The sequence below is a fragment of the Benincasa hispida genome, chromosome 1 (genome assembly GCF_009727055.1).
Source record: "Benincasa hispida cultivar B227 chromosome 1, ASM972705v1, whole genome shotgun sequence".
Taxonomy (NCBI): domain Eukaryota; kingdom Viridiplantae; phylum Streptophyta; class Magnoliopsida; order Cucurbitales; family Cucurbitaceae; genus Benincasa; species Benincasa hispida.
This window is the reverse complement of record NC_052349.1, coordinates 10,844,065-10,988,243: the sequence shown is the minus strand read 5'-3', so window position 1 is coordinate 10,988,243 and position 144,179 is coordinate 10,844,065. Positions and strand designations below refer to the sequence as shown.

The following is a 144,179-nucleotide window of genomic DNA, read 5'->3' as shown; positions in this document are numbered from 1 at the left end:
ATTAATAAATAAATAAATTTTATAAATTAATAAATAATTATTTAAATAATTCAATTAATTCTGATTAATTTAATATCAAATATAAAATTGATTTTTACACAAATCCACCTTCATATATTTAATTCATATTTAAATACAAATTCTCCTGTTCCGTTTAATTCTAATTTGAACGTTTCAAATTAACTTATCCTGCTACTCTAAAGCTAATCCATTTACGAGCTAGGAAGGGGACCTCGCAAACCTATAGATCATGGGCTCCAACGATCCGAGATTAATTGGTCAAACTCATTATACCGAATTAACCCCTATTCATTAACTAATGAGCCACTCCATTAAAGCCCATAGTTGAACTCCCCTCATTGTAGATATATTATGTCCACTTGATATAACCATGATCAGTAGGTTGATCCTTCACAGGTTGTTCGTAATCACAATTGGGTCAAGATCACCGTTTTACCTCTATGAATACATCTTGTTCCTTAAGTTCCTACTGATCCTCTAATGAAAAATTTTGATTCATAATACCTATGAATCAAGTCCTTTCTCTATCATGAGAAGGTGGGGCCCCGATTGTTCAAGACTAGAATGAGTACTTAAGAGAACAACCTATCTGCTAACCCTAGATCAGGTAGGAGTGAATTCCATCTTGCAGGGCTATGTCCCCAGCTATTCATCCGGTCTTATCCCCAAAATGGAAGACTTACTGAGCAGTGTTGTTGGACTACTCTCATCCATGCAGATCAAAAGATAATCCCGAACAAATAGAAATTCATAGCTAGCTCAAGATTAAGATCAAGTTAACCTAGGTTACTTAATAAATGAAATAGTCAATTTTAACAGTAAACGGTCATTACAAAGAAAAGTGACTATTTTTATGATCCAGTCTATATGCAAACTCGTTGCATAGGATGCTCTCTCTCACATGTCTCTACATGAACGATCTGTGGATCACATCATTTGTAGCACTTTACAACTTTTTGTTACAACTACAGAGTGGGCCACATCCAATAGTGTTACCAGAATGATATACCTAATTTTATCCATATACTTATTAGACCATTTAGGCTATATACTATTAACTTGATCCTGTTTATGTCACCACATAAAGTTAAAGTATTCAGACTATAGCCATGAATATGTTTATTGGATTTTCATAATAGAATACAAAATCAACAACTTTATTGAATAAGTTATCAATAATATTTTATTGATAAATAGAATGTTTAACACGAACTGCGAGTTCTAGAACATTCCCAATAAATTTTAACTATATACTAAAACTTGATTCACTTTTATGTCTTCACATATGGTTAAAGTATTCATATTATAGCCATGTATTTGTTTATTGGATTTTTATAACATAATGCATTATTAATAACTATTTATTGAATGAAAAACTCAATAATACTTTTATGATAAATAGAATATGTTAACATTTACGAACTGCTAGTTTTAGGACATTCTTAATAGCTGGCAACAAAATTAGAACTGTTCTGACTGTAGTTTAATCAATATGTTGTCGCCCATTTGGAACTCACGAGGCCTACAGTTTGTATCAGCCTACTTCCTCATGTGCCTTGACGCTTTCTTTAAGCACATGCGAGAAACTTCAGAGGACTGTCTCCACTCTTTGGTGAAGTTATGCACTTGAGGGTTCTTTCCTACATACGGGTGGTCTATGATTAGGGGCATGAGGGGTTGTCGACGGCAAACAATTTCAAAGGGGGTCTTTCCCATGGACGTGCTTTTCTGGCTGTTGAAACTAAATTGGGCAACATCCAACATCTGAAGCCAATTCTTTTGTCTTGCATCGATGAAGTGTCGCATATACTCTTCGAGCATGCTATTGAAATGTTTTGTTTCCCAATCAATTTTTGGATGATCGCCCGACGAGATGTTAAGAGTCGAGCCAAACATTTTGAATAATTCCATCAAGAACGTCCCAGTGAATCTTTTGTCATGGTCACTAATGATGCTCACAGGAACACCCCACAGTTTCACGACATGCTTAAAGAATAAGTAGGTTGTCATTTCTATGGAACACAGTTTCAGTGTTAGGATGAATGTGGCATATTTCGAGAATCTGTCAATGATGACCAGTATGAATTCAAATTCTCTCACTTTCAGCGGGTGCATGATGAAGTCAAGGTGCAAGAATCTTTCCATCGTGCCTGTTTCGATGATAACTTGGGTTAGCTTAAAAAGTGGCATATCAAACTGTTGTCTGTCTTGACCACAAACTTGGTACCTAGAAGGTATTGCCTCCAGACTCTTAGACAATGAACAACTACTAGAATTTCTTTTTCGGAAGTGGCATACCACTTCTCAACGTCATTCAACTTATGACTTTCGTACACAATCGGGTGTCTATCCTGGAGAAGTTGGTACCTAGAAGGTATTGTCTCTAGACTCTTAGACAATGAACAACTACTAGTATTTCTTTTTCGGAAGCGGCATACCGCTTCTCAGCGTCATTCAACTTATGACTCTCGTACACAATGGGGTGTCCATCCTGGAGAAGAATACCTCCCCCCCCTCCCAAAGCAAAGTTCGATGCATCTGTCTCGATTTCGATGGGCTTAGTAACATTGGCTATCCCAAGGACAGGGCCCTCCGTCATGGCCTTCTTCAAGCTTTTAAAAGCGACTTGACAGTCTGGAGTCCACCTCCAACTCGTATCTTTCTTAAATAACTCCGTCAAGGGTCCTGGCTTTTTAGAGAATCCTTCCTCGAACCGTTGATTGTAATTGGCTAATCCAAGGAAGGATCGTAGATCAGTGACAGAGGTCGACACATTCTATTTACTATAGGTCGATAGTAATTGGCTTTATAGCTTACTTCCAATGATTATTTAGTGATCTTTAACCCTAATTGGAGGGAAAAGAAACCAAGGCTTACACGATAAATGTTAAAGTATGTTGTAGGGTTGATTATATAATTAGATTTTCTCTACATTAAGTACAATATCTATACATAGAAATTTGTAAAATTTATTTTTACTTAATTGAATTCACATATCAAATGAGTGTTAATGATATTTGGAAAAGTATGTATGGAGTTGAATAGTATGTAACACATTTTAAAAAACCCATAAAATGAAGATTTTTTTTCCTAGAACATTTTCTAGCAAGAAATAAGGAAAATTTGAGATTTTTTCTGTTATGATCCTTTAATTTTGGAGGAATTGAAAGTGAAATTGTTGAAGGCATGTGGTGTCATTTCACTGACTGTTAAGATGATGATGAGGATTCAATTAAAAAAATTTGTGACAAAGTAAAACAAAGCAACAATAGGAAGAAGAAAAAAAGAATAAGATGATGATGAAATTCATGGAGAAAAATAATGAATCAAAAGTTTTGATTTCTCTTTGGTTTTCCATTTTATTTTACATTATTCCTACAAGAAATGTAGTGAGTTAATTGTTGTTCATTACAAAAAAAAAAAAAAAAAAAAAAAAAAAAAAAAAAAAAACCTTTAAGAATTAAAAGAACAAAAATTGCAACTCATATTTTATTTAATACAAAGATGGATAGAATTATTGAATAAAAAAATTTCAAAACAAAAATAATCATCATAAAAAAAGATTATTTAGAGTTCAAAAAACTATACCAGATACCCCAGACATATGAACTCAACTTTACACACCAAACATAGACATATGAACTCATACCAAATAATTCTACACCCTACACACAAACATATGAATTCCACGGATATATGAAATCCACTCCACACATATATGAACTCCAAGCATTATGTCTAACTCAGCAGCCCAAACAACCCTTATAGATTACAATTAATATGGATGAGATTCATATTAAAACTATAGGCTATGTGAGATGATATTATTTGAATATAATTTAAATTAAATTAAATATATGATACTTAATTTAATTAGTCAATTGTTAATTAATAATATTTATTCACTCCCAAATTGGTGTAGTTATTTTATATATTGGTAGAAGGGAGTTATAACTCATCCAACCAATTCTTTCACACTCTCCTTAAGAAAAATTTGACTTCATCAATTTCTCTCTCTAAAAAAAAAAAATCTCCCCTCAAAAGAAGAATCCCACCATACTCAATACTTATCCAGAAAATAGCGACGAAACCAAATGGTAATGTTTCACTCGGTGTTCGTGGCTGATCGTAAAAATTGGAAGAAGTCTTAAGTTCGTGTCTATTTGTGAGATCAACACAAGGAGAAGGATTTTTTTTAAGTCAGTGTTCAAGAGGTATTCTCCTTATTCTCTAATAGCATGCTATAAAATTAATGTTTATCCTATACATGTTTTATGTCTTTTCTTGTTTTTCAAATTTTCCAAAATGAATTCCATTAGCATGTGCGTTCACGCGCTTCACCAGGAATTTTATATAGGGGCACTTAGCACTATATATACAAGTCTAATAAAAAATCTATAAATGAATGTAAAAAAATATTAGCTTCATATATTAACTAATTTATTATATTACAATTGCCCTCTACAAGTTTTCATGTTTTGAAATCGATTTAACTCTTCACTTACTTTTGGTTTGAATAGATAGAACATAAACAAAATGCAATACCTTTAAAATGCTATATTCTAACTAATTAGAATATTCACTTAACCAAGCTATATTAAATCGTCTTAACTTTGTACCAAAATTCTTAAATGGAAATATGATTTCGAGGTTGACAAGGATCTTTTAGTAAATATGCTATATGAACTTGATCTCGAATATTATAATTATAATCATAAATTTTGGTTCTTAGACCAAGATGTGCAGATAGTTTCTAGATTGATTTCTATATAAGATTGATCAGAATCCAAAACATTTTTTTCTTTGAAAATGATTCCTCTATAGTCTCTATTGTTGTTTTTCTTTTATAATATCTCTCCATATAAATTTTGAATTAATTTTACAAGAAAAATTAATAATAAGAATATTACATTCCATTATATAGATTTAAAGACATAAAAACTTGAAGTCTAAGAAGATTTTAAAACTTACTTGTCAAGTTTGTATATATAAATGATTGACAGCAAATAATCCTCTTGTTTGAATTCTGAAATTAATTTTAAGAACCTATACGAGTAAATGTGAAGGTAAAAATAACACCGAAAGAAATAAAAATATATAAAGTGTAATATAAATATAAAAAATATGTAAAAAAAAATGAATGATATCTTTTTAATCAAATATTCTTGAGATTAAAAAATGAATTTCGAAAAGAAAGAAAAAAGTCTATAAACTATCCAGTCTTCTTGCTGATAAAAAAAATATAATGTTTAATTATTCATTAAAAAATGACACATTATAATATTTTAAATGTCACATTGTTTATTAAAATACGACACATTATTATATTCTAAATGTCACCTTGTTTGACCTACTTTTCTTTATTATTCTTTACACGAGTTAGGCTTTAAAACCCATTAAAGATGAAAAAATTGATAAAAACTCATACAAAAGTCTGAAATAAAATGTTACAAGCAGTAAAAGTCAAACTCATATATGGAGCTAACCAAACAACACTACACGACAACAAGCCAACCTTATTTTTGTTACTCAATTTGAATGGTTTTATATATATTAATAGATATTACTTTATAATTTATATTAAAAATATAAAATACGGATAAATTGAGGGAGGGCACTGCCCCTCCTAGTCCCTATGTGGCTCGACTTTTGCTAAGGAATTTGATTCATTCAATTTTTTCTTTTATTTTTTTGATTTCTTATACGGAAATTTTCTAGAAATTTTTTTTTTTTTTTTTTTTTTTTACATTTTCTTTCCATTTGTTCCATATCCTCTGGTTTTCAGTCAAATGTCTTTTCTTAATAGTATTTCTAATGTTGTATGCAAGATAATTTTTGTCGTGTGAATCATCTTTTTAGGAATTTTTTTAGAAACACATTTACCTGATTTTTTTAGCACAATAATTATGGGGTGGGGATTTTTTTAATTAAATTTACTCGTAAAACAACATTTCTAAATTTTTTCCCCATAACAACCTGATCGATTTCTAACGAAAATATACGTAAAAATTTATGGATATTTTTAATTAAATTTAAGTGTGCTATGTCTTTTTTCCTGTAAGGTCCTAGTCGGAAAAAAAGTACATAAAAGTTTACATGAAATATTTTTAAAAAAATTAAAAATCTCCAACTTTTTAAAAGAAAATTTCCAAACCCTAAAATTGGAATTTTTACCAAGAATTCTCATAAGAATTTCATAAAATTAACTTCTACAGTAAAATTCTAGTAAAAATTTGTTGAAATCTCGATAAAAAAAATGTAAGAAAGTAGCAAAATTTTGGACCCCCAAATATAACATTTTTGGTGAAAACCAAATTGGAACTGAAGTTTAAAGTTTAAAGTTTGAACCTAAAGTTGAGTCCAAGTGAGTGGTATGGTTGTAGTTAGTTGCTTGTTGTTAATGAATTTCTCTTTAAAAAAAAAAAAAGTTGAGTCTAGAAAAGAAAAGTTGCATGTATTCTTTTTTTTAGGCAAAAAAAAAACTTGTGTTAGGTAAGTTGGGTGAAGATAAAATTAAAGGCATCAAATGGGAGATAAAATGGATTTTTTACTATGTGGTTTCTTTAATTAGAATCCGAAAAAGTAATAAAGATGTTAGAAAAATAGTTTTTGAAAAGATATTAGTTTTGTAAAATAAAATTTCTTTTAGGTTAAGAAAAGCAGTTTCCATATGTTAAGCTTTGAATTTGGACATAAGTGGATAAAATTAATAATGATTAGTCTTTTACCCTTAGAATTATACCTTTCACTCTCCTACTCTTCCCACATTTTTTAAACACTTCCCACATTTAAGCCATAATCTGTATCCCATAAAATTCTTGTAAATGCTTAAGAAAAACCAATTAGATATATGGACAATCGACAAGTTTTAGCTTTTATTTGGTCTCTAAATTTCAAATGTTACAATTTTATCCTTGAGATTTGAATTTTGTTTCAATTCGGTCCATGGATTTCATTTCAAAATTTTATATTTTTAACTTCAATTTTTCATTAAATATTACTTTCAATCATTTACGTCAATTTCTACTAATTAATTAAAGATAATTGGAAGTAAAATTTTAAATTTAATTTTAAAAGTGGTAAAATAGTGAAACTTAATTAATTATAATTCTTTTAAAGATTTCTAATTTTTTAACATAAATTAACTCTAAGAGACGTAAAGTGAGTATTTAGTGAAAATTTGAGGTTGGAAGTGTAAACTTTGAGATATGGACCAAATTGAAGCAAATTTCAAACATTAAAGGTAAAATTGTATCATTTTGAAACCTAGGGACTAAATTAAAACCAAACTCAAAATTTAAGATTAAATGTGTAATATTTTGAAACCTATAAACTAAATAGAAACTAGATCAAAAATCTAGAGATCAAAAAGATACTTTTTCCTATTATTTTTTATTTACCTATGTAGAATAAGATTATTTTAATATTTACCTATGTAGAATAAGATTATTTTATATTTGGTTTATTATGTGTCCTTAATTACAGGGGTTGAGTAGTTGGAAAAAAAGCAAAATCTTAAAAGATGATAGTTTTGTCAAATCTAATAAATCTACTCGTAAATTAGATTTAATTATTTTTGCAATGAAACTTATTTTTGTGCTTCACCCTTATTATTATGATTTCCCTACTTTTTTTTTTTTTGCCCTTTTTCCGAGAAAGCAATTCAAACTCTCTAATGTTGGATAATTCCTTGTCATATCAATAGATAGACACACAAATTATCAACGAAAGGGTGACCATTTAAACTCCAAAAACTGAATAGTTTCTAAAAATCGAATCAAAATTCAGTAAAATTAAAAAATACAGTTCGATTCGATTTGAATAAATTTCGAAACTAAATTAATTTGGTTCAATTCGATTTCAATTTCAAAAACCAAATTTGAAACTGAACCAAACTATTTTTAACTAGTATATATATATTTAGAAAAGAGTAAAATCAAATTTGAAACCGAACCGTTTTTAATTTAAAGAATAAAACCGAAACGAATCAAATCGTTTTTTAATTTTAAAAAAATAACATAGATTTTTTAAAAATATCAAAATTGAATTTAAAATCGATCTACATCATATATACATGGTTCGGTTCGATTTCACATACTAAAAAATTCAGTTTGATTTGATTTGACTACCAATTGAATCTTTCCCTCCCTAATCAAGAGACTCTAATTGAAAAATAAAATGTGGAGTAGAAAAAAAAATCAAATGTTCGAGACCGAAAAATGGAATGTGTGATTCCGTGTACGGATAATAAGCGTTCTCTCCATCTATTCTTTTTTTTTTTTTTTTTTTGGGTTGTTGTCTTTATAAAAAGAATTATCTTATAAATATTTGATTTATATATAGATATGATAGATTACATATCTACACATATTTTTTCATTTATTGCTTCAATATTTTAACTTTTCATATGTGACGAACTCTTAAATAGTGGTTAATGAACTTTTAAAATACACAACTAAATAGAGAATACAACTACACACTTACTCAAATTTGATTCTTTTTCATTTATAAAGATAGTTTTGAAATTTACAATGTGTGCTTAATTTATCTATTGAAATCTATTTAGACAGTAAAATAAACGCAATTCAACTATAGCTTATATATTGAAAAATTATTTCAAATGATAAAACTGTTAAAAATATTTATAAGATATAGTAAAATTTTAGAACTATCAATGATAGACATTGATAGACCTAAATATTAGTTCATTTTTCTATATTTAAAAATAATCCTTATATATATTATTTTTATATTCCAGACTCAAATTCACATAGCTCATTTATTGTACTAACTAAATATTTATAATAGGATTATAAAAATAAAAATAGAAATAAAATACTAGGATAGCAAATTATATGTTAAGTTTTAAATTTCCTAAAAATATAAGATTCAAAATTATTTTTTTACATATATTTATAACATAATAAGAGAATATTGAATCATGAGAAGAAGTAAGGGAAATTGTGAAAAATAGCACGTTTATGTTTTCGCCTTACAAAACTAGTATACTTTTTGAAAATTCAGAAAAATAGTTTTTCTCGATCCATCTCGAACTAGATCGATTACCGAGAATTAGTTAAAAAATTAACTTTTTTTTTCAACTGTTTTGGACCTTTTCGATACATATCGCCGATTACACACATTTGTTAATTTCTTTTTGTAATCTTCTCAAATCTTATAATATTTTCAAATTTTCGCCAAAATTATGTTTACTAAATATTATATCAAATTATCACGTAATTTTTCAAATCTTTAGCATAATTTATGCTTTCACAATTTTATGAATTTCCAAAATTCTAAATGCATTTTCCAATTATCAATTTTCCAAATTGATTCACCATTTTTAAATTTTTGGGAAAGATCATATTTTTTGAAAAATTGGATAAGATTTGGGATATATATAGAATCTCAATGTCAATCTGTCAAGATTCCTCCGAAAAAGCTCAGAATTTCAGTGTTAACTATGCTCAAGATTTCATCGAGAAAGCTCAAATATATAGAATCTCGATGTTATTTTGTCCGAGATTAGCACCGAGATGCACATAATTCGTTGTATAATATGGTACCAAAAAACCTCAAACAATCGATAACTTGAAAAAAAATCATTTTTTAACTAAAATCTCGTGGTCGGTCTCTCCCAGGATGAATCGAGAAAACCCATTTTTACAAATTTTTTTTTAAAATGCTAGTTTTATAAGATAAAAATTTCATCGTGCTATTTCTAACCATTTTCAAAAAAAAAATCTGATATGATATGTTATTAGTGAGATATTTATGGTATATAATAGGAAATAAAAACAGGATAACGTGAAGATAAATAAATATATAATTAAAAATCTCAACGTATGAAAATAGAATAATGATTATTATTGAAAAGGTGTAGAAGGGAAGGTGAAGAGTTAAAAATTAAAAACAGGAGGAGCAGAATGTGATAATAAGACTTTAAATAAATGGTGAGGTTGAAATTAGGAGAGAAAATGTAAATACAAAAAAGGAAAACATTTATTATGGGGAGGAAATCAAGCCTAATATAGTAAATAGAATTGAATATGGGATATGAACCGTGTATAATACGCAAAAAGTTGTTAGTTTAGTGTTTGGCAAAGAAAAGAAGAAGATCACCATCGCGTGTGAGTCTGTGAGATGGAGGGGAGAGAAGCAAAAGCAGAGGACTGGTGCTTCGTCTGCAAGGATGGTGGAGATTTGATTCTCTGCAACAATGGGTTAGTTTTTAGTACACTCTTTTCTCATGGGCCTCCGCCTCCCTTCATATTCTCCGTATGATCTCATTACTTTCTGCACTGCTTTTCAGCAACTGCTCAAAGGTGTACCATCTCGATTGCCTGGGATTCCATTCCGATTCCGATTGCGATGGCGAAACTGCCTTTCAAATTGAAGAAGATTGGACCTGCGGTGATTAGCCCCTCACCCATTCCATAATTCCATTCCATTCCACTACCACTTCTTTCTTTCTATTCACCAATATCTTCTTCTTTTCTCAGATTGCCATTCTTGTTCTTCCTGTGAAGAAGCCTCCGAGGTCCACTGCTTCTGCTGTCCAACTTCTTTCTGCAAAAACTGTATCGAATCTGTAAAGTTTATCCCCTTGCGACCCAATAAGGGGCTCTGCACAGAGTGCTGGACCCTCGTTCGTCTTGCCGAGAAACTCTCTTTCTCCAAGGTATCTCTTGCATTCTTGCGTGTCTTTACTATTTCATCCTCAAGAACCTCACGCGGTGTTGTTTTCTTTGTTTGTAATTAGTAGAAAGCCGTGGATTTCGAAGACAGAGATACACACGAGTGCCTGTTCAAAGAGTATTGGGAAATTGTGAAAGAAGAAGAAGGGTTAACCAGAGGCGATCTTGTGGCCGTTGAAGAAGCCTGTTCGTCGAAGAAAAGCCGAAAGAAAATGACGGATACCACCCCAACGCCGGTGGCCAAGACCTTACAAGACAGAGACACCAAGAAATTCGTGGGCTGGGGATCAAAACCTCTCATTGAATTTCTCACTTCCTTCGGCGTAGATTCAACCAAGCAGCTATCTCCATCCGAAGTCAGTTCCATCATCTTGAAGTATGTTCAAGAGAATGACCTGATCCACCCCATAAATAAGAAGAAAGTCATCTGTGACGGGCCCCTGCATCTCATTTTCAAGAAGAATACTGTAGCCATGAAGCACATTAATCTTCTCTTGGGGCCGCATCTTTTTCATGCCAATGAAGCCAATAATGGAATAATTAGCAAAAAGAGATCACGTTTGGAACCGGATCAACCACAAATTAATGGGGATGTTGCTTTGAACAAGCACCACAGAACATTGAGCGGCTCTGAGGACAAACCAACCTTTGCATCACTAGTTCCCCATAACATCAAACTCGTCTACTTGACAAGGAGCTTAGTGGAGGATCTTTTGAAACAGCTTGAAAGCTTCGAGGACAAGGTGGTGGGAAGTTTCGTTATGGTCATCGATACAAATTCCAGTCAACTTCATTCTAAAGGGAAAATTTCTCAACAGCTCTTGCAAGTAACAGGTAAAATAGAACATATATATAATATATATATATATATCCTTCAAGTTGTTTTCGCTTTTGCTGATTCGTTATTAACTAATTGATTTGTGGCCTCTCAGCTGTAAGCACAGGTGGAACGGGGATTGTGTTGCATTTTTGTGGGTTGCCCAACATTCAAATTTCCATGCTCTCTGATTCTGACTTAACTGAGGTAACCAAACTACTTACAAATTGCCCGATCAATATTATTCTCAATTTAAAAGCTTTGTTTTGATTATTTGTACTGTTACATTATTTGTTTCTATTTTATGTCAATTAAATGAAACATTATATTGCTTCTCAAAGTGCTTAAGCTAGATTGGGTTATCTGTCAATTTTGATGATAGATGTTCGATTACCCCACCCCACATATTGTTGAAATGAAATAAAGAAAAAAAATCTAAATTTTTATCCCTTTAATTTATTCTAATTTTGGTGCTCCTACAACCATCACAAATGTGTAGATTATATTTGGCCAAAGGAGTTGGGAAGTGGAGTTTCAAACTAAGGAGTTTGTGAATCCCACTATTAAAAATATCAATTTTATACTTTATCAACCTTACTTCATAATTCTTTGGAGCTCACATATTGTTGAAATGAAATAAAGAAAAAAAAATCTAAATTTTTATCCCTTTAATTTATTCTAATTTTGGTGCTCCTACAACCATCACAAATGTGTAGCTATGACTTAACTTAGTTTTTAAATTCTTAAGGTGTGCTTGAGGCAAGAATTATCCTAAAACTATAAAACTATAATAATCATCTCTTGCTACTGTAAATATTATTTTGTATTTTTCAATTAGTTACCGTTAATATTATTTCAAAATTCTCATTTGCTACCGTATTTATTCTTAGTTTTACTATTTACATTCATTTTTTTATTCTTTGTTACAGTATTTACTATTTTTTTCTCAAATTAATATAGTTTACATCTCAAACACATATTATTATAACTCAAATTAAAATAATCAATATCCAAAACAAAAACTATTATAATCAAACTATAATAACCTAAAATTACCCCCTTAGATTATATTTGGCCAAAGGAGTTGGGAAGTGGAGTTTCAAACTAAGGAGTTTGTGAATCCCACTATTAAAAAATATCAATTTTATACTTTATCAACCTTACTTCATAATTCTTTGGAGCTCACTATTCCAGACCCAAACAGCTGTTATCTTTTTTTGAGCTTTTTTTTTTTTAACTCTAAGGCTAGTTTGGTTTTCTCCACGTAGGAAGATTGCATGGATCTTAAGGAAAGGATAGCAAAGGGTCTACACCAGAGACCCACTGTTGTAAGTTCAATTCATATTACTCCATTTCTTGTATCCAACTATCAAATCAAATAGTTAACAGTAAGAATAAGTTGGCTGTTGTTTATTCAGAAAGAGATCGAAAAGAAGGCTCAGATTCTTCATGAAGATATCAGGAAGAACGTACATATTTCCACTTCGACCACCACATCCGTTTCTTTTCTTCAAAATAATAAGTTTGTGTTTTTTTTTTTTTTTTTTTGGCTTTTTTGGCACCAATTGTTTTTTTCTTTTGTGGGTAGCGAATGGTGAGAGAGCTAGACAAGTTGCAAAACCTCATTGATCGCGCAAATGAGAAGGGTCGAAGAAATGAATATCCTTTTGACATTAGTTTTAAGTTTTGGTGGTTCTTTTTTTGCCTCTCTTTTTGAAGTTATTTTTATGTCGTCCATCGTCAGTAAATGGTGATTTGGCTACCTTAACTAGGCATGTTTGGTGCTAAACGTTATACCAACTTATAGAGCAAAGACAAAGGCTGAAGAATGAAGCAGAACAACCACTACCACTACTAAAACAACTTCCCGGTGTCATCGCTGACAGTACCGATGCCCCACTCAACTTCACACTCGTTAGGATCAAAACAAATTGAGTTCTTGTAAAGCACTTTGAATCTCTTTCATTTTGATATATATACCAATATGTAATTTTAATTTGTGTGTGCAATTATTTACTAAGGTTGGGCCACTCCCACCCTTTTTATCGATAGTTGTACTAAGGAATTTCAAATTTCAATCGCTAGAAACATGAACCAAGATCAATAAGTTCATCTCAAGGCAGAGCTGAGAAAGCAACTAATGAAATATAATAGTATATACGATAGAGTAAGGGAAAAAATAAGGCTATATAGATATAACATTTGAACCCATATTGGAGCTTATACTTCCAACTACTTGTTGGAATGGTCCAAGTTGTTGGTACCGAATTCGCCATTGTTCCCACACTTGGTTACGGTCCTAATGGTCTCAAAACTAATTGGCAATAAGAAGAGTAACCCATCTATCTTATAAAGAGTGTGAGTCCCTTCGGTTTTTCTAATGTGGGATTCTCAACATTAATCAACTCCTCAGTGCGATTGTCCTTGGACAAAATTTGGGAGAGTTGTTTGGAACAAACCCACGTTGTTGTACTTTGGAAACACATCCACCTCTACCTCTGTTGCATCTCGCATGTCGACACGTCCATCTTGTATGACATATATATAATTTTGGACATCCATTGTGTCTAAGTTTTGATTTGAATATGGTTTGATTTCAGCTAACAACGTAATATTGTTGCAAATCCTTTCATTTGTAATTTCCAACCCTGACATTCCCAAGAAAATCGGTCTCTCAATGACTCCCAACTGATTAAGTGAGCCCCATTTCCTTTACCTCCGTCCACTCCTTCAGAAGGGAAGTTGTGCAAGAGCTTCTCCAAGTTCTTACAAAACTCACTCAAAGCTCTAGAAAGGTAGAAGTACTCTAAAAATGTCACCAAAGACTGAACGAATGAGAATGAGAATGCGACTGCAAGGTTTAGAAAAGAAGACATTTTCTTGGAGAGGCTAATCTTTTCCTAACTTTATCCACAACATATGGCTTCAAAAGGATTAAGATTTGGGATCACTATTGAGAAGAAGGTCAATATAAGAAAAGGGAAGGCAACCAACATCACAACTCGCGACAACATTCCAGCTCATAAGCTTCCTTGCATCACAATTGATCCCCAGAACATGGCTTTTAGTACTCCTATCAATCCTCAACCCAAACATGTTTTCAAGAAAAGCTAGGATATGATTTAGAAATAAGAACGACATCTCATCTCCAAAGAAAAAGAAAATAATTTGTCGATGGGAGAGCAAGTGATGAAATATAATTTAATATGATACAAAGGGAAGAGACAAGACTATATATGTGTGTGTATATATATCATTTGAATCCATAGTGGGGGTTATCCTTCCAACTACCTGCAACGCTGGAATGGTCGGAGTTGGCAGCAGATTCGACGGCGTTCCCACACTTGGCTACGGTCCTGACGTTGTCAATCAACTCCTGGGTGCGATTATCTTGAGACAAAATTTGGGAGAGTTGTTGGGGGCAAATCACGAGGTTAACCTTCCACACACCGGCGTTGTTGTACTTTGGAAACACATCTGGCTTGGTTTGGGTGTCGGCGGTGGACATGCGATAGGGCGTGGATAAGACGCTGGTTTCTGCACAAGGCTTGTAGGGGTTGAGCGGGAGGAGATAGTAGACTTGCCCACCCTGAAGCTCCTCCTTGTGGTGAAGTGCCTCCGAGAATATGCTTCGGCTTTTGAAAATGGCGTGCCCTGGATATTCACCCGTAATGCACTCCGCCGTTATTGGCGTGTACAGCTCCATGATTCCCCCATTAACGGTCACTACTTTCACCATTTTCTCTATTTCTTCTGCCGACCCTTTCAACACACAATTGCCCATTACGCCGCCTATGGCCGACTCAGAATTCAAAGCTGAGGGAGGGAAATTAATTGTAGCGTTATTCAATGGAATCGTTTGAAGGGGAAACCAACCCCCATCCTCACACAACAATCAATCCTTTGCTTTCCTTTCTAAATAAACAATTCCTAATTCTGAAGATGATGCTTAATGGGCCCATATCCCCTTTCTAAATAAAATTAAACAACCCCTTCCTTTTTGTCTTTTTCATCACCCATATTCTCACTCAAACACAATATTCTTCTTCATTTTGACCACAAATTCTCCCCTCTTCTTCTCAATTAACTCTAATATATCATCAAATTAAAATTAAAATTCAACAACGACCACGGTTTGTTGGTGTTTATTATTTGATTAGGCCATACTTAATTATGACTTGTCTACCACTTTTTAATTTCCTTATATTATTATTACCATTACAACATACTTCTATTATGTTCATAAAAAAAAAAAATGTAATAATGAAATGAAGATGATAGAATGAATGAGGGAATATGTAAGATTGAGGGATTGTATGAGAATATGTGCTTTGTTGACAAATTTGGATTCATAAAATAGGATAATGATGATCATATGTGAGTGCCTTCCTTGCTTTTTTTCCACCCCTTAATAGTAGAGTATTCCAGAAAAATACTTAGTATCTTCGGTTATTTTTATATGTTTTTTTAATTTATTTATTTTCACATTAGACGGTATAAATCTAAATAGTTAGATCAAACTAGTTTGATTGTTTTAATTGTTTAAAGTTGGGGAAGAACAAATTTATTCCATATACCGTTGGTTATTAAATTGATGGGTGATAACGTGGATCATAAGATTTGAATTTCCAAGTCTAATTATATTATTGTAAGTGGTGGCATTGAAATGATACACCCAGTGAAGGTGGAAGAGAAACATGATTAATACAAAATATTGTTGATTAGAAGATGCTTTGAAGCAACTTTATCGCCGTAATCATTCAAGTTATTGTAGCCAACAAAAAAGTTTCAAACATGGTAATTATTGCTTATTTAAATTAACTGTTGAATGATTCGTTTTAAACCATAATAGTAACACTGTTTTTTACCCTATTAGAAGCGTTTGTTTTTTTAAAAAGGGAAAATTCTGGAATGCAATTTGCAAAAATATAGTAGAAAGTAAGGATTTATTAATTGTTAGAAAAATTACCTTTTAGTGCTTGATATTGTAGAATACGTGCATTTGTTGTCTGAGGTAAAATAGGTTTTTAAAACGTCGTATGATATTAATTATCTTTATCTTTCAATCCACTAGTCTTTTCCTCTTATTTTTTTTTATTTTTTTATTTTTTTTATCATTCATTTTACTTGATTTTCATGTCCTTCTCCACGGAGAGATTTTGAAAGTAGAAGTTGCAGAAATTAATGTAAAACGAAAAGAAGGTTTTGGGGTTGGGTTTCGTTAAAAGAGAAAGGCAACGAAGGGTGGGAAGATGAGATTGGCGAGGGGTAATGTTGAAACTGCTACACTTTGATGGATAGAAAATGAAAACAACGAACGTTCATGAACAACAGTAGTCAGAAAATGGAATCAACAAAAAAGAAACTTGTTATAGGCTGAGTCGCAGATCTCGCTCTCCTTAATACGTTTCGCGACTTTGTCCAAGTGTGCAAGTAGTTCTACGAAATTTCCACGTTGTCCCCAGTATAAAAAAAATAATCACACACTCTCCTCGCCTGACTGGACGGGCGATGCATGTGTGGGATGTCCACCATACCCACTTTTGCCTATCTCCTCACTCCCTCTAAAATATGGGTATCCCTTGCAGCCCAAACACACAACGCAAGGTGGGAGTATAAGAAGAATATTCACTTCTCAAACTAAGTAATTATGGGATTCTCGAAATGCATTTTTTTTCCATTTAACACTTAAAATCTTCACTAACAATCCCTCACTTGAAAATTTAAAACACATAAGAAAAGCTTTTTTTTTCTCATCAAACAATATCAGTCTGTAAAATTCTGTGCATAAGTAAGGTGTCTTACAACTTGAACCTTTACATAGCGTAGATAATTTAGAAAATACTAAAGTAACTTTTGGTTTTGAACTCTATCTCTAATAACATCTCACACACAACATTACTAGGATGTAGTTCAAAAACCCGTGCTTTAAGGCCTAACACGTGTATCCCGGTTTAATGAACGCTCTAGAGAGTTTGCCTAAAAACTTCATAGGAAGTGACACCCACTTCCACATTCACATAGGTGAGTCTATCAAGAGTACTCATGTAGCTAAGTACTCCACTTGACATCAAGTATATATCTCATTAAGAACTAAGCTCAACCTTTCTTACGCTTCAAGATATCATGCTCAGACTCTAAGTCATAGGAAGGGAACTCTATGTTCGTTTTAGCATGATTCACTTTATCACTTGTGATCAGTTATTACCCGTTGAATCGGTTTCTTGAGATCTTCAGTCTACAGGTTGGGTTTTCCTCATAATGATTCATCTTATTGGGGTTGATACCCTAAATCCGATAGGTCCTGTAGTTTGTAACTGTATTGTACAAATAATTCATTTATTTAATAAAATCTTAGGTATTTTATTTGACATTCAGTAGCATTTACCCATAAAACCAATAAACAAACATCCAAGGTTATCTTCTGTAACTTAAACATGTATGTAGAGACATACATGTAGATTATGTTTAAGTGATAACTTAAATGGTCTGTAGTAGATGGATAAGACTGAGTACCTTATCCTGGTGACACCACGAATACGACCCGCTTTGTAGATGTTACAATTATTGTAAAGTTCTAAAATGATTTGATTTTGATCATTCATGTAGAGGCATGTTAGCGGGGGTGTTCTATACAAAAGGGTTTATGTGAGACCGGACCATGAAATGAATAGTCTCGTTATATAACACTATTAACAGTAGAGATTTACATTTCACCATGATGACCATAGTTTTGGGGTTGGTGCCCTAAATCTTGTAGGGTTCTATAGTTTGCATCTTATTTATTTAATAAAATATATGAGGTTTTATTTTAACTTCTAGTTGCATTAACCACAAACCAATAAACTAAGATCCAAGGTTATCCTATAGCTTAAACATATATGTAGAGACATACATGTGGTTCATGTTTAAATTATAACCTAAATGGTATGTAGTAGATGGATAAGGTTGGATATCTTATCTTGGTGATACTACGGGTTTGGACCGCTTTATAGATGTTACAATTGTCGAGATAAGTAAATAAATTACTCCCTTAAGGGTTAATTCCAGGGCTCGAACAATGTGGTGTCACACCCTCTTCTGGCCCAGAGAAGGGGTTTGATCATAATTGGACTATGATTTATTGTTCATTAGAGGGATCAGTGGTACTTAAGAAGTTAGATGTAACTACAGGGGCAAAACAGTAGTTTTTGGTTCAGTTGTATTTACGAGCAATTTGTGAAAGATCATCGTACTGTTGACTGGCTATATCCAATGGACACAGAAATATATCTGTAGTGTGAACAGTGCAGTTGTCGGGCTTTAGTGGAGTGCCCGACAGTAAATGCATAGTGAATAATTTAATTAAAGAGTTTAATTAATTATTCACATACCATTAGAGCTTCAAGCTACAGGCCCATTAGGTCCCTTCAGTAGCTCAACAAGAATAAATGAGAATCAGTTTTTGGATTAATTTAAATTATTCAAATTATGTGAGAGAATTAATTATATATGATATAATTACTATAATGTATTTGATATATTATAATATAAAGTATACTTAGAGGAAATAAATATTTGAATATGATTCAAATATTAATTATATGAATAGGATTCATATAGTTAAACTTAATATAAATGGGATTTGTATTAGAAGTCATTAGTAGGAGAGCATTGAATTATAGGTATATTGTATTTGATACAATATAGAAACTATAGTTATATGTTATATTTGATATAACATATAGTTTAATATATATTATATGATAAAGTAGCTATCATATATATATATTAAATATTTAAATTTATTTATTTAATAAAAAAACTAATTATGGGAAGGAGTTGTAACACCCCCCCCCCCCTCCCCCCCCTGCTCTCTCAGACATGTGAGTGGGAAGTTGTTCCCTATTTTTTGCAGTTTGTGAAAAAGCACAGAGTTTTTTTTTCTCTAAACACAGGAAAAGTTCTGATATTTTTCTTCTCCTCTTCTCCTCTCTAAAAAATTCTTCCTTCCCTACCAAAATAGTCAAAACACATACTCCTCCTAGATTCTCATCTTAAAGAATACCAAAGTTTCTTTCACGATGGTGCCAAATTGGAGATCGAGGGTTTTTCAATTGAAGAACGTGTTGGGTTTTATGTCCTAAAACTCGTGGTTTGTAAACAATTAAACTTATTCTGAAAAATTCAATAAGTTGTTACTAAATATATGAATTGCTTATTTCGTTTTAGAAATAAATCCAATAAACTAAAAGATCCATGACTATTACATGAGTACTTGAATTTTATGTGGAGACATAAAAGTGGATCTGGTTCGAGTAATTAGTCAACATGATCTATAGTATCTGAATAAGGTTAGGTGCCTTATTCTGGTAACACTATTGGATGTGGCCCACTCTGTAGTTGTTACAAAGAGTTGTAAAGTGCTACAAACGAAATGATCCTAATTTGTACATGACATGAAATGAGAAGTGAGGGTGTCCTGTGCAATGAGTTTGCACAAGATCGGACCACAAAATAAGTCACTCTTATTTTATAACTTTGTTTACTGTTTAAGACTGACTATTTCAAAGCGATGACCTAGGTAACTTATCTCGAATCCTGAGCTAACTATGAACTCTTGTTTATTTGGGATTATCCTTAGATTTGCATAAGTGAGGGTTGACTCAATAGCACCGGCTCAATAAACCTCCATTTCAGGGCTAAGACCGGGTAGATAGCTGGGGACATAGGGTACAAGATGGAATTCACTCCTACCCACTTTCAGGGATAGTAAAGAGGTTGTTCCCTTAAGTGCTGACTCCAGGTCTTGAACAAGGGGCCCCACCCTTTCATTGGCTCGAAGGAGACTCAGTTTGATGATTGGATTGCAAACCAATTGTTCATTAGAGAATCAATGAAACTTAAGGAACAAGAGGTAATCTTAGGGATAAAATAGTCATTTGACCCAACTGTTATTATGAATAACCTATGGAGAGTTAACTTACTAATCATGATTATATCGAGTGGACATAATATATCTACAGTGAGGGGAGTGCAACTCTAGGTTTTAGTGGAGTGACCCAGTAGTTAACGAATGGGGGTTAATTCGGTGTAAAGAGTTCAGCCAATTAATCTCGGGTTGTTGGAGCCCCTAATCTGTAGGTCCACGAGATCCCCCTACTAGCTCACAAGTGGATTAGCCTTCAAGTGAATTTGAAACGTTTAAATTAAAATTAAGAGAATTAGTAATTATATATGATATAATTACGCGTTTAATTTTGGAATTAAATGAAAATGGAGAATCAATTAATATTTAAATATGATTTAAATATTAAATTCATGAATAGGGATTCATAAGGGTGGAATTAGTGTTAAATTAATTTAATAGTTGATATTGAATTAATTAAATTATTTAATTAATTATTTATTATTAATTTTATTAGAAAATTAGTTATTGAATTAATTTTGTAAAATTAATAAAGATTTCATTTTTTAAAATAAAAATTGATTTTAGAAATCAATTAGAAAATCAAAATGAAAAATCCCAAAAGTGGGATTTTTCCACTTTCCATTCAAGAAGCTCACACATATTCCACCATAATTGTCAGTCATTAATCCAAGCATGAGCTGCATTTCATACAGCAATGATTCTTGCATGATTGACTGAAGAATCAATCTCAGTGGAATTGATGATGCATTTGGATGGATTAAGCTGAAAATCTTCAAAGGTTGAAGATAGATTTTGAGTTGAAAACCATAAACCTTTCCTTTTATTTTCCCTTAATTCAAGCTTATTTTAAGTCTCACAACTCAATCCAAGACACCAAGAGGATAGTAGGAAAGGCCTTGAGGTGGTTCACAAGCTGAATTGAAAAGGAATTGCAGCTAGAATTCGAGTTTCAAGTGTTTCTTCAAAGGTATGTCATGAACCCTCTTTATAGTTTATGGAGCATGCTTAATTTAAAGCCAAAATTAATGAATTAGAATGCTTAATGATCCGTTTTTCTTCCATGGTATGTTTTCTAACTCTAACAGAATGGTCTTCAAAGGTAAGGGTTTCAAACCCCCTATATTTCGTTTGAACGTAACCGAAATTGGATGCTCGTATGAACACGTGGGGGAAAGCCAAAATGAAGAGCATAACAAGGTTCAACGCCGCATTCGAATAAGTAATCACAAAATTTTGAACTGTTTTGAACGAACGCATTCTCAAAAGCTAAACGCAAAGTTACGAAGAATGAATAATAAAAATTTTAGCAAAGGCTTGCCGGATCTAAAATTGGAAAAGATCTCTTTGAAGAAGCAGTCGAAGTGGAGGAGAGTAATGCGGCCATGGTTAGAGGTACGAGTAAATTATATTCTGAAAGGCTGGTCATCGCAAAGGAATGCCGAAAGGTGAGTTAAGAATTCCTTGTGTATAACGCTGCTTGAGAACAAGCATGATTCTAAGTTTGGGGGTGTGATAACTGACAGAAATGTCAGTTATTATAAGCATTTTATTTAGAATTATGAGGGTTAACAAGTAGAAAATGCGATGATAATACTTAGAATTTGTGAAAAATTGAGTTTTGTGTCGATCAGCACCTAAATCCTCACTAACCCCAATATTATGCATTATTCTGTGCCAAAGTGTCTATTTTTGTAGCTATTGCAGGAATCAAACGCATGCGCTGGAAATAAGCAATCGCAAAATAAAACGCATGCATTGAAACCAGGCGACCGCAAAGACAATCGATTCGGTGAAAGCTGAGCTATCGCATAGATGAACGCATGCGGTGATCGCATGCGTCCATCGCATGGAAGTTGCAGTCATCAACCGAATGCGTCCATCGCATGGAAGTTACGGCTATCGATCGAATGCATTCATCACTTGGAGATTGCGGCCACGAAGTGATAACCTTAAATAGAAGGGTGACCGTAAGATGGGTAAAATGCGTTGATACTTCAGTTGAATAAAGCTCGAACGCATACTTTGGGAGTATCAACAAGATAAGATGATGTGACATTGTCCATACCGCGACAAAGGCAGCAGTGAGTCATAACGCAATCATGATTACTGTCGGCGTTTGAACTCTATAAATAGCCCTGGGACCTTCATTTCAAATCATCTGAACTTCTGCCTTAAGGCAAAGGTTTGCGATCACAGATGAGAGCATGAGCGAGATTTTCTATGAGGATTCTTCATCTCCACAAATCAGTCCGAGTGACGACCGGAGCTTTCGCCAGAGATAGAACTCGAGAGAGACGTCTCTACCATCCATCCATGGCACCACCAGAAGCCTTGACGCAGAGTCTTTCATTTCTTCTCTAATCTCTGTATTGTATTACATTTTAGCTTAAGATATTAAGACATTTTGTAATCAATGCATATCTTGACTCCTTGAATACCATCTTCTTCATCGTCTTTATCTTTATCATCTTTTACCTTCATCATTTAATTATCAAAGGCGATCGCATACTCAATCGTGTAGCCTAAAAATAGGACGCATGTAGCAACCCACCAAGAGGTGTGCGTTATGCGAGTATAGTGAGTTAATCCTCTTTGCTTGGTGAAAGGCTGTAGCAACGCTTGTCGATGGGTTGTTGCAATGCTTGTCTATAAGTTAATTAGCCGCATCTAACTGCCTGAGAAGGCAAGAGATGGAACGCACTAAAGCAAAGTATGCATTGTTCCTAGAGATAGGCATGGTCTTATACTCGACACAACCATGCACTATAGAGATATAGTCATGCAGCTGACCACCGAGAGGTGTGCGATGCGTTAGTGTGACGAGCTGGAATTACTCGAACGATTTAAGATAATAAACATTAATATGCGTTAACAGTTGTTGTGTATCTATCAATTCTCATCGCAAATCTTCCATTGCTCAATCTATTTAGTTAGGAGTAGGAGTAGTGTGTAATCCATTAAACTTCTTCTTTTTACTTTTATTCATCACCTCAAACGCATTGCTTCACAAGCATTATTGAGTGACAAGTCCTTGTGTTCGACATCAGATTACCCGAGAAACTTGCGTTCTCGTTATACTTGACGAGAAGGTAAGAAAACTTGTGATAGGAACACATGTTCTTTTTATACTAGATTAACGCATACTTTCCATTCTAATGCATGACCTCCGACGCATGAGCATAAACGCATACCTTAAGACATGCATTGCATAATTGCGTTCACCAATTTTCATCAACAAGGCAAGATAAAAATGATTTGCTTGTTTTGGAAACTTGTTTAGTGGAAAATGATGATGTGCCTTTGTTTAAGGGGGGCAAGCAAGCCACTGATCATTAACTCAATCGAAACTTGTTCCAACCTTGATAATTGATTCGAACGCCACTAACCATGTTTGTTCTTCATTTCAAGGAATTAGTTCCTGGCGACAACTGGAAGCTGGGGAAATGACGATGCGGATTGGAACTGGGCACATCATCTCAACTGTGGGAATGAGAGGTCTCCAGCTAACTTTACAGAATAAATATATTTTACTAGAAAATGTATATGTAGTTCCTGATTTGAAGAGGAACTTAATTTCTGTAAAGTTTTTGTTAGAACATTCTTATTGTATTAACTTTTCTATAAATAAAGTGTTTATTTCAAATAATGGTGTTAATATTTGTTCTACAAAGTTGGAAAAACAATCTTTATGTGCTAAGACCGTTAGCAACTAAAGCCCTCTATAACACTGAAATGTGCTAAGACCATTAGCAAATAAGTTTGAATCCTTTGAAAAGTTGAAAATGTATTGAATAGAACAATTAAGACATTTCGATCTGATCGTGGTGGAGAGTTTTTGGATCTTACATTCCAGAATTATTTGATAGAGCATGGAATTGTATCCCAACTCTCAACACCTGGTACACCTCAGTAAAATGGTGTATCAGAAAGGAGAAATCGAACCTTGTTGGACATGGTTCGGTCCATGATGAGTTATGCTTCCTTACCTGATTCATTTTGGGGGTTTACAGTACAGACTGCCGCGTATATTTTGAATTGTGTTTCGTCCAAACGTGTTACTAGAACACCTTTAGAGTTATGGAATGGATGAAAAGCTAGTTTACATCATTTTAAAATTTAAGTTTTCCTAGCACATGTGCTAGAGACAAATCCCAAGAAACCAAAACCTCATTCAAAACTATGCCTATTTGTAGGCTACCCTAAAAGAACAAGAGGTGGTTACTTCTTCGACTCTAAAGAAAATAAGGTGTTTGTGTCAACAAACTCTACTTTTATAGAATAAAACCACATAAGGGAGCACAAACCACACAATAAGATTGTGTTGAATGAACTTTCCAAGGAATCTACTAAACCTTCAACAAGAGTTGTTGAAGAATCTGATACCTCAACAAGAGTTATTGAACTTGGATCATCTAGTAGGTCAAATCCACCTTAAGTGTTGAGGGTGTTGGGGTTGATGTCCTAAATCTCATAGGGCCATATAGTTTGTAAACATGATTGAACAAACTCATTGTGTATTTAATAAAATATATGATATATTATTCAAATTCATTGTCAATAAAATATATGATATTTTAGTTTCATTAACCACAAACCAATAAACTAACATCCAAGGTTATCTTTGTAACTTAAACATGTATGTAAAGACATATGGGTGGATCATATTTAAGTGATAACCTAAATGGTCTATAGTAGATGGATAAGGTTGGGTACCTTATCCTGGTGACACTACGAATATGGCCGCTTTGTAGGTGTTACAATTATTGTGAAGTGCTACAAATGATCTGATCCTGATCGTTCATGTATAGACATGTGAGCGGGGATATTCTATACAAAGGAGTTTGTATAAGACGGGACCACAAAATGTTTAGTCTTATTATATAAAGTCGTTCATAATAGAGACTTATATTTCACCAGAATGACCATAAGTAATGATATCTTGTAAAAATACAAACTATTGTAGCCTTTTACTTAGAATTATGAGGGCTAATGAGCAGAATATGCGTCAATAATACCAAGAATTCATATGGAAAAGTGAGCTTGCGTTGACCAGCACCAAAAAATCCTCACTAACCATATATCATGCGTAATTCCACATCAAAGTGTCTATTTTCGCAGATATTGCAGGAATTGACCAGATGCGTCGATCTCAGACCGCCGCAAGAGTAACCGCATGCAAAGGTTCATAAAGACTAGTTTGCTGCATGAAATATTGCGTCCACAGAGTGATAATCGTAATGGAAGATTGATCGCCAAGTGGGTGGAATGCGTTGATACTTCAGGAGAAACAAGCTTGAACGCATACCTTGGGAGTATCAACAAGATAAAGTGATGTTCACGTTGCCCATACCACGACAAAGGTAGGATGAGTCAGAACGCAATCAATAATGGTGTTGGCGTTTGAGCTCTATAAATAGCACCTTGGATCTTCCCTTCAAATCATCTGAGTTTCTGCCTTAAGGCAGATCCTTGTGATCACAGATGAGAGCATGAACAGACTCTTTGAGGATTCTTCACCTCCACAGCCCCTTTTCGAGTGACAACCAAAGTTTTGCTAGAGATAGAGCTCGAGAGAGACTTCTCTACCATCCATCCATGGCGCCACCAGTAGCCTTGACGCATTGCAGATGAAAAGCAAAAGATTGTTTGCATCTAGCCTTCCACCTCTCCTCTTATCTCTGTATTGTATTACATTTTGGCTTAATACATTAATATAATTTGTAATCAATGCATATCTTAGTTCCTTTAGCACCATCTTCATCATCTTCTTCTTCTGTATCATCATCTACATTCATCATTTAGTTAAGTATCGAAGATAGTCGCATACTCAGTCGTGCAGCCTAGAGATAAGATGCATGTAGCAGCCCACCGAGAGGTGTGCGTTGCACGAGTATAGTGAGTTAATCCTCTTCGCTTGGTGTGAGGCTGTAGCAATGCTTGTCTATGAGCTATTGCAATGCTTATATATGAGCTGATTAGCTGTAACCAACTGCCTGAGAAGGTAAGTAATGGAACACACTAAAGAAAAGTAAGCTTTGTTCCTAGAGTTAGGCATGATCTTATGCTCGACGCAACCATGCATTATAGAGATCTAGGCATGCGGCTGGCCACCGAGAGGTGTGTGATGCGTTAGTGTGGCGAGCTGGGATTACTCCAGCTACCTAACATAATGAACATTATTATGCGTTAACAGTTGTTGCATCTCTACCAATTCTCTTAGTTAAACTTCCATTGCTCAATCTGTTTAGTTAGGAGTAGGAGTAGCGCATAATCCATTAACTTCTGTCTTTTTATTTTTATTTATCACCTCAAACGCATTGCTTTACAAACATTATTGAGTTATAAGTCTGTGTTCGACCTCGGATCATCCCGAGAAACTTGCGTTATTGTTATACTTGGCGAGAAAGCAAGAAAACTTGTGATAGGAACGCATGGTCATTGCATACGAGCTTAAGGCATGTTACATATTTTCCAGTCCAACACATGATCATCGATGCATGGAGATTAATGCATAGCATAAGACGTGCATTTTTCCTCTCCCCTTTTTCGAACCAACAGGTAACATGACCTGAATCCTAGTTGAGTTATGAACGCCTGCCTATGAGGGCGATCCTGTGATTTGTATGGGTGAGAGTGGCTAGATCGCCGACTCAACAAGCCTACCATTTTGGGGATTTGTTTGATTGGGGAGTTGAGAACATAACTACACAAGATGGAATTCACTCCTTCCCCGAGGCAGGGGTATGTAGATAAATTGCTCCTCTTAAGGGTTGATTCCGGGTCTTGAACAATGTAGCGCCACACCCTCTCCTGGCCCAAGAGGGGTTTAGTCATAGTTGGACTATGATCTATTGTTCATTAGAAGGATCAGTGGTACTTAAGAAGTTAGATGTGACTATAGGGGAAAAACAGTAATTTGGCCTAGCTATACTTACGAGCAATTTGTGAAGGGTCATCGTACTGTTGATTGGTTATATCCATTGGATACAGAAATATATCTGTAGTGTGAAGAATGAAGTTGTCGGTCTTTAGTGGAGTGTCCGACAGTTAACGGATGATGAATAATTTAAATTAACGAGTTTGATTAGTTCTTCATGTACCGTTGGAGCTTCAAGCTATAGGTCCATGAGGTCCCTTTGGTAGCTCAATAGAATTAATTGAGAATCAGTTTTTGGATTAATTTGAATTGTTCAAATTAGTAGAGGGATTTAATTATATGTGATATATTAAGTTGTTTCAATTATATGTGATATAATTATCATAATGTATTTTATACATTATAGTTTAATGAGAGGAAATAAATATTTGAATGAGATTCAAATATAGTTTCTATGAATTGGATTCATAGTTGTTAAATTTAATATAAATATGATTTATATTAAATGTCATATAAGAGAGAAAAGAAACTATAGTTTATATTGTATGTGATACAATATTAAAACTATAGGTTATATGTTATATTTGATATAACATATAATTTAATATAAATATAATATGATAAGTTAGTTATCATATTTATCTTTATATTAATTATTTCTTTTTAATAATAAGGGAGGGAGTTACAACTCCCTTCCCCTTCTTTTCTCTCCACCCATGTAAGTGGGTGGTTGTTAATTTGGCATATTGAAAAAGAAAAGGTTTCTTCTTCTTGCCAAGACAGTCAAATTTGACAGTGAGAAAAACAACAGAAAAGTTTTGTGTGTGTGTATTGGATTTTGTTTGTGAACAATTTCAATTCCTTCTTCCTATCCACGAAATTCCCTCAAATCCAAAAATAGCCAGAGTCAACCACTCCTAGGTTCTCACTCTGAGAATACTGAGGAAACCATTGTGGTCATGTTCGAACTTGTTTGAGGTTTTTCTTGGAGAAAATCTTCAAGAAGTTTGTGTGCTATTTGAGGGAATTCCAGAAGAAAGATTTAGTGAGGTTTCTAAAACCCTTTCATTAGCATGTTGTAATTTATACATAAATGCATATCTTGTTTCTTGTTTACTGTAAAATTTATATTCGATGAAAAATGGATTTTGGTCGATCTTGCTTCCGCTTAAGCTTCTCTTCTCTAAGAGTTCCTTCAGAGGGAGCCTCAACGTAGTGGGAGGGTTGCAAACCCCTCTGTTCGTTACATGGGTTTAACGAAAATCCTTGCTATGGTAGCTGACGAAGATGTTAAGGATCCATTATCTTACAAGAAGGCAATGGAGGATATTGACAAAAACGAGTGGATCAAAGCTATGGATCTTGAAATGGATTTGATGTACTTCAATTCGGTTTGGGATCTTGTAGATCAACCTGATAAGGTTAAACCTATAGGTTGTAAATGGATCTATAAGAGAAAATAGGGTGTTGATAGGAAGATGCAAACCTTCAAGGCTAGAATAGTGACAAAGGGTTATACCCAAGTTGAGAGAGTCGACTATGAGGAGACTTTCTCACCTATTGCCATGCTAAAGTCTATCCAGATTCTCTTGCCATTGCCTCATATTATGACTATGAGATTTGGTAAATGGACGTCAATTCTGCTTTTCTGAATGGAAATCCTGAGGAGATCATTTATATGAAGCAGCCCGAGGGATTCATAACCCAAGGTCAAGGAAAAAAAGTTTGGAGTCTTAATCAGTCCATTTATGGACTGAAGCAGGCTTCTCGATCTTGGAACATAATATTTGACACTACAATAAAATCTTATGGCTTTGATCAGAATGTTGATGAGCCTTTCTAGTGTTGTATGTAGACGATATCCTACTTATTGGGAATGATGTTGGTCTACTGAGTGAAGTTAAAAACTGGTTAGCGACTCAATTCCAAACGAAATATTTGGGAGATGCTCAGTTTGTTATGAGAATTCAGATCTTTAGAGATCGAAAGAACAAAATGCTAGCTCTGTCTCAAGCATCGTATATTGACAAGATGCTTGTTAAATATTCAATGTAAAACTCCAAGAGAGGTTTACTACCTTTCAGGCATAGAGTTATATTGTCTAAGAAACAGCGTTCTAAGACACCTCAAAAGGTTGAGGAAATAAGATGGATCCCCTATGCATCGGCTGTTGGCAGCCTGATGTATATGATGTTGTGTACTAGACTTGACATCTGCTATGCGATCATAATACAGTAGATATCATTCTAATCTAGGATATGATCACTAGACCGCCGTTAAAAATATCCTCAAGTATCTATGGAGAATGAGGTACTACTGAGTCGTGTATGGTTTTAAGGATCTGATCATTACAAGATACATGGAATCTGATTTCCAGACTGATAAGTATTCTAGGAAATCCATATCAAGATCAATGTTCACTCTTAACGAGGGGCAATAGTTTGGAGGAGCACCAAGAAAAGGTGCATCCACCATGGAGCTTGAGTATGTAACGGTTTATGAAGCTGGTAAGGAAGTTGTTTAGCTCAAGAAATTCTTGACTGGTCTGGAAGTCGTTCTAGACATGTCAAAGCCCATCACACTTTATTGTGATAATAGTGATGTTGTGTCTAATTCCCGAGAGCCTAGAAGCCATAAGTGCGGGAAGCACATAAAGCAGAAGTATCATCTCATCCGAGAGATTGTGCTTCGAAGGGACATGATCGTCATGCAAATAGCTTCAGAGCACAACGTTGCTGATCCATTTACAAAGGCCCTCATGGCTAAGTTGTTTGAGGGTCACCTACAGAGTAAGGGTTTATGGGACAGGTCATGTTTAGACTAGGGCAAGTGAAAGATTTATTTTAGGCGTGTTATGCCCTAGTTTATTGTTTGTGTACTTTGTATATTAGTTTGACTTATATATTGTACACCCCACTAGCTTTAGGCCAAGTGGGAGATTGTCGGGATTGGTGCCTAAATCCCGTAGGGTTCTATAGTTTGTAATTGTAATGTACAAACATCTTACTTATTTAATAAAATATATGATGTTTTCTTTTAATTTTTAGTTGAATTAACCACAAACCAATAAACAAGATCCAAGGTTATCTTGTAGCTTAAACATATATGTAGAGACATATAGGTGGATCATGTTTAAGTAATAACCTAAATGGTCTGTAGTATATGAATAAGGTTGGATACCTTATCCTGGTGACACTACGAGTACGACCCGCTTTGTAGATGTTATAATTATTGTAAAGTCTATAAATAATCTGATCCTAATCATTCATGTGGAGACATGTGAGCATAGATATTTTATACAAAGGAGTTTGTATAAGACCCAACCACGAAATGTTTAGTCTCCTTATATAATGTCCTTCATAATAGAAACTTACATTTCACCAGGATGACCATAGTAATGTTCGGATCGGGGATCGATGTCGTTAATTCGACTCCAAACCGAATCAAAAGAAATTTGTAAATACCGAACTACTCTATTACTACAAAGATGTAGTAACAGTGGTAAGTTCGAGTTGATCCGAAGAGAAGCACAATTGGTTTCGTTAAGTTAATTTTCTAACCAGAGCGATAAATGGAAGGTTTTGATGTGGAAGAGATAAATGCGTGAAATTGAAATAAAAGGGTAAATGTAATTTAGGATAGGAGTCTATCTAATTTTTAGAGCCAGAGAGAGTTCCTATGCAATTTCTTTCATTAGGCATCAATTAATTACACTGAATATGTCAACCCCTCAACCTATTAGAAAATCTAATAGCCCAATTAGCCAATTTTGACAAAAATCTAAATCAACACTAATTCAGTTTAAAACTTTTCCTTCTCAGTGACATACAAATTAAAACTGAAAAGCATTAAGAAAGGGTTCAATTGTTGAGACATATTACAAGCCGGAAAGCCATAGCTTATAGCATGATTTATTTGGAAAAGATTATATTGGGGCATGCATGCATTAGGTCAGAAAAAGTCTAGGCTTCACACATGCAATCCTAATACGTGCAGCTAAATCAATCAATATTGCACAGTCTATGATGATTTTGCAAACAAGAATTTCAATAAATTAATTTGTCAGAAGGATTTATCGAAATTCTATTAATATTAAAACGAATCCATCCAAAGAATTCACAAAAGTACAATTAAATTAGTTAGAAAACCTTCAAGAAATTAACATAAGGCTCTTGCTCAAAGAAATTAGATAGAGAGTACCTCTCAATTCATAGACAAATCAAGAACGAACCTCCAATCCATCGATTACAACCCAAAACAAAATAAAAACTACCTGAAGATACTGAAACTTGAAGGAAAAGGAAGAAGAATGAATATTAACTTTGACCTCCAAAATTCGGCATATTTTGACCTATGGCCGAGAAAAAGTATAAATAGGAATCATTGCAGTGTTGCAACGCTTGGAATAGCGTTACAACGCTGATACGGTGAGAGGGAAGCGTCAGGAAAGAAGTCCAATGCTTGGTCCAACACTTATTTGCGCGCGCGCTCAACTCTATGTCTGTCATTCTTCGCAACATTGCAACGTTGATGCTTCTGCCTTCAAGCGTTGGAGTTCAGCATTGAGATGCGTTGGGACGTTGGCGTCGATGCAACTTCGGGGCATCGCGACGCTTGGAGTAGCATTGCAACGCTGTGTCCACTGCCAGATACTCATTACTCTATGCTCGACGACTCGATACTCAATCCTTGTTCACTCGATAGCGATTCCTTGATTACTCAACGGTCTTTTACTCGATGGTACCCGATAATGCTCGATGGCTTATCATTCATGGTGGAACTCGATGGCATTTTGATCTTTTCAACTCCTTTGAAGCCCGGATGTTCAAATTAACTCCAAATTGCTTCCGAGTCTAGGTCTGCGAGATATGCGGCATCTTGTCTAGGGCATGTGGAAGATGATACTGGGGTATGCCCTAGTTTATTGTATATTATACATGTATTTATCTTGTATTGTACATTAGTCTCCTGAGGCATTAAGACAAGTGGGAGATTGTTGGGATTGGTGTCCTAATTCTTCTGGAGTTTTGTTATTTGTAATATATACACATTGTTTATGAATAAAATAAGAGTTATTTCATTCTGGCATTTACTCATATCCAATAAACAAAACTCCATGGTTATTGTATGTAAACTTAAGCATGTATATGAGATATACAAGTAGATCATGCCTTAAGTGATAACCTAAATAGGTCTGTAGTATAAGGATTAACGAGGGATTCCTGATCCTAGTGATACTACGAATACGACCCGCTTTGTAAATGTTTGTAAGTGTTGTAAACTACTACAGATGGTAGATCTTGACCATTCATGTGGAGACATGCGAGCGGGGGTGTCCTATATAAAGAGTTTATATAAGATCGGACCATGAGATGATTCATCTCAGTATATAACACCGTTGATACTGGAGACTTAATCCTAAATGACCATAGGTGACATGACTTCAATCCTGAGTGTTTTGGGAACTCCTACCTTTGAGGGCAGTCCTTTGATTAGTATGGGTGAGAATGGCCAGACTGCCAACTCAACATTCCTACCTTTTTTAGGACATATCTGATTTGGCAGCTGGGAACCCAGTTGTTCAAGATGGAATTCACTCATTCCCTGGAGCAGGGGTAAGTAGATAGATTGCTCCCTTAAGGGCTGATTTCAGGGCTTGAACATAGTGGCCACAGCTTCTCTTTGGAAGAGAGGACTAAGTCATAGTAGGACTATGACTTATGTTCATTAGAGGGATCAATGGTACTTAAGGAGTTAGATGTAACTACACGGGCATAACAGTTATTGACCTAGCTGTACTTACGAGCGATCTGTGAAGGGTTATCACGTTGTTGATTGGTTAAGATGGACACATAATATATCTGCCATCTCCCACTTGCTCAATCGTTTACATGATTGTTCCTCCGGTCTCTTCCTCTAACCAAGTTCACACTTCTAGATTCTCACACTGAGAATACCAAGGTAGTCATTGTGGTAATGTCATGCTCAACTCGACACTAGTCGAGGTTATTTGGAGGTCATTTGTGGTGTTCGTGTGGAGTCCATTATGTTCGTGATCTTGGAGATTGCGGTGTTCGAATCCTTTGTTGATCGTGTTGTGTTGCGGTTGTGATGGACGAGCGTTCGTGTGTTGCAGTGTTGCTTGATCTAGTGTCTTGAAGATGAATCTTCAAAGGTATGTATGTTCTTTCCCTTGATCGTTTAGTAGAGCATGTTGTAATTTCGATTTGTGCATAGCCTGTTGTTTCCATTTGTGTATTGTAATTGTTAATGTTCATATACGATTCAAATTTGGAAAAATCCTTCCGTTACTCATGGAAATCCTCATGTTTGATTTCCTTCATCGCCGACTCAATATGCCTACCATTTTGGAGATTTGTTTTATTGGGGAGCTGGGAACATAACTACATAAGACATAATTCATTTCTTCCCTAATGTCGGGATAAGTAGATAAATTGCTCCCTTAAAGACTGATTCTGAGGCTTAAACAATGTGGCATCACATCCTCTCTTGGTTCGAGAGGGGTTTGGTCATAGTTGGACTATGACTTATTGCTCATTAGAGGGATTAGTGGTACTTAAGGAGTTAGATATAACTACAAGGGCAAAACAATAATTTTAAACCAATTGTACTTACGAGCAATTTGTGAAGGGTCATCGCGCTGTTGACTGATTATATCCAATGGACACAGAAATATATCGCTAGTGCAAAAAGTGCAGTTGTCGGTCTTTAGTGGAGTGATCAGCAGTTAATGAAAGTTGGGTAATTTAATTAAAGGAGTTTAATTAATTATCCAAGTACCATTGGAGCTTTAATCTACAGGTCTATAAGGTTCCCTCTATAGCTCAATTAGGATTATTAAGAATTAATTTTGGATTAATTTGAATTGTTCAAATTAATTGAGGGATTAATTATATATTATATAATTAATACAAATTAAGTATATGTGATATAATTAATATAATGTATTTGATATATTATAATTTAAACTTTATTATGAAAGGAAATGAATATTTGAATATGATTCAAATATTAATTATATGGATTAGATTCATATAATTAAATTTAATATAAATTATTTTATATTAAATACCATGAATTATTGAGAGTTTTAAAACTATAGGTTATATTGTATTTGATATAATGTAAACTATAGGTTATGTGTTATATTTGATATAACATATAGTTATATATATAATAAGTCTGTCTCTTATACACATCTAGATGTGTATAAGAGACAGTAAATATAGTATGGTAAGTTGTTTATCATATATATATATATATAATATTATTATTTATTAAATTAAAAATATTTTATTTTTTTAAATAAAATAAAATAAAATAATAACTCCCTCCACAGATCTCTCAATCTATCGTGTTGAATGGGGGTGATTTTAGAAGATCTTCTTCCCTAAAAATCAACACAGAACATTGGTGTGTAAAAAAAAAAAATTGTCTTCTCCTCTCAATCAAAATTTTTTTCCTTCTCCCAAAGTCATCAAAGCCCACAACTCCTGTGAATCTCATACCCTATAGAGAATACGAAAGGTTCTCTTGTGGTGGCCATTTTGGTTTTTTATTCGTGATCGTTCGTTGAGAGGAATTCTTGAAGATCTTTTGGCTTTAAAGGAACGTGTATCTTTAAACCTTATTTCCTTCTCTATATTTATTCTTGAGCATGTTGTAAAATTTTATTATAATACATATTTTATGTTTCTATTTTTTAATTCACTGTGAAATTGAAAATTGGGATCGATTCTTGCTTCCGCTTCAAACTTCACAGTCCTTCATATTTCTCTATAGGCATGAGTCTCATTCTTTCTAAGGTTTTGAAAACCCATTCTCTGGCTAGTCCTTTTGTCAAAGGATCTACCAAGTTTTCATCAGTTCATATATTATCTACTCTAACTACACCAGGAGTGAAGAACTCTCTAATCATATTGAGCTTATGATGTATTTGTCGTCTCTTTACATTGTAATAACAGTTCTGAACTTTTGCAATTGTTGCAGTACTATCGCAATGGATCAATATGGCTGGTACCGATTTTTCCTTAGGGGAATCTCTGATAGTAGACTTCTAAGCCAGCCTATTTCTTCATTAGCTATTGCTAGTGCTATCATTTCTGATTCCATTGTCGATTGGGCTAAAAAAGTATGTATCTTGGACTTTCAAGAGACAGTCCCGCCTGTTATATTAAAGATATAGCCACTTGTAGCCTTTGAATCATCTGAGAGGTAGTTCCAGTCAGCATCGCTGAACGTTTTCAGGACAGCGGGAAACTTCTGATAATGTAATCCTAGGTTTTTTGTTTTCTTTAAGTACCTCATAACCCTTTCTATAGCATTCCAATGCTCTATACTAGGTCTTCTTGTAAACCTACAAAGTAATCCTACAACATAAGCTATATCAGGCCTAGTGTAGCCAGCAACATACCTGAGACTGCCTATAATGCTCGTATACTTAGTTTGATTAACACCGTCACCAGTGTTCTTGAACAACATAACACTAGGTTCATAAGGAATACATGCTGGTTTACATTCAAAGTAATTATATTTCTTTAGAATCTTTTCTATATAATGAGATTGATCTAAAGAAATTCCTTTTTCAGACCTAGTCATTTTTATGCATAAGATTACATTCGCTTCTCTTATGTTTTTCATAGCGAAGTTTGCACTCAACATAGATTTTACATCATTTAGGACATGCAAGTTCGACCCAAATAATTGTTGGGGTTGATGCCCTAAATCTCGTAAGGTCCTATAGTTTGTAAACTTTGTATGAACAAACTCTTATGTGATTAATAATATATGATATTGTTATTCACGTTGTCTATAAAATGTGTGATATTTTAGTTGCATTAACCACAAACCAATAAACTAACATCCAAGATAATCGTTGTAACTTAAACATGTATGTGGAGACATATAGGTGGATCATGTTTAAGTGATAACCTAAATGGTCTGTAGTATGTAGATAAGGTTGGAACCTTATCCTGGTGACACTACGAGTATGGCCCGCTTTGTAGGTGTTACAATTATTGTAAAGTGCTACAAATGATCTGATCCTGATCATTCATGTATTAGACATGCGAGCGGGGATATTCTATATAAAGAAGTTTGTATAAGATCAGACCATGAAATGTTTAGTCTAATTATATAACGTCGCTCATAATAGAGACTTTCATTTCAGGATGACCATAGGTAACATGACCTTAATCCTGAGTGAGTGTGAACTTCTGCCTATGAGGGCGGTCTTTTGATTTGTATGGATGAGAATGGCCAAATCACCGACTCAACAAGCCTACCATTTTGGGGATTCGTCTGATTGGGGAGCTAGGAACACAGCTACATAAAATGGAAGTCACTCCTTTCCTGAAGCAGGGATAAGTAGAAAAATTCTTCCCTTAAGGGCTGATTCCGAGTCTTAAACAATGTGGCGCCACACCCTCTCCTAGCCCAAGAAGGGTTTAGCCATAATAAGACTATGATCTATTGTTCATTAGAGGGATCAATAGTACTTAAGGAGTTAGACGTAACTACAGGGGAAAAACAGTAATTTAGCCCAACTGTACTTACGAGCGATTTGTGAAGGGTCATCATACTATTGATTGGTTATATCCAATGGACACAGAAATATATCTGTAGTGCAAAGAGTGCAGTTGTCGGTCTTTAGTGGAGTGCCTGACAGTTAACGGATAGTGGATAATGTTATTAAAGAGTTTAATTAATTATTCACGTACCGTTAGAGTTTCAAGTCACAGATACATAAGGTCCCCTTGGTAGCTCAAAAGGATTTAGTTGAGAATCAGCTTTTGGGTTAATTTGAATTGTTCAAATTAATAGAAGGGAATTTAATTATATATGATATAATTAAATTGATTCAATTATATGTATGATATAATTGTTATAATGTATTGGATACATTATAGTTTATTTGGAGGAAATAAATATTTGAATAAGATTCAAATAGCTATTAAAATTTAATATAAATATGATTTATATTAAATGCTATAAAATAGAGAAAAATAACTATAGTTTATATTGTATATGATACAATATTAAAACTATAGATTATGTGTTATATTTGATATAACATATAGTTTAATATAAATAAGATATGATAAGTTAGTTATCATATTTATTTTTATTTATTTTATTATTTTGGATACTAATTCATCATTTCTCTCAAACCATCTTAGTGGGTGGTTAAGTGGTTTTATGGCAAATGGAATAAAAGAATTTATTTTTTCTTTTCTTCCTAACAGACTAACGTTGAGCACTACACGATTGAAGGTTTCTATACGATAGAGTGAACAAAATGTTTTGTATCTTCTTCAATCTTCTTCTTCCTCCAAACTCAAACTCACCCTTCTAACCAAAATAGTCAAAGCCCACAACTCTTGTATTCTCACCTTGAGTAAACCGAAGGCTCCTAGTGGTTATGTCTTCTATTTTGCTTTGAGAATTCATGAAGAGGGACTTCAAGTTTGTTGTTATTTTTTAGTTCGTGATAGTTCGAGGAATTTACACGAAGAAACGTTATTCAAAGGTATAATCTCTTGAACTATGTTTCTAAAAAGTATGTTGTAATTTATTTAAGAATGCATATCTTGTATGTTTACTGTAAATTTTGTTTTTCAAACAAAATGGAATTTGGGCAATTCGCTTTCGCTCAAGGATCTCTTTAAAACGAGTTCCTTCAATATTAACAAGTCATCTACGTACAAACACAGGATAGTGCAAAGATTGTTTTCAAACTTGTAATAGATGCATTTGTCACTTTCATTAACCTTAAAACCTTTAGATAAGATTAGATTATCAAATTTTTTATGTCATTGCTTAGGAGCTTGTTTCAGATCATAAAGAGATTTATCTAGCTTACAAACCTGACTCTTTTAACCATAGACTATAAAGCCCTCAGGTTGTTCTATATAAATATCTTCTTCAAGTTCACCATTCAGGAAAGTGGTCTTTACGTCCATTTAATGTACTACAAGGTTATTTACAGTAGCTAGAGAAAACAGTACATAGATTAAGATAATTCTAGTGACCGAGGAGAAGGTGTCAAAGAAGTCTATGTTTTCTCTTTGCCTAAAGCCCTTTGCTACTAACATGGCTTTAAACTTGTCAATTGTTCCATTAGGTCTAAGCTTCTTCCTTAGGATCCATTTGCAACCAGGGGTAAGTCTACCAAATACCAAGTCCTATTTGACTCAAGAGAGTCCATTTCATCTTTTATAGCTTCTTGCCATAAGTTGGCATCTACAGAGGACAGGAATTCTTTTAGGTCTTTAGGGTCTTCTTTTACGTTATAGGTCTGGAAGTCATCCCCAAAATCCTTCATGGTTCTAGTTCTTTTGCTTCTTTTGGGTTATAGGTTGGCTTCCTCTGTAGAGGTAGGATTTCTAACTAAGGTTAGACTACTGGATCCTGAGCCCCCATTATTTCTCTATTTAAAGGGAAATATATCCTCCAAGAAGTCAGCATCATTTAATTCAATGGTCACTTGATTTACTAGGTCATAGAACCTATAGGCTTTACTATTTATGGCATAACCTATAAAGACACACTCATAGGTTCTACTAGCAAGCTTTCTTCTTTTAGGGTTTAGAATTCTTACAAAGGCTAAACACCCCCAATTTCTAAAATATGACAAGTTTTGTTTCTTATTCTTGTGAAATTCGTAAGGTGAAGTTGTGTTTTTAGATTTTGGTATCCTATTTAGGACATAACACACGGTAAGGAAGATTTCACCCCACCAATAAGACGTGACTCCTGAACTGAGTAAAATAGCAACTTCTAGCTAAGCTAAAGTTCTATTTTTCTTTTGGCTTTTTCGTTCATTTAAGGAGAGTATGGTGCAATATTTTTGTGTGAGTTAAAGAACTCATTAAAGTTGTCTGAGTCGCACTCAGTTCCTTTATCACTACAAAGTCTTTTAACCTCTCTGTTAAACCAATTTTCTATTTCAGTTACAAACAATTTGAAAGCATCAAACACATCACTTTTGTTTTCCAGCAAATATACAAAGGTAAAATCAGAGCAATCATCAATAAAAGTAATAAAATATCTTTCATTGTTCCTAGTCAAGATGCCATCAAATTCACATAAGTTACATAGTATAGATTTATGCAGAGTTTTAGTTATTTTAGCTTGACTACAATATTCGCATTTATCTAATTCATTCATGGATAACTTAGGTATCATTTCCAGCCTAATCATGTTACTAATGAAGGAACACAACGAACGGACCTTGAGTGAAAGAGACGAATTGTCCCAATTCCAAAATTTTATATAACAAACTTTTACAGAAGAATAATGAAATTATGCATTTAACAACAAATAATTATAGCATGCTAAAAACGAATTTGCAGAGAATTAAAATGGGTTTTGAACCTTTATCTTTGAAGACCAAATCTCCACGATTCATCTTCTCTGTGAAAATCACGAACACTCCAAAAATGGCACTACCTATTGGTAACCTTAGTATTCTCTGGGTGAGAATCCAGGAGGTGTGATGACCTGGTGATTTCGAATTGAGAGAGGGATAGATTATTGAAAGAAAAGAGGAGAAGGAAGATGAAATTTTTCCACATAACGATTATGTGTGTTGAGAGAATTTTTGAAACCCTTTTCACAAACAACTGCACAGAATGAGGGTCACACTCCACTATCACGTCTGAGAGAGGAAAAGGTGGGGAGGGAGTTGTAACTCCCATATTTATATAAAAAATAAAATTAATAAAATAATTTCTAATAATAAACTTTAGTATATATATATATATATATATATATATATATGATAACCACTTTATCATATAATATATATTACACTATATGTTATACAAAATATGACATATAACCTATAGTTCAATATTGTATCCAATACAATATAACTTATGGTCTAATTTTCTCAACAACAAAATTTAATAAAAATCACATTCAAATATTTAACTTCTCTCAATTAAATTACTTAATATTTTAATGTATCAAATACAATATAGTAATTATATCATATATAATTAATTCCCTAAAATAATTTGAACAATTCAAATTAATCCAAAAATTGATTCTCATTAAATCTCGTTGAGCTACTGAGGGGACCTCATGGACCTATAGCTTGAAACTTCAATAATACATGAACAGTACAATGACCCTTCACAAATTGTTCGTAAGTACAATTGGGCCAAAATTACTGTTTAATTAAATTATTCACCATCTGTTAACTGTCGGGAACTTCACTAAAGACCGATAGTTGCACTCTTCGCACTACAAATATATTTCTGTGTATATTTGATATAACCAATCAACAGTACAATGACCCTTCACAAATTGTTCGTAAGTACAATTGGGCCAAAATTACTATTTTGCCCATGCAGTTACATCTAACGTCTTAAGTACCACTGATCCCTCTAATGAACAATAAATCATAGTCAAACTATGATTAACCCCTCTTAGGCCAAGAGATGGTGGGGTGCCACATTTTTCAAGCCCCAAAATCAGTCCTTGAGGGAACAATTTATCAACTTACCCTGACATTGGGGAAGAAGTGAATTCTTTTTTGTGTAGCTGTGTTCCCATCCCCCCAATCAGACGAATCCTCAAAATGGTAGGCTTGTTAAGTCGGCGATCTGGTCACTCTCACCCATTCAAATCAAATTACCGCCTTCATAGGTAGGAGTTCACAACTCATTCAGGATTCTAATCATGTTACCTATGGTCATCCTAATGAAATGTAAGTCTCTATTATGAATGGTGTTATATAATGAGACTAAACATTTCATGGGCCGGTCTTATACAAACTCTTTTGTATAGAATATCCCCACTCACATGTCTTCACATGAATGATCAGGATCAAATCATTTGTAGCACTTTACAATAATTGTCACATCTACAAAGCAGGCTATACTCGTAGTGTTACCAGGATAAGGTATCCAATCTTATCCATCTACTACAGACCATTTAGGTTATCACTTTAAACATGATCCACTCGTATATCTCTACATACATGTTTAAGCTACAATATAACCTTAGATGTTAGTTTATTGGTTTGTGGTTAATGCAACTAACTTTGAAATAAAACATCATATATTTTATTACATAAATAAAATGTTTATACAATACAATTACAAACTATAGAACCCTATGAGATTTAGGGTATCAACCCCAACAATCTCCCACTTGATTTAAAGCTAGTGAGGTGTACAATGTAAAAGTCATACTAAAATACAAATACACAAATCAATAATCTAGGGCATAAACCACCCAGTACAAATCTCCCACTTGCCCTAGTCTAAATGTGGAATGTCCCATAGACCCATACTCTGCAGGTGTCCCTCAAACACCTTAGCCGTGAGAGCCTTCGTAAGTGGATCAGCAACATCGTGCTCCAAAGCTATCTGCATGACAATCGCGTCCCCTTGATGCATAATCTCCTGGATGAGATTATATTTTTGCTCTATGTGTTTCCCACGCTTGTGACTCCTAGGCTCTCGGGAATTAGCCACATCATCATTATTATCACAATAAAGTGTGATGGGCTTTGACATATCTGGAATGATTTCCAGATCCGTCGAGAACTTCCTAAGCCAAACAGCTTCCTTAGCAGCTTCACAAGTCGCTACATACTCAGTCTTCATAGTGAAGTCAGCAATGCACCCTTGCTTGGTACTCCTCCAGACTACTATTCCATTGTTAAAAGTGAACATCGATCATAATGTAGATTTCCTAGAATCCTTATCAGTCTCAAAATCAAAATCTGTGTATCTTGTAATGATCAAATCCTTAGAACCATACACGAGAAGTAGTCTCTCATTCTCTGTAGATACTTGAGGATATTCTTAACGGCGGTCCAGTGATCATATCCTGGATTAGATTGATATCTACTAACTATTCCCACCACATAGCAGATGTCAGGTCTAGTACATAACATCGCATGCATCAGGCTTCTAACATCCGACGCATAGGGGATTTATCTCATTTCCTCAACCTCTTGAGGTGTCTTAGGACACTGCTTCTTAGAAAATATTACTTCATGCCTAAAAGGTAGTAAGCCTCTCTTGGAGTTCTGCATCGAATACTTGACAAACATCTTGTTCTTTTGATCTCTAAAGATCTGAATTCCTAAAATAAACTGTGCCTCTCCCAAATCTTTCATTTGGAATTGGGTCGCTAGACAGTTCTTAACTTCACTTAGTAAACCTACATCATTCCCATTAAATAGGATATCGTCTACATACAACACTAGGAAGGCTACTAAACTATTGATGATTTTCTTGTATACACAAGACTCATCAACATTCTAATAAAAGCCATAATATTTGATTACATTGTCAAACCTTATGTTCCAAGATAGGGAAGCCTGATTTAGTCCATAAATGGACTGATTAAGCCTGCAAACTTTTTGCTCTTGACCTTGGGTTATGAATCCCTCGAGCTGCTCCATATAAATGGTCTCCTTAAGATTACCATTCAGAAAGGCAGTCTTAACGTCCATCTGCCAAATCTCATAGACATAATATGCGAAAATGGATAAGAGGATCCGGATAGACTTTAACATGACAACAGGTGAGAAAATCTCCTCATAGTCGACTCCCTCAACCTGGTTATAACTTTTTGTCACTAGTTTAGCCTTGAAGGTTTACACCTTCTCATCAACACCTCGTTTTCTCTTGTAGATTGATGCTTATTTTTATGAAGTGAATTATGGATGATATGCGATGGTGAAATTGCATTGTGCACTCAAGTTTCCTAAGTGGAATCCAAGTGTAAATTCTACTGAGTTTCCTGGTAACTCTAGGGTCGAACTCAGGGACTTGTGAAAACAGGTTGCATTGGTAATTTTTAGGAAAACTTGCGGTAACCGGTAACTCAATTAATTGTTGGTTTGTTGTTGATTGCGTTAATGAAAAATAAAAAAATGCGACAGATTTGAGAAAAGTCAGTTGTGTGTTAGATACACTGAGTATGCGGATGAACAGATTGAGAAGATCTTTAGCTAGCGTTACTTGGGAATGCGTCAGACTATGCGATCATGCTACAACCATGCACAACAAGTCATTTTCCAATGCAAATGCGATGCTTCTAAGCTTAGGACGCATGTGTTGAATGCAAAATTGTCCATAGAGCTTATCCCTAAGTCTCTACTCTTGTCCTATGTGATGATGCAAAATGCATAAAGGCAAGGTGACCACATACAATTATATCCTATCTCTAGGATGCATGCGATGCGTTGATAACAAATAGTGTTTATTCCTAAGCTTCTATCTATTGATTATGCGTTCTAATCTAACTCTCCCGAGCCTAGATTCTAACCTGACCTTCCCAAGCCTAGATCATGTCCTTAGACTACCCTCCCGAGCATCTCTAATAGACGAATGAAGCATACATAATACAAGATAATCGCATAGAGTGAAGATTTCCTAGTTGTGCTAGCTAAATGCTTCTCAACCCATTCAACTGATTTAGCTACTCATGCATAAATAACAGAGAGTGAACAGATATAGAGAAGTAGATTCCATTTCGATAAATGAGTGGAGTACAAAATAACAATAGAAGTTAAAGGTAGAGAGCCTGGTAGCAATTTCTTGTTGACCGAGGCTTTTATACTGTAAATCTCTATGCGGTTCCAAAGATGTTCTTTTTTTCGTAGGCGTCGGCCCTCTCTCTGTCCTTGAAGCTTCCAGCGCTCTCCCAAGCTTACCGAAACAATCTGTCAACACCACCTTCCTCTCTCCCGTTCGCCTTAAAACGAAAGGAAAACTATGAACAAAAACGTGCGAATCGAAGTATGCAATTTTGAATCGCTGAACGGTGAACCCCTTTTCTGAAGGTTGCCTTTGGTATTTATAGAACATCCAAGGTGAACGACGACTTCTCTCTCATGATTGCACCGATGGGACGACTTTAATTCCCCAGACTGATGCGCCGAATATTTGTCAGCGAAAAGTTGAATGTACTTGTATCATTAGCGACTGTCAACTTAATTCGGATTTGACTGTCATCAGCTTTCTGTCCCATCGTGATTAATTAGCCTTTCACCCAGATGTGCCCACCATGCGCTGACCAAGTTGCGGCAATCCTTCTCAGGCGAATATTTGCGAACACGATCACCATAACGCCTTTCGGTAATGCTGTGCTTGACCAAGGATTTCCTATGATCGCGACTTCCACCTTGCGTCAACGCATATTCTACATAAAAACACAAAAATCAATTGTTCCTTTGCGATGAACGCATGCGACCGCAATATTATGAAATTGATGCTAAATGGACGCAATTTAACATGTTATATCAACGCAAGCCAACATTTTTTAAGAACTTAGTACTATGATAACGTGCATTTTTTCCCGTTATCACACCCCCAAATTTAAACAATGCTTGTCCTCAAGCATAAGCTGAAGATTTCCTTTAGCAAGTCAACCGCAATGTTCTTTTCCTAGATTTCTCAAGGATACTTCGTTCAAATCCTATATACCAAAGTTTCCTTAAGTTTTGTTCAAGTCTCCTCTCAAAATATTTCTAAGACCTAGGGACCACAAGCTTAACCTTCAAAAGGACTTTGCTCACTTCTGGAACATCGCATGATTTATTTCAAAATAAAAATTTTCCACCGAGGTGTCAAATGATTTTATCCTTGCATATTTCTTGTCATTGTTATTTTTTTCTGACCTTGCTCTGATCCAAGTGCCTTGCCTTCATTCTAGCTTGTCCCCACGTGTGTCATGCAGACATCCAACTACGAGCAATGCACTCTTTCTCAGACTAAACTCATGCCTATTTGGCAGTGGAGTTGTGGTCATTTATTTATGCGTTGATCCTGGTGACTTACTTTCGTTTTGGCTTGCCCCCACGTATGTCATGCGGACATCCAATTACGGGTAAGTGCCTTTCACAACTTAACTCTTATTAACATGGGTTTCCCATTGCGTTGACAGTGGAGTTGTAATTCCTAAAATAATTTTTTTTTTCAAAATAGCAAGGTTGAAAATAAATACTTCACCCCCAAATTTAAAATGCGGCAATGTCCTCATTGCAAAAGATTGAAATGAGTCATACGATGTTCATAAAAAGCTTTGTAAAGAGAGTTTGAAAGAAAGCTAGCAAACCCCTAACTTCTAGAAATATTTCATGAGGTGACTATCTTAAAGTTAAGTTGACTCTAGTATTTACGAAATAAATAGAAGTATGTTTTTCATCATTGAAATCATAATTGGTAGAGAGACATTATGCGGTAATGTACTAAATTTATCTATGGCAAATGATTGCGGTAATCAAAGAGGATGCGGTGATAAATCTTTTAAACTAGAATGCAATGCGATAGTGCAAAATTTGAAACAGAGATAAGGAAGAATACACCCCCAAATTTGCGTTGTCACCCGCAGTATGTATTGATGCATCCATCTTTGCGATGATCTCTCTTCTTTGGATTGCGGTGATGGAGTGAGATAATTTGATGCTTCATGTAACATCTCCACAATCCTGTGCCTTAATCGTTGTAAACAAACAAAGAGAGGGTCAAATGATTTGAAACAAAACAACAAGTTTTATTTTTAGAAGTAAAGAAAAAAAAAGATATGCGATAATAGACGAAATTAAGATGCTGAAAGTTCATGAAGGATTAATGTAGGAAAAAGGATATTCAAAAGAGTTGCGTCCCTGATGAGGTTGAGTCATATAATAACACAGGGACTACTTATTCCAAACTGGGTTGTTCACGTCTATGGTGGCTTTTCCCTCTTTTCTTTGTCCTCTAGGATCCTTACTGCCTTAATCCGGAGCTTTTCCCCATGAATGTTCATTACAATCTCCCCATTACGTACATCAATTTGAGCACGACCGGTCGAAAGGAATGGTCGTCCCAATATGATGGGCGCATCTTCGTCCGCTTTATAATCCAAAATGAGGAAGTCTGCCGGTAGTATGAATTTATCGATTGGTAATCCTACTATTATGGTCATCATCGTGTAGCCGCAATCTTGAAATGACTGCAATCGCTTGACGATCGAAACTTCTATGTGATGGACGCATGCGGTTGATTACCGCAACACCCATGCGTTGAATGTATGTGTTCTCGTTTGCGATGGAGAATTTCTCCACATGCAGTCGTCTATGTGATAGCCCGGCTTCCGCGTCTGCGTCTGCTTCCTGTGTTAGCTACAAAGATAGACAATTGAATGCATAATAACGCATAATAGTGGGTCAATCGAGATTCTTAATGTTGAACGATGAAAACTCATTTTCTCATGAATTCCTAACATAATTACCACATATTCTGCTTAACAGCTCTCATAATTCTAAATAAAAGGCCTAAGATAACGTGCATTTTTACCGTCATCATCCACTTCAATGTGGCGGAGTTGAATGGGTCTACCATCGATGAGGGCAACCAGGTTAGCATAATCCTGCATTCTTTGTCGGAGAGCTTCCTGCACTTTGTTAGTAATGTAATTCTTAACAAAGTGAAATATAACTTTACAACTCTCCTCAACGAGTTGCAGACCTACCAATCTTTACTGAAAAGTAAGGAAAGAAAGAAAGGTGAGGCAAATGTTGCTTCATCCTCCATGACGTTCCATAGAGGTTCGACCTCAAGAACGAACTCTGCACCTTCTACTTCTAACTCTGCAAAGGGGAAGAAGAAGGGTAGTAAGGGAAAAGGGAAGGCGCTTGCTAACCTGTCGCCTGTCGCCCCAAGAAGGTGTCCACCATCGGTTAAAAAGGAAAAGTGTTTCCACTGCAACCAGAATGGACACTGGAAGAGGAACTGTCCTTGCTGGCTGAAAGAAAGGAAGGCCACTAAGGCTAAGGCCAAGGCAGATAAAGGTAAATATGATGCGGCCTACTCTATAGTTGGGTGCCTTATTCTGGTAATACTATTGGATGCAGCCTACTCTGTAGTTGTTACAAAGAGTTGTAAAGTGCTACAAACGAAGTGATCCTAATTCGTACATGTTATGACATGAGGATTGGAGGCGTCCTATGCAAATGAGTTTTGTACAAGATCGGACCACGAAACTAGTCACTCTTACTTTATAACGTTGTTTACTGTTTAAGACTGACTATTTCAAAGCGATGACCTAGGTAACTTAACTTTAATTCTGAGCTAACTATGAACTCATGTTTGTTCAAGATTATCCTTTGATCTGCAAATGGTAAGAGTAGTCCAATGTCACTGCTCAATAAGCCTTCCATTTTGGAGATAAGACCAGATGAATAGCTAGGGACATAGCCTTGCAAGATGGAACTCACTCCTACCCGATTAGGGTTAGTGGAGAGGTTGTTCCCTTTAAGTGATGATTCTGGGTCTTGAACAAGAGACCTCACCCTCTCATTGGCTCAAGAGGGACTCGATTTTTTGAATTGGATCACAAATAAATTGTTCATTAGAAGATCAGTGGGACTTGAGGAATAAGAGGTAATTCGGGGTAAAACAGAGATTCGACCCAGTCGTTATTACGAACAACTTGTGAAGGGTTAACCTACTAATTATGGTTATATCGAGTGGACATAATATATCTACATGGAGAGGAGTTTAACTATGGATTTTAGTGGAGTGACCCATTACTTAACGAATAGGGGTTAATTCGGTCTAATGAGTTTAGTCAATTAATCTCGGATCGTTGGAGCCCATGACATGTAGGTCACGAGGTCCCCCTACTAGCTCGTAAATGGATTAGCTCCAGAGTAGTGTGATAAGTTAATTTGAAATGTTCAAATTAGAATTAAACAAAATTGGAGAATTAATATTTAAATATGATTTAATAAATAAAGATGGAATTGTGTAAAATTAATTTAATATTTGATATTAAATTAATTAGGATTATTTAAATTGTTTAAATATTTATTTATTAATTTTAATTAGAAAAATTAATTTTGTATAATTAATAATATTTTCAATTTTATAAAATAAATTAATTTATGAAATCAATATATCAAAAGTTGAAAAAGAAGGAAAAACACAAAATGGAAAATTGGCATTTTCCATTGTCTTCTTCAAGTTGCTCACACTAAACCCACCATCTTAAGTCTTCATTTACTCCAAGCAAGAGCTGCATATCATACAGCTATTCTCATTGCATGATGGTCTGCAATATATTGAAGAGATTGGAGTGATTTTGAGGCAATGCAACCGATAGAATTTTGCTGAAAATTCGTAAGAAGAAAGAGTTCTTCATTGGGTTGTTGTTGTGAGTACCTCTCTAAGTTCCCTTGATTCTAGCTTATTTTAAGTCCCACAACTCAATCTAGAGCACCAAGAGGATAGTAGGGAAGATCTTGAGGTGGTCTACAACAAGATTCGAAGAGATTTGCAGTTGGATTCAAGCTTTTGAAGAAGTTCTACAAAGGTATGACTTGAAACCCATCCATTTCTGCTATAACATGTTTTATTTTTTGCCAAAATTAATGAATTAGAGTGCTTATCGATCCTCGTCGCCTCCGCTGCATGATGGTACAATCCAAAAAAACACTCTCTTCATTCACCTTGATATTGATTTATACAACTGCCACCCTTAGAGGGACACCCATAATGCCTTGATGCCGAGTATAGATCTCACGGTGTGAACTTTAAGAAGAAACGTGAAGAGGATGAAATGAAGTATCATATACCCCATTTTCCTCCCACTGAGCGTTTTACCTAGGGTTAATTAATTTAGGAAAATCTGGCTACTGATTTTAATTAAGTGATTGTTTAATTTGCCCATAAAACAACACTTGCCTTTGGATAGTTAAACGATTTTGATTAAGGTCTATTAAAATATTTAACAAACTTTAATCAAACTTGCATGCTTGTAACAAATCTATCCAATTCACCTTTCTAGGTAAGTTCCTAGGTAGGGGTGTTATATTTCCATTAACTTAAATACCTCAACCTAGATAGAACTAGCCTTTGACAAAAGGTCTCTTATAGATACAGTTGTTAGAATATTTAATCTTTTAATTAAGATCAATTTAATCCTATTGAATCGATTAAAAGATTAAACTTAAATTTCTAATCTCATTAGAAAAGTGATCTTAGGTTTATGTGAATCATGTTTTAAAATAATTTTAAAATATGATTATAACCTAAGATTTGCATGCAACTCTGAATTATTGATTTTAATTTCTAATTTAATTTTTGTTATAACAATGATAAACAAAAGAAATAAATTAAAACCATACATTGCATGCTTTAGCATACTTTAGTAAATTATAACATTTATAAATTAACCTAAAGTAGTGTCATGCTTCATGTAATTTCATTTTATTACTAACATATATGACATTTATATAATAAAGTAATGAAACATACTATAACATACATTCATAAATACATTGAACCATATATTATAATGTAAATCATACATGGATATGCTGTATGAGCATGCTATAAAATTAAATCATGCATCTTAAATTATAACATTTATAATATGATGCATGAAATTAAATGCATAACTTATGGTGGGATTTTATACTATATGACATACTTTATGGCATATAAATATAAATAAAATTCATACATCACATGTAAAAATAAAAGCAATTAACGGACTTGGATTGGACACCTAAAAGGAAATTTAAATCTAACTATTACAAATAAATATCCATCCGATTCGAAACAGGTGAATCGGGCCTTGAACTGCCCAAACCAGACTGTGTATACGTTGAGTTGAGCAAGCAGCCAGCTGAATACGCATCAACAATGAGTTATCTGCTTGTTCATCTCAAACAGCTGCCTGCTTGTTCAAAATTTCTAGATTCAACTTATAATTCAAATAACTCATTTTTCACACTTTTCCTCAAAAAAAATTTCTTCTAAAAACTTGTTCAAAATTATTTTAACATGCTTACCTTAAAATTTAAGCTTATAATTCCTTGTGGTTTGGCAAAAAAACTCCAAATCTTCATCACAGGTTCAGATTCACCCGAGAACTCGACCTTCTTGTAATTTCTTCATTTTCCAGCTCAGTTCCTTTGAAGTTTCCTTTCGGCAGCCTACTTTATCAACTAGACTCATCAAGATTTCAAATGGCTTTGAAATCACCTTAATACCATGAGTAGATTGCTCAAACCGTGCATCTGAATTCAGCCTTCCTTTTTATACCCAAGTCTACATGTTTTACTTTAACTATTAAGTTGCCACCTCATCCCTAAAGTGGGATTGATTTATCTGATCACAAAAGCTGGCCACTTAAAATGGTGGTTAAGCTGATTATCTTCCTGTAATTACCAACGATGGCTACTTGACATCAACATTGATCAACGCTAGTTTACTAGCCTTGCCATCGTATAACCCCTTGGCCGCATGTCTCAAGGCCATCACTTGTACCATCACACACCCCTTTGGACGCGTGTCTCAAGACCAACGCTTGGCTAGGCCTAACGCCTTGCTCAAGGTTGTCACCTTGACTTTCCTAGCTTGCAACTGAAGGAACTCTAAAACTAGAGAACTAGTGAGCGGAAGCAAATCATTCCAAACACCATTGTGAAAGAATATAAACATTTACAATCAAACAAAAAAATTATGCATTAAGGATAAATAATAACATGCTTCTTAATTAAAAACAAGGGATCGAGTAAATGATACCTTTGAAGAACCCTGTCTTCACGTATCCCTCGATCGTTTAGCAACTCAACCAACAACACGAACGCATGAGCAAATAGAAGTTCTTCGATCACCAGCGAGTATAGCTCGATCCTTGATCCTCGAATGGAACTGGACACCACCACTCGATTACCTTGGTATTCTTGGTGTGAGAATCCAAGAGGTATGGGCTCTGTATGAATTTGGGTAGAGGGATGGAGGAATTAGACAATTGAGTAAATGATTGAGTATACGACAGAAGAAGAAGTCGTCTATCGTATAGACTTAGTACTCGATCGTGTAGTAAGCGAGTAACTATCATATAGAAAACTCGATGACTTATCATTTACTCTCTCAACAAGTAATCAGATCACTTGATGCATGAAACGTATGGAATGAAAATGAAAAACCATTTTTCAACTTTATCCATTAGTTAGCCATAAACCGTGTATAACCACCCACTTGGAGAAAAAGAAAAACATTAATTATCTCATAATTGATATATTATAAATAAATACAATAACTAACTTATCATATTATATTTATAACCTATAGTTTTAATATTGCATCATATGCAACATATAAACCATAGTTCTTTTTCTCTTTTATGGCATTTAATATAAATCATATTTATATTAATTCCTCCAATCAATGTATTAAATACATCAAATCAATTATATTATATATAATTGAATTAATTTAATTATATGATATATAATCAAACTCCCTCTTGTTAATTTGAATATTTCAAACTAACCCAAAAACTGATTCTCAACATTAATCCATTGAGCTACCAAGGGGACCTTATGGACCTGTAGCTTGAAGCTCCAATGGTACGTGAATAACTGACTAAACTCTTTAATCACGATATCCACCATCTGTTAACTGCCAGGCACACCACTAAAGACCAACAGCTGCACTCTTCGTACTACAAATATTTCTATATCCATCGGATATAACTAATCAACAGTACAATGACCCTTCACAAATCGTTCACAAGTACAACTAGGCTAATTTTTCGTTTTGCCGCTATAGTTACATCTAACTCCTTAAATACCACTAATTCTTTTAATGAACAATATGTCATAGTCCCACTATGACTAAACCCTTCTCGGGCCAAGAGAAGATGTAGTGTCACATTGTTCAAGCCCCAGGATCACCCTTAAGGGAGTAATTTATCTACTTACTTCTGCTTCTAGGAAGAAGTGAATTTCGTCTTGTGTAGCTGAGTTCCCAGCTCCACAATTAGAAAAATTCCCAAAGTGGTTGGTTTGAGTCAGCGATCTGGCACTCGCACCCATGTAAATCAAAGAACCGCCCTCATAGGCAGGAGTTCACAACTCACTCAGAATTAAGGTCATGTTACCTATGGTAGTCTTAGTGAAATGAAAGTCTCTATCATGGACGGCGTCATATAACAAGACTAAACATTTCGTGGTCCGGTCTTATACAAACTCCTTTGTATGGAGCATCCCCGCTCGAATGTCTAATACACAAATGATCAAGATCATACGAGTTATAGCACTTTACAACATTTGTAACACCTACAAAACGGGCCACACTCGTAGTGTCACTAGGATAAGGTTTCCCTTCTTTATCCATATACTACAGACCATTTAGGTTATCACTTAAAGCACGATCCACTTGTATGTCTCCACATACATGCTTAAGTTATAACAATAACCATGGATATTAGTTTATTGGTTTGTGGTTAATGCAACTAAAATATCTTATATATCATAGACTAAAGTGAATAAAATATCTCATATTATAAAAATTATATGTTCATACCTGTGTTTACAAACTATAGGACCCTGCGAGATTTAGGGCATCAACCCCAACAGCAGCATTATCGCCTAGCATAATGCCAATGCCTAGACAACATACTTTTTCCATCGCCCAAGTCTTGATTTGTCGCACACTAGCTACCACTTGACGTTGTTCTGGCGCGTGATAAAGTTGATGTATGGGTAATTGTGATAAAGTTTGATATTGATTCATGACCTTGATTGCATGCTTATGTCTATCTGAAATTTTTAATGACTGTTAGTTCCAGGATTCATGATTGTATGCTTATGTCTATATGAGATTTTAGTGACTGTTAGTGTTACCATTGGGCTATGCACATCGCATGTTGTGAGCCTTCGGGCCTACACCCTATGCTTATGTACGGTGTCCTTTTTGGGATCACCACTTATGTTTATGCCTGTGACCTGCGTCACCACTTATGAAGGCGTGCCTTTGGGTTCACCCCTTATGCCTATGATGCCCTTGTGTGTTTTGGTCTAATGGAAAGACTAACAGATCACTGAGTGGGCCCAGTAGTGGGCCGCTTACTGAGTATACTTTTATACTCACTTTTTTCTTTTCCTATTTTTCAGGTAAGGGTAATGATAGACCAGCGCATGACAAGAGAGATCCGTGACCTGACCATGAAAAATGTACTGAGTAAGGGTAATGATAGGACGACTTACTGCTTCCGCACTTAATATAATGTTTTGGAGTCTGGTTTAGGAGTTAGGCGTTTTAAACTCTCATGAAAAATTCATTAATTTCATTATTTGACTATTTAATTATTTTTCATTTTAAAGTTGGGTTTAGGGGTACCCCGAACGGTAAATTTTTTTATTTTATTTTATTTTTTTTAGTTTATTTATTATTATTTAATTATGTTTTCTTCTCTTTGCTCATTTGAGCACTATTAAATAAAAGTTCGGTTCTTTTATTTGATTGTTTAGAGAAAAAAAAATGTACGATTAAGCCTATGCATGCATGAAGTAGCGTCATAAGCATACAATCATGAATCCTGGAACTAACCGTCATTAAAAATCTTAAACAGACATAAGCATGCAATCAAGGCTATGAATCAACATCAAACTTTATCACAATTACCCATACATCAACTTTATCACAGTTACCCATAAAACAAAACCTACAAAATAAAACAAAACAAAATAGATGAAAAATATAATAAATAAATAAAGGAGAAAAAAAGAGAAAAAGAAAATAAAGCATTTAAAAAGGATACTGATTTCCATTCAATTAACTGAGTTGTTTTATTAAAAAAAAATTAAAAAAAATAAAAAAAAATACATTTTTGGTCCGTAGATTTTGAGTGTAGTTTCTATTTAGTCCATAGGTTTCAAAATATTACACATCTAGACCTTAAGTTTTGAGTTTGGTTTTAATTTAGTTCCTAGATTTCAAAATACTGCAATTTTATCCCTGACATTTGAATTTTGCTTCAATTTTGTCCCTATGTCTCAAAATTTATACTTTCAACCTTAATTTTTCACTAAATATTCACTTTCCGTCTTTTGGAGTTAATTTATGTTAATAAATTAAAAATCATTAAAGAAATTATAATTAATTAAGTTTTATTATTTTTATCACTTTTAAAATTAAATTTAAAATTTCACTTCTAATTATAATTAATTAATAGAAATTGACGTCAATGATTGAAGGTAAGTATTTAATGAAAATTGAGGTTAAAAATGTAAAAAATTGAAATCTACGGACCAAATTAAAACAAATTTCAAATCTCAAACGTAAAATTATAACATTTTAAAATTTAGAGACTAAATTAAAACAAAACTCAAAACTCAAAACTCAAAACCCAAACCCAAAACTCAAGAACTAAATGTGTAAAATTTTCAAATCTAGAAATCAAATAGAAATTAGAATCAAAACTAAGAACCAAAAAGGTATTATTTTCCTAAAAAGAAAATGGTGCTGAGTTGTTTGTACCCCGTTTTTGCAAAATTTCTACTCTATTTTTGCAAATTGTTTTAAAGTGATAAAAAAAATTTAAATTCTTTTGTTACTTGGTCCGATTTTCATGGTTCATTGGGTAGGGTTTAGTTCCTTTTTGTTATTAATTAAAGTTAGTCCAATGTTATGGCGACACGTACGGCATTCCTTGAATAATATTTTATCTTAAGCCTGGCGCCGTCGTTATTTTGACAATTGCAACGCTGTCGGACCAGCTAGGTAGGCCTTGGGTTGGCTAATATTTTGGGACGTGTATTCTGTTTGGGCCTGTCGAAGCAGGGCTCCACAAATAATACAAGCCCACTTTGAAGCATCAATAAAAACCCAAGTTTCAGTGATTTCTCAAACCCTAGAACGCTTTCCCTCTTAGCGCAGCGAACAACAGCCATTCATCTGGTCTGAGATCTCTCTTCAGCTTAATTTTCAACTCTTGTTCTTGTTTTGTTTTTCTGTAATTGATCTCTGTTGTTGTTCTGCGTTTCTTCTTTCTTAATTTTTGCTAGCTTGCAAACGTGCGGTGAAAGATGTCGACCGGAGAAATTGCTTGCTCCTACGCTGCCCTCATCCTCTACGATGATAATATCCCCATTACCGTATGCTTCTCTTTAATACTGGCACCCTTCTTCAATATTAAGTTTCTTTTTTTTTTTTTCCTCATTAGTTTCGGGGATCGTAGTAACTAATGGGAAATTACCATGTGTTGTTCTAAGTGATTGGGTGGATATCATGATTTTTTAATATTTTGCGTGATTTCCGTTTAGAATAGAGAAATTACGAAACATGGAGTACATTTAATTTGTATTTCTGTGGAAAGAATGCTTACGATCTAGATCGTCGGCGTGTTTATGATTTTTGTGCCAATTTATGATACCTGCCTTTTTTTTCTTTTATTTCTATGAGAGCGTTCGTTTCCTATCATTTGTAAGGAAATAAAACACCAAAATGTGTTTTTTAAACAGGCAGAAAAGATTGCCACGATTGTAAAGGCAGCTAATGTGCCAGATGTGGAATCTTACTGGTTCGGTCTTTTTGCTAAGCTGGCTGAGAAGCGTAACATTGGAGATTTGATCCTCAATGTTGGGGCTGGTGGTGGTGCCGCAGTGGCTGCTGCTGTCCCTGCTAGTGGAGTTGCTGGTGGCGCTGCTGCTGCAGCTGCTCCTCCACCGGAAGAGAAAAAGGTACGCGATAAGCCATTTCGTTCCTAGGAATCACATAAATATTCAAGTCTTTTCTATTTTGAAAGCTTAGTTTTGAGATTGGATTACTTTTGGTGCTTGCAGGAAGAACCTAAGGAAGAGAGTGACGACGATATGGGATTCAGTTTGTTTGATTAGGTCGGTTTATGGCTTCGCTTATTTTGTTTGAGGTTGATTATCTTTTAGATGCCCGAGGGGGGCTCCTGTTATTTTACAGATATGTAATTTTGGACATCCGTAACAAATTTGCCAGAAGTTTTGATTTGAATATGATTTGATTTCATCTTTGCGGTTGAGTTATATTATAATTATATACCATAGATTATAGATTTGATTTCACCTTTGCGGTTGAGTTATATTATAATTATACATATATCATATGTCCTCTCAGTTTGATAGTTGTAATATTTGGTATAATTTGTTTGGTTTCCACGTCGCTATTTGTTGTTTCATTAGCATGCTTCCTCTGAATCTTTTGGACTACAAAAGGTGATAATTGCATCGTTTTAGATTGAATTTGGCCTTTAGTATCAAGTACCAAGGTTGACAAAGGGAGATGGGAATATTGTAACTTGGCAAGAAATTGCGAAGAAATCAAGAATGGAGTTTTTAAGTTCAACTTTAATAGTGTTTTTAATAGAGATCCTTAAATGTTTATAAAGAATTACTCTATTATAGATATGATTTTGAATGTGAATTTCCAATTGGGTAGATTTTGAAAAAATGGCGTGACTAAAATTTTAAATTAAAAAAGTCATGTCAACAAGTTTTGGCTTTCGTACAATCATATCAACGAAGCCACCGGATCATCTCCTGAGAAGGTTGAGATCTACCGCCAAAGATGATTTCCTCTCAAGGAAAGAAGTATTTGGTTAATTCGACTATCCCCAATTCAGGATGTGCATTCTTCAGAGAGGTTCAATGCATTTCCAGATCTCCCATTCCGATTCCCAGTGATGCATGGACTGAACTGTGGTGGTTCAACTCTTTTTTTTAGAATCATTTAACATTTCGCACTTTAAGTGGATGTCAAGGCCACCTTACAGAACGTCCTTGAGAAAATATGTATCCATTTTGTTTTTCCTTTATCATTATTTTTTTAAATGCTTTCTGTTTTCTATTTGACCAATTTCACAGCCCCTATTTTATTTTTCTGGGACTACTTTCAGTTCCAAAACTTGTCAACGATAACTAGAATCATAATCAACATTGTTTACAACCATATTCTAGAGACCAAAATAGAAGGAACTTGATCAAAACAACAGGAACATCAGTTTCATCTTCTAAACACTCAATTATATAGTCGGTTGGGAATTGAACTGGGTTGCGCCCTTTGTGGACGTATCTCTGTATCGGTATGCTGGCTGAATTCAATTGATAGCTCATACCATTTACTCTAACAAATAGGTTAACTACCTACCTTCGTATTTGTATTTACAGCTACAAAGTGTCATTCTTCCCTTCTGAAATTTGAGAGGGAGAGGGCCGTGTTATAGCTAATAAAAAACACCTCTATCTCACATGGGTTTATAACTAAATAGTTGCTCCATACTCTGTCAAGAATTGGTCGTCTTCTCTTTTCCTACATGATTATATATGTATTTCGTTCTATGTCAGAATTTGCCAGCTCAGAAAGATAAGCATATTAGGAGGATCAGAAACAAAACTCACCGAATAGACTTGCTTTTAAAGGGAATCGTAGGGAGGACGGTCTCTTTACTTTAACCTCCGTGAGTTGCCTGCTCTTATTTAGTCTTTCTACTTTTTCTTTTCCACTGCTGCTTTCTCCTACTAAGAGATGATATCCTTTTGTGACCTTGTCATGGTAGACGGTTGGTGGTGCAAGCCTCAGTTGAGGCACATTTTCTATGTCGATTACTCTTTGGTTTTTCTGTAAGTTAGTCAGTATCTCAAACTGCAGCAAACAAATTCAGGTATATTAGTTCAGTTGCAACAGAGCATATTGTTCACTGCACTAGTAAGACATAAACAATACCCGTGGTATTTGCTGAAGAGTATATGGGAGCTCCAATAAATCTGTTTCTTGTGGATATGAAACAGAAGCTCCCGATGATGATTGAGTTCTTGATGAGAATTTATTCACTAGACCATACTCGCTCGGTGCTTTGCTTCTAGACCGTTGAGATTGATTGCTATGGACACAAATTGGGCATATGAAGTCACCGCCCGATGCCTCATTGTCAGGATCTTCACATTGAAGATGAGTTGCATGACCACAGTTAAAAACTCGTACTCTGTAACTTGATGAGCTTTTGATAAGAAGACGATTGCATATGCAACAGACAACACTCTGGGGAGCATATCCGTGAGACGCCCCCTTCTTCAATAAACTCATGGTATAGAATGTGTCATCCTCTATCAAAGTTTTGGCAGTATCCTAAACAAGTTTGAAAAGACTTTAAATTTACATGAGGTAGAAAATATTTGAATACCTAACGCAGAAAATTAGTCAAGCCTCCATGTTCTATTTAATGCAAGTTTTGAATTGCATGCACAGCATTTCCCAGATATTTATAGCTTCGTCTGTATTAGAACACTTCTAACAGAGATGCATACTCCTAGAATTTTGAAGCCATAATGCAATGTACGGAGTAGTCTAAATGAAGCATAAAAGAAAGAGATTCAGGGAAATTTGATCATATAAATGGTTTTGGCTCTTTAAGACAAGATAGGAAACTCAAGCCTCAGAATTGTGTATATCTCCTAGGCATTTACCTTGAAATAAACATGTACGTTCTGTGTTCCATTAGATCCATACATTAGTAGCCTCAACTAAACTCTATAATTATTACTTGGTCGCACAGAGTTTAAAGGAAGACGTTTTATTTTCAAATCAAGACCCTTATTCCATTACCATGTAAAATTTTAAGAATACAAACTTAAAAACTTGATTAAAAATTTTAATACTAGAAATTTTAATCATAAAATTTAATGATGATATTTATTGTTGAAAAAGAATAAGCCAGATATCAAGCACCCCAGACATATTGTAGCAAGTGCAAGACTGAAGGAATGAAAAGAGTACCAGGATTCTTCTTTCAAAGCCAAAAGTCCCAAGCATCCCAAGTATGGTAAGTTTAAAATCGCCAAATTCTTGACTTCCGTTGTCATATAGAAGTCGGGACATGATAGTTGGAAGATGAACATATCCCGTCATCCCCTCAACTATCTCTCTGATAAATTGAGAGAATAATCTCCTCAATATATGGGCAGCTTCATTAGACTTCAAAATTCTCCATGTAACTATGTGTGCCTCTTTAGCCTTTTGTGAAGCTGATGACTCGTTCAAGAATTGAACTTGATTTTCTTCAAAAGAAGCAGTTCTATAATTATAAGAATCAATTAAAGGCTCACAAAACCTGCCAATCCAAAGAAAAAAAGTTTATCACAAACTGAGAACCAATTTAATTTATAAATGCATACTACTTCTAAGACTAAAGTTATGCTCAGGAACTACCCAATTGCAGGATATATTTATCGAAGGGAGACAGTGGTTCCTATGTTTTTTCCAATTAAGATTTAAGATGGATACACATGGGATATAGAGACACACACATATGTACGTGTACCAAAAAACATATGATTAAAAGTTAAAAAGCTGTTAACACATCCCTTTCTTCTTTTTCCTTTTTCATTCATCAATAAGTTTGTTAGCAATGAGAGAGGCATCTAAGATTTATCAGCATGCTAGCTACCCTCCTTTCAAATCTCTCAAATATCTCTGCATGATGTTATTTACATGTGATAACGTGAAAAAATAGTACTTTCTCAGCAAAATTTCTCATTGGATCTCACTTCCGCTGGATCAAAAGATATTGTCATTTTATACATTTGGAAAGAACACCCGAAGAAGGTAAATTCCTTCATTTGGGAGCTCCAAAGAAGATTTATAGAACTTCCCTATTGAAAATAAAAGAGAATAACAAACTAAGGAAGATTTTGAGAGTTCCCACCTCTCCTGTACCCGAACACAAAATGCCAAGAAATTAATACCTCACCCCATACCCCGCATATTTAACTAGATATCCCCTGCTGATAAATCTTAGATGATGATATTTACACGTGATAACTTGAAAAAATAGTACTTTCTCAACAAAATTTCTCATTGGATCTCACTTCCTCTGGATCAAAACATAGTGGCATTATATACATTTGGAAAGAACACCCGAAGAAGGTAAATTTCTTCATTTGGTAGCTTAGCCACTGTCGCACCCATGAGAAACTCCAAAGACGATTGATAGAACTTCTCTATTGAAAATAAAAGAGAATAACAAGCTAAGGAAAATTTCGAGAGCTCCCACCTCTCCTGTACCTTAACACAAAATGCCAAAAAAATTCCCCCCAACAACACACAAGGCCATCTAAGCTTCATTGGGTTTGGAGCAATGATTTCAAGTCCAACGTCATTCAAATTTTAGTGGGCCCTGCATTAAGTGCAAGCTCAAACTTTATGGACTAATGCGGTGGAAGCTCTTCTTTCAATAACTTGGTTTAAGAGAAATCAACATATATTTCAAGACAAGTCACTTCCTTATTCTATTCGTTATGAGATCGCTCGATTCTATCTAAACACTTTGCTCCTTATTCAACTCAAGATATTGATTTAAATTGGAATGTTTTTAGTGCCTCTTCATAACTTTAGTCTCTACTTTGTATTATGGTTCTAGCTAGGGATGGACAGTGAAACCGTAGAAACCTAACCAAACGACCGAAATATCAACAAAACCGGAAAAAAAAAATAATAAATGAATAAATAAATAAATAAAAAAGCAGTTCGGTGCGGTTCCATGTAATTCTGAAACCAAATTATTCGGTTCGGTTCGGTTTCAATTTCGAAAACCACTTTTGAAACTAAACCGAACCGTTTTTAATAAATTAAAAATATATATATAGATATATAATAGTTTAGGGTTAGAACTTTCTTCCTTCACTCAAGTCCCACCGCCCACTCCCAAGTCCCAGACCTCTCAAGTCTCATGGTGAGACTCACCTCAGTCTCCTCCGTCCTCCCTCCATACCTCTCGATCTCACAAACACCTCCCCATGAACACGAACGACCGCCTCCACGGCTCCTCGAACGTGGAACACGAACAACCTCATGGAACGCCTCACTATTCAAAGACTGTTCAAAGTTCGACCGCCTCCACAGCTGCACCCACCTCCCTTTGACCATCTCCCTCTCAGTCTCTCTCAAGTCTCTCTCAGTCTCTCCCTTAGCTACCTTCATTTGTTCGGCAGATTCTTCTCTCTGTTGTGGGTACTGGGTAGTGTATAGTATACTATGGATTATGGAAAGAAAAAATGGCTGTGATTTCCTCTGATTTTTTTTATTTTTTTTTAAATTGTCATACACACTGATCAATTGAGCCCATTTCAAGTTCTTTTTCTTTTTCAAGATCTGCATCAAATTTTCATTAAACTTTTATTAACAAATTCTTAGAGATGCTTTTTATCAACTTTGAAAAAGAAGAGAAAATGGCAACACCCTCCAATCCAACAACATTTGCTCTCTGTTAATGAGGTTTTCTGTTGATGATGGAAACCATAGGCAAGAGGAAGTGGAAGGGAGAAGAAAGATAAAAAGGATGGGAAACAAAACAAAAAGAGTTAAATTAAACAAAAAAAAAACCTCAGAACTGAATTTCATGCAGTTTGGTTTGGTTTGGTTCGAACTGCAAAAAATAGTGGTTCCGTTCCGTACAAAGTTTAAACAAAAACAAAAAGACAAAAAAAAAAAGGTTCAGTTCTGTTTGGCCACCAAACCGTTTCCATCCCTAGTTCTAGCCTTGTTTTGGCAAGTTTGAAATCTTTTATTTTTGTTTTGTCTCACATACTTTGAGTAGCAGACTCATTCATTATTTCAATGAAAAGCCCTGTTTTTGTTTAAACAATAAATAAATAAATATCCTACACTAACCCAAAGGGTCCACATACAATGTCCTAGAACTTCTCCTATCTCACTGCACACTATGCTTTCTCTCTCCCTTCTACCCTTTTCCACAACCATTTCCACATTTATAAGGAGGCCTATTGAAGATAGCATTGGCTTTTCATCCACTCAAATAAATTCCCTATTTGCAAGAGTGCGTCTGGAGGCATTTATTCATCCCTGAACCTATGCTGTGACATTTTTTGGGACTGAGTTTTGTAAGACCCCTGGTTATGGTTATGGGAATAGTAGAGTTATTAGTAAATATTAGGATTGTTATTAGAAGGGGGCACTTTGGTATTAGTTGGTAAGTTGTTAGGACTTTTAGTAGAGAAACTAGGTTGAGAGGAAGGGTAGGAAGAATTTGGTAGTTATTTCCTAATTAGGAATGTTGGGAGAGAGTAGCCCTCTAGAAAGGCTATGGTATATTGTAATTTCTTTATGGATATTGCAATATAATTCTATCTTTTAGTCTATTTGTTTGTTTTTTGTGTTGAGTGTTCTTGTTAGGAGGGATCCTAACAAATTGGTACCAAAGCTGTTCATCCTGGGAACATCAATTTTAGAAATGAATTGTGGTCGATTGAATGAAGCAATGTTAGAAGTAAAGAGAGATGTAAGAGCATTGCAACAAAAGCTCATTGAATGTCTGCGAAGAGATAGAGAAAGAGAAAGAGAGGAGAGAAGACTAGCTAATATCAAGGTAAAGAAAGAAGAATCGGAGAAATAGGAATTCCACAATCGTGGAAAAGCAGCAATGAATAAGGAATGGTGTATGTTCAAGCAAGCTCCAATGAGAGAAAATCAACACCGAAGATAGAAGAGAGGGAAGGAAAGCCAATGGAACCTACCAGAATGGCCAAGAGGTACAACCGATGGAAATAAAGGAAAAAAAAAGAAGTGATGAGGAGCTCTCCATGGCAGGAAAGAAAAAGAGAAAAACAGTGGCGTGAAAGTGTTGGAATCAAAGGAGAATGGTTGTGAAGAAGATAGAGAGAAGAAACGATACCTGGTCGTTGATTTCCAAAACCGACGGCGAAGAGTGAGATGGACGGAGATGAGGACTTGGTGGAAGTGGAAACGCCAATCAAAGAAGGTAGAAACATAGGGCAAACATTACAGAGGACAAGGCAAGGAGACAGATGAACAAAGAATTGTTGGAAGGAGTACTATTCGAGGAACAAATGGCAGAAAAATTGAGATGTCAGATGGAAGAAGAATCGACGAACACCATTACAGTTGGTGATGAAATTTCCGGAAGGGCGCAAATGCAAGTTTTGTAAAGAGAAGGCAAAGAAGACGTCAGCGATTCGTTGGATGGGATGGCGAAAAGGATGGAGACCGGAGATGGTGAAGAAACCACAAGGAGAGGCAGAGCTGATCAGGAGAAGACGACGTGGGCAAATTCAAAGGCCGACTATTAGCCAGGACGACGTTAGATCCAAAAGCAATGAGAATGGCGGCCATATCCAATGGCGAAGAAGGAGGTGGTTGGCGATGAGGGCAATCGGGTTGTTAATGGCAGATGTAGTCGTGACGAAGGCCAATGGGGAGGAAAGGGAGCAATGGCGTGATAGTGGGGGACCACTAACGTGTCAAGAGCTAATAGAAAGAGGGAGAGGAAACAAGCAGCGGCGAAAATGGGAGGAAAATGAAAAGATTAACCCTAATGCCATCCACGTGTCAACCGGTTGGGTGGGAGAAGAATGGAATCAAGACCTTATTAATTCTAGGTTAATCGGACTAAAAATGAATATGGATGATGATGCCACCTCCGGCCCAAGGAGGAGAGCTGGGTGATATCAGTTGGGCTATCCTTCCAAAATAGACCGATTATGAGTGATTGGGTAGAGGCCCAATTTCCTGGTTATCAAGGGGTTGAAGAATTTGGCTTATTGAGCTGATTATAAATTTCGTGGATGAGGTCCATTATCTCTCAAAGTTAAAATGTGATAGCTTTAAAAGGTGGATTTCAGGCCGGGTTGTTATTTGACCCAAGACTCAACCTGACACGGCATTGCTGCACCTATGGGAAGAAACTAACCCTAATGGCATTATATGACAGGTACGGCTCTTCACCCACATTGCCGACCATCTCCATTAGACACGCCGATGCCACTGATAAACAATATCATCTGCCACCAATTGGGCCTCCGCTACGTGCCACAGGCCGCCGTTTATAGTCAACAGACCAACCATTTTCAATTTCTGCTGCGATGGATATTAGTTTTTGTGTTTTTATTCTTAAAAAAAGAATGCATAGGAAGATGGTGGGCTAGGCGTTAGCAAATAACTTCCGTTGAATTATAGAAGTGGGAATCAAGTTTCTGTGTGGTGGAGAAGAACGGCCAAACGATCGGAGCAACGGCGTCGGGTGGCAGATTCTGGAAAAAGGGAGAATGGCATCGAAGATGAAAACAACTAGGGATGGTCGTATACAACAGCAAGGGTGGAGGTGGTCGGGGATGATGAAGAAGAGGAGGTTGAAGTTGCTGAAATGTGTAGAGGAAGGTTGCCGACAGTGGAGGGAGATGAAGGATTGGGAGTGCTGCAATTTTTGTGAAGTGGTGGGAAAATTAATCCTTGTTTTTAACCGGTTTCATGTCATGATTTTGACTCCAAAAACTTACTAGAATTGGGTAGTTATCCCAAAGAGAAGAGGCATTACTAATTTCTTGATTTTGTATGGGAAAATAGGAAAATTTTCATATGTATTTCATCTAAAAAAATAAGACATTAATGATGAACCAAATCAAGTGGTCAGTTACAAACATTACAAACAATGATGAGGAAAGAAAAACAATTCTATTTTTGAATTATTAATAATATAGGGTTATACAGACTCAAACCGTAGACCTTCCCACTGAAGTGTCAGGTGGTGGGGTCAGGTGTTAAAAGAAGCTGCAGCATTATCTACGGGTCTGGTTCATGGGCTGAAGTACAAGAAGAAGCCCATTGTCCTTCCAAGGCTGAAGAAAAGGGGTGGTTAATGGGCTGGTGGATGAAGCCCACTATTTCCTGCAAGCCAGCAAGGGCTTTTGGGCCCATTTCATTTTGTGGGGCCGTTTGTTTTTGTTGGGCGATGGACCAGCTGTTGGAAAAAGTTGCAGAAGCATATTGGCATTGTTTTTGGGCTAAATCCAAGTGAAACTATTAAAAGCCCAGTTGCTGCCCACGGATGAAGAGAAGACATTTCTTCCCAGGAGGCTGGTGGTCTGAATTTAGTATTTTTATTTGGGAAATTTTCACAAATAGAAAAAATGTCAAACTATTTACAAAAATAGCAAAAAAAAAAAAAAAAACCAATAGACATTGATAGACTTCTATCAGTGTCTATCACATAGTATCAATGATAGACTTCTATCAGTTTCTATTATTAATAGATACTGATAGACTTCTATCAGCCTCTATAAAAGAAGATTAGATTTTGCTATTTTATAAATAGTTTCCCTTATTTTTCTATTTTTGAAAATCCCTTTTTGTTTCAATTAAAAAGAGAGAGTCTTATTTCCCACCTTGAGGACAAGGTGTCTTTGAAGGGCGGAGTATTGTAAGACCCCTAGTTATGGAAATAGTAGAATTATTAATAAATATTAGGATTGTTATTACAATAGGGCACTTCGGTATTAGTTAGTAAGTTGTTAGGCTTTTAGTATAAATAGAGAAGATGGGTTGAGAGGAAGGGTATGAAGAATTTGGTAGTTGTTTCCTAATTGGGAAATTTGGGAGGTTGATGTTGACTTTCCAGTGCTCTTCCTCTTAAGAAAGTGTAATCTAACCTGACTAGACTATGGGTGCGGGAGTCGGTTCGCTCAGGTGGTCTTTCTGCTTCGTGGGCTTCCTTAACGTTTAGAGTTGTTTTGATTTGAGAAAGGAGCACCAGTCGTGAACCGAAGTTGGAGGACCGATTGGACTGCTCCTAAGTCGGTGAGTCTTGTTCAAAAGCCACTTTGGTCGTCCAAATTCCCTTTGTGTATGTGCTTCTCGGAAACGTATAGTCTCCCGCTTATTTCAACGAAATTTCGTTGTCCGTCACACTTTTGAAATCTCTACTACTAAAAGGCTATGGTATATTGTTATTTCTTCTGGATATTGCAATATCATTCTATCTTTTAGTCTGTTTGTTTGTTCTTTGTGTTGTTGAGTGTTCTTGTTAGGAGGGATCCTAACAGTTCCCCAACTTTTTGCTGGCATATCTACTAGAGGTTTTGCATGTTGTGACAGTATTTGGTTGGTCATCCTTTCAATAGAAGAAAACTCTATGACTCAATTTTATTGGAGCTTTATTATGGTCTAATTGGAATACCTCACGTCTTCAAGGATAGAGAAAAAGTTTAGGTAACTTCTTCAATCCATGATCCTTTTTAGCTCTCATATGGGGCAAGTTTTCTACTTAGAAACTATGGCCCACCATCTCCATTTTGTATCTTTTGGGATATGATGAGGGTGCTAGGGTGGTGTCAACTAGGTTGAGATGGTCAGATGCACCTGCCGATCCCTTTATCTCGTCTTTTTGCATTATTATATCTCCTTGTAATATGAGCATTAGACTCTTTTCATTATATCAATGAAAAGTTTTTTGTTTCCTTTTCCCAAAAAAAACAAAAACAAAACAAAACTATAGCACGCCTTCCTCATAATCCAACAAAACTATTTTTTTTTTAAATTTCCTCTTAATTGAGTTTTTCTCTCTCATATTTTTTTAACAATATATGAAACTTCTCATTGAGAAAATGAAATGAGATTATTGCTCAAGGTTTCAAGGTTACAAACTCCAAAAGGAGTGAAAAAGCAAAAAATCAACAAGTAAGCAAAAGAAGACCAAACTAGCAATCAAAATAAAACTAATACACAATTCAGAAAACGTGAGGAAAAGAACTTTACAACTGCAGTAAAAAAACTCTTGATCATTTTGTAATTTCAACTTAGACGTGTTTCTTATTTTTCATTTTTTAAAAAATGTTTCTTATACAAAAGAAAAACCCAGCCAGAAGGTAAAGAACTCACGAGTCAAGTAATTTGAACCAAAGTGTCTCAGACTCCTCGGAGTTCAAACGGGGAGTATTTCGCTGGCACAGTCCAATACAAGCATGCAACAAAACCTCTACAGCTTTCACCTGCACAAGAATGATTGGAGAAAACATGAGTTCCCGGCAGCAAAGCTTATACATGAAAACATGTAGAAATTTCATTCACATTTCAGAAGTTCAACCAACAAACCTCTTGCAATTTCAAAACAGAGCTGAAATGTTGTGAATCATTAGAACCACTTGAAGCACCATTTGTAACAATACCTCCCACCGCAGCCTCTAGGTCATGAAATTTTTTGTCAAGGCTAGAAAGTGTTAAGAAAAGAGCACTACCAACATCACCAACCCTCTCCAACAAGAATGCTGCAGCATCAATAACCTCATATTGTTGGCAGAGGCGCAAACAATGCTCCACATGGTAGCTATCAAAAGTCTCCAAAAACTTGAGAACTGATTCACGTTCATACTGACAAAGTAGCTACAAATCGCACAACAATTAAGGATCAAGCTCTCTATGTTCAAGAAATTCATTACAATCCAAAGAAAAATCAATATACTAACAAGTTCTTTCCCGAGCGTTATGTTGTTGAAGCCTAGAAGAACAAAAAACTAGTATGGTAAAAGCCTATGTGGTTTTATGGAAACCACCGCAGCTTAATCAAGGAGGCCGTTAAGTTAAAGGTGGGTAAAGGTAACAAAACACTGCAAGGTAAGTTGATAGGATAACAAGCCAGCAGCTTTTAAAGGACTTGTTCATCAGACCTTTTTACAATGGTAAGTGATTGTGGGAATGATGAATTTGAGATAGGATGAAATCTAAGATGTAGACAGGCGTAAGGTAAACTAAAGAATGAATAGACCTCTTGGCGATTTTGGCAATTTCCATCCACCAAGCAAGAGGACTTGCGTTGGTTAGAAATGGGTTGTCGTTTGTTATGATCATATTTCATTGGTAAAGATTTTTTGCCTACCTCACACATCTTTTGTCTATTTATGATGAGCAAACTGACAACTTACATAAGAAAAGTTTTCATGCTTGCAACTCTTTGGGAGAAATTAAGAGGAAGAGATTCTAAACGATGCGAGGGAAATTCAATTTTTTATCTCCCATTGGTGTATTCTCTCTACTTCCTTTTGTAATTATAGCTCCATTCAGTTGATACAAGGTGTATAGGCTTTCTGGGAAACTCCCTTGGTCTTTTCTCCTATATTCTTGTACTTTCCAGCAGTACAATAAAAAATACTGTCTTATGAAAAAATAGAATTACAATAAATAATACCTAATAATGAAAAAAAATGAATTACAATCAATAATACCTAATATATCGCATAGGACAGCATCCAATGACGACCACTATCAATTGAGTGAAAGAACAAGTTTAAATATGCAACTATCGATTTTGCGCTTGAACAAAGTAAATGCATACCTTCACATAAAGCTCAATTATATCATCAGTCACATCAACAGGATTGTTAGACAGATATTTAGGGAAATCGGAGAGCTTTTGCAAGTAATCATCCAGTCCTTTAGTTGAATAGTTGACCCCAAAATTACCATCTTTCTTTAAGCAAGAAAAGTCCAGGCTTCCAGATAGGTGAACCTCAATGAGAGTTTTCAAGTACAGAAATAGACTTCTTGGATGATTATGAAGCTGCGAGAGGATGTCTGAAACCTCATTGTTGAAATGATCGATGACCAAGAAGAATGTTGCCTCTCTGCAAAGAATCAGATATGTTTGAGAGAGGAAATTGAAAGAAATGACCGACTGAAATAGTACACTTATGGAAATAAAAGACTGATTTTTTCCCCTTAATTTTGAGAGGGTAAAAATGTATTGATATGAATAATATCTGTAATTTAGCTCTTCTTATATCGGAGAAAAACCTATTACAAATGTGGAAAAGAATTAAAACAATAAAGAAAAAACATTTGACCATTAATATTTACACAAACATTCATAAACAATAAAAATTCTAGCATTCCCCCTCAAGTTGGTTTGAAAGTATCTTCCATAGCCAACTTGTCAATCCATCTATCAAACTGTTTCTTGGGAAATCTTTCTGTCAGTATATCAGCAGCAATTTGTTGTGATGTAAGAAGATAAGTTCTATCAAGTAAAACTGGATAATGAGCTATACAAATGACAACTTTATTGTCACAATAAATCTATATAGATGTCTTTAGAGGAAAATATTTCATCTTGACTTTTAAGTAGCCTCACAAAGTTTAAAATTAGATCATTTTGATTTTCGGATATTAAAAGTCAAAGATCCTTTAATTTCTTGTTCAGTTCATAATCATGGTTGGAAAGACACAAAATAATGTATAAAAACGAGAGGTCATTTAGCTGAAACAGAGATAAATCAAGAGAGGTATGATCAAATTTATGGTATTCAACGCTTTTGTAGTCTAAAGGTAAACATATTATTTCACTCCTCAAAAATATCCCAAAAAGAATACTTCTAAGAAAGTAGGTCCTCTTTTATAAAGTTATAAGTTTTTTTTTTTGGAAAAGGAAACAAGACTTCTTATTAATGAATAAAAAGAAAGTACAAGAGATGTGTACTTGAAACAAAGTGATACATAACAAAGGATCAGGAGGCGTACCCGGACATCTCAACTAGGTTGACACCCCCTTAGCCCCTCATCATATCCAAACAAAACTAACTCAAATATCAATGATAAGAGTAACTCTTACAAATCGACCAAGAAGCAAAAGAGGTGTTGAAAACACCCTTCAAAGAACTTAATACAAAGCAAGTGAAAAACAAAAACAAGAATCTAAGCTGCTAGACCACTCTTGGCTGGAAAAAGAGAACCAAGCGTTAAGTTATAAGTTTTTAGGTTAGTTCTAGCAATTTTCCAAAAATTCAACATTTTAAAGATCGAAGCATTCCAGATAAACCTGCTAAGTATGATGAGGATACAGGGTAACTTCATAGAAGATAACTGTGTAACCTGTTTAAGTTAAAAAGCTCTGGAATTTGAGAAATGACCACTGCCCGAAATTCAGTTCGTTCAGAATTGCTGAGCTCCAGTAATGCTCTGTTGATAAAGACAAAGGCATGAATGGGTTCGTCTAAATCTTTCATGTAGCCATCCAAAGCTGATGAATACTGACGTCTGATGCTATGAATTAGGCCACAAACCTATAACATGAAAGATGTCAGAGTACGACCAAACAGAATAGTATTATACCCACAAACTGAAAAGCATAAAAAAGAACAAGTCATGTAAATGAATATGGAAACTATAAACCTAGAAGTCTCAACCAGCTTTGCCTTGCAATATCCTTTCATGCTTCACCGTCTTGTCTCAAATCTAATTCTTTTTGTAATCATCTTGCTCATATGCAAAAACAATAATCTTTTCATTACTCCTTTGAACCTTTTTTTATAGGATAGATATAGCTAACATCAATTAAAATAACAACCTAAAAAGCATGAAGACCAGACGCTCCATGCCTAGGGAGAGGAATACAAAAAAGGGATTCCAATCTAGGTTGAAAGTAAAAGTTCTTCGGTCACTTTTTGCATATCTCATTACTTCAATGAAATCGGATTCCTATGACTGGAAAAGAGAAGAATATGGCAAAAGTACCTGGAAAAATTGTGCTTTCTCACACATCCTCAACACAGAAGACGGATTCCAGTGGGTCTCTGGAACCACCTCTAATAGGGAAAGTACTTGTTTTTCCCTTTTTCTTGAATGTACACTATTTGCAGTAACATGAGGCAGACAATCAGACGTCGTTTCTGCAATATCGCTTTTGGATATCAGGTGTTCCAAAATCTGACCAACCACATCTTTAGAGGCAGTAGCCTTTCCACACGCAACGTAAGTGGCAACAAAGTCGAACAAATGAATTAAGTCCTTCTTTGAAGGCCAGTTGTTAACCAATGTGATATTATCGCCAGCTTGGGACCCATCTGTTTCACAGATAGCCTTATCGAGAACATGAATAAGACCATCCACTACATTTTGAATTAGAAAGTTCTTTCTTCCAGAAATTGAGTTCTTTTCTTCTCGTAGCTGCATACGTGCATCAACTGAACCATCTGGAGAAGAATTGGTCTTGAGGACTTCGTCTTCAACAAAAGCACATCTCAAAACATCTAAAGTGGCTCCAGTATCTAACTCTAAGAGATGATACAAATTTAAATATCCAACTTCAGATGATTTATTTGAAATTGATCTTGTATCCACTGGATCAGAATTCTCCAACAAAAACTGTAGCAGTTCATCTCTAAGAGATTGCACGCGTGAATGAGCAAGAGTTCCTTGGCCTGAAAACAGAGAAAGCTTAATGCTTCTCATCAGTTCAAATATACTTGTGCAGGTCAAATAAAAGAATGAATGTAGTGTAGCAAAAACAGATTTTCAAATCATTAATTATACAGAAACGGATTGCATAAAATATCATAATTTTGGGGTGCATTGGGGTACATGAAATAACAAACCTACAACAACTTCAATAATACCTGGTGGAAAAGCAAGTCCTGAAAAACAATACTTCAAATAAACAAGTGTCTTATACCTGTAGAGGAAAAATAATTGTACTTCAATCAATATGCATAAATTAGGTTTTTTTGGAGAAAAGGAAACAATACACAAAGATTTGAACAAAATCATCATCGAGTAAACATACACCAAGCATAACACCCACGCTCCTTCATAAATGAACAATTTTTCTTGAATAAGAAACAAACATTTCATTTATTAATGAACGGGGTGAAATGCTCAACATGCGAACTCTTAGAAAGGAAAAATGCAAAAGAAAAGAAAAACAGGAGTGAATAAAAACATTCCAATTAATACATACATCACAAAGAGAATAAGACTCAAATAAATGAAAAAGAGAGCACCAATAAGAAGCCTAGAGCTTACCAATGCCAAAACGCTCCAACCAAGATTTACTTTTTTTTTTCTTTCTTGAAAATGAAACGAGCCACTATATTCATTAAGATAATGAAAAGAGACTAATGCTCAATGTACAAGAGATATAGCAAAATAGAACTAAAACTTAGGATCAACAGGTACACCTGGGCATCCCAACTAGGCTGACACCCCCTTAGCATCATTATCATCTCCAAGAATAAAAGAATGTGGACTTGATCAATTTAATTCAGTACAATACAGCCCAAACAAATAAGATCTTAAACAAGTCGCAAAACTAATACAAAGACTTAAGACAATTACACAGGGTATTCCAAAATACAATACTAAAAGAAGAAGCTACTGTCCTCCGAGTATAGGAGCAACCAGCTCTGATTCCTAGAGCAACCATTTGAGACAGCAACACTAGAACTCTGGGAGAGGAAGGCGCGCCAGTTTAAGCTAATTTCTTGGCTGGAATAGTCCGCAAAAGCCTTGGAGAGTGAGCTCCACATGGATGCATTCAAACGGGCTGCCTCAAATCTGAAAAACCAAGGAGTTTCCTTGTCATGGAAAACTCTTTGGTTTCTTTCAAACCATAAATCTGCCAGCACTGCCTTTACTGCATTATTCCACAGGATTTGCTGTTTTTCCTTGAGTTTCAATCCCACCAAAATCTGCAAGACGTTGTCTCCGAAAATTTTACCAAAAACCCAGCTGATATCGAACAATTTGAGTAACGAAAACCAGAAATTTTGAGCATAGCAGCAATCAAAAAGAAGGTGCTGAAGGTCTTCCCAATTTCCTTTACACAGTGCACATCTATTTGAAGATAAATAATGGGAGGACAGCTTCTATTGCAAAACATTGAACAGTTAAGAGATCCAAATAACATTATCCATATGACAATGTTGACTCGCTGAGGGCTTTTAGATTTCCATAACGCCTTTCTTAAAGGTTGATCGATTGGAGAAGCTGTTGAAAGATGGGTGACAAGTGATTTGACGGTGAAAGTGCCATTTGCTTCCTTTTTTTTGAAAAGGAAATGATTCTTTATATTAAAATAATTGTGAGCTAAAGCCCAAAGTACAAGAGGATTATACAATGAGCAAAAAGCATAGACTTAAGGATCAGCTAGCGCACCCAGACATCTCAACTAGGTTGACACCCCCCCTTAGCGCCCTCATCATTTCCAAGAATAGAGAACCATGACTAATGTTGGGAAGAAGTCAAACATAAAACAAACAGCATAACAAGGCCCAAACAGTGGCCGGAAAGACAGGGAACTATAAAGAAAATGGAACGAAAGAAAAAACAAAGCTGAAAAAACAAGAGAAAACAACAACTGATGAAGCTAAGATCCGCCAATAGGAGGGGAGATAAAAGCTCTCCAGTTGATGTTGAAATCCATAATACTGTAGCTATTAAAGTGTTTGGAGAGGGTGCACCAAGAAGAAGCAAGACGACGAGCAGATTCAAGGCGATCTTGGCACCCAAGAGATTTATCATTAAACACCCTCTGGTTTCTCTCAAACCATAAATTTGCCAATAGAGCTTTAACCGCATTAAGCCAAAGTAAACGGATGGAGTTCTTAAAGCTTGTTCCAACTAAAAGTTGCTGCACATTTCCCCGGAAGTCGTTGCTCATTACCCATGATAGATTGAAGATGGACAGTAAATTCTCCCAGCACCAAGCTGAGTATGAGCACAAAAAGAAAAGGTGGAGAGGACGTTTGTCAAAATGAAGGCATAATGGGCATATAGAAGGGGAGAGGTAATTAGAGAGCAATTTGCTTTGTAAAACAGAGGCAACATTCAGCTAGCCAAAGAGCATTATCCAAATGAGGATGCTAACCCTTCGAGGGCTATTCGTCTTCCAAAGGGCCGAAAAGAGAGATTTATCCAAAGGGGAGGAAGGGGAAAGGTGATTTTTGAGAGAGTTGACCGTGAAATTGCCCATGGCTGATATAGACCACACCCTTTTGTCAAACGCATCTGAGATTCTCCTTGCTGCAACTCTTGAAATTCAAGCGCCTCATCATCTTTAAGTAATCGGCGAAATGAGATTGACCATGAGGCCAAAAGGCTGTCCCAATGGTCAGCTACGGATCCTTTTGGAAAAATGGTGATTCTGAAAAGACTTGAAAACAAAATATTAAAGGGGGTCACTCCTTCCCAAGGGTATAGCCAAAATGCGATCCAGCTGCCATTTCCTAACTTGAACATGGTCAGTGACTTAACTTTTAGCCAAGATTTCGAGATACTAACCCAAGGGCTTCTCAAACTCTTACCACCTTTACCTGCCGTGTGCCAATTAAAAGAATCTTTACCATGAATGCTTCTAATTACCTTACCCTAGAAGGAGTCCTCCTCATCAAAATATCTCCACCCCCATTTAGCTAGGAGAGCTAAGTTCTTTACCTTGAAGCCACCCAGACCGAGGCCTCCATCAGCTAAAGGTTTTTGCACCGAAGCCCACTTCACCAAGTGATTTAACTTGCTACCATTATGGCCCACCCAAAAGAAGTTCCTTAGTATCCTCTCCATTTTTGAAATAACTCCTTCAGGCATAAGAAAGATTGACGTAATGAATTGGGAGATTTGAAAGGACTGAATTGCATAAAGTAACTCTACCTCCTCTTGAGAGGTTGAATCTTTTCCATTTATCCAGTTTAGCTTGAAATTTATCTAACACGGTTGCTAAAAGGACAATTTTCTCGGATACCCACCTAAAGGCAAACCTAGGTAGAAAAAAGGAAGGTGGTTAGCCTTGCAATTCAGTGATGCAACTGTGATTAGCAACTCGTTTTCATCCACATTGATACCATAAAGGGCTGATTTTTCCCAATTCACTTTCTGACCCGAGCACCATTCAAAAAACTCTACTGTTTGCTTGAGTTTAGCAAGCATGGTGCTGTCATGCTTGCAAAATAGTGTGTCATCCGCGAACTGAAGAACGGAAACATGAACCTTTTCTTTTCCAACCAAGAAGCCTTCAACAAGACCGGATTGAATGAGCTTGTTCACCAAGGCGCTCAACACTTCACTAACCAGAAGGAAAAGAAAAGGTGAGAGAGGATCACCTTGCCTTATTTCTCTTGTAGCAGACACTCTTCCCCTTGGTATAACATTGAGAAGACTGAAAACATTAGATTTTTTACACACCCCATAATCCACTCTATCCATTTCTAACTGAAATTCATGTTTCTCAACACTTTTTCTAAGAAATCCCAGTCAACACGGTCAAAAGCCTTCTCCATGTCTAGCTTGAGAATCCACCCCTTCTTCTTTTTAGCTCGATACTCTTCCACCGCTTCATTAGCTATAAGAATAGGATCCAAAATCTGCCTTCCTTCAATGAATGCACTTTGGGAAGGAGCAATGATATTTGGCATCACCAATTTTAGTCTCTCGACCACCACCTTTGCAATGACCTTATAAGTCACAATAGTTAAACTGATTGGCTTGAAAATCTTTGACCGCAACTGCTACCTCCTTCTTTTGAATTAAAGAGATGTTTTCTTTTATATAAGCATTAAGCCTTCCATTCTTGTACAATTCCTCAAAAGTGGAGTGGAAACTTGACTTAACCAGGTTCCAAAATTTCAACAAAAACTCAATGGTGAAACCGTCTGGGCCAGGGGCTTTACATTTCCCAAGGTCTTTGATGACTGATCTGATTTCTGAGTCTGAGAACTTAGCTTGTAACATCTGGTTAGAATTGATACAAGGCCAATCTAAATTCAAGGGAATGTGCCTTCTCCCCGGGCATTTAAGAAAGATGCTACCATAAAAATTCAAGATTAGGCTTTCAATTTCTTTAAAAGATTTAGTTGGCACCCCTTGATCATCTACTAGTTAAGTGATGAAGTTTCTTCTCTTCTTTGCTGCTAAAAATCTATGAAAGAAGCTCGTATTTTCATCTCCCAATTTGAGCCAGTTCAACTTACTTTTCTGAATTAGATTAACTTCCTCCAGCCTATAGAGTGACATTAATTAAGCTTTCAGAAAGGATCGAATAACATTTTCACTGTTAGAGAGAGTAGAACTTTCAGCAAGAGCATCCCATTTTTCGATTTCTTTTAACAACCCTTCTTCTTTCCTTCTTTGATCTTCTTGAAATTTGGAGTGCCAAACCTTGACTATTGATTTTACTTTTCTCAATTTTTGATTAAGGGCAAAGCCGGCCCAGCCATCAATAGCACAACTCGATCAAGTTGTCTCGATGATTTTGACACAATCCTTGTTGGGCAACCGGCTGTTGCAGAATCTAAAAGGGAAGGGGCCCCAGCTGAATGAACCAGCTTCTAGTAAGATTAGATAGTGATTGAAGAAAGTACGGACTTGTCTATTGACTCTAGAGCTTTCAAACTCCTCATCCCAAGCTTTAGAGATGAAAAAACGGTCTAATAGAGATCTTGAAACTGAAACACCTTCTCGAGACGAAGTAAATTTGCCATTACACAAAGGGACCTCCGGAAGTTTGGCTTGGTCTATAAAATCATTAAATTCCCTCATACCTTTGGTGCTTCTGCCAACAGGGAATCTCTCGTGGGCCCATCTTGTAATATTGATGTCACCACCAATGCACCAAGCTTCCACACAATAGTCTGAAAGGGAAAGGAGTTCTGGCCAAACAAATTTCCTTTCCTTGTAGTCATTTAGCCCATAAACATTAGTGATCCAACAAGTCTTACTACAAACTGTGGTGCATTTAATTGATAAAGAATACCCACCTTTCGAAGTTTCTACCACAGATATCAAACTCATATCCCACATTGTCAGTAAGCCACCAGAAGTGCCATATGATTCAACAAAATCCCAACCTCTCTCTTTGGAGCTCCAAAGGGATTTGATGAAGCTTGCTTCGAAACTCTTTTTTTCTTATTCTTGGAACTAAACTACTAATGGATTATGCTTCTTTAAAAGTTGCCCGAGCAGTCAGCTAGCAATCCAAGACAAGTCTGCAATCAGTGACTATGGACTTCAAATGGGCTGGTAGATCAAACAGAAGGGTTGGAGAAGTGATGTCGGGATCTATTTCACCTAAAGGATTTTCATCCTCTATCTAAAACAGGGTATTTAGGTTGGTTATTAAAGGTGCTTCCTTCCTCAAATCCTCTGACTCTTCACCTTTGTTGGAACAATCAAGTTCTTCACTACTCACACTAAAAGGGGAATCAATGAGAGCTTCGCCCTTTCTCAGGAAATTTAACTCCGAGTTAGGCAAGGAAAAAACATAGTGTTTAAATAGAGGAGGGTGGGAGGATAGGGAAGCTGACATGTTGTCTTGGAGAAGTCCTCGAGAAAATGTGCATCTAACTTCCAACAGATCCGGATTTTGATCGAGGCAAGAATTCTTAAAAGAGTCCTTCAAGTGCTTTCTTCTGATGAAATGCTTTGGGAAGGATTTAAAAAGATATGAGGAATGTCTTGCTTTGGAATGTCGTTTAACCACTAGCCAGCTAGGTCTAGGCACGACCTTGAAGGAGGAAGAGATATTTGATGAGGAAGGCACAAGAGAGGATGAGGAACTGCTTGTGTTGGGCACCGAAGAGACCAAGGGCAGAGGAGCCAACTGTTCTGATGAAACAGGGGAAGTAGACTTGCTCATGGAAGGGCTGGGGAAGAGTGATATGGGCTCAAATGACGCATGGATTTCTTTTTTACGTAGGTCAATTGTTTTTGGCTGCAGAGGGTCAGGATTATTTTTTGCCACGTCACTAAGACTTGAGAATTCATTAGACATCCCGCATAAGTTGGCCATTGACCTTTCTTTCTTTTGTGAGAGAGGCTTTTCAACTTTCAAAGGAAACTTGTCGGATGAGCTTCCTCCCAAAATCTCTCTCTTCTTTATGGCGGAAATAGGGCCTATTGCAGAAATTAAAACTTGTGGGATGGCCCTAGCATCGGATTCTCCCGAAGAGTTTGGAATGGATAGGGGGCTACTCGAAGCGCCTTTTCAACTTCTACATCAAGTGACTGGGTCTTTTCGACTTCTTTCACAGAGAGCTCTCCACATTCTGGTGACTGCTCAGCTTCTTCCACGAAAACCAACGTTTATGTATCTGATTTATCAATGTTTCTTTGCATAAAAGGTGACTTTTCACATTCCTTAGCAGTGTTCAAGCCCCCCTTCAAGTTTTGTGGCTTCGAGGTAGTCTTCTTTGGAAACGGATATGGGTTTCTTGAGAAACTCGGTTTGGACTGAGAAGATACAAGGAAGGACCAATTTGAATCAGCAATTTGAAAATTGACCCTTCAACCTTCATAACTTGATTCAAACGATCTAAGTCTATTGGATTGGAGAAATCCTTAATGAATAAACTACCAAGAGACTTGATAGGCGCATCAAGGCACTCGATGTCACCAAAATTTAAGTAGAAATTGCCACGACTTTCATCTTTAATTTCAATGGTTGCTGGCATGAAGCCACTAAGATTTCTTTTGACTTGAATTCAGCTTCCAAGCAATTGGTAAGATTGAGAATTTTTGCTGCTAATGGATTCAAGACCACCAAAATAAGCCCCTATTGCTTCAAAAGTGTTTCTACACCAATAATCTAGTGGAAGATTCTTAATCGATAACCAGCCCCCAAATCCTTTCATCACTAAGGGTCATCCACCAATAATCTAGTGGAAGATTCTTAATCGATAACCAGCCCCCAAATCCTTTCATCACTGAGGGTCTGCCATGACTTATTGAATTCCATTTTTCGAATAGCAAGTTATAGGAACCGAATAATTGCCATTTGCCCTGAATTGTAACCAGATCGTTCAAATCTCCTTGACTGACCTTGATTAGAGTTTTATCTGTAAATAGGGGATTGATAATGACATTGGAGCTAACGGCCTTACTTAATTATTTTGCTATTTCCTTCCATTCATTGAACACAAAAAGTCTCGAAATGATCTATAAACTATTAAAATCTTCTCTGGAAACATCATAATTCTTCTAAATCCAAAATGAGTTCTTGCTCTGTTTTGCCAAGACTGAAACAGGGGACTTCAGCTGAATTTCAACATTTTTCATAGGAGCCTTTGTATCTGGATAAGTAAAACTCTTTTTCCCTTTTACCACTTCTGAGAAGCTTCTTTCATGAAGCCCTTGAGATGAAGGCACTATCCAAGCTTTGTTGAGATGAACAAGCTCTATTGGAAGCTTCTTTGAAATTTTTTATCTTTTGAACAAGGGGCTCCATGAAGTTGTGGATGCAAACACTAACCATGTCTTTAAAATCTTGCCAACCAGATTTGTCGTCACCATACGGAATATGGATGTTCTTCCTTCCCCCTGTTGCAGGCCAAACCGCACATTCTACAAACCACCTATCTTTGGCACGAAATTTAGCTAGACGGATGAAACTCTGATCTACTCTTTCCTTTAGTAAGAAAAATTTGAATGTTTGACCATTCAAGAGTCTATAAAAGCTATCTTGGAGCCAGAGGGATGAGGCTGTAGATAGGAAAACGAGCGGACCTCTTTCCAAGTCTTCCACCCAGAAACCGTTGACTGCTTACCACAAACAAAAGGAGTGATCGAGGATGCAACATCTTTTTAGTTCCATTGTTACAATCACCAGAGGAGGAAAGTGAAGGCAGAGGAAAAGAGAGACACCAGAAAGTGGTCGGAGAGAGGGGGAAAGAAGGAAGGAAGGAGGCGGAGAAAGGGGGGGGCAGAGAGAGAACTTACTTAGAGGGAGGAGAACCACTTTCTTGCCTATCCACAAAATAAACCATACATGTTTGCTCACACATTTAAGGGTATCTAATGGGGCAAAGCATCATTTCAACTTAGAATTTCTCAAACCATCACAGATGAGAAAATGAAAGAGGGATAAGGAACTTAAAATCTATATCTTCAACAAATAAAAGAAATTACGTTTCACTTCCTAATAGATGGAGAAGTGAGCTGGTACAACACTAGCATTAATCTTTTAATCTTTTTAAATAATAACTCAATGCCATTTGCTTCCAAGGACCATGACCGTTTATCAATCCATTCTTTCACTTTTTGTGTGGCTATGATGCTTAACAAGCCTTGAAATTCTAAAATATCCTCATCTTTCAAGAGTCTTCTAAAGGAGATGGACCAAAAGGAAGTTGTACTATCCTAATGGTCCAAGACCAAACCATTGGGGTTGTGTGCTATTTGAAATAAGCTTGGGAATCTGATTTGTAGAGGGATGTTGTCAACCCAAGAATCCAACCAAAAAGCTATTCGACTGCCACACCGAGTTTGAACACCGCTAAAGCCTCCATTTTCAGCCACGACATTGAGATATTGATCCATGGGCTTCGAAGACTACAGCTTACCTTGCCCGAAGTGTGCCAACTAAACAATCTCCTACCATGGATACTCTTGACAACTTTACACCAAAGAGAGGAATCCTCATTCATAAAGCGCCAGCTCCATTTGGCTAGAAGCACCAGATTCCTTTCTTTTAATTCTCCCAAACCAAGCCCTCCATCCTTTTGGGCCTTAGAAATCAACTCCCATTTGGCTAAGTGATTAATCTTTCCTCCTTTATGACCTTCCCAAAAGAAGTTCTTCATCATTTTCTCCAACTTAGATAGCACCTTTCCTGGCATCAAAAAGGAAGACAGACATATAGTAAGTAGGAAGATTTGAAAGTACTGACTTACAAAGGGTTGCTCTTCCTCTACGAGAAAGGTTGTATCTTCTCCATTTGTCCAACTTGCCTTGTATTTTATCAATAAACGACTGCCAAAAATCTATCTTCTTTGGGTACCCTCCCAAGGGTAGGCCAAGGTACATAAAAGGGAGATGTTTAACTTTACAATTTAATCTAGCAGCCACTGAAAACAGCTCGTCATTTTCAACATTTATCCACAAAGGGTTGATTTCTCCCAATTGATCTTTTGCCCGGAGCACCATTCAAAAAAATCCAGAGTTTTCCGAAGATCATCTAACATTTCATCTCCATGTTTGCAAAAAAAATTAAAGTGTCATCCGCAAATTGTAGGATGGAGACATGAATTTTTTCTTTTCCAACCATAAAGCCTTTATATTTCCTTTTCTCATGCAGTCTTGTAATTAAAGCACTAAGCACTTCACTTACTAAAAGGAATAAGAAAGGAGAAAGAGGATCCCTTGCCTAATTCCTCTAGTTGCTATAATTCTTCCTCTTGGTCTTCCATTTATGAAAATGGAGAATTTTGGATTGGAGATACATCCCATCATCCAAGAAATCCATTTAAGATCGAAATTTTTTCCATGAAGCACCTTCTCAAGGAATTCTCAGTCCACTCTAGCAAATGCTTTTTCTAAGTCAAGCTTTAGGATCCACCCATTTTTTCTTTTTAGATCTATAGTCTTCCATAGCTTCATTGGCTATGAGGATGGGATCAAGAATTTGTCTCCCCTCAATGAATGCACTTTGAGTTGAGCTATTATGCTTGGCATGATCCCTTTAAGTCTTTCGGCAAGCACTTTTGCTACTATTTTATACACAAGAGTGGTTAGGCTAATAGGTCTGAAGTCGTTTACCAACACTGCATCCTCCTTTTGAATTAGGCATATGAAATTCTCTTTAACAGACGAGTTTAACTTCCCGTTGCTATAAAATTCATCAAACAGCTTTGAGAAGTTATCCTTTAGTTGATCCCAAAATTTGAGAATGAATTCAGGGGTAAAGCCATCTGGGCCAAGGGTCTTGTTTTTTTCCCAACTCTTTAACTGCCTTTCTGATTTCTGTTGGGGTGAACCTTGCCACAAGCTGACTATTCTGGTTTCTTGTCACTCTTCTTAGCCATTCAAGGTTGTATGGTATTGATCTATTTCCGTCACATTTGGGATAAAGAGAGGAATAAAATCCCAAGATGAGTTCTCCAATTTCACGGTAGAATCTAGTTGGAATTCCTTGATCATTGATCAACCAAGATTTACTTTTATCCTAAAAAATGTGAAATGTGTTCACTCCGCTCAAACCATAATTCTGATTAAAATGTACAAATATCACTTTCTCCCCCCTCTCTATCACCACCCCACCTTCGTCCTCTCCCTTGAACCACACGACGAACCCACATACCCATGGAATTGAACACCATCCATTGCCCAAGCCCTTTTTTTTTTTTTTTTATTGAGAGAAAGAAGAAAGAGCTTCACCACTAATAAGGACTAGCAAAACCGAAACCTATTTTTGTATCATTGAATCCAACAAAGATAGAGCTCCCCCTCACCTTCTTTGAGAACTCTCTCCGATGGCTCCAAGAATGCTTCTCCAAGCTATGTGAAACTCCCCTCAACCAAAAATTCTCTAGAGAATCTCACCTCCCTGAATATGTGCTATGAGTTGAGAAGATATCATACTGAAAGGGCCACTGAGCAACAATTGCAAAGCTTGGAACTGATGGGGGTTTAAATAAACATCCTCTACTAAGGTGAAGATAAAAAGAGGTTGAGAAGTTTTATAGCCACCATTGAAGTTCTTAGCAACAACCAAACAATCAATCAATGCTAGTTTGATATAAAGGATGCTTTAAGGAAGTATAGTCCACAATAGATATTGACTTCCATTTTCTGGGCCTTTTCCAAGTTCACAAGTGTGGGAGAGTATTGATTGTTAAAGTATTGATATAACTAAATTTCTTGTAGCCGTTGTCATCATGGTTTAGCAATAAACACCTGACCTTGGATACAGCACAGGGAGATAATGACACTCACAACAGAAAATTGGTATGAATAAGAAAAGTTATAAACACATACAATATAATAATTAAATAAAAAGATGTAACCAATGTATCATACCCAAGGGAGGAAGCACGTTTGCTCTTACTGGTTCGTAGCACTGCCAACAGCTCCTCTAAAGGTGTCCTAAAATCATCTAATCCTTTGTTGAAAAGATATACCAATGCACTATACAATCCATGATCCCGGCATAACCTAACAACCTGTAGAAGAAAAGAAGTACAAGGTATAATTATAATTTTTTTTTTTTTAAACGAAAACAAGTTTCTTCATTGAAATAATGAAATGAGACTAATATAAGTACAAAGAACCAGTGGGTTTTAATAAAGGAGATCCCATAGCTCTAGCAACCCTACTTTTTCACCCTTTCCAATATTTCTTTAATTGATAAACCAAGCCTTCATTATAACTTCAAATCTCCTGTATAAGATGCCAAATGTTTCAAGTCCTCGTAACATTTTTAACAGCTCAAACAATTCGTTGGAGTGGGTGCAAAAACTGAAAGTAACATTCAAGAGACCCATATAGTACAAGGGGAAGATGGAGAGAAATGCAATCGGTTACACTTCTTGCAGCTATTAACTGGTGCTATTGAACAATCGCTAAGATGATGTAAATCTAGTTGAGATGTCCAGGTGCGTCTCCTGACCCTTAGGCCTTTTTAGCTCATTGTATAATCCTCCTGTACTTTAAGCATTAGTCTCATTTCATTATATCAATGAAGTGGCTCATTTCCATTTAAATTTTAAAAATTAGAAAAAAAATCTTCATTGAAAACCATGAAAGATATACAAGGGTGTAGTACCAAAGAACAGCCCAACGAGAAGAGTCCAACCTTTGCAATATTGATAAACGTCCAGCCAAGAGGTGAGTTCAAATTGTTCGGCAGAGTTAGCCAGGAAGATCTTTTGCCAATCCATTTTCTTACCATAACCATGATGTGTATTGATGATCCAGGAAGGAAAACTATAGAAACCTTGTTCCTGTTAACCCATTTTCTTCATTTGGCTTGAGGAATCTTTCCTCCTCTCTTTTGTAATTTTATAAACAATGAAATTGTTTTTTATTATAAAAGAAATCATAAGGACAAGAAGAGGAGTTAAGTCCACCTCTCCTATGTTCAATTTGCAAATGGTATTATCCATGTTAGTGACTGAAATATGACCTGCTCTGATCTAAATATAGGTGGTACCCTAGAGTTCCGTCGTAGTATGCATTAGCCACGGGCTTTTGTGCATCTGTTACTTTGTCTCTTGGGTGACTGAAAAAAGGTTTGAGAGATGCATTAAACATCTCTTGGGCAAGTGCTGCGCATTTATTTTTCCGCGTGTCTGTGGTGGGTACTTTTTTGGTATTTGTTATCATTCATATGGCTAGTAACATCATTTATTATTTCAAATTCTTGTAACCACACAAATTGGTGACTTGATCATGCGTATGTGGTAAAAATTAGATAAAATACATAAAAAGAAAGTTGGATGGATACAAATGAAAAGATTAGATGGTAAAAACCTGATTAAAATCTAAGGAAGAAATATCCATGTGAAGCACACACTGTTCTACACGCTGCAACCATCCTTTGTGGCTATAATGCTCTACCAAAGCTTGCATAATCTGAAAGAAACCAAAAAATACTATCATTTGACTTTTGTTCTCTTAATGGAAAAATACCATTACATTGTTAATCTTTTACCTCCGGAGGCAGCGATCCAAGCATGTCCTTTAAAATATATGGTTCTAGAAGCTCCAAAAATGTATCTAAAACAATAAAAGAAGTGATTTCAGTGGAAGTGTTTTAATGTTCCTCCATATTTCTATGAAATGAAGGTATCTATATTTCTTATCAAGGTATGTATGTACGTGTGTGTATATGTACACACACTTTAAATATAAATAACCACAATAGAGAAGAAAATAAAACAAAACACTTCAAGAAGCAACAAAAAAGTAATCCACAAATCCTGGGAAAGAATGAATCATCACTAACCCATTTATTTTATCAAGTGCACCCAGAAAGAGATAAACATTCACGGAAGGAAAAAATTGCAACAATTTGCATCCTTTAAATGGAAGAACGTACGAAGCACATATGATAGAAGAATATCCATGTATCTGTTGAGCATTCTTAACAGAGATCTTTCTTTTTATGGAGGAAACAAATCTTTTCATTAAAAAGTGTGAAACATCAACAGACCAAATCATATTTTCTTTTTTGTGGAACGGAAACAAAACTTTTCATTGATGAAATGAAAAGAGGCTAGTGCTTGAAATACAATGAGGCATGAAATGCAACATAAAATCATTATAACGAAAATCATTATAGCAATAAGGAATAAACCATGGATATATCCAAGCTACTCTTAGAATCAAAATGAGCTTTCTACAGGCATCCCCTTCAATCCAAGCTACTCGTGTATCAAGGTAAAGTCAGGAATGGAGTATTTTTATTTCTAAGGAATAGTAAACGGAGGGTAAATATAAACCTTTTATCCCCTCCTTGAGCCATTTCAGTTTACAAGGAAGAGATCAGATGGAAGCAAAGGTGTAAGCTGAAATGAACTATGGATTGGGATGAGAATAGCAGATTCTTACAGACTCATGTCTTACCATAAGAGAAAAAACACCATGGTGGAAATTCTCTCCAAGGATGGCAACAGTCTGGTCAATGACAGTGACATTGAAGCCAAATTTATTGACTTTTACCAAAAGCTATACGATAAAAGGAGTGGTAATCTGACTCTTCCTACCATTGACAAATGGGATCTTATATCCTCCAAACAAGCTGAAGCTTTAGAAGCCCCCTTTTTCGAGCCCAAAACTTGGTGAGGAATAACCGAGTTGGGCAACAACAAGTCCTCCTGTCCGGATGGTAACACTACTGAACTCTTTAAAAAGCATTGGAACATCCTTAAACCCAATATCAAAGGGGCGTTCCAAGACTTTTTTGAGAAGGCTATTATCAACATCAATCTTAATGAGACGTACATTTGCCTCATCCCCAAGAAAACTGATGCTAAAACTGCTGGAGATTACAAATATATTAGTCTCACTACATGCCTATATAAGGTCATTGCAAGAGTGCTTTGAAAAAGGCTTAAGAAAGTTCTCCCTCATAGCATTTTCTAGAATCAATTGTTTTGTGGCCAACCGGCAGACTATTGATGCTTCATTGATTGTTAATGAATTGATTGATCTCTATTTGAGAACCAAGGAAAAAGGCGTGGTGATAAAGCTTGATATAACGAAAGCATTTGATACAGTTGACTTGGAGTTCTTGGACAACATTTTAGTTTCCAAAGGTTTCGACAACACATGGAGAGGGTAGATAATGGGATGTATTTCCTCGGCTAATTACTTCATTAATCATCATTATCATTGGCAGACCTAGAGACAAGATCAGGGCAACCAGGGGGTCTTAGACAAAGAGACCCTCTTTCCCCCTTCCTTTTCACCTTGGTGGTGCATTTGCCTTACCAGAATGTTCACGCAAGGAATCAAACTAGATATTATTGAAGGCTTTAGTATTAGAAATTCGGGAATCTCCATCAATCATTTACAATTTGCAGACGACACGATCCAGTTCTCCTCCCTGAGAAACGACAAACTTAGGGGCTGTTAGGGGTGCTGAGTTGAGATAGGATGTCTAGAGTTCATGTCTGTGGAGTTCATATATCTATGGAGTTCATGTGTCTGTGTTTGGGGTGCAGAGTTATTTGGTCTGAGTTCATATGTCTGTGTTTGGGGTGCAGAGTTGTGTTCATATGTCTGGGTATCTGATACAGTTTTTTGAACTCTAAATAATATGCTTTTATGATTACTATTTTTATTTTGAAACTTTTTTATTCAATAATTCTACCAAACTTTGTTTGAATAAAATATGGATTGCAATTTTTTCTTTTAATTTTTAAAACTTTTCTTTCTTTCTTTTTTTCTTTTTTGGGCAACGAACAACAATTAACCCATTACAATTCTCGTGGAAATATGGTTAAATAAAATGAGAAACTAAAGCGAAATCAAAACTTTTGATTGTAGCTAATTTTTCTCCATGAATTTCATTATCATCTTCTTTTTTTCTTCTTCTTCCTATTGTTGCTCTATATTTTTACTATGTCATGAATTTTTTTTTAATAAATCTCCCTCATTATCCTAACAGCCAATAGAATGTCACCACATTTCCTCAACAGTTTCACTTTCATTTCTTCTAAATTTAGAGGATCATCATAGAACAAATCTCTATATTTCACAAATTCTTGCTGGAAAATGTTCCAGGAAAAAAAATTCATTTTGTGGTTTTTTTTTTATTTGTTGTATGTTACATACTTTTCGTCTAAATATTCTCAGCACTCATTTGATATGCAAACGTATAGATATTACACTTAATATAGACAAAATAATATTTTTTATATAATCAACAACCCTACAACATACTTTAACAGTCATCAGTCTTATAGTAGTCGGAAGTAGTTATCGAAGTTGATTATCGAAGATGATTTTTGTTGGAATTTGAAGTCAGAGGTGGTGGTTGGAGTCTAAAGTTGGTCACATGAAGGTGTATTGGAGTTGCTTGTCGAAATTTTTCGTTGGAGGTGGTTTTCAAATCCCAGAGTTGGCCGGGCGAAAGTGGTTGTCGAAGTTGATCATCGAAGATGATTTTCGCTGGAGATTGTAGTCAGAGGTGACTGTCGGAGCCCGAAGTTAGTCGCATGATGGTGGTGTTAGAGTTAGTTGTCAGAGTTTGTCGTCGAAGGTGGTTGTCGAAGTCTCGAATTGGTCGTTGAAGTTGCTCGCTCAAAGGTGATCATCGAATGTGATTTTCATTAGAGTTTGTAGTCGGAAGTTGTTGCCGGAGCCTACGAAGGTGGTTGTCAAAGTTGGACATCGAAGTTTGTTGTCGGAGCCAATTGGTCGTCGGAGTTGGTAGCATGAAGGTGGTCGTCGGAGTTAAGTCACCGGAGGTGGTTGTCGAAGGCCAGAATTGGTTGTCGGAGTTGGTCGCACATAGGTTGTCGGAACTTGAAGTTGGTTGTCGAAGCTGTCATCGAATGTGGTTTTCGGAGTCCGGATTTCATCGTCGGAGTTGTCATCGGAGATGGTTGTCGGAGCCTGGAGTTGATCATTGGAGTTGTCATCGGAGGTGGTTGTCGGAGACCAGAGTTGGTCGCCGGTGTTTTCATCGAAGGCGGTTGTCGAAGCCCAGAGTTAGTTCTCGAAGTGTGACAGTGATCGATGGGTGGAGCCATTGAAAACATGGAAAGAAGGGAAGTTTGGGTGAGTTGATAAAATATACCAACTCCACCAACATTTAATGTTGGTGGGCCAAACCATGAGGTGGTATATTATACCAACTCGACTCAACTCATGTTGGTAAGCCAAACACTCTCTTACAAACTTATTTGAGATCGATCATCCATTCTTTTAAACAGGTTTCGAGGCTCGAGATTAATCATTCCTGTTATAATTCTATAGTTAGAATTTTCCATTCTTGTAAATATTTTGTGATATTTTCCTTTTCTATGCTTTGTACACTTGTATATATTCATATCTTTGGTGAATGAATAGAGGATTCTTATTCTTTCTCAAGCTTAAGAGTTTTACATGGTATCAGGGCCCTCTAAACAAACTTAAGGTTTTGTGAACCTTAGGGTTTGAGAATTTAGAACCTGTTTGTGATACATTTAGGGTTTTGTAGAGAGGTGAGTTAACACTTTTGCTCACAGTCGCCGTCTTTGGTTCGTTAGCCGTCGTTAGCCGCCGCCGCTGCCGGGGGGGAAAAAAAGGCTATTTTTTCGACACCGCCCAGTCCATCGAAGAGCCCAACCACCGATCTACAAAACCCCAAAGTTCAGATCCCATCTGACCAGCGCATGAGGCTCACGCACCGATTGTTCTTCTTTGTCGTCCGTCCACGCGCCAACGCGTGTAGGCGCATGCACCATTAATTTTGGTTCGTCTTCTGTGGGTTTCCTCAGTTTTGTTGACTCTTCTTGGTGGTGTGTTTGTTTGGGATATATAGATATACCCACTGCTTGTAAAGACATCTCTTCGGTAAATTAGGGTTTGATTCTCTGTTGTCCGGTGTCTATTTTTTGGGGTAATGGCTGATAAGAAACCAGTAGTCACGTCTGAGATTGTTCCTATGGTGTCAAAAGTAACTGAACACAAGTTGAATGGACCTAACTACTATTCATGGAGATCAAATGTTCGCCACTTTATTAGGAACATGGAGATGGATGATCACATCACAGAAGAGTCACCGGTTGATGCTAATAAAGAAGATTTGGTGGCGGAACGATTCAAGAATGCTTCTACAAATCAAGAATTCTATTGACTGTGAAATTGTTGAACTAGTAAATCACTGCGAATCAGTCAATGAACTATTGGAATATTTGGATTTCCTTTATTCAGGGAAAGAGAATATTAATAGAGTGTTTGATGTTTGTAAGACTCTATATCAATCTGATCAAGGAGAAAAATCTCTTATAAGCTACTTTATGGAGGTTAAAAAATACATGCGCGGAACTCAATGCCTTGATGCCAATCAGCATGGATCCAAAAGTTCCAATGGCTCAACATGAAAAGTTGTTTATCTTTTTTTTAACAAGAAACAAACCACTTCATTAAGATAATGAAAGTTGTTATAAGTGAATGAAAGGAAACAACCACTTGAAAACAAATCAAAACATAACATAGATTAGTAAATGCACCAGGACATCTCAACTAGGTTGACACCTCCGTAGCACTCTCATCATCTCCTAACTATTAGAGCAAAGAGACTTAAACATAGAACAAAGCTGAAAGAAACCATGCCTGATACAAAGGCTTACATCAAATGCGGATCTGAAAAATAAACTTATAGCCAAAAAACTAAGCAATTACAAAATCATGAAAGCTGAAAAATGAAGGCATTCCAATTGAGACTGATGTCTTGAATGGAGAGATCTTTAAATTCTTTTGCAAGGGAGCACCAAGAAGAGGCATTGAGATGAGCGGTATCAAATTCTTTTGTGAGGGAGCACGTGAAAAGTTGTTTATCATGAGCTTTTTAGTAGGTCTTGCACCTAAATATGAGATGGTCAAAGATCAAGTGTTGTCAAGCTCAAATATCTTATCGTTGGAAGAAGCTTACACTCGAATACTTCGTACTGAAAAGACACAAGCAGTTACGTCATCTCCTCTATAACAACAGCCTTCCAAACTTCAGTTCCCATTGCTTCCTGTATGTTACTCGGTATCACCCCTGCATCTAAACTAGTGGTAAAGGCCCTAAATTCTGATGACAGGTTACTATATATCATGTAACTATGCATGGGGTACCTTGTACATGACCGAATACCTTTCCTCAGGGCTATTGGAAGATCAAGAGAAGCATCATATTCCTTCAAACTGTCAAAATTTCCATTGTGATCACTAGTCTCCTCTTCCTGTTTCTCATCTTCAGAAATCACACCTTTTTCACCATTATCTTTAGTATCACTTCACCATTTTCAGAGCTGTTCTGATCGTCATTTCACTGTCGTCTTCTCATCTGCTATAGTGGTGCTATCAGCACCTTTCCCTCCTTTTTCCTCTCTGCACTCGTAGTTACAAGTATACATCTCATTAATTTTCAGGAATACATGTACCTGATGTCGGGTTTGACTCATGGACCAGAGCCGAGATGCAAACAGGTGACGTTGTTTCCTTCCTGAGATTTTCCTATAGTATGTTATCCATGGGACTTGATTGGTAGGAAAGATAGGACCAACATGTTCGGGAAGAGGGCAGACTCAAGGGAATTGATATATGTGGACCAGATAGTCTCTTCACTAGAGGTCTCCCCTGAAGAGTGGCTACAAGGAAGAAGGGTTGATCCTCTCAGGAAGGGATATCCATGGAAACAAAAATATTGCGAGGAGATGGGGTGGTAACATTTATACCCGCGCTGATGGAGTGGATACCCAACAAAGACGCACTTTTGAGCACGGGGAGTAAATTTCGTGCGGTTTGGACCATGAGAGTGAACAAAGGCAACACAGGCAAAAACTCGAAGGTGGTACATCGGAGACTAAACGAGTCGTAGGTATGACTCTTTTAAACAGTCTAAGGGGTTTTGAAAATTGAGGACCCGGGAAGGCATTCGGTTGATTAAGTGAGCAGCAGTAAGGATGACATCACCCCATAGGTAAGACGGGAGTGATGTGGATAGCATTAAGGACTAGCAACTTCCACTAAATGACGATTTTTCCTCTCTGCTACCCCATTTTGTTGGGGAGTGTAGGCACACGAACTCTGGTGGATAATCCCTTTGGAAGTAAGAAACTCCTAGAAGGAAGCGTTAAAGAATTCCCGCCCATTGTCACTTCTCAAAATACCAATCCTGACATTAAACTGGGTTTCCACAGTGGCATAAAATTGTTGGAATACAGTAATATCTCGGACTTATCAGTGAGAAGAAAGACCCAAGTAAGCCGAGTGTGGTCGTCTATAAAAGTGACAAACCAGCGTTTCCCTGTGGAGGTTGTGGTTAGTCAGGGACCCCAAACATCACTGTGGACTAAGGTGAAGGGTTTGGATGGTTTATAGGCTGGGAGTGAAAGGAGACACGACTCTGTTTGGCACGAATACACACTTCATACTTTAAAGAAGACACATTAATATTGCGAAATAAATGTAGAAATAAGTGTTTCATGTACTGAAAGTTCGGATGCCCTAAGCGGTAATGCCATAACAAAAAATCATTCTCAGAGGTAGAAAAATTTAAGGAGACAAGGCTAGTCCTATAATCATTCCTAGAGGAAACATCATCAGTTAGGAAGTAGAGTCCCCCATCGTGCCGGGGCAGTGCCAATCGTCATCCCCGAGCTTAGATCTAAAATAAACAGATCGGGTGAAAAAACTGCCTACAATTCAAATCTCTTGTAATCTTACTGATGGATAACAAATTATATGAAATTTTAGGAACATGCAAAACGTCCCGCAAAACCAAACCCTCAAACGGAGATAAATCCCCTTTTCCTGCAACAGGTGCGAACGACCCATCTGCAATCCTAATTCGTTTGTTACCAGCACTTGGATAATATGAGAGAAACTGATCAAAGGTACCAGTAAGATGATCCGTCGCCCCTGAGTCAACAATCCAAGGCTTTCTATCGTTCACACTAATAAGACCAAAAGACTGTATATTGCCTGACTGGGCGATGGTACCGATTCCAACCGTACTCAAGCTGGTCGTATTGTCAACTGAGGGAAACACAGGCAAGATATTTGTAGTAGGTAAAATAGGGAAAGAATTTACCGGGCTTTCATCTGAGTATTTGGGTCGAGCCACAACCGGTTGGAAACGGGGCAGCCACTAACGGCAGGAAGGAAATCGACGGCTAGAAGGTAGTCGTCGACTGGAGGCGGTTGTCGGCCTGTTGTTGGTCAAATGTGCCTAGGGCAGAATCAGAGAGGTCATGTTCTCTTTGCCGGACGAGAGGGTTCGCCGGATCGACACGAAAACCCTAGGGTACGCCGGCGTAGTTGAGTTTTTGCAGGTCGAAGCCGAAGCCCTAGGCTCGATCGGAAGCTGTCGAAGGTCTGAAGCCCTAGGCGCGATCGGAAACCCACCCTGTTCGTCGATCGGAAGTTGCAGGTCGAAGGCGCGATCGAAAGAAACTCTATCTGCCAAGGGTTGCTGCGGATGCGGACGTCCCCGATCGGAACCGTACCTGAGGGATCAGTTGACGGCGGCGCGAGACGAGGCAGATCGGCTCTATTTGTGCATTCTTCAGATCTGTCCATCTGCGGCTCCCATTGACGGCGGCTTTCTGTTGACTGCAACTAGATGGCAGAAATTAATTCCGATGAGGTAGCTTGAAAACACTCCTTTACCGCGGCTCGAATAGCGGTTTTCATATCAAAACTCGAAGATCCACCAGCTGAAGGCGACTGTGGATGGTTCTCTTCTATAGTGGCTAGGGTTTCGTCCCCTTGCTCTGATACCATGTCAAAAATAAAAGAGTAGGGAAGAGAATAACAACACAGTTACGTGGAAACCCTAATACAGGGAGAAAAACCACGATAGACACTGATTTTTATTATTAATTCTGATACACAAAGTACAAGAGAATAGGCCAAATAAATAGACTAGTGGGAAGCCCTAGGGTACACATAATTACTAAAATGCCCCTAGGGTTACAAGCTGTTTTTTCGACAATATGTACTTAACTTGTTGACTGAAACAGGAAAGCTAGGAGCTAAGCCATGTAGTACCCCAATGATGCCCAACTTACAGCTCACAAAAGATGGAGAATTGCTAAAAGATCCTGAAAGATATAGGAGGTTAGTGGGAAAACTTAATTACCTTACAGTGACTCAACCCGACATAGCCTATTCAGTAAGTATTGTGAGTCAATACATGTCATGTCTTACAGGCATTGGGTTGCATTGGAACAGATTCTTTGTTATCTGAAGGCTGCTCCCGGACGTGGTTTATTATATAAAGATTATGGTCATACTAATATTGAATGTTTCTCAGACGCCGATTGGGCAGGATCTAAAGAAGACGGAAGATCAACTTCAAGGTATTGTGTTTTTGTTGGTGGTAAATTGATTTCTTGGAAGAGTAAGAAGCAAAATGTGGTGTCACGTTCAAGTGCAGAATCAGAATATAGAGCAATGGCACAATCTATGTATGAATTGATTTGGATATATGAACTTCTTGTTGAGTTGAGATTTGAAATCACCATACCGACAAAGTTGTGGTGTGATAATCAAGCAGCACTTCATATTGCGTCTAATCTAGTATTTCATGAAAGGACTAAACATATTGAAGTTGATTGCCATTTTGTACGTGAGAAAATTCAACAAAGGTTGGTATCTACAGGATATGTGAAGACTGGAGAACAATTAGGAGATATTTTCACGAAAGCATTTGATGTAAGACGTATAGATTATCTATGTAACAAGTTGGGCATGATTAACATACATGCTCTAACTTGAGGGGGAGTGTTATAATTCTATAGTTAGGGTTTTCCATTCTTGTAAATATTTTGTGATATTTTCCTTTTCTATGCTTTGTGCACTTGTATATATTCATATCTTTGGTGAATGAATAGAGGATTCTGATTCTTTCTCAAATCTAAGAGTTTTACAATTCCAAATCAAAGTTCGAGGGTATAAACTATGATCCCAATACAGTTAATGCTCTGACTGAAGCTTTAGGTAGCAAGGTTGGCTCTTGGCCTACAAGTTATCTCAGTCTTCCCCTTAATGGCAACCCATTCATAAACACATTTCGGGAGCCTATCACTGAGAAGGTTGAAAGAAGATTTGGAAGTTGGAGTGGTACCAATATCTCTAAAGGTGAAAGACTTACACCGATCCAAGCTACATTAAGCAACTTTCCCACATACTTCCTCTCTCTTCAAGCTTTCATCCAAGGCTGCAGCACACATTGAGAAACTTTACAAAAAAACTTCCTTTGGAATGGTAAAAAGGATAAGAAAAGTATTCATTCTATCAATTGCCAGAAAGTTGAGCTTCCTATTCAAGAAGGGGGCCTCAGATTAACCAATTTGAAGACCAAAACCAAAGCCTTCTCACTAAAGGGATTTGAAGATATAATTTGGAAAAGGATGCCCATGGGAGACACCTTATCGATGCCAAATATGGCTCATAACTTCAATGAACAAATATTTATTAAAATAAAAAATAAAAAACAACTATAGCAATTACAGCCAATTAAGAACGCAGAAAAAGTCTGCAGCCCAATGATCGAAGGCCAGAACAAGGATCAAAACAACAACAAATAATTAAAAAACCATTCCTTTCGAAGGCCTTTCCAATGGAGAATGCTCATCACTCCAGCAAGAAAAACAGACAACTCCAAAGTCCAAAGCACCAAGGTGCAACAAAATAATATGACGAAGAAGACAAAACATGTCATTGAAACTTCATTCCATATAACCATACAGACGAGAGCCCCAAACCCTTAAAGGATTCTACCACCGAAAACTTAACTAAGAACCATCTCCTTAAAAGGCCTCCTGACTTCTCAAAGAACTGCACAAAAAACCATCCAATTTCCTTGTAAATTCATCAACCATATTAGCATTCTCCTTCCTTGGAAGACTCCTTTCTCTCTTAATAATTGGTCTAGTTATAGATAATTGAAACCCTAATTCGAATTTCATCCTCCTGCAACTAAAGAAGCAATTAATAGAATGAATTCATACTAATTTGAACTCCCAACAATCTACAACGAAACAATCAATATAAAGTTAAGTTACGAGTTAAATACCTCTCTGTTGAACACCCACAAATTTGGAGAAAATTTCATCAAAGAGAATATCAGTCCTAGTGATGTGGACACAAAACTCCACTGCAACTCCACCAACACGATTGTATTGCTCTTTTATTTCAGAATGTGCATAATGGCTTTCACTCATCACATCATCCAATTTTTCATTCTTTTCAATTTGGTTACAGAAGGCCACTGATATATATGAAAACACTTCGTCCACATATGATAACAGCAACTCGATCAGAAAGGGCATTACCAACTCCTGCAAAGATTCCAACGACCTAGGGAGATCAATAACACCATGAGCATGGCCGTCATAAATGGTTATTGCCATGCTAAGGGCACTCATCCAGTCCCCTGCTTTCCTTAGAACCTGAACCCGCTCCTTCCATGGAAGGAGACGGGAAATAACAAGATGCATAGGTCCCAATACATATATAGAAGCTCCTCTAACAGCCACACAATTGTGATACGCCTTCTCAGGGTTGCCCAAAACATTAACAAAGTGGGTGTGATATGCAATGAAATCTTCCTTATCAAAGCCATCTACAAATATACTTGTCTGGTGAATCATAGTTCCATCCTTCTCAAATAAGAAGAGTTGTCCTGTTACTGTGAGAATGACAAGAACCTGTAGAGTTTATAAAACTTCTGATTAAATCTTGATGCAAACAGGTATTCCTTACTACATGCAGAAAATATGGATGGAGCCACCAGTTAAAACTGGAATTCTATTCATTTACTTTCAATAAGAACCAATCTCACTAAATGCAATCTGATGGTTTTTGTTGTATCTATAAATCCTAACTTTTCTGCTTATATGTACTATGTTTAAAACTGAAAATAAGCACCAAGCCCAACATCACAGTAACCTTTTACAGCTGCACTGAACTATTAAGGTAATAGTAGTTAAAGACAAATTTAGAAACAATAAAAACGATCAACCTTCTCTTTCTTTTTCTTTTTTTTTTTATAAGAACGATCAACCTTTAAAAAATTACCTGGTCGTTTAACCAGACAACACCTATGGCTGCACTCTCAAGGGACCACTTGCCACATACTTTAAGCTCTGTTTTCACCAACTTTGCTACCTGAACCATTTTATCCCAGGCAATTGCAAGCAACGAAACCCTTTCTACTGCTTCAGAAGGTGAAGTTTCTGCCATAATTTAAATCTTAAGGCCAGAAATAAAAACTAAATGCTCAAATCCTTTATTTATAAATAGAAATTTTCATTGACCTGATGAAATCATAAGGTAAAAGCCGACAAGCCAAAGGAGTTGCAAAAACCTCTCCATTAAACACAAACCAGAAATTATGTAGGTGCTATCCTTCTCCAACCATACTCCAATGGAATGGGTTGATTTTATTAAGTTACAAACTAAAATAAGACTGAATTGAAACATCACTTCAAAAATGTGATCCAGGTCACTCATCAAATCAATTCTGAATTTTTACAAATACTATATTCATTTTTCTGACATGAAACAAATACTATATTCATTCCATAAATGATTGATGTCGTGATCATGTTAAGGGCAATAAATTCTTACCAAAAGACTGTGAGCACTTCCAAGCAGTGTAAGGCATAGAACCTTCCCGAATCCCATCTGGCTTAGAGAGCTGAGCATACACTTCCACAGTGGGACTCAACCTAACCTGATCCAATCTCAAGTGAATTCAAAAAGTTTCAGAACAGGTTAAGTAAAAATATCAACATACAATTATGAACAAAAAATTGTGCTATTATCAAGAGTCCCATACCACCAGAGCAGTTTGATGGGTAGCAAATACGACAACTCCTTCTTCGACAAAAGATGATCCTTCATTGAAGAGTTTCCAGCCTGAATCTCCTCCAACAACACCCCCCATCATGCTCCCAATACTGCTGGTTGAAACTGCGGCATTTGAAAGAGTTGGTGGCAAAGAACTTCCACAGAATTCATTCAAAAGAAGTGCTGAAGCTGATAGAACAGTCCCCGTTTTTTGCCCATCAAGAAGACACTAATTCAGTAAATTAACACCAGATCACAATTCGGACCAATTAATTTGTTTGGTGTCACAAACCCTTACAGAATAAGCATTTTAGTTGCAACGGCCAATATAATTAAGATCATTCTAATGGCAACAGAACCCATATAACTATGGTGTAGATTAATTTTCTACCTGAGTTTTATTGGAGAATCTATTTAGCAAAGGAACCACTGAGAACGTATGTAACAAAACCAGACCCTTGCTATCACCGGTAACTGCTTTAAATTGTCGAGTAACCTGAGCCTCCTGCCCAAGGAACAATGAATGAACAACTGGTGATGTGTGTTCTCCGGAAATAACCTTCGCTGCTGATGCCCTCAACACATCCCAGACTGTAATATGACCATCACTGTAACCAGCTAGAAGCAGGTCCCCTTGCTGATTAAAGCATAGAGATGTTACTGGTGCAGTTGATTTATCTCCTTGTGATCCAAGCAGTAACATCTATATCCACATAGTGTAACTTATAATATTAAAATATCTTAATAAATGGAGAAGTAACAAAAAGACTGAGACCAACAAAGATGATCAAGGATCTTGTCAGTAAAATACAAAAATAATAAATAAAGAAGTCAGTTTCTCGGCTTGGTTTGAAAAGATAATATCGCTCTTTTTTAACAAGAAAAAATCTATTTTTTTCAAAAATAAACTAGAGACTGTCACCAGACAATGAAGGATGTAAAAAGAAAAAGATAAAGCATCAAACCTCCACCAAGAGACACAAAAAGGCATGGCAATTGGTGGCAATCATTCAAATTTTGAATACTATAATTAGACAAGGAATTTGACAAAAAATACCAAATCGAAGCAAAAACTTCACTAATGTCCCAAAATTCATCAAGAGTTGCAACTCTCTCCATTTTTGTTTTCCTCCTCCAAGTTCCCTACTAGAGAGCTTAAGTCAAAGTCAAATCTTCAATAGTATCTTGGGTTTGTAAAGAGGGTGGATTTGAACTTCAATGAACTTTTTGCAGTGAATATACTATCAGTGAACCAAAGAGCATTTGAGGCACTACATTTGCAATCTGTTAGAGGTGTTTAATCCTTCCAACCTTAGAGCTGAGAGAAGAAGTGGTGTAAAACCAAAAGGGAAACAATCTTATACTGGCATTTGCTAACTGAATTGGAGAGGGTAAAAGAAATACATGTTCAATCATGCCTTTTATCTCCAAGTATACAGCCTTCACGATCCCCTAAATGATAATCATTGGAGTTTGTCAGCCAAAACAGCTTCAGAAAACAATTATCTTGGCCAGTCCAAGTATGTCTCCAATAAACTCGGTTTCCACTGCTACTATAAAAGAATATCATTTCCCATGGCCTCACAACATTTCAAAATGTAGCACCATGATATATAGTGCTTGAGTAATACTTAAAGTTAAAAACCAACTCCAAGTTTAGTTCCGTACTGCTAACAATTAATATACAGCATAAGACAACCCTAATCGAAAATAAACACTTCCCTTTACCTAGCAAATTATTGTTTCTTTTTTCCCAAAACATTGACGTTGGGTTTCCTTTTGTTAACAGGTAAGTAAATGTTATCCCAGCACATGAGATGGCTTTCTCCCTCATTATTGGCTTCTTTTTCACGAGAGACTATTGGGACTTTCAAAAGGAAGAAGTCCTCCATTTGCCAACCTACTTACGATTCTTTCATGGATATCAAAAAGATTTAAGCCACCACCATACTGCACACCCAAATAGCATGTGTTATTGACCCAAAATACACCTGAAAGTAGTGGCTTCCTCCAGGGATAAGATTTTCATCAATATTGATTACCTATGATCAAAGACTTGCAGATCAACTCTAACCAAAATGAAGCTTAAAGATTTTGATGGCTTTAAGGAGATTATCAAGCCTACCTTCTCTGTATGAAGAAAGCAATGAGCTCCGACTTGCATATTGAAGAGTGAAGGGTCGGAGAAGACATCTCCATTCTAAACATCAAAAATGACCATAAAGATGTTGAAACTCCTTGTTCTTCTATTTTAATCCTTTTTCCGCTCATGCTCCTACTACAAAGTATAACGTTCTAACAACTTCCTTGAGATCAAAAAAGACCATAGAGGTGTTGAAACTTCCTCATTCTTCTATTTTAATCTTTTTTTCCGCTCAACCTCCTACTATAACATTCTAAGGTGTACTTTTCATCATGTGTGTCCCTACCTTCTTAAGCAACTCCAAATTTGGCCCTTTCAATACTTTCAAATACAATACCGCCATCTCACTCAGTATGCGATAGTCATTTCCCTTTGTGGTAGATAAAATTATTAAGAACTTCACTAGTAGAAATGATATCACCATCTCAAGGAACAAAAATCGATGGCATTCCTTAAAAAACAACAAAAACTCTATATGCTTCCAAAAAAAAAAGAAAAAAAATCCTCTATGATGCCAAATTTGGCACTTGTAATACTTTACCGGTAAAACGTAAAATGACAGCATAATTACTTATTATATCCTAATGTTTATATCCCTCTACAAAAAGAAAGGTATGTTTTAAGAAAACTTTAGAATTCAAGGACACGGTTGTGCAATCTATAGAACATATCATGTTCCAGTAAGGTCGTGTACGTTTCAAGAAAACTTAAACCATGGACGTAATACAGTTTTCTAAATGACTGGAAACTGATGGCATTCTTGAAAGGAGAATTCTGACTATAACTTCAAATCTCCTGTATAAGATGCCAAAAGTTTCAAGTCCACATATCATTTTTAACATCTCAAACAATTCGTTGAAGTGGATGTAAAAACCGAATGTAACATTCAAGAGACCCATATAGTACAAGTGGAGAAGATGGAGAAAGAGAAATGCAATCGGTTACACTATTTGCAGCTATTAAATGGTGCTATTTAACAATATATCAAACATGCATTTACGGTCACAGCTCCATAAATCTCTCGTATCCATATAAGTTCTAAGTAGACAAAAAGAAACTCAGATAACAGATGCACCAAGAAATAAACTACGTATTGCATAGGTACAATGTTGACCTTCGCATCCATGTTGTCGCCATTTTGAGCTGAGGATTTACTAGCCACCACAACAATATTTCCTTTTGACATTCCAACTGCAATATAATTCGCATGAACAGCCAAGACTTGGGAAAAACCATGTTCACGCTTGAATGAATGTGATGAAATGGTTCTTGAAATACTATTGTCGGCTTGAATGTCGAAGTACCCCAATGTTGTTGTGCCTCCCTTAATACCTTCAAGCCTCATTGGTTGGGCAGCAACGCCTTCTTCCCAATGCAGTGCAGTGAAAGCCTGCTTCTTTTCAATTTCTTCGGCCAATTCAAGTGGATTGGTCGAGGACAGGGGCATCCTTTCTGGACGTTCACCAATTTGAAAGTTGTCCAACTGCTCGGTTGTTTCCCCCAATTCAATGATATCGTCCACTTCACTGGGATCCTCAATGGCAAGATCCACCTCCGTATCTTTTGACGGTTGAAGACATTTCTCGAAATCTTGAGTTTCCAACTCCAGGCTCCCGTAGCCCACAGAACTTCCCTCATCGTCAGGTTCGATAGACCACGGAATAGCCCCTTCATTTGATTCATCGACATCCAATGCTGTTGGATGTGTCTCCATCGAACAAACATTTTTCTGAACAGGACCAGACAGGCTTCTATTGTTGGCTCCCACTCGCGGTAGAGTTGTAGCGCTCTCGTTGAAATCCACATCATCCACAGAACTCGGTTCTGCTTCGCATTCCATATCTCTAGTTATAAGAAACTCGTCATTATATGGGACACCGTCTCCGATGTTGTCCCTTTCCCACAATTCACCGCCGACGTTCATAGATGCAACCTGATAATCAGCAATCCTGTCGACCATTGAAATTGACTTTTCGCCAGAGTCCTCTGAATGAATGTTAGTATGATATAAACTATCAGAGAAAAACTCTGACTCGACAGCAGAAGAGGAAACCAACTCGTCATCGTCGAGAACCATGTTCCCATATCCTGCCCTCCTCGACTTGATTGCTGCAGCGTGCGGGGCTGGCGTGGACCGAGAAGCCGCGGCAGCTGCGGCAAGCGCCGCCCCAGGTTTCGCATTCGATCTAACCCCTCCAAACAACGATGGCAATGGACGAGATCCCCTTCGAAACGGGTCGTCCGTTAATTCACCGACCTTGGCATGAGAGACCGCACCTGGTTTCAATTGAACTGACTTCTCGTTCCATTGGTTGCTTCTTGGAGTTTCAGGATCCTTTATTGTTTCCTCGAACGGAGACTTGAACGGTGATATAGAAGGAGACGTGGAGACCCCGCCGTCCCCGGCGGCGTTGTTGCGAAGGCCGCGGGAAGGGGGAGAATGGGGAGGGGATGAGGTGGAAGAACTGGATTCGTTTAGAATCTCGTCGATGCTACGGTGAGGGAATGATAGGTCATCGTCGTCGTCGCCGTCGTCGCCGTCGCCGCTGGAGAGGTGTGCGTGAATGAAGGCATTCAAGTCCAGCTCCATTAGAGGAAGCGTTTCGTTGTCAGTCAGTTCCTTTGTCATTCTCGATCTTGAAGCCAGCTCGTTCCGCTGTGAGGACTGAGGCGGCACCAAAATAGTGAACCTTTTTCTCTTCTGCAAATACTGACACATTAATAGGCTTTAAAATATGTTTGGCCAGGTTTGTCCAAATGAAAAGTAATAAATCAATGCTAACATAAAATGTGTGTCGAATTTGATTATTTTGGTATCGTTTATATCACACATAGGATCCGTCATGATTTGTAATCAAAAGATGCAAACGGATTGACGAGCAAAACGTGTTCAATCCAATTGTATTTAGAAATTACGTTTTATCGTTATCGTTACCATTATGTTTTCCGCTACAATTACTTTTATTGTTAGAGGGAAAAATATAAATTTTAACATTTTTATCGTTATAGATACCATTTGACCCTCGTATGTAACAATAACGGTATCGATAACAGTAAATGTGTGATTTAGTAAACATGGTCTTAATTGCAACTATTCAAATATAAAGATAAAATATAAAGGGTTGTTTAGATTACTAGTTCATCCTAATCTTACAAGTAGGCCCATTTAATTATCATAATGAATTATGGTCCCACCAAGAAATTGTAATCAACAAACTTAATTCTACTAGAAGGAGAGAGTCATTGATTCAATTACGCTCGAGTATTACATGGAACCTACACCTTCTTCTTTTTTTACTAACTTTTCATCATTCATCATTTCCATTACTCTTTCTTATGACAAATAAACAACACCATCGAATTTTTTTATTATGATTGCATCAATGTGAGTTAAGACAATATAAAAAATCGCATTCCCTTTGCGATTGAGACCCATTAAAATTGATACATAATGTAATTTCATTACGATTGTGACAATTTTGATTACGGATTAATAAGTGTGACTTTAAATAAATATGTTTATAGAGTTTATATGTTTGTGGGGGTTCATATATTGTTTTTTATGCTAGATTGACTTTATGCGTCAAAGGTATTTGGTGCAATTTTTATGACACAAATAATCTTAAGATGATTATTTTTGTTTGGAAACTTTTTACTCAATAATTCTTCATTTTTTTTAATAAGCTATGGATTGCACCTTGTTCTTTTTTTTTTTTTTTCTAAGCATCGTGTATTGCTGGGAGTCTTAAGAAATGGGATTTGGGGTTTATTTTGGATCATACATTTCAATTTTTTTAATTTAAGCAACCATTTTAAAAATTTGTGCATGTGACTTTTCTAGTTAAGTTGGATAAAATTATATTTTATTTATGGAAACAAAACAAGTTTAAATTTATATTGTATGTGAAATATCCTTAATTGTACTATAACCCTATTGGTGGTCATGATACACAGTTGGCATATAAAATATATAACTACCCAACTTTCTATTATACTTCTAGGATGCTACTACGTGCATGCATAGGCTTGGCAATAATTTCCTGTAATAAAAGTTAAATAAAATGAATACAACTTCTATTTTATTAAATAAAACTCAAATAGTAAAATCCTGAAAATATCGGGTACCCCTCACTCAAATATAGAATAAATTGAGCAAATAAACGAATGAACAAATGAAATAACCAAGAGTTGTAGAATGATAGACCCTTAAACCAGATTCTATCAAATAAAACATAAGCGTGGAAGCGATATTATATCCCAATGACCAAGTCACAAATCCCTCTTACCATTAGAGGGTCTATCTTTATATATACTTTTACCCAAAAAGCATGAAGAGAAAAGGATGAGTATATAAATATACTCATTAAGCGACCCACTATTGGCCTCTAGGCGAATTGTTGGCCTTTCTATCAGGACTTAAGTGCACAATACGAATGCATAGGCATGGGCATAAGCATAAGCATAAGGGGCAAACACGCTTTCATAGGTAGTGACCCCAAAGGGACACCGTCATAAACAAAAATAGGGAACACTGTAACATAGGCATAGCGAAGACTCACAACATGCAATGTGCATAGCCCGAAAAAAAGGCTAACAACCACTATCAGTCTCACATAAGCATAAACATACAATCAAAGTTTTAAATAATGCTTAGGGTTTAGAACAGTCTCACAATTTATCTATCAATCAAATAATGTAAATAATATATAATATTGAAATTCTATGGCATAAATATAAGCTTCCATACTCCCCTTCAACAATCCAACAAACATGACATAATATTTCAACCCAATATAGGAACCAATTCTTAAGGCATACTTAGATTCGAGAGCCAACCAGCAATAGGTAACTCTCCAAAATCTAGTGTAAAATAATTCAATTCAAGCAACAAGCTCTCCCCCTAAGTGCAATCAAGAAACTAAATACACATCCATTTAGTATTTAGCTCCACATTCACTTTCGTTAAACTACAATTCCATCACAATACCCCCAACTGCTTACCTAAACATCAGCGAAAACACAACAACCCCGCTAGACAACCCACTCTCGTTCTTTTAGAACCCTGATCACAAACGAGGCTCAACCCCGAGCAGTGGCGACAAAAGACTTGGAGCGAACGGCCTGGCGCGGATGAGCGACAAATAGGAATGGCTAGCGCGACTTGAATGGCTGGGTGACACGCATCACAAACGTGGACGCCCGGAGGTCGCGCGGCTGGATCTGGCGTGAGCAGCTAAAGTGGGATCAACGACGCGCAGACGTGGACGGTGTGATGCGAGACCGACGGTGTGCGAACAAAAGAAGAAAACACCAGAGGGGGCGGTTGTACGATTGAAAGGGAAAGAATAAGAGAAAAATAATTTCCTTTTAATTTTGTTCCCTTATACGCATAACGAGGCCACTTTAACCCTAATTTATAATAAATCTCCTTTTCCAAACAAACCCCAACTCCCCCACTTAAACTAAATAAACCTTTTTTTTTTCCTTCCTTTTTTCCCCCTTAAAACCCCTTAATTTCCTCATTAAATAAAATAACCCACAATAAGATAAATCCAAAAAAAACTAACTTGATTCGAAATCTCCAAATCACTTATCACGTATTTTTTAAACTTAAAATAAAATTAATTTTTTTCCAACATCAAAATCCTCAATTAACCCAAGATAAAACAAATTGAATTTACCTTCAAAAATTTGGAACGTCACAAAATATGTAATAAAAGCTACACTTTACGAGCCAGTAATACGATAAATATAAATATATATACACACGCACACATATACGATGTGGCCTAACAAATAAGTCAACTGGCACCAAAAAAAAAAAGAAAAAAAAAGTCACATAAACGTCCATCAAAATCTTCTATATAATAGATATGTTCGACAACTTCTTTCTGTTTCCAGCATCAAGTTCATACTCATCTTTTTGCCTTACAAGCTCGTGTTTGGATTAACTTAGAAAATAATGTTTTTCAAAAGTTCATTTTCATTTAAACACTCTATTTATATATATAAAAACTCGCAATATTTTATAGGATAAGAGTCATTGTCCTTGTCAAACTACTAGATCTTGGTGTGTTCACATCTATGGCACGAGTTACACTCGTGAACAACATGATATATCACATCCATGTGTTACCATCTATTTTATTTAGGTACCTCGTATTGCCACTTTAATCTTAATAGTTTTCATGGGGACAAATGACGTGATTATTCATTAAAGTATGTTTCACTACTAGGCTGTGATGTGTTTGTATCTATGGCTTGTATTGCACTCATAAGGATAAAAGACATAGGGCTAATGGCATGGTCGTTTGTTCAAACGTATTTCCAATATTCGATTGTAATTTTCGTATATATGATTTAGAACACACCACACATGAAAATAATACACCAGCTGACTACTTGGTTAGGGTTGATGTCTTAAATTTCGTGGGTCATGTAGTTTGTAATTGTAATATATAAACATTTTATTTATTTAATGAAATATGAGATGTTTTATTCAATATTTAGTAGCATTAACCCATAAACCAATAAACTAACATCCAAGGTCATCATCCATAGCTTAAACATGTATGTAGAGACATATAGATGATATGATCCTGATCATTCATGTAGAAACATGTGAGCGGGGGTATTCTATACAAAGGAGTTTGTATAAGACTGAACCGTGAAATGACTAGTCTTATTATATAACGGCATTCATAATAGAGACTTACATGTCACCAGGATGACCATAGGTGACATGACATGAATCTTGAGTGAGTTGTAAACTCCTACCTATGAAGATGGTCCATTGATTTATATGGGTGAGAGTGGCCAAATTGCCAAATCAATAAGCTACCATTTCGGGGATTTGTCTGATTAGGGAGTTGGAAACACAGCTACATAAGATGGAATTCACTCATTCCCTAACGTCTGGGTAAAGAGATAAATTGCTTCTTTAAAAGTTGATTACAGTGCTTGAACAATGTGGCGTCACACCCTCTCTTGGCCCAACAGGGATTTGGTCATAGTTGAACTATGACTTACTGTTCATTAGAGGGATCAGTGGTACTTAAGGAGTTAGATGTAACCATAGGGGCAAAATGGTAATTTTGGCCTAGTTGTACTTACGAGCAATTTGTGAAGAGTTATCGCATCGTTGACTGGTTATATCCAATTCACACAAAAATATATCCATAGTGCAAATAGTGCAGCCACTACAACAAATATCACATACGATAGCAGGCCAAAAACATTATCGTAGACTTTTGATAGCGTTTTCGAAGACGCTGCCATAGGCGAAGTTATGAAAAGTCCATTACTTTTGATAGCATTTTTTACCTGCTATATCATGTGCTATAAAAAGTTTATTTTTTGTTGCAAAATTATCATGCTATAGAATTATTTTATAGCGTTAGCTAAAAATGCTATCGTTTCTCTTTCATAGCATTTTTAATAGCATGAGAAAAACGTTGCCAAAACTATTTTATAGCATTTTGAATAGCATGGAAAAAAAATGCAATTGAAACGTTCTTATAGCATGTAAAAGACGGTATTGTAACCCTTTTATATCATTTTTCTCCATGTTGTCATAGTTGATATTATTGAAAGCAACAAAACTTATCATAGCGTTTTTTTCAATATTATGGAAAGTGATATATGAAATTCCACTTCCAATTGCATATTTACATTTTATAGGGTCGAAAAAATATTATATGTTATACTTTTCTATAGCATTGAGAGAGATGCAATAATATATGTTTTAAATATATTTTTTTTCACATTTATAGCTCTTTTCCCGTATGTGATCAAAAGTTAATTTCGATTGAAATATACATAGAATCTTCAAAGTTCTATTATATAGAAATGAAATACTACATTGATCCCAAAAGTTAATCTAACCAACATTTTTTTTTCGAAGTACATATAACATGAGTTAGCTCCAAATTCACACAATCACATAAAAATGGAGTACATATAATAATAATTAAAAAAAACATTGATGACAAAATGCTCCCACCAACAAAAGTATATCCAAGTTTTCCTATTTTCGAAACCATCCAATACAATTGAGCTTCCCATTATATGGCTCTTGCATGTGCCACCACTTCATTCGCATAATAAAAACAAAAATATCATGATTTTAATATCATAATACATGAACTAATAAACCATATTAATAGTATTATTCACATAAAATACTTCAACCAAGTTGAAAAAAAATTGCTTAGATATTTTGACTTTATCGGCCAAGCAATATTGGTTCTTATTGCATCTTTAGTGACAAGCATGTCAGAAATAGGCATCCATAAAAATGAATCAAGCTTCCTTACTATATCAACCCACATGCACACTGCATTTGGACCAAGAGGGATATGATTAACCGATGTTTTTGGATCATTAAAAGACCATCTTCCTTTAGCAATTACTTCTCAAGAGCCAGACCAATCTAGAAGCATGCACTTATGGGGAGCATTGATTGTAACACTTTTTCCCAATATAAGAAAGCAAAATGTAAATCAATAGTAATATTGAATACAATATCAGTAGAAACATTAAATACAATGTGGAAGATAATTTGCTGGTGGATAATTGGTAATTGGATTCAAAACATGTGCTGGTGTTGTTGCAGTAGTGGCATGATTAGAATTTTATTCGTCTAACTTTGCTTTATATATAGAGAGAGAGAATTAATATTTAGAGTTTAAAACAACAATTTTTAATGACTAAAAAAGAGTTAATAATAACATTATCTTCTCTTTTATTATTGAAGATGCCACTGTCTTCAACTCGACTACATCGAACTCTAATTGATTGCACTTATTTTCAAGAGATGCAATAATCTTGTCTTTTTTAGTTGATATGAATAACATTGACCTAGTCACCCCAAATCCTAATCCTCTTATATCACACAATCAGGACCAAAGCTTTACTAAGTGCATCATCAACCACATTAGTTGAATCATAATTTGCTTCTTTATGATTTGTATTTTGTTCAATACACTCCTACAGAGCTAAGAGACTCATAACAAACATAATATGATATAACCAAGAATGTTATTCCTAAAACGAAGAGGGGAGGCAAGAAGTCCAACATTATGCACAACTTAATGGAAGTCAATGGAGTTAACAACAAAAAGTCTCAATTATGTAATCAAAATAACAAATTTAATAATGACAAAAAAATACTCATTTAAATCATTCTGGGGGAAGACCAACATTGAGCACAACTCAATTAATGTAAATGGAGTTAATAACCAAAAGTCGTAATTGTAATACTATACAATTACGCTCACATATTTTAGATAACAAACATAATGATAAAACTACACTAAATAATACATAACATTCATACAACTCATTTGATGCACATACCAAAGTGTCGACTACTTGTGAGTTAGTGGGTTGTCCATCTTTCTTTAGGTGTGTCTGTTTCCAAACCATTACTCGTGTAATTGTAGTCGAAGGACAAGAATTATGCTTCTATATGGTTACGCAATAACAAGCTAGCATATTATTTGTTGAGTGAGTTAAATCATAACACTATTAGTATGAAGAATTATACCATATCCTCTATCAGTTGAGCATAACCTCTCCGACTACAAGTGTGAGGAAGTTCTTTTTTTCATTTCTTTAAAATTTTCACTTTTTGCCTAATAAATTATGCCCAACAAAATATTCAAATAAATGTGTGAAGTTTGAACTTCTTTCCAGACATTAAACATTAAATAATATAAAACATTATCATTTTACCCAACAAATATGCAGTACATACCTTACATTTTGCACTTCTTTTTTCCTTGACAAAATCCATCCAATCATGTATTCAGAAAATATTGTCTGGCTTAAGCTTAGCCAACTCCTCATCATTTGAAGCATTTCGAATTTAACTCTCCAAACGAGACTTGTTTGCTCTCCACAACCCACCAATCTTCTTAAAGTAGAATCTTTTATGCCACTGTTGATCAACATTATATCGTGCCTAAAAAAACATAAAAGGAAGAAACTTAATGGTAATACTAAAATCATTTACATACTAAACCATAACAGAATGCTTACGTACCTTAATAGAACACCATAGTACTTCTTTTTGCCTTGTTGGAACCTTCTTGCAAGTGTCCACATTCACTGGCACTGCTTTTATAACAACTGAGCCAAAAAACGAAGCCAATCCAATAGCGAAAGAAATCAAACATGGGGATTTTCATAAGCAGTGGAAGGATTGTTCCAAATTCCATTCGAGTTGAACATAAATAATTACAGTACAAGAATGGTAACTAATAGGTTATGTACAACAAGAAATTACAGCATGCTAACAAGAGTATCAAGGGATAGAGTATGCATACCTTTGAAGAAACATTCTTCACGAATCCCTCGATTAATCTCCAAGTGTCCAAGACCACCAATGCTCGAACGCAACGACCGATGCACAACACAATCAACAACACGAACACAATGAACGACCAATGGCTCCTTGAAACCAATTGAGTTGAGTGATGACACCACCACAATGATTACCTGAGTATTCTCGATGTGAGAATTCAGGAGTTGTGGGCACTGTATGAACTTGGCTTGAGGAAGATACTAGAGGACAACGATCGTGTAGACGATCGAGCAAGTGGGAGATAGGAAGTTGTCTATCATATAGACGATGTGCTCGATCGTTTAGTAAATGGCAGCCTATCGTATAGACTTAGCCACGTAATCGTTTAGTTACGATCAACTGATGAACTATCGTATAGTCAAAGGTACATGATCGTTTAGTCTCTAAGAGTTATCCCTTAGTGAAACACTTTCACTTGATAGTTTATCCGTGAGTAACTTTCCGAATGAAGTAACTTTTTAATTTTAGGAAAACATTTTTTCTTTTATCTCACAGTTACCATAAAACCACCAATAACCTCCCACTCAATCGGTTATTAGAGAACAAAATTTAATTATCAAATAATTAATATATTATAAATAAATATGATAATCGACTTACCATATCCTATTTATAACCTATAGTTTTAATATTTCATCTCATGAAACATACAAACCATAGTTCTTTTTCTATTTTATGGTACTTAATGTAAATCATATTTACATTAATCCTCCACCTGATGTATCTCATACATCACACCAATTATATCATATATAATTGAATTTCCTCTTGTTAATTTGAACACTTCAAACTAACTCCAAGAACATTCTCAACTTGAATCCATTGAGCTACCAAGGGGACCTTATGGACATGTAGCTTGAAGCTCCGATAGTACTTGAATAACTGACTAAACTCTTTAGTCACATAATCCACCATTCGTTAACTGTCGGACACTCCACTAAAGACTAATAGTTGCACTCTCCTCACTACAGATACATTTTTGTGTCCATATCAACCAATCAACAGAGCGATAACCCTTCACAGATCACTCGTAAGTACAACTATCCCAACAATCTCCCACTTGTTCTAATGTCTCGGGAGACTAGTGTACAATATATGGAAAAACAAGTACATTATACAATAAACTAAGGCATACTCTGTACCTCAGTATCATCTCCCACTTGCCCTAAACATGATGCCGCATGCCCCGTAGACCCAGACTCTCCAGATGACCCCTGAATACTTTAGCCGTGAGAGCTTTTGTAAACGGATCAGTAATGTTGTGCTTCGACGCTGTAACACCCCGTATTTTTCTTTTTTTAGTAATAATGTAATTTCAGTAATTTTTTATTAGTTGGAATTTCATTAATTTTTATTATTTGGAAGACATTTTTGGGATTTTGGACTTCAAGTGTAAGTGTGAAAATTTAATTGTTGGCGTGAAATTATTCAATTTGGAAATTAATGGCATAAATTAATTTCTTTTTGAGAAGGAAAAGAATTTAATAGTATAAAGTGGAATAAGGAAAAGAATAAAATATAATTTATATTTATTTCCTTTTTAGTTTATTATTATTTTATAAACCCCCCCCAAATCCCTTCTCCCTCACGCGCGCGACCAAACCCTTCCCCCTCATTTTTTTTCTTTCGCCAGCCACCGTCCTTCTCGCCGCCGACTCGACCACTAGCTCCGATCTCCCACCGCTGACCTTGACCGCCAGCCCAGATCCAAGTCGCGAACAGCCTAGATTCGACTTCGGCCTCTTCGCGCCGCCCAGATCCGACTTCGGTCTCCCACGCCGAAGCCGCCCACGTTCGAGCCACGAGTCCTTCCATCGCTCAACTTGTCGCGTCATCGCCTACACCAGCGGCGATCCTGAGCGTTTCCTCTTTTCTCTTCAACTTGTCGCCAACTAGGACCTCCACCAGCCAACTATGCCTGTCCGACATCACCCAGCTCCTGTCGCCGTCGTCATTGCTTGTGCCGTCATCAGATTTATCAACGTGGGCAAGATTTCTGCTGTTTGAGGTTGTTTTCAATTGATTCTTGACTGGCCATTTACTTTTGGCACCAATCGATTGAGGCCTTTATGTGTCAACTTTGGATTCACGTTCTTGAAAGTATTAAGGTGTTGTTATGTGAAGTTCGAATTGCTTTAGCAGATTTGGTGCACCTCATATCACACCTTGGGTGAGTTTACCCAGATTTCTGTCAGTACTTGGAGTATATGTGATTAGGCCTTAGTTTTAATTTTAAAACTTGGTTGCGTTCTTATGTCAGGGTCTTACTTGGAGTTGCTGGTTTAGTTGGCTGTCTAAGTTTATCTGCGGATTTTTTATTTAGGTAAAGTTAAATGGAAGATCTTTAAATAATTTGGTTAATTGGATTTAGACCTCAAAGATGAGTTTAGAACTTTGGATTTGTTATTTTGGACCAGGGGTGCTAAATTAATATTTGTAATATATGTTATAGGATGGATTCAAAGTCATCCAAGAGTTGTAAGAAGGTTAATTACTTGGATTAAATTGTGACCAAATTTAAGGTAAGTAATCTTACTACTGGAACTGCCCACGGGCCAGTCACTAGATGTATGACAGCATGATGAACTGATAGTTTAGCATATGTTACGATAGAATGATAGCATGATGAACTGATAGCTTAGTATAACCGTTGCACGTTTTTACTCGAGGATATGAAAGATGAATTTGTGCACATGGATACTTGAATGCTAGCATGAGATGATATTTGATTCCATGAGGTTGTATGTGATCTGTGAATATTGAGGCATGTGTGTTTGTTGTAGAGCCATGATGTTGAAGCATATATGTATGTCATAGAGTTATTGTGATAATTATGGTGTCGAGCCTATGCTAGTGATTTTACTGATTAGTTAGAAGGCCCACTAGGTTTGTATTTCCTTTGGAATTCACCAGTTTGTGTTTCCTTTCGGATTCACCAGTTTGTGTTTCCTTTCGAATTCACCAGTTTGTGTTTCCCTTTGGGATTCACCAGTTTGTGTTTCCTTCGGGATTCACCACCAATTTGTGTTTCCTTCGAGATTCACCACCAATTTGTGTTTCCTTTGAGATTCACCAGATTGTGTTTCCTTTGGGATTCACTAGAGGTAGTGGGCATATTCAGCTACAGTAGGATATAACTCAGTTTTTCACGTTTGTATGTGTCCCCTGAGGATTAGGATAATTTATATGTTCCACCAGAGATAGGTATCTAGAGGACATAGATGCCTAACTCGACCCATAATAGTGGGGTTACTTACTGAGTATTTTATACTCATCCTTTTCATGTTGTTGTTTTAGGTAAAGGTAGAGATGCACCGGCGATGGACAAGCGGAATTCGTGATCGAGCCACTAGGACTTGTTTTACGCTTCTGCTCATGATATTTAGAGTTCTTTTCATGTTTCTCTTAACTTTTAGTTTTGATGTTTAAAACTTACTATTAAGAATCGTTTTTCAGACTTATTTATTATCATTTATGATTTATGGGTACTCTACTGTTGTTTTTAATATTTGAATTTAATGAAAGTCTTTCGAACTTACCTTATTTAATTAGCATTTATTTTGTCATAATAGAGTGTCGTTTTAAGTTCCATGCATGCATGTATTTAGTAACGACCTAACTTAAGTCTTAGGGGGTCAGGTCGTTATAGACGCGATCTTCATGACTATCACATCACCCCGATGCACAATCTCCCTAATCAAATGATATTTTCGTTCTATATGCTTGCCTCTACGATGACTCTGAGGTACCTTCGAATTTTCCACAGCCCCACTATTATCACAATAAAGACTGATCGGTAAAAACATATTTGGAACAACTTTCAAATCTGTAAGGAATTTCCTCAACCAAATAGCCTCCTTAGCAGCTTCACAAATGGCTACGTATTTGACTTCCATAGTGGAGTCCGCGATGCACCCTTGCTTGATGCTTCGCCAAACTACAGCCCCTCCATTTAAAGTGAACACTGACCCTGATGTCAATTTTCGAGAATCTTTATCAGTCTGGAAGTCAGAATATATGTATCATGTAAGGATCAAATCCTTATCTCCATACACGAGCATGTAGTCCCTCGTTCTCCGAAGATACTCGAGGATCATCTTAACCGCCATCCAGTGATCTAATCCTGGATTGGACTGATAACGACTAACAATCTCTACTGCATAGCAAATGTCAGGTCTAGTACATAACATTGTATACATTAAGCTTCCAACAACTGAAGCATAGGGAATCTGTCTCATCTCCTTGACCTCTTGAGGTGTCTTAGGACATTGATCCATAGACAAAACAATTCTATGCCTGAAAGGTAATAAACCCCTCTTAGAATCCTGCATCATGTATCTGATCAAATTTGATCAATGTATGATGCTTGAGACAACGCCAACCTCTTGTTCTTACGATCTCAAATGATCTAGATCCCTAGAACATACAATGTCAGTCAGAAAACCTACATCATTCCCAATGAATAGGATATCATCCATATACAATACTAGGAAAGTATTGAGCTATTGATGATCTTTTTGTAAACACAAGGCTCATCAACATTTTGAACAAAGCCAAGCGATTTGACCACACAGTCAAATCTAATGTTTCACGATCTAGACGCTTGTTTCAGCCCATAAATGGACCTATTAAGCTTACAAACTCTTTGCTCTTGATCTAGAACAATGAACCCCTCTAGTTCAGCCATGTAGATGGTCTCCTCAAGATTACCATTAAGAAAGGCAGTCTTGACGTCCATTTGCCATATCTCATAATCATAAAATGTGGCATGGACAGGAGTATCCTGATAGACTTCAACATGGCAACAAGTGAGAAAGTTTCCTCATAATTTATTCCCTTAACCTGGGTATAACCCTTTTGCCACAAGTCTAGCCTTAAAGGTCTGCACCTTTCCATGTACACCTCGTTTTCTCTTGTAGATCCACTTACACCCTATAGGTTTTACCCCATCAAGCTGATCCACAAGTTCCCTGACATTATTGAAGTACATAGAATCCATTTCCTGGTTCATCCTCCATTGTTTGCTTATAAGACAATGGATCCTTGATCCCATCATCAGAAATGATATATTGGGCTTCAGTCAAACCCATGTAGCGTTCCGATGGGTTTATAACCCTCCCACTACGTCGAGGAAGTCTCAACTCTTAAGATGGTTGACTAGAAAAACCGATATCAACAACTCTTGTTGATCTATCGGTCAGTTCAACAACTTTTGTTGAACCCTCAGTAGTCTCACTAAAAATTTCATGTAAAACGAGCTTACTTCGTAGTTTATGATCCCTGATATGGTATTCTTCCAAGAAGATAGTATTTGTCGACACAAGCACTTTATTCTCACTCGGATCATAGAAGTATTCACCCATCGTTTCCCTGGGTAGCCTACAAAGAGGCAAACTTTCGAACGCGATTCCAACTTCTTTAGTTTAGCCACAAGCACATGGGTCGGACATCCCCAAATCTTGAAGTGGCGTAAACTACCTTTACGACCTATCCACAGCTCAAAAAGTGTTTCAGAAACACTTTTCAAGGGAACGTTGTTCAAAATATAACATGCAGTCTCCACTGCAAAACCCCAAAACAAGTGTGGAAGATGAGCATAACTCGTCGTAGACCGAACCATGTCCAAAAGTGTTCTGTTTCTCCTTTTTGAGACACCATTCTGCTGAGATATTCCTGGAGCCGAGAGTTGGAATGTTATTCCATGTTCTATCATATAGTTCTGGAATTTGAGGTCCATATACTCTCCACCATGATCAGATCGTAGTGTTTTTATCTTCTTACTTAACAAGTTTTCTGAAGGATCTCTTAACGAAGAGTTCCACGAGCACATTCGGATCGCTCCAATTTCATAGTGACCGAAATACACCATATACATTCAAACACACAGTTATGCAGACAAACAGTAATTAATGACATGCTTTGAACAAAAATTAACAAGGGAAAGAGTTCTCATACCAGTTGAAGACGCTATTCAAACTATGGAACTCAACGTAGCGAAAGACCTCTACCCGATAATCAAGGCCCAGTAGATGCATCGACTATAGTAGCACGAACAACCGCAAACCCACAAACGCAGCGGGGACGACACCATTAGAAAAGAGCACCAAGTATTATCGGAGTAAGAACCTAGAGCGTGGTCTTTGATGAGTTTGGTAGAGGTAGGAGGAAGAACAGATCGTGTAGGCGATAAGTAAGTAGGAGAGAATGAGAAGCTATCGTATAGCTAGATGCTTATCGTTTAGAAGAAACTACACGATCGTGTAGATTTTACTGAACGATCCCTTAGGAAAAGGTAGGCGATTGTTTAACAAACTCGACACACTATATGATCGTTTAGGAAAGTTAACCGATCGTTTAGGAATTAGTGTGTGATCGTTTAGGCACGAGGTATGCGATCGTTTGGCACTGAGCGACTATCATATAAGCTCTCGACTTTAAGTGATCGTTTATGTTTTCACACCAACGCAACCTTCCGATCTTTTTTTCTTTTGAACTTTTTCCGAACTTTTAAAAATGAAACAAAATTCATTTTTATTCATCGGTTACAATAACCGACGTTGTTCCCCATTAACACACGTCTGAGAGATATTTTAGGTTAATTATCATATAATTAACCAATTAAATTATTAATAAATATAATCATAATATATTTTTACCCTATAGTTTGATATCACTATCTACTATAGTAATTTCTCCTCAACTTGATATAAATCATATTTATATCTAATTTCCTAAAAAATAATGTATCTCATACATTTAGCCAATTATATCATATATAATTAACCAGTCCAATTATATCATATATAATCGAACTTCCTTTTGTCAATTTGAATATCTCAAATTAACCCAAACACCGATTCTCAACTTTATCCAAGCTATCCAGGGGACCTAATGGACTTGTAGCTCAAAGCTTCAACGGTCCGTAAATAGCTGACTAAACTCTTTAGCCACGAGATCCATCATTCGTTAACTGTCAGACATTTCACTAAAGAGAAAGACTAACAGTTGAACTCTTCTTACCACAGATATATTTCTGTGTTCATCGGATATAACCAATCATGAGTACGATGACCCTTCACAGATGCTCGTAAGTACAGCTGGGCCAATTTACCGTTTTGCCCCTGTAGTTACATTTCACTCCTTAAGTACCACTAATTCCTCTAATGAACAATACAAAATAGTCCAACTATGTGTGAACACCTCTTGGGCCAAGAGAAGGTGTGTGGTGCCACATGTTTCAAGCCCTGGAATCAGCCCTTTAAGGAGCTATCTATCTACTTACCACTGCCTTGGGAAAGGAGTGAATTTCATCTTGTGTAGCTGAGTTCCCAGCTCCCAAATCAGACGAATCCTCAAAATGGTAGGTTTGAATTGGCGACCTGGCCACTCGTACCCATACAAATCAAAAGACCTCCCTCAATGGCAGGAGTTCTCAACTCACTTAGGATTGAGGTCATGTTACCTCTGGTCATCCTAGTGAAGTGAAGTATCAGTCATGAACAGTGTTATATAACGAGACGTTAACACTTCGTGGTAAAGTCTTATAAAAACTCTTTGTATAGGACGCCCCCGCTCGCATGTTCCAAACATGAATGATTAAGATCAGACCATCTACGATAAGTCACAACACTTGTGACCATTCCACAAAGCGGGCTGCATCCGCAGCGTTACCAGGATAAGGTTTCCCTCCTATATTCATATACTACAGACTATTTTGGTTATCACTCAAGACATGATCTACTTGTATATCACCACATACATGCTTGATTTACATATAGATAACCAGGGATTTTGAGTTTATTGGTTTGTGGTAAAGCAAATAAAACATGTAACTGAGCAAAAAACAAGATGTGAAGTAAATATCATATATTATATAACACAAGCATTCGTACAAGCTGTTTACAAACTACAGGACACGAGACTTTAGGGCATTAACCCCAACATTTTCAACTTTAGCCTTATACTCCTTGAATTTGTGAAGAGCTTCAGACTTACGTTGCATTAGATAGAGATACCCATACCTTGAATAATAATCTATGGAAGAGATGAAATATTCATACCCATCTCAAGCTCTAACACTTATCGGACCACAGAGGTCGGAATGTATAAGCTCCAAGGCTTCCTTGGCTCTATAACTTTTTCTACTAAAAGGTCGTTTGGTCATCTTGCCTTCAAGGCATGATTCACACACCGACAAGGAGTTTTCTTTTAAACTCTTTAGAAATCCACATTTCACCAACTATTCAATCCTATTGAGGTTGATGTGACCTAACCTTAGATGCCAAAGATGGATTTTTTCTTTCGGAGAAACATTTAGTCTCTTAGCTGTTGCCGCCGTACTGAACATTTCAGTATTAAACAAGGCTTTTATGACTAACGGCCTTAGTACATACAAGTTATTTTCCATTGAACCAAAACCAATCTCTATACCATTATTGAAAATAAACCCTTTACTCTCAGAAAGAAGTCAGTATAGCCTTGTTCAATGATACAAAAAACCAAGATTAAGTTCCTCTTGATATGAGGAACTACAAAAACATCCAGTAGCAGGTAGCATTTCTTGTCCAAAAATAACTTCAGCCTTCCCACAGCAACAGCTGAAACAACCTCATCAGTACTAGCTCGAAGAGTCAACTCTTCTTGTGGCAATCTTTTCCAGGAACTAAATCCTTGGTAAGAAGAACTAACGTGGTTAGTAGTACCTGAATCAACTATCTAGGCAAAATTATCATTATCTACCAAACACGTCTCTAAGACAAATAAATCACATTTACTGTCATTAGACTTCCTCTTCTTTTGGAGAGTAGTGGGATCAGTATCAGAACCTAAATAATTTCCAAGCTCCATTTTAGAGAACACTTCTCGTCAATGAACTTCAACAGAGTCAGCAACACTTACTTTCTCTTCCTGGAAGTTATCTTGGAAACTGACACTACTAGTTTCTTTGTCATCCATTCCTCTGTTCTAAAAAATTTAGAACTAATGTTCAAACAATTCTTGCAACGAGTGCATGATCTCACATGCAATGACCATGTTCTCAACCCTTTTGGCCAAAACATTAGGTATTCTAGCCAATATGTGAAGTCGAGCCAATGAATTAGCCTTCATTCACACCTCATATGCATTACGAATACTTCGCGATGCATCAAGGGTTGGGACTTGAGGACACTCCTCAACCATGACAAACTCGAGGCGTTTACCATGAAATATGTTTTAACAGACTATTTCTATTGTATGAAATCGATCAAACTAGAGGAATTTAACGAAAAAACATTCATGTTGCTGAAAAAGAAACACATCGACCTATGTTAAGTTTTAAGCAAATACTCGTTGAAAAACATACAATATTCAATACAGTCTAGCAAAACTGAAATGAACCCCGTGTGACATCTAGTTTTGCAATGACACTTCAAAGGTTTAGGATAAAAGCTGCCGAAGGGTGGTCAATTTATCCCTCCTCTAAATTGAGACGATCTCAACCAGTCATTAATACCATAACAACTCTTGCTCCTATAATGACTAGCCATCATTGATTTGGTCAAGAAATCATTAACTTGCTTAAAAATTTCCCATAAGTGTGACCCGCCACTTTAGGCCCTAGAGTTTCTCCCCAAGCAGTCAATCCAAAGGGAAAAAATCGAATTGGGGCAAAAACTAAAGTAACCTTATCCATTTTTAAAATTCACCTAGATATTGACCAACTACACAAAACCCATCCGAAGGGGGATGCTCATAGGGCGCCACGAGGGAGTGCAAGAATGATCTCACGGTGCAAACCAATGAAGGAGATTGCAGGACGTATTGATACAAACCCTTCACCCACTTACTATAAATACACTCTCCGTCCACCTTGATATTGACTCATGCAAACACCATTCGAAGGGGGATGCTCTCAGAGCACTATGAGGCCAAACATGATTCTAACGATGTGAACATTCAAGGAGAAACATGAGTGGAATCATTGACATATCATATACATCTCTTCCTCCCACTGAGTATTTTATAACCTAGGGTTTAGTTTACTTAGAAAAAACACGACTAAGGATTTTAACTAAGTGACTTTTTAGGTTTGCCCAAGAGTAACTTTTACCTTGGAAAGTTGAATAGCTTTTGACCATCATTCATTAAACTCTTTAACGAAGTCTTTGATCAACTATCGTATGCTTGCAGAAAATCTATTTAATTCACCTTTCCAGGTAGGTGTATTTTGTTTCCGTCAGCTTAAGTACCCCATTAGACAGAACCCGCATTAGACGAGAGGTCCCTTATAGATAGATTTAATATAAATTTAATCTTTTATGCCAATCAATTTAATTCTATTAAACCGATTCAAAAGATTAAACTTAGGTTGCTAATCTTATTAGAATCTTGAACTTAGGTCTATCTCAATTCAATTTTAAAACATGAGTTCACCTAAGTCTACATGCAACTCTTTCTTATTGATTTTAGTTCTAATTTCCATTATAACGCTTATAACTGGAAACAACCAAAACCATACACAATGCGAAGCTACACATACAAGGCATTCATAACGCTTATAAATTAGCCTAAGTGTCATGTTTCATGCATTGTTCATTCATTGCTACTTTTATATAAGACTTATACAACCAAGCAATGAACAAAGCAAACATGCTTCCATTCACCCTTATACTATAATGCTTATAATTTGAGGATGATGCAGGAATATACTTACTGCATGCATAAATATAAATTTTATATTTCTTGATGCATGCGCATGCACTATTGTAATTTCATCATGCCAAAAACTATGTTATAACACTTATAATATATAATACATGAATAATTGCATAACTTAAGGTGGGTTTCAAATCTATGTGTTATACATTATGGCATATAAACCAACATGCATCACATGTATATTAAATAAAAGTTGATGAACCGGGATAATTAGCCTCAAATCCTCAAAAAAAAAAAAAAAAAAGTAACTATTACAAATAGCAAAGAGTCTTTGGTTCAAACACGCGAACCGGGTCTTGAACTGTCTGGGCGAAGAAACACGTCTCCTTGATCGTGTACCAAATCTGAGTGATCGCCTACACGATAGAGTAAACTACTTACTCAATCGTTTACCAACGCTTCCTGAGCTAAACGATCGTGTACCTTTATTATGCGATGAAGCATGAGGTACACGATAGTGCAGCACGCAACAAGCAACGCAAGCCTTAAGCGATCGACTAAACGACAACGATGTGGTGAAGCACAATCGTCTAAACTATCGTTGAGCAAACGTGAGGTATCGTATACCAGGGGATCGTGTAGTTAGTGACTAAGCGATAAAGCATGCTAACTACACGATCATTTACTGCGCACGCCTTTTATTAAACGATGGGCATCATATGTTATACGCGATCATTTACCTCCAGCGTCCACGTGATCGAGCAATTAACGCTATGCGATAGAGTAAACGCTTTACCCCATCGTTTAGCATTAGTTAAACGATTATTTAGTAAATACTACACGATCACGTAGAACTTTTCTACACGATCGTGTAGCCAAATGTCAACTATCGTTTACCTTAGGCTACACGATACGACCAACCTTTGGTCTTCTTCCTCGATGAGAACTACATCTCCATGCTTCGAAACTATAATCACGAACGACTCAACAAACTTAAACACTTTGAATTACAGACTCGTTACTTATTAATTATACCAAAAAACGCATGAGCCCTTATAAATTAACACTTTGTAACCTTTAAGAAAGCTTTAAACATAGGCAATTAACCCGTAAATATTTATCAACACATCCACAAACACATTTAACTCTTAAACGTAATACAAAAACTTTAAAACCCACCACAAATATAAAAGAAGTTCAAAAATGAATTGGGATTTGGAATATCAGAACAACCTGGCTCTGATACCAATTAAAGGAAATTAAACATGAGAATTTCCACGAGCAGCAGAAGGATCGTTCCAAATTCCATTGAAGTTGAACAAAAAAAATTACACTACAAGAACAATAACTAATAGGTCATGCACAACAAGAAGTTACAGCATGCTAACAAGAGTATCAAAGGATAGGGTATGCATACCTTTGAAGAAACACTCTTCACGAATCCCTCGATCAATCTCCAAGCGTCCAAGATCAGCAACGCTCGAACACAACGACCGGTGCACAGTACAATCAATACACCTTGGATCTTTGTTTATTGGATATGAGTAAATGCAAATAAAATAACTCTTATTTTATTAATAACAATGTGTACAAAGATTACAAACTACGAGACTACGGGAGAATTAGGACATCAATTCCAACAAATAGATGTTTCCCCAATAGGTTGTTGATGGCATGCAGAAATGCATATCATCTTAGGTCTTTTATTTAGAATTATGAAGGCTATTAAGCACAATATGCGGCAATTATGTTAGGAATTTATGAGAAAATGAGCTTGCGGCGTTCAACATTGAGAATCTCAGCTAACCCGTTATTATGCGCTTAATTATCTGTTTTTGTAGCTAATGCAGGAGGTGGACGAAAACGTGGAAGTCGGACTACCGCATAGACAACCGCATGCGGAGAAAATCTCCCTCGCAAAGGCGAACGCATTTGATCGACGCATGGATGTTGCGGTAATCAGCTGCATGCGTCCATCGCATAGGAGTTGCAATCGTCAAGCGGTTGCGGTCGTCATGTAAAAGTTGCAGTATTAAACGAATGCGATCACTACATGATTGCGGCTACACGATAACGCATAATAAAGGGATCACGCAAGGTTGGTGGAATGAACGCATTAGCACATATCTCAAGGAAATCAAAAGATGATGTTGACATTTCACCTACCACGCCGTTAACAGCAGAGATTCAGAAAAGGACTAACGCGCTGCGAATGTCGGAATCAGAGCAGTCCATTAATGTTGTCGACGATCCAAGCTCTATATAAGGAAGCTGATGAGCAGAATTTCAACTTATCTGGGGTTTTCACCTGAGCTTCGCCTTAGGGCAGATCCAGGGTTATCCCTATGATCCAGACAAATGTGTGAGAAGAAAGCTTGAGAGTTCTTCATCTCCCTCATCCATTCCGAGTGACGACTGGAGCCTTCGATCGGAGCTAGATCTCGGGAGAGTCAGCTCCATCACCCATCAATGGCACCACCGGCAGCCTTGACGCACATCCGCTAGAAGTAAGTCATTGCTTCCAGCTGGTCATTTCATTTTCTTTTCTTTTCTTATGTTGTATTGTATTACATTTTGTCATTAAGGAATTAATACATTATGTGTTCAATGCATTTCTGTGTTTCATTTAACAACCTTTGTAAGATGGAGTAATGGTTGCTCATCCTCACTACTGTCGTCATCTGTCATTTGGGTTGTCAGATCCATACTAAATGATTTTGCAAATCTCCACGATGTTCTCCATAAGGCAATCAGATTGTTGTCGTTCAATTGCATATTGGGGTACACTACGAGGTTTTGTACATTTGTTTTTGTTTACTACAACTTTCTCTTTAAGCAAACCCTGAAACAAAACAATTAAATAATATTATACATTGATCTTTTTCCTAAAAGAAGAAAAAAGAAATGTTTGAAAGACAACTTACATATTTGTTTTTAGTGCTTTAAATCCTAAATTGTTGGTCCAAAAAATGCAACTTGAAATTTTTTTTTTTTTTTTAAAAAAAACACTAAATTGCATTGCAACAGTCAGAGTCAATATAAAAATAATATCCATATATGTGATATAAATATTTAAGCAAATTCTCACAAGTATATTCATATGAGTACAAATTCACAAACATGGCCACATATGATACATTTGTGCAAATACATACATATACAAATACATATTGTGCACTACGTTAGTGCAAATTTACATAAAGGCCACTAATTCTATGTTAGTACGAATTCAAAAAATGGCCACAAAGAGTATATTGATGTACAAAAAAAAAATGCCTACATCATGCTATGGCAGTGTAAATCAAAAAATCAATAATCATAAATCCTATATATAATTAGTGCATACTCCAAAAAATCCTACTAATTATACGTTATCACAATGATATGCCTTCACAATCATCTCGTGCATAGTTACGATGTTCAAACTCCTCATCAATTTCAACAAACGTTATGAATTAGCCTCCAGCCTCAAACTTTGTATCCACATCCCCATCATAATTTTCTAATTCATGAAATCCTTTAGGGAGTGCTTTTAATAAAACATACTAGTTCAAAGTGTCATATTCTCTTGCATAAAATACTTGTTTCGCTTGTGATGCATGAATATATGACTCATTCTCACATTGACTTTGATTTTGATGTAGATTAACAAGCGTAAATCCATCTCCAAATTTGACACCATTATAAACATTTGCTCGATCACACTTGAACAATGGGATTCGATGGATGTAGCAATCTAATAATATTATTTCAGTTAAGACTCCATAATGTGTAACCATATTAACAATTGGAACTCCATCTTTAGCACCTGATCTACAAGTAGTCACATCAATAGAAATACCACTGTTTTGAGTTGTCTTTTCAACACTTTTAGTATGGAACCTGTGACCATTTATAATGTACCCTGAATATGACATTGCAATCTTGCAAGGTCCATTTGCAAGCCATTTTAGCAAATTCGAGTGGTTTGTGTTAGAAGAATCTAGCTGAATTTGTTCGATTAAATAAAAGACATACTTTAGATTAATCAGTGATGCATATTATTTATGTAAGTCTCTATAGAATTATCACCTTGTCTTTCAACCAATGTGAAATTTGTTCAGTGTGAATCTTCATTAAAAGATCATTATCACTTGAAAGTCTTCTATTTGAGAGCAACAACTCATTTTTATGCATCCTGAATGACAGATGTATTATGAATAACATTTGAAACTTAATTTGTCAAAAATATGCATCCAGTCAAATAAAGTACTCACTCTATATATGCTTCCACCTCAGTCGTGTTAAACAATACATATTGATGTGCTAGTGCGAGTACGTCGTCGGATATTGTAACAAACTGCCCATATGATATGGGATGACCTTCAAGAATAACATCATTGTTGAACTCATCATTTCAAGCACCTTTGGTATCAAATCCAATTATTGAATCTTGAACAAAATTCTTATAAAAGTGAATGCATTCGTCAGCCAAATAACGTTCTGCAATGCACACTTCCGGCAGTGATTGATTATTGATATATCCTTTTAAGATTTTCATGTATCTATAGACATAATAAGAATTTGTAAGAATTTTTAACAATTTAATCTAAATATCCCTAAAAGTATACAATATGATAATTTGGATACCTTTCAAATGAGTACTTCCAATGAAATTGAACTGGTCCACATAAGCGAACTTCACATCCCAAATGAACAACTAAATGTGTCATGACGTCAAAGAAAGAAGGAGGAAAAAATCACTCAAACAGGCACAATATATCAATTACTTTTTTCTCAACTTCTAACATGTTTTCTCGATCAAATACACATTGGCAAATTTTATTAAAAGATGTGCATAATTGTGTTATTGAATGTCTTGGGCCCTTCAAAAGCATTACTCTAATGACACCAAGTAAAATTTGTTGCATTAACACATGATAGTCATGAAACTTTAAATCCATTATCTTGCATTCTTCCAATGATACACAATTTGAAATATTTGAACTGTAACCATTAGGTAACTTCAAATCATACAATCTCTTGCAAAATAATTGCTTTTCAGATCTTGATAAAGTATGTGGGGCTGAAGGAAGGTAAACTCGACCTGTACGCTCTTCAGGGTGCAGATCATGTTGTATATTCATGTCTTATAAATCTTTACGCGCATTGTGTCCATCTTTTTACTTCATATTAAGGTCTAACAATGTACCTATGGTACTTGATAACGTAGAAATACAAGTTACTTATGCTGCCTTATTCAGATATTGCGGCCAAAAGAGAAGGAATATGCATCGATTGTATAAAAATTAGCTCATAAATACAATAAATATAAATTGTCACAATCACACCCATTAACATCATTAAGATGATAGAAGAGGATATTTATACTCTGTTTTGCAAGAAACCAAGTCACCGCTTGAGATCAAGGTTTAACGAGAAACTGAACAACGCATCTCTATTACATTGCACCCGTCAATCAACAATGAAGAGACGATTAACGCAATGACGGCATAATGCGACAATCGATCCCGAGCTGAATTTCAACCGCATGTGATAATAAAAACAACACCGCATGCGAGCAACCGATCGAAAGATGCAGCTGAGCAACGCAAACACGGAGGATTGTGACATGTGTATAACTAACCGTTGTGCAGATTTGACGGTCTGATTGCATAACAGAAGGAATATTTATTCCTCCATCTTCAGAATTTCCATAACAAGAAGTGAGGTCCACAAGCCAAAAGTCAAAGCTTTTCACCTATAAATACCCCCATAGAATTCAGAGAAGATATACTTGATACGAGGGCTAATTGATGCTAGATCATTGAGAGAGAGGCTGAGCTGAGTATTGATTGGAAGAAATCCGAGAAGAGAAGCGACAAGGCCGAGAGGTAAGTCTCAGTGTGATTCTGCCAGATCCCCGCCGTGAAGCTCTGTGCTTAGATCCCTGCTACCGGTTGAGCAAGCCTGAGAGAGAAGCTCATCCTTCCGTACGATCCATCCACGCCGGCAAGCAAATCTCCATACAAATCGGCGGTAAGATGTTGGCATTTATTTATATTTGTTTCTAACTCTATTTCATCAATTGTATTTCATTCTCATAATCTCTTCATTCACAAATCATGTATCAGACGTTAAATAGATTTATTGAATGTCTCGATCACTTTCATTTCCACTTCTCTGTCTATTTCCGTTCCTCCATTAATCGTTTTCTCCATGAAGTTTTCTTAATACCTTGGTAATTAATATGGATTAAACGAGTAACTTAATTTGTGCTAAAAAGATAAATGCGTTTAGTTAAGGCATGCTAGACGACATCTTCACTTGTGAGAGCAGAAGTGAATATGTCTTTCTGATCTGTTGAGAGAAGGTTAGAAGAATGCCTTAACTAAAGCAAGTAGTACTTCCAGAGATGGAAGTAACCTTGCATTCATTATGTTCGTCACTGTTTCACCACAGAGATGTGGGAACGCGGTCAATCACCGAGAGGTGTATGCCAAGGGAAAAGAGGAACCGTACTTATATCTTTAACGCAATTAAGGAACTTGCGATGTTTGTATTATATAACACCATTCATGACTGAGACTTCACTTCACTAGGATGACCATAGGTAACATGACCTCAATCCTAAGTGAGTTGGGAACTCCTACCATTGAGGGTGGTCCTTTGATTTATATAGGTGCGAGTGGCCAGGTCGCCGACTCAAACCTACCATTTTGGGGATTCATCAGATTTGGGAGCTAGGAACTCAACTTCACAAGATGGAATTCACTATTTCCCCGAAGTAGGGGCAAGTAGATAGTAGCTCCCTTAACGGCTGATTCAAGGGCTTGAACGATGTGGCGCCATACACCTTCTCTTAGCCCGAGAGATTTTCACACATAGTTGGACTGTGTTGTAGTATTCATTAGAAGAATCAGTGGTACTTAAGGAGTGAGATGTAACTACAGGGGCAAAATAGTAAATTGGCCCAGCTGTACTAACGAGCATCTATGAAAGGTCATCGTACTCATGATTGGTTATATCTGATGGACACAGAAATATATCTGTGGTAAGAAGAGTTCAGTTGTTGGTCTTTAGTGGAATGTCTAGCAGTTAATGGATGGTGGATCTCGTGGCTAAAGAGTTTAGTCAGCTATTCACGTACCATTGGAGCTTCGAGCCACAGGTCCATAAGGTCCCCTAGGTAGCTTGGATAAAGTCGAGAATAAGTTTTTAGGTCAGTTTGAAATCTTCAAATTGACAAGAGGGATTTCGATTATATATGATGTAATCGAACTGGTTAATTATATATGATATAATTGACTAAATATATGAGATACATTATTTTGGAGGAAATTAGATATAAATATGATTTATATCAAGTGGGGGAGAAATTACTATCGTAGATATATGATATCAAACTATAGGGTAAGAATATAATATGATTGTATTCATTTATTAATTAATTGGTTAATTATGTGATAATTGGACGGAAACTTCTCCTCAATCGTGTGTTATTGGGAAAATATTATTTGGTTATTGTAACTGAAGAATAAAATGAAAATTTATTTCATTTTGTAAAGAGTTCGAAAAAATTGCTCAAGGTGTGAAAATGTTTCGATCGCTTAGTTGATAGCCTATACGATAGTGCCCTATCACCTAAACGATCGCACGCCTCGCATACTAAACGATCGCATGCATTGTCTAAACGATGCTCAGCTTTTCTAAACGATCGCTTAGCATGCCGAGTTTTCTAAACAATCACGTACTACTTACTAGGCGATCGCTTAATAAAACCTACACGATCGTGTAGCTTTCTCTAAACGATAAGAATCCGCTATACAATAGCGTTCTCCCACTTGCTTGTCGTTCTACACGATCATACCCTTCCTCCTTCCTCTACCAAATCCAACAAAGACCACTCTTTAGATTCTCACTCCGAGAATACCAAGAGCTCTGAGTGGTGGTGTCGTCCTCGCTCCTGCTTGTTCGTGCGTTATCGTTCGTGTAGACGATCCTGTTGCTGGTAGTCAACTGTTTGTTGAGCGATAAAGAACGTAGAGGGTTGTTTCCGCTAGGTTGAGTTCATTGTGAAGACAATCTTCAACTGGTATGTGAACTCAATCTCTTGTTATTTATTTGTGAAAGCATAGCTATAATTAGTGCTAAGTTGCATAGCAGTTTGTTAGAATGTGTATGTGGTAATTCAGTCACAATGAAATAGAAAAGATCCGAACACGCTCATGGATACTCTTGTTTAAGAGTTCCTACAATGACAACAGTGAAAAATTGTATACCTTCCAATATGGCAAGTCAAAGAAGATTGGTTGTTTCTTCCACATTTCATTTTTCCCTTTATGTTTTATTCTCTTTTTCTTCTTAAATTTTCCCCAACAGTTTTGGAATTCCTTAAGTCGAGCATAGATTGCATTTCCATTCACGACTCTATGACTTTGTCATTCTTTAGTTTTACAATCGAACCATGACTTATTCCTTCTATATAGATATGATGGTGGTAAAAATCGTCTATGACTCATATATGCCAATTTCTTGCTATGATACAACCATTGGGAAGTTCTGTACTCCCCACAAATGGGACTTGCCCTTTTCCTTATGTTGTGCAGCCAACAAGATTTTCGTAAGTAGGAAAATCATTGATTTTCCACATAAGCAAAGCTCCCACTAAAATTTGATTTGCTTACTGCATCATGAACTTCCACCCCATTCCACAAATATTTCAAGTCATCAATTAATGGTTGTAAATAGATGTCAATATCATTATTACTTGGTTGTTTACGACCAGGAATCAATAGTGTTAACATTGTATTTCCGTTTGCCATACACAACCATGGAAGTAAATTGTACGTCACAAACATGACTAGCCAACAACTATATCTACTACTAAGGTTAGAAAATGCGTTAAAACCATCTATAGCAAGACCAAATCTTTATGTTACGTGGATCGCTAGAAAAATCTAGACACTTTGCATCAATAGACTCCCATGAAACACAATCAACTAGATGATGCATCTTTCCGTCAGTACTTTTATGGTATGCATGCCATCTTAGTAGTTTAGATATCTCTTGGCATTTGAAACATTCTTCTCGGCCTCAAAATGAGTGAAAAATATCTCAAAACTTTTGTAGGAACACCTCGCTTCATTCGTTTGGTTTGTTTATCCACCTTCCGTCGAGAATGTGCACAAATAGAACAACTCTCCAAGTCTTTGTTCTCTTTCGTAAATTAACAACAATCATTTACACAAGCATGAATTTTTTCATATCCTAAATCAAATACTTTTAGAAACTTCTTTACTTCATATATAGATCTTGGGATGAAGTATTCAAGTGGCAGCATTTCAAGTAAAATCTCTAAAAGACTTATGAAGCTTTTGTCGGTCCAATCATTAGTAGCCTTAATCTTGTATAATGATACAATGCCTGACATTTTTGTATATTTTGTACATTGTGGATACAACAAAGTTTTGCATTCATAACCTCATCGCTTAGCTCCCACAGGAAGCTACACGATCGTGTAGTCCCATTGCATAGCAATACAACATATCGCTTAGCTCCCGCAGGTACACGATCGTCTAGCGCCCAAAACCTAAACAATCAACACCCGAAGCTACACGATCATTTAGCTTTTGTTCACATCGTCTAAGGCATGAAGCTAAACGATCGCTTAGCTACTGAAGTTCAATGACGATATGAACATAGGCTGATTTTCCGGAATCTGCAACTCAACCTCTTCACTTGTTTCTTCAAATTACAGCTTAATTTCAACTCTAATGACTCCAAATAAATTAAAAACTCTTGGGAAGACATATAAGTTCATCAAACAAGAGCCAATTACACAATTTAATTGAGAAATTAAAGAGAAATTAAAGGCCAAATCCCTTTGAAGCATGCTAAAACAGAGTATAGTGGGTTTAAAGAACATACCTTTGAAGAACCGTTGAAATCTCTATTTCCAGCTGCAAAATACTCAAAATCTTTGCATAGACCACCACAATATCTTCCCTACTATTCTCTTGATACTCTAGATTGAGTTGTGGGACTCAAAATAAGCTGAAATCAAAGGGAATTTGGAGAAAGCTCACAACAACAACCCATATGAAGAACATCTTCTTCATCCGAATTTTTTCAAAAAAAATCATCCGGTTGCCTCAACTCAACTTCACTCCAATCTCTTCAATATATTGCAGACTATCATGCAAAGAGATTTGCTGCATGAGATGCAGTTCATGCTTGGAGTTAATGAAGGTTGAAGAGGTGGGTTCTTTGTAAGCTAGTTGAAGATGAAGATGAAAAACGATTTTTTCCTTTTTTGTGTAATTTTTCTATTTCCAAAATCTATTTTGATTTTAAAATCATATTTTATTTCTGAAATAAAAATTTATTAATTTTAATAATTAATTTCATAAATTAGTTTTTTAATAAAATTAATAAATAATTATTTAAACATTTAAATAATTCTAATTAATTTAATATCTAATATTAAATCATATTTTACACAAATTAATCTTCATGTATTTAAATTATATTAAATATATATTCTCCAATTCTGTTTAATTCTAATTTGAACGTTTCAAATTAACTTATCACGCTACTCTAGAGCTAATCAATTTTCGAGCTATTAGGGGGACCTTGTAGACCTACAGATCATGGGTTCCAACGATCCGAGATTAATCGACTAAACTCACTAGACCGATCTAACCCCATTTGTTAACTAATGGGCCACTCCACGAAAATAGTTGAACTCCCCTCACTGTAGATATATTATGTCCACTCGATGTAACCATGATTAGTAAGTCAATCCTTCACAGGTTGTTCTTAATAACGGCTGGGTCAAATCTATGTTTTACCCAAAAAATCACCTCTTATTCCTTAAGTTCCCACTAATTCCCTAATGAACAATTGTTTTGTGATCCAATCAACAAAACCGAGTTCCCCTGAAATGGGAGTTTGTAATCCCCTAAAGTGGGTAGGAGTGAATTCCATCTTGCACCCTATGTCCCCAATTATTTATCTAGTCTTACCCCTGAAATGGGAGTCTTATTAAGTTAACCCTGTTGAACCAACCCTCACCCATACAAATCTAAGGATAGTTACAAATAAACGAGAGTTTATAGTTAGCTCAGGATTAAGGTCAAGTTACCTAGGTCGTCGTTTTGAAATAGTCCATCTTAAATAGTAAACAGTGTTGTAAAGTAAGAGTAACTCATTTGTGGTCCGATCTCGTACAAGCCCTTTTGCACAATGACACCCCCACTCCTCATGTTCAACATGAATGAATTAGGATCACTTTGTTCGTAGCACTTTACAACTTCTTGTAATAACTACAGAGCAGACCGCATCCAATAGTGTTACCAGAATAAGGTACCCAACCTTATTCATATACTATAGATCATTTTGACTATTTACAAGAACCTGATCCACTTTTATGTCTCCACATAAAGTTCAAGTACTCATTCAATAGTCAAGGGACTTTCAAGTTTATTAGATTTCTGTTTAAACAAAACATCTATTCAATAACACCTTTATTGAATTTTTCAGAATAAGTTCTATTGTTTACATACCACGAGTTTTAGGACATAAAACACAACAAACTCCCACTTGGACTAAAACTCCAGTGGTAACTTATATATCCGATATATAAGGCTGAGTTTCTAAGTTTTATAGAGAAATGCAATAAATAGGGCATCTCATACCCATCTTTTACCATTCGATATCTTTATACCCGATATTTCTCCCACTTGCCCTAGGTTATCTGGTATTCCTAGTCCTACTAGGTAATTCTCAAACACTTTAGTCGAGAGAATCATTGTAAACATTGTTTAGTATACAATAGGATTTTGAATAAACTATATGGGGATTGTATCTTTTTTCTCAATAATGGCTAGGAAGTACAGTTTCCTCCCACTACATTGAGGTACTCTCAACTCTTTGAGTAAAGCGCATCTGACTTGTTTCCACGACTCTTTGTTAATAATCAGATCTAAAAATCTTGTAAACTTTCTATACTTTGATCTAGCCATTTAAATATCTGAATATTTATAAATGATTTTTAACAATTTGATTATTAACAGAAGTTGCTAGAACAAACATAATTTTTGAAAATGAACATTTCATTTATCACAAAATTATATATAATTTGTTCTTTACAAGATTTACATTAACAGTTAACATCAAGCAGTAACTTCTCCTACTGGATGAGCTGAGCAAATGGTCCCAGGGATAAGTTAGTCTGATTACCTTTCTCTGCTCTCTTTTCGACCAGATACTGAGGGCATTATCTCCTCCAGTGCCCTTCTTCGTTGCAGTGGAAACATTTCCCTTTGCAGCGTTATCTTTGCCTTTATTTCCAGTAGGTATATTTTTCCCTTTCCCTTTACCCTTCTTCACAGGAATACTTTTATTCTTTGAAGAGAAGGGAACACCAGGCTTAGAGGAAATTCCTCTCTTCTCAGTAGTAGTAACATTTATTTCTGGCACTAGACCCTTTGTTCACAACATTGTCTGGTAAGCCTATAGCTCATTCAGTAGAGTAGTCATGTTGTATTCAATTTTATTCATTAATGCATTCGTACAGAATTGCAGAGAACTCTTCGGAAGAGATTCTAGAATAAAACCAACTGGATTTCTCTTATCTATGATAACATCGTTTACTTCTGCCACATTAAAGTAGATCATCATGTCCAGGACATGTTCACGGACATTGGTCCCCTCTTTCATGTGACTGTTGTAAACGTACTAGATGGCATCACGCGTCAGAGTGAATGACAGTTGTCCAAACATCCCTCGTAGAGATTCCATAATCTCTTTACTAGTACTCATATCCTATTTAACAACACATCAGATAAACAGGCAAGGATATAAGCACAGGCTTTATCATTAGCTCTGACCCATCTGTCATATACATCCCGAACATTTCAGTTTGTGCTAGAGCTAGAAATGGGAGGACAATCCTCAGTTAAGACAAACTGCAAATTGTCAGTCCTAAGTATCATGTTCAAATTTGATTTCTAATTCACATAATTATCCCCGACGAGTTTATCCGATGCCAACACTTATATTATTGAAATCGTCATTCTGAAATTTTAAATCCAATCAAGTTTTAGCAATTTTAATAATGTACCCAAGATTATTCTTTTGTAACGATACTACATCAAGAAATTCTTGACTAAATACTACCTCCAGAATAACTCATATTACGATAGTCATTTAGATACCACTTTTGGTCAGAGATTATTAACACTTAATAATTCGGTAAGTGTAGACCCGCCGTTTTCAGACGTCAGAGGCCACTAAGACCAAAGAAATCCTACCCATTTCTGGAGTTTAAGTTGTTTTGAATCCTATGTTGCAACCCTCCGAGGGGATAGCCATCGTTAAACGACTAGCAAAGGGCCGTTTAAAGCTAACCAGCAGACGCAACATAGGAATCTCATGGTCCAAACTAACGGAAGAGACCGCAGGATACGTTGATACATCTCCTTCACCCACTTACTATAAACTACTTCCTTCGTTCACCTTGATATTGACTCATACAAGACACTTTCCGAAGGGTGGTCACTCCCAGGGTGACAGAAGCGTTATATGAATCTCACGGTGTGAACTTTGTGGAGACGTGGCAGTTGAAATTATAAACTTGATTTCTGTTCGAACAATTTCCCCTTATTCACCATAGTCTAAATTTAAGTTAAAAAATACTTTCCGAAGGGAGGTCACTTCCAGGGTGACACAAAGTACTGCTTAAATCCAGACTGTGAACTCTTAGGGATGCGAGAGCTAAGAATAATATATATGTATGTTATTAATCTCCCGCTAAAGTTTTCTAATAACTCTATCATATAGAAGTTATTGACTACCACTGAAGTGTTCTAATTTTTGGGTAAAATTATACTTAGGTTATTTTTCGGCTAATAAAAACAACCTCAAGTCTATGTGGTTTATCCAAATATAACTCTTATAAATGGACTTAAACTTACAATGTCTGGGTGATAAACCCTTTTATTACCTCACATCGGTCAGGAATACTCATAAAACTGGTTACCAACGCTCAATTATTTGACCATGATCCTCAGGTAAGAGGTGTTCTGTAGACCGTCAACTTAAATACCCCCAGCCTTCGACAGGATTATATGTTGGTTGAGTTTGTAACCCTAGTTTTACAAGTTTAACGACCTATTTTAACTATTAAAAAAGTGGTTAACCTACGTGAGCATGCAACTGTTCTTCATTATGAATTTTAAATGTCTAACTCAATTTTATAACAATTTCTAAAACTTTAGACATGCTAAACGTCCACAACATACAAGCATTCAATATTTAATATAACACTTATATTAAATACAAGAAACCCTAACATGTATACTATATATTATAACAAGTTATAACATACTTTCAATGCATGTTGCATGCTTCCTATGGTGGGATTTTAAATCTAAATGGAATACTGTATGCACATACAATGTTTATTTAATTATAACATACATCTAATGCATAAATAATTAAACACAGACTGATATGGTTTTAGTTTTGGCAAAAACAAGCAAGCAAAAGCCTAACTATTACAAAAACAACTTCAACACTGCCCAAACTTCTCCAAACCGCTTGAACCGGACCATTAGAAACTGAATCGGACCACCCAAAACTATTTGAGGCTGCACCGGACAGACCTCAAGAGAACCGGTCGAACCAATTGCACTTGCTCTCGCTCAAAATCTCGCTAAGGCTGGTCATTTAGCATTGACAACCATCGTCATGCGTTTTGCCTGATCGTTTAGCAACCAACGCATATCGCTTAACAAAGCTACACGATCGTGTAGTGTTTGCCTTCTATCATATAGAGTCATCGTCTAGTGTCAGAGGATGCTACACTATCGCGCAACTCCATCGTNCTTCTATCATATAGAGTCATCGTCTAGTGTCAGAGGATGCTACACTATCGCGCAACTCCATCGTTTAGCACAGACAATTTACTACACGATCGTTTAGCACCATCGTTTAGCATCGCGTCTTGATCGTTTAACGCGCACACAAGGTAAGCGATCGCATAATGCTATCGCATAGCTCTCGACGCATCGCCCAACTATTGCTCAGAGGTAAACGATCGCTTAATGCTATCACTTAGCATTTCAACACATTGCTTAGTTGCCGCATAGAGGTAAACGATCGATTAGTGCTATCGCTTAGCATTTCAATGCATCACTTAACTCGCAATCAAAGGTAAATGATCATGGTAAGCGATCGCTCAGCGCTAACGTATAGATTTTCACCTCATCGCTTAGCTCCCACCCAAAACTACACGATCGTGTAATGTCATTGCATAGCAATACAACGCATTGCTTAGCTCCCGCAGGTACATGATCGTCTAGCGCCCAACACCTAAACGATCAATGCCCGAAACTATACAATCGTTTAGCTTTTCTTCACATCGTCTAATGCATGAAGATAAACGGTCGCTTAGCTACTGAAGCTCAATGATGATATGAACATAGGTCGATTTTCCGAAATCTACTACTCAGCCTATTCGCTTGTTTCTTCAAATTACAGCTTAATTTCAACTATAATGACTCGAAATAAATTACAAGCTCTTGGGAAGACATATAAGCTCATGAAACAAGAGCCAATTACAAATTTAATCGAGAAATTAAAGAGAAATTAAAGGCCAAAACCTAGAAAACTATATCACTACAATAGTATCATATTTTCATATAAAACACCCATCAAACCAAAATTAAACCGAATTGAATGCTTATGTGATGCTCTGATACCAATTGTTGGATCGATACCAGCACGCAGTGGAAGAAAATAGGATCCATTAGCACTCTAATTGATTAATTTTGGCATAACATAAACATGCTAAAACAGAGTATAGTGGGTTTCAAGAACATACCTTTGAAGAACCATTGAAATCTCTATTTTCGGCTGCAAAATCCTCCAAATCTTTGTGCAGACCACCATAAGATTTTTCCTACTATTCTCTTGATACTCTAGCTTGAGTTGTGGGACTCAAAATAAATTGAAATCAAAGAGAATTTGGAGAAACCTCACTACAACAACCCATATGAAGAACATCTTCTTCATCCGAATTTTTCAGAAAAATTCATCCGGTTGCCTCGACTCAACTTCACTCCAATCTCTTCAATATATTGCAGACTATCATGCAAAGAGATTTGTTGCATGAGATGCAACTCATGCTTGGAGTTAATGAAGGTTGAAGATGTGGGTTGTTTGTAAGTTAGTTGAAGATGAAGATGAAAATGAAAAAATGATTTTTTTCCTTTTTGTGTATCCAAAATCTATTTTGATTTTAAAATCATATTTTATTTCTAAAATCAAAATTTATTAATTTTACAAATTAATTTCATAAATTTATTTTCTAATAAAATTAATAAATAATTATTTAAATAATTTGAACAATTCTAATTAATTTAATATCCAATATTAAATCAATTTTTACACAAATTAATCTTCATATATTTAAATTATATTTATCTCCAATTCAGTTTAATTCTAATTTGAACATTTCAAATTAACTTATCACGCTACTTTAGAGCTAATCAATTTCCGAGTTAGTAGGGGGACCTTGTAGACATACAGATCATGGGCTCCAACGATCCGAGATTAATCGACTAAACTCACTAGATCGATCTAACCCCATTCGTTAACTAATGGGTCACTCCACGAAAGCCCATAGTTGAACTCCCCTCACTGTAGATATATTATGTCCACTCGATGTAACCATGATTAGTAAGTCAACCCTTCACAGGTTGTTCGTAATAACGACTGGGTCTAATCTCTGTTTTACCCCCAAAATTACTTATTGTTCCTTAAATTCCCACTGATCTGTTAATGAACAAATTTTTTGTGATCCAATCAATAAAACCGAGTCCCTCTCGGGCCAATGAAAGGACAGGGCCCCTTGTTCAGGACCTAGAATCAGCACTTAAGGGAACAACCTCTCTACTATCCCTAAAGCGGGTAGGAGTGAATTCCATCTTGCACCTTATGTCCCTAGCTATCTATCCAGTGTTACCCCTGAAATGGGAGTCATATGGAGCCGGCGCTGTTGAGTCAGCTCTATCTTATGTAAATCTAAGGGTAATTCCAAATAAACAGGAGTTCATAGTTAGCTCAAGATTAAGGTCAAGTTACCTAAGTTATCTCTTTGAAATAGTAAGTCTTAAATAATAAACAGCGTTATAAAGTAAGAATGACTCATTTCGTGGTTCGATCTTGTACAAACCCTTTTGCACATGGACACCCCCACTCCTCATGTCCAACATGAACGAATTAGGATCACTTCGTTTGTAGCACTTTATAACTCCTTGTAATAACTACAGAGAAGGCCGCATCCAATAGTGTTACCAGAATAAGGTACCCAACCTTATTCATATACTATAGATCATTTTGTCTATTTACTCAAACCTGATCCACTTATATGTCTCCACATAAAGTCCAAGTACTCATCCAATAGTCAAGGGACTTTTAAGTTTATTGGATTTCTGTTTAAACAAAACACCTATTCAATAACACCTTTATTGAATTTTCAGAATAAGTTTCATTGTTTACAAACCACGAGTTTTAGGACATAAAACACAACAAGATCCATGTTATTTATAACCAGATGTTCGTAAACGATACCAAAGTTTTGATGATTCATGTTTCTACATTTCTTGCATGGACATGGAATTTTGTCTACCTTAACCAACTTGCTCTCAACTTGTTTGACAAAGTTCCATGATCCTTTCAAATATTCGGTAACTCTATCAAAGAATCAAACGCAACCAATTAATGTTTGACATACTCATGCTGCCTATTTAAGCTAGTAAATAACTATCATCTCAACCTAGTATTAAATTTCATTTTTAACATACTCATACATGTTCAGGTAAATCCAATCTTTCTCAAACATTCTTTTCAAAACTATTGCTATGGGTAAGCAAAGTTTGTTTGTTTGGTGAATTTTACTAGAACTAAAGCATCGACAACCAATAATTAATGTTCACACAGTAACTTAAAAGACTAAAAACAAGACATAAAGTAAGACGTGAAACTTCAATGGTTAGCATTTACCAAACCGAATTTAAAAAAAAAAAGAAAAAAAAAAAAAAGAAAAAAAAAGTTAAGTCGAGAAAAAGGAACTTTGTCAACCCCTATCTCTAACAAAGGAGAATTCGAAAAGGAAAAAAATAACATAAAAAGTTCCTAAAAGGTATCTAATTAACACTTTGACACTCAAAACAATCTAAAAATGTGTAAGTATCACTTTCACTCTCAAAACCAACCTAAAGGTTTCTAAGCAACACTTTGACTATCAAAACAACCAAAAAATGCTTAAATGCCAGTTTGATTCCAAAAGCCAACATAAAAAGTTCCTAACAAATGTATAAGTGACACTGAGTCTCAAAATAACCTAAAAAATTACTAAAAGTCATTTGGGCTCTCAAAATCAACATAAAAATTTTCAAAAAGATTGTTAGTGACACTTCAACTCTCATACCAATCTAAAAATGTCTATGTGCCACTTTAATTCTAAAAAAAACTCTTAAGATTGACATCATTGAAACCATTGATCATAAGAACCATTGAAATCATCTAAAAATGCCTACATGCCGCTTCAACTCTGATAAGATTATACCATTAAAACTATCGATCAAATTTCAAGTCTAGTCTCTTAAATTTTCAAAACTTTCATCATTATCATGAGAACCAAGTCTACAAAAACAATGTTCTGCACCAAAAAACATTTAATGAGATTCCCATCATTGTTTCTATTGAATGTTTATTCTTATGCATTCAGCAGATATTAAAATTCGAAACTGCTGTAAATCAATTTTATATGCATAAATCATCAATAAATTTTTTTTGTTCTAAATATTAAGTTACCCCCAGTTTAACAAATAAAATACTTACTTGAAAGATAAAATGTTTCTCTTTTGCTCTGAACAACCACCATACATGTCCAAACACACTATTAAAGTCTATCTTTCTATAGTGACAATGAAGAAATTTCAATCTAGATGAAAAAATTAAAGCAACTGAGAATTTTGATTGAAGAGAGAGTGGGTTAATGAGTGGGAGATCAATGGACATCAAAGGGCAGCTTGAAAGGAGGTGGGAAAAAAGTGACAGATGTGACATTTGGGCATCAATTTCATAAAAATTAAAAAGAGACAGAGGGAGAAACTTATGCATTTTTTTTTCAAATTTTTTTAATAAATTTTTCACTTAAAAGCTATAAACAAAAAGAAAAAACTATTAAAAGTTCTATTGCTTGTAGTGCGCACCTAACATATCTGCACAAGAAAATAATGTGCAACGAGAAGTGCCTAGGACTCATAAAAATCTCAATTACATGGTGATTTTGCGATTTTTTTTTTTTAAATAATGTTATTTTAATATTTATTTATAAAAATATGACTGATTTGAAACCATCGATAAAAATAGGGTTATAAAATCGTGGATGGATCCACAAGTTTTGAGTCAGCAATTAATAGTGTACCCTGTCCACTATTTAAGGTTATATATTTTTTTTCACATCTTCCCACAACTTCTATTTCTTCTTTTATTTTTTTAGCATTTTTTCATCTTTGGATAATATGTGAAATTTAAATTTTCAAAAGCCTAACGTAAAATAAAAATTGAATCAAATTTATTACCACGAATTAAGGCTATTTTTTTTTTCACATTTTCTCTTTTCTTTTCTTTTATTTTTAGTATTTTTTGTATTTTCGGATAATCTTTTACTGTGAAATTCAAAATTTTAAAGGTAAAATAAAAATTGAATCAAATTTCTAGCAACGAATTAAGGCTAAATCTTTTTTTTTTTTTCACATTTTCCCCAACTTGTGTCTTCTTCTTTATTTTTATTTTTATTATTATTATTTTTTTTTTGTATTTTTGGAGAATTTTTTATTGTGAATTTCAAATTTTTAAAGGCCTACGCTAAAATAAAAATTGAATCAAATTTTTAGTCACGAATTAAGGCTAAATCTATTTTTTTTCACATAGATTTGTTTTACCGTAGATTTTTTTCACATAAATTTGTTTTAAGGTGAAATTCAAATAGATTTGTTCCACTTTGTATCTAATTAAATCGAAAAGCAATAAAAAAAATAATAATAATTTGGAACTCGTAGACCCTCCACGAGTTCGGTAGTATGGTCATATGCTAACATGGAGGTTTAACAAAAAAAATCGTCTATCGGGTACATGATGTACATGATTTTGCTACCTTATATTTGTTAATACTTTCTCATTCCACCTTACTTTTGTAATTATTTTCTATATATCTTATTTTTATCATTATTTTTAAAAAATACATTATTCTTGAACTTACTCTGATTTCGCCAAATTCATAGCAAACATAACTAAGCAATTAAAGAACAATATATATAAAAAAACACCAATGAAAAAAGATATCTTCAATTGTAAAGTTAGTCATACAATTTAAAACGCTTAAAATGATTAGATATAACAAAAGAAATATACATTCATCAACATTTGTACAAAACTAGTGTAACTTACAGGATGGTTAAGATCAACATGCATGGATAAAAACTCTTTTAATTATCCAATGATTGCCAAGCCTATAATTATCCATGAAGACAATGCAAAATATCAACAAAACTTAACAGTTAATGATTACAAGTTGCTTTGCTTTCAAGCTTCTTGTTTTTCTATACCAAGTATTAAGTTGGTGATCTCAGATTAACAAACAAAAATACTTCAAAAATAAAAGTTTTCTTGTTTGCTTTGAAAAACTACCATTCCTATCCAAATACATAATTAAAAGTCATCACTAATTCTTACAGTAGACCCTTTTGGCCTTACACTTTTGGAGATAAAACCTTCATTAAAAAACATACAATCACTCTTCACAATTTAAAATGAATACTTCATTTTGAGCATTGAGAAACTAAATCTATTCAACGCTTCAACTATAAAACCTTCAAATTTTTGTTTCCTTATCGTCATTAACTTCGAGAAGGAAAAAAAGTAAGTAAAAAAAAAATGCCTACTCTACCATCGAGAAAATAACAAGAAGTTTTCTCCTATGGGGTTATACCAACAAGTCCAGATGATCAAATGTAGAGGAAAGTCAAATCAAATCAAAGGAAACATTTAAAGATCGTTTAAAGTAGAATTGATAACTTGTAGAAATACAAGTTATTTATACCGTTTTATTTAGATTATGCGATAAAAAGAAGGAAAAGTTGTGTCGACCACACGAAAATTGTAAAGTGTCATAAGCACACCTGCTAACCCCATTGCGATGGTAAAATAGAATGTTCAAGTCTTTGTTTTGCAGGAAAATAGGTCACCGCATGCGACAACCGCTCGAGGACAAAAATGAACAACACATCCATATTGCATGTGGCAATCGATTAAGAACGAAAAAGAACAACGCAATTGTAGCACATGCGACGATCGATCATGGACTCAAATGATCAACACATTTCCACCGCATGCGGAAATCGATAAAAGATCAAACCAATCACACCGCATGCGGCGATCGATCGAAGATGTAAAGAGCAACGCATTCGCAAGGACTTCTGATATTGTACAGCTTTTCTGTGTACGATTCTGATAAAGTGAACGTGGAGCAGAGCGGACATTTCCACTATGCCATGGTAGGAATTATCAATTTTTCAGAGTGGGACCACTAATGCAGAAGGAACCAAGATCTATAAATAGCTACCTCGAATTCAATGAAAGGAGGCTGGTCTGAAGAGACAATTTAGGAAAAATCCGGGAGAAAGATGAGACGAGACAAGACCGAGAGGTACGCCTCTGGAGCAAGCAACTATTTCCATTTCCGAAGAAGAAGCTCTGTGCAAAAGGTCACTTCTACTTGGAAAGCAAGCCTAGAGGGAAGCTTTCCACTCTATTTCTACCACATGTCGGCAAGCAAATCGTCTCCGACCGGGATCCGTGTTAAGACATTGACACTCTTTCCGTATTTGTTCTTATTTTCTATTCATCTACTGTGTTCATCTCTAATCTTTCATTCACCATCTGTAATAAACGCTTATCCTTAGATTTTAATATCATTATCGTATTCATCGTCATTTCTCTGCTCTTCTCCATACATTAATCATCAATTTTCTTCATCATGTGTAATTAATCCCCAGGGTAAAGGGGAAGGATTAAGTGAGTAAATTAATCTTTGTTGAAGAAATCGGCTAAGTTTAGCTAACGCGTGCTCAACGGCATCTTCACCTGTAAGAGCAGAAGTGAAGATGTTATTCCACCTCTCGAAAGAAGGTTGGAAGAATGCATTAACTAAAGCGAGAAGTATTTCCATTTCCAGAGATGGAAACAATCTTGCGTTCATCACGTTCATCCATGTTTCACCATAGACATATGGGAACGCGATCGTGCACTGAGAGGTGTAAGCCAAGGGAAAGAGGAACCTTAGTTGTATCCTCAACGAGATTGACGAACTTGCGATATCCTTTCCCTCAACCCGTTCTCTTTCCGACTCATTTCACAAGACTTGCCAACGCATTCATCAGATTATTTTGTACAACTTCACAGCCAGTTCTCAACTTGTATATTTAAATGTTTATTCATTTACTTTATTACCACAATTTTATCTATCACCGCAATTTATTTTATCATTGCTTTATTTTTATTATCGCAATTTACTCCTTACCACATTTTACTTTCAAAACCCAATTTATTATTCTTTATGTTTAACCAGTCGCATATACCACATTAGTATCGCATTAATCACAACAATCCCCGTGTTGACCTCAGATCATCTGAGAAACTTGCATTTGAATTATACTTGGTTCCAGCATAAGAAAACTTGTGACACGCGTACTACACGAATGCATACTACGAAGCATATCATTATCGTCGCATACATTTAGAATGTAGTATCGCATAATATTATTGTCGCAAAGTGCATATACATACACATACATATATATACTTCGTCAGCAACCTAACGAGTTGTTGACAATAAATTATTTATAACAAGTTTTTGGTGCCGTTGCCGGGGACGAAAACTTGAGTCATAGCGCATAATAAATTTTCCCTTACAAGAATCATAAGACCAAGCTCCATAAATATTTATTTCCATCTTGAATCATATAGAGAAGAAAATGGTAGTGAGAAATCACCTCGCTCTCTTCCTTTCTCTCATTTTTCTCTATTCTCCTTCACTTTATTAAGGTGAAGAAGATAAGCAAGTGGATTAAGATATCAAAGTACTAGCAACAAAACAAATATGTTCCCTTTAAAACTACAACTCTATGTGCTAACATAAGAAACAATCTCGTGAACGTCAATCACCATAGCAAATTAATAATCCATAACCAACAATTCTAGAACACTAGGTCACTCACATACAAATCCAAATACCTGCTGAAATTTTGAACTCCAGTAGATGTATTCAAGTGCATTAATCAACGCTCTAAGCTCCTCTCGATCTACATTGACATGATAACCAAATTATAGCCACACACCAAAAATAACTTGAAAACAAAAGACCAATTAAGCTAACAATTTACTTTAGTGATTGAAATACAAATTGTGTCACGATAGTCTATAAGAAACTTCTTATCATCTCGAAGATCTAACTAATGAAACATCAACGTCATTGTGATAAGTTAATCCGATGGTTTATAGGAATTCAAATCCATAGTGGTCGTCTAGAGGAAGAAGAAGAAAACTTGTCATCTAAAATCATGTCATCAGCCTCACAAGGAATACATAAATCATTAAAGACCAGTTGCTTGCAATAACAAAAGAGAATGAGCTACACTTGGAAGACTTTTTGAATAAATCTTGTTAGTTTGAGCAATGGTAATCTAAACCAATCAAGCAAAGAAACTTATCATCTTGAACCAATAGTATGTATTGACATGAATTAGACTTCAAAAATCACAAGACTTCTCTAGCTACTTAGAAATTTTCCTTTTATTCCTAACTCATTGCTTCAAAAAACAAAAACAAAAGAAAAAAAGAAAAGAAAAAGAGGTAGGCTATTAAAGAATCCATCATTCCTCTATCTTCAAACATATAGAGCAGGACACCTCCTATTGTACTAGTGAGTCAGTTTGAATTAATGTTATATTGCATCATCTCACTTTCATCCAAAGATCTAGAGTGCTAGCAAACCCAGAAAATGATTGTTTTGGGGAGGATGTTTTAGATGCAGAGCTTGCTGCATTGACGAGGAAATTTTCATCTCAATTGTTGTTCTAACCAACTAATGTATATTCATGTATGTGGAGCATATTGTGTTGTCATTACATTAAACCAAGAGATTTGGCCACCAACTATTTAAGAAGTTCAAGCTTTCTAAAAAGAATTTCAAGGCATGTCGTTGTTCAAGCCATCTGTGGAAATCATAAAGTAACTAATCAATGTATGAATCAATCCATTTTGGTTCAATTTTAGAGACAATCAACTTCTCAAACTAAAAACAATATTGGACATATAAACTATCACGAGGCTCGTCATTCTAATCTTACAATCAACCTGTTATGTTCTAAATAATAAATAACATTTTGCAGCACAAAGTAAAGAAAAAGGTTGATATTGAACAATTATCCTAAACAGTTTTGATTTGGGTTTATACTAGC

At 36.0% G+C, this 144,179-nt stretch overlaps 3 protein-coding genes across 5 annotated transcripts; 2 read left to right on the top strand and 1 right to left on the bottom strand.

Annotated features, from left to right (window-relative positions):
* The first annotated feature begins 9,883 nt into the window (after positions 1–9,883).
* LOC120088681 (zinc finger CCCH domain-containing protein 44-like) lies at positions 9,884–13,539 on the top strand. 2 transcript variants are annotated; one of them, XM_039046104.1, is made up of 9 exons: positions 9,889–10,244; positions 10,334–10,434; positions 10,524–10,702; positions 10,787–11,552; positions 11,651–11,742; positions 12,804–12,863; positions 12,954–13,004; positions 13,124–13,194; positions 13,326–13,539. In XM_039046104.1, exons 1-9 carry the CDS (start codon positions 10,165–10,167, stop codon positions 13,468–13,470), a joined length of 1,545 nt encoding a protein of 514 aa, XP_038902032.1. In that variant the 5' UTR covers positions 9,889–10,164; the 3' UTR covers positions 13,471–13,539. The 2 variants fall into 2 exon arrangements, with proteins under 2 accessions (XP_038902039.1, XP_038902032.1); XM_039046111.1 differs by lacking the exon at positions 12,954–13,004 and having other exon boundaries at positions 9,884–10,244.
* Positions 13,540–54,916: 41,377 nt separating this feature from the next.
* LOC120074810 (60S acidic ribosomal protein P1-like) lies at positions 54,917–56,147 on the top strand. Its single transcript, XM_039028027.1, has 4 exons — positions 54,917–55,051; positions 55,159–55,248; positions 55,615–55,833; positions 55,936–56,147. Exons 2-4 carry the CDS (start codon positions 55,180–55,182, stop codon positions 55,987–55,989), a joined length of 342 nt encoding a protein of 113 aa, XP_038883955.1. The 5' UTR covers positions 54,917–55,051; positions 55,159–55,179; the 3' UTR covers positions 55,990–56,147.
* An 815-nt stretch (positions 56,148–56,962) lies between these two features.
* LOC120074784 (vacuolar protein sorting-associated protein 8 homolog) lies at positions 56,963–101,327 on the bottom strand. Of its 2 annotated transcripts, none has more exons than XM_039028026.1 (19): positions 99,715–101,327; positions 96,849–97,094; positions 96,447–96,686; positions 96,236–96,341; positions 95,684–95,841; positions 94,680–95,313; positions 84,111–84,175; positions 83,930–84,031; positions 82,478–82,620; positions 71,314–71,369; positions 70,433–71,118; positions 69,791–69,981; positions 68,259–68,547; positions 67,022–67,309; positions 66,809–66,918; positions 58,898–59,231; positions 57,848–58,249; positions 57,523–57,766; positions 56,963–57,433 (listed from the first exon to the last, which is right to left on the bottom strand). In XM_039028026.1, the coding sequence occupies exons 1-19, from the start codon at positions 101,317–101,319 to the stop codon at positions 57,408–57,410; spliced, it is 5,925 nt and encodes a 1,974-aa protein (XP_038883954.1). In that variant the 5' UTR covers positions 101,320–101,327; the 3' UTR covers positions 56,963–57,407. The 2 variants fall into 2 exon arrangements, with proteins under 2 accessions (XP_038883954.1, XP_038883953.1); XM_039028025.1 differs by having other exon boundaries at positions 57,015–57,433; positions 96,849–97,160.
* Between the last annotated feature and the right edge of the window lie 42,852 nt (positions 101,328–144,179).

What these genes read in the sequence shown, in the direction of transcription:
- LOC120088681 (XM_039046104.1), top strand. Translation starts at nt 10,165, where the DNA reads ATGGAGGGGAGAGAAGCAAAAGCAGAGGACTGGTGCTTCGTCTGCAAG. An exon ending in AGAAACTCTCTTTCTCCAAG is followed by an intron (nt 10,703 to 10,786) that starts GTATCTCTTGCA and finishes TGTAATTAGTAG; the next exon opens with AAAGCCGTGGATTTCGAAGA. An exon ending in GAGAAGGGTCGAAGAAATGA is followed by an intron (nt 13,195 to 13,325) that starts ATATCCTTTTGA and finishes TTGGTGCTAAAC; the next exon opens with GTTATACCAACTTATAGAGC.
- LOC120074810 (XM_039028027.1), top strand. Translation starts at nt 55,180, where the DNA reads ATGTCGACCGGAGAAATTGCTTGCTCCTACGCTGCCCTCATCCTCTAC. An exon ending in ATGATAATATCCCCATTACC is followed by an intron (nt 55,249 to 55,614) that starts GTATGCTTCTCT and finishes TTTTTTAAACAG; the next exon opens with GCAGAAAAGATTGCCACGAT. An exon ending in CTCCACCGGAAGAGAAAAAG is followed by an intron (nt 55,834 to 55,935) that starts GTACGCGATAAG and finishes TGGTGCTTGCAG; the next exon opens with GAAGAACCTAAGGAAGAGAG.
- LOC120074784 (XM_039028025.1), bottom strand. Translation starts at nt 101,319, where the DNA reads ATGTGTCAGTATTTGCAGAAGAGAAAAAGGTTCACTATTTTGGTGCCG. An exon ending in AGAAAGCACAATTTTTCCAG is followed by an intron (nt 69,982 to 70,432) that starts GTACTTTTGCCA and finishes TTCATGTTATAG; the next exon opens with GTTTGTGGCCTAATTCATAG. An exon ending in GCTTTGAAAGAAGAATCCTG is followed by an intron (nt 58,250 to 58,897) that starts GTACTCTTTTCA and finishes AAACTTGTTTAG; the next exon opens with GATACTGCCAAAACTTTGAT.